This window comes from Tauraco erythrolophus, chromosome 13 (genome assembly GCF_009769465.1).
Source record: "Tauraco erythrolophus isolate bTauEry1 chromosome 13, bTauEry1.pri, whole genome shotgun sequence".
NCBI classification, from domain to species: Eukaryota; Metazoa; Chordata; class Aves; order Musophagiformes; family Musophagidae; genus Tauraco; species Tauraco erythrolophus.
In genome coordinates, this window is record NC_141477.1 from 23,001,411 (window position 1) to 23,139,546 (window position 138,136).

General features: G+C 50.3%; 6 protein-coding genes across 13 annotated transcripts; 4 read left to right on the plus strand and 2 right to left on the minus strand.

Moving 5' to 3' along the window:
* The first annotated feature begins 461 nt into the window (after nucleotides 1–461).
* Nucleotides 462–9,860, plus strand: NSDHL (NAD(P) dependent 3-beta-hydroxysteroid dehydrogenase NSDHL). Its single transcript, XM_086619754.1, has 7 exons — nucleotides 462–482; nucleotides 2,834–2,995; nucleotides 3,399–3,545; nucleotides 4,959–5,087; nucleotides 7,058–7,200; nucleotides 8,747–8,849; nucleotides 9,525–9,860. The coding sequence occupies exons 1-7, from the start codon at nucleotides 462–464 to the stop codon at nucleotides 9,858–9,860; spliced, it is 1,041 nt and encodes a 346-aa protein (XP_086475880.1).
* Nucleotides 9,861–31,621: 21,761 nt separating this feature from the next.
* ZNF185 (zinc finger protein 185 with LIM domain) lies at nucleotides 31,622–56,876 on the plus strand. Of its 2 annotated transcripts, none has more exons than XM_086619755.1 (29): nucleotides 31,622–31,649; nucleotides 32,649–32,784; nucleotides 33,336–33,395; nucleotides 33,663–33,701; nucleotides 34,323–34,397; nucleotides 35,216–35,290; nucleotides 35,899–35,979; nucleotides 36,868–36,951; nucleotides 38,048–38,086; nucleotides 38,727–38,810; nucleotides 40,781–40,855; nucleotides 41,455–41,535; nucleotides 41,961–42,029; nucleotides 43,524–43,604; nucleotides 44,656–44,700; nucleotides 46,037–46,120; nucleotides 46,640–46,738; nucleotides 47,212–47,310; nucleotides 47,965–48,078; nucleotides 48,873–48,953; nucleotides 49,161–49,262; nucleotides 49,728–49,886; nucleotides 51,182–51,295; nucleotides 51,557–51,652; nucleotides 52,791–52,892; nucleotides 54,308–54,376; nucleotides 55,717–55,797; nucleotides 56,158–56,260; nucleotides 56,778–56,876. In XM_086619755.1, the coding sequence occupies exons 1-29, from the start codon at nucleotides 31,622–31,624 to the stop codon at nucleotides 56,874–56,876; spliced, it is 2,454 nt and encodes an 817-aa protein (XP_086475881.1). The 2 variants fall into 2 exon arrangements, with proteins under 2 accessions (XP_086475881.1, XP_086475883.1); XM_086619757.1 differs by lacking the exon at nucleotides 51,182–51,295 and adding an exon at nucleotides 45,096–45,182 and having other exon boundaries at nucleotides 31,622–31,646; nucleotides 32,646–32,784.
* A 6,143-nt stretch (nucleotides 56,877–63,019) lies between these two features.
* LOC104373080 (SLAIN motif-containing protein-like) lies at nucleotides 63,020–82,961 on the plus strand. The gene is made up of 8 exons (XM_086619545.1): nucleotides 63,020–63,729; nucleotides 70,017–70,153; nucleotides 73,142–73,291; nucleotides 77,171–77,311; nucleotides 80,131–80,448; nucleotides 80,685–80,822; nucleotides 80,950–81,268; nucleotides 82,789–82,961. Exons 1-8 carry the CDS (start codon nucleotides 63,020–63,022, stop codon nucleotides 82,853–82,855), a joined length of 1,980 nt encoding a protein of 659 aa, XP_086475671.1. The 3' UTR covers nucleotides 82,856–82,961.
* Nucleotides 82,962–88,271: 5,310 nt separating this feature from the next.
* On the minus strand, nucleotides 88,272–105,165 carry VAMP7 (vesicle associated membrane protein 7). 4 transcript variants are annotated; one of them, XM_086619546.1, is made up of 8 exons: nucleotides 105,130–105,165; nucleotides 97,932–98,090; nucleotides 94,724–94,781; nucleotides 93,992–94,129; nucleotides 91,909–91,999; nucleotides 91,254–91,321; nucleotides 88,892–88,984; nucleotides 88,272–88,386 (listed from the first exon to the last, which is right to left on the minus strand). In XM_086619546.1, the coding sequence occupies exons 2-8, from the start codon at nucleotides 98,075–98,077 to the stop codon at nucleotides 88,318–88,320; spliced, it is 663 nt and encodes a 220-aa protein (XP_086475672.1). In that variant the 5' UTR covers nucleotides 98,078–98,090; nucleotides 105,130–105,165; the 3' UTR covers nucleotides 88,272–88,317. The 4 variants fall into 4 exon arrangements, with proteins under 4 accessions (XP_086475672.1, XP_086475675.1, XP_086475673.1 ...); XM_086619549.1 differs by lacking the exon at nucleotides 105,130–105,165 and adding an exon at nucleotides 104,905–104,929; XM_086619547.1 differs by lacking the exon at nucleotides 105,130–105,165 and adding an exon at nucleotides 100,256–100,726.
* Nucleotides 105,166–105,296: 131 nt separating this feature from the next.
* Nucleotides 105,297–110,075, plus strand: LOC104378740 (DNA-directed RNA polymerases I and III subunit RPAC2). Of its 4 annotated transcripts, none has more exons than XM_086619796.1 (5): nucleotides 105,297–105,342; nucleotides 106,968–107,065; nucleotides 108,288–108,370; nucleotides 109,452–109,534; nucleotides 109,878–110,075. In XM_086619796.1, the coding sequence occupies exons 1-5, from the start codon at nucleotides 105,304–105,306 to the stop codon at nucleotides 109,923–109,925; spliced, it is 351 nt and encodes a 116-aa protein (XP_086475922.1). In that variant the 5' UTR covers nucleotides 105,297–105,303; the 3' UTR covers nucleotides 109,926–110,075. The 4 variants fall into 4 exon arrangements, with proteins under 4 accessions (XP_086475922.1, XP_086475923.1, XP_086475920.1 ...); XM_086619797.1 differs by having other exon boundaries at nucleotides 108,288–108,364; XM_086619794.1 differs by lacking the exons at nucleotides 105,297–105,342; nucleotides 106,968–107,065 and adding an exon at nucleotides 107,469–107,962.
* A 3,926-nt stretch (nucleotides 110,076–114,001) lies between these two features.
* LOC104378739 (endothelin receptor type B) lies at nucleotides 114,002–122,471 on the minus strand. The gene is made up of 8 exons (XM_086619485.1): nucleotides 122,454–122,471; nucleotides 118,147–118,674; nucleotides 117,409–117,521; nucleotides 116,706–116,910; nucleotides 115,894–116,043; nucleotides 115,467–115,600; nucleotides 114,720–114,828; nucleotides 114,002–114,151 (listed from the first exon to the last, which is right to left on the minus strand). Exons 1-8 carry the CDS (start codon nucleotides 122,469–122,471, stop codon nucleotides 114,002–114,004), a joined length of 1,407 nt encoding a protein of 468 aa, XP_086475611.1.
* Nucleotides 122,472–138,136: the final 15,665 nt, after the last annotated feature.

A 138,136-nucleotide genomic window follows, 5' to 3' on the forward strand; every position in this document is an offset into this window, starting at 1 on the left:
AATAAGGAAAATCAAATTGGCCTCCAAAGCGGGAGTTTATCGTGATGGTGATGGTTTAAAGTGACCATAAAGCCATCAAAGGTCTGTGTGTGCAGCTTGTCTTTGTGTTGGAAACAGATCTAAATAGGTGTGTTGTCTTTTTCTGGCTCTCAGTTATACCCCACGCAGCAGGATCCCAGCTGAGTTGGGAATTTTGTTGGCTGTTGCTAGGAGGAAGAGGGTGTTTTAATGAAACTGGTGGCATCAACAGCCTGTGATGTGAAAACCTGGAAAATCTCACCGCTGGCTCCCCTCATTTAGCACAACGGCTTCAAATTTTGATTTCTCTAACTAGAAACCTGTTTAAACACAAAGTTTGCTTTGTGTTAGTGGCATGCTTGAGGAAGTTAAGTATTTTGTGGTGAATAAAATTATATTCTTCTTTTTGAAAGGGATCAAGTTGATCGTGAATCGTCTGAGAAATGGCCACACGCATCAGATCAGTAAGTTGAAGACTTAAATGCTGCTTTGTGACGGTTTGTCTTGCAGAAATGTGTTTTTATAGCTATTTCTTGTGAGCGTTACTAGCGAAGACAGGAGAGTGTTTCTGCTTTAATGCCTACTCCAGAGGTACTGCTGGGGGAAGCACGATTTACCAAGGACTAGTTTGCTGCTGTTCTAGTTCCCAAGGGACCCAGGAATGCTCCAGCCCCTCAAGAACATCAGTGGCTTTGTCAGTGCTGCCAAATCAATTGGTCTGGAGACTTAGTTGTTCCCGAATCATTTCCCCAAACCTTAAAACATCATTCCTTGTACTGCATGTAGGGGCCCAGCTGCGGTCCCTGAGATCTACTCGACCGTTGTCACCTCTTTCTGTGATGACTGCATTGAATACAGGAGGTTAGAACACGGAAAGAGCAACATTTTGCTTAGCTTAGAGAGGTACTTGGACGTTACTCTTAGGAGTACAATTTGTTAAGCTGTTCTGTTGCATGACCCGTGACTCTTATTTATAGAGAAATTTCTATCTTCTGAACTATTTTTCTCATTAATTCAAATGAAGCTTATGGAAGACCAGTGAATTTCAGGTATTTAGGAAACAAAGAAACAAAACCCAACAATGTAGTGTCATGGTAGAGAGCATGAACAAGCTGTTGTACCCTCACAGCACGACACTAGGTAGGTAGTAATTCATATCCTAAAATCAATATAATCATGTGCAGCCTGGCTTTCTGCCTGCATTTTTTTAAAGCATCTAACTAATCCAGGTGCAGCACTGTCAGCTGCAGTTCTACTGGTTCTGGTCCTTGAGTGGGTTCATTTAGTACTTTCCCAAGAGGTGTGTGCTAGATTGTGTTGCGTGTTATAAATGTGCACGAAAGAATATTTAAATAGTCGTCGTCTTATCACCAGTTAGAATACTGTCCTTATACTTGGATATCCGAGTGGAAAACTGTCATATGGAAAGACAGGGACTGTCTCATCTGCACTGGTAGAAAATGGTTCTGACATGTAGAGGCAGACAGAGGGCATCATGCTGCTGCTGGGAGGCTGTGGTTCAGCACCTGGAAGTGCAGCGCGCAGTTTGGGTGCTCTCCTTCCCTGAGGATCAGGAATGAGACAGGGTCTGGAGGAAGCCAGGAAAAATATCGATGGAACAGAGCGACTGCCTTTGGAGGAGCAGCTGGAAAGGCTGGACCCCTCAGCAGGGATAGCACACCGCAGAGCGGAGGGGTGTGACGGGGTTTAGGGAATCCAGATGCTGCTGAGTAAAGCAAATGCAAACCTGTTGCAGTGGGGTGGTACAGGGAGAGTGAACTGGAGCCCTTGGACTCACATGCTCCTCCTGTCTCATCTGCTCTCTTGCAACTGGCAAAACCGAATAGACTACTGGGCCAACCTACTAGAACTTTAAAAAATTATTTCCATCAGACTGTGCTTTGCGTGCACCATCCTAAAAAAGTGGTTATGCTTGAGTGTCACTGAGCAGCTGCAGCGAACCCTTCCGGTCCCTGTTGCGTGTAGGGGGTGCTTTGTGGTAGAACCTTTGTTTGAGGATGTAGCACTTAGAAACTTGGGAGCGATTGTCATCTTTGTGTGGTTTCCCTGGGTTAAAATTCCCTTCGGCTCGATGCTGCAACTGCAGAGGTTGTAGCTTTTGTGTAGCAACAATAAGGAGCAAATCTGTTTCCAGGCAGGACAGGGCATTCTTTGTGCAAAAGCTGCCTCAGACTTGTCACTTGCATGTTCTGTGTTGGCAGTAAGGTCTTCAGTCTCAGTCCAGTTAGATGAGAACCAGACTGGAAGCTGTTAATTAGTTACTCAAGCCATTGATTTTAGAAAGTTTAAAAAAGGAAAGGAAGAACTAATGACTGACTAAGAAGGATAAGCCTTGCCTTTACCTGGTGGCTCCTTGGGTTGGAGAAGTCCGAGTTTCACATGCCCTGGAAATGGTTTTGCCCTGCTACTGGTGGCAGTTTTAGTGTTCTGAATTAGCTGGGCCATGTGGTTGAAGCAAATCCTGTTTGCTCTGCCATCAGGGCAGAGCCTGCCGCAGCCAGTCCTCTCTTTCTCCCTGCTACGTGAGCCACGTGGTGATGAGGCCGAGTCCTGCCCAGTACCAACCAGCATGTGAGCTGTGGGGACCGTTGGCGCGTCCGAACTTCCAAGTTACTGTGACAGCACAGGCATTCTGAAGAGTCTTTTGATTTATGAATTCAGACTCCTCCAGTTAAATCAGCTACTGACTAGTCGTGCAAAATTCCAGCGCATCAAGATCTCAGGACGTTCAGTTTACTCCTGCAGTCCGTTGGTGTGTGTCCACGTGCCAAAGTGCTCCTCTCCCTGTCTGCAGGCTGGCAGGACGTGCACGGTGATCGGCGGGTCAGGGTTCTTAGGCCAGCACCTAGTGGAGCAGCTCCTGGAGAAAGGTTACGTGGTCAAGGTGTTTGATATTCAGAAGAGATTTGACAATGACAGAGTGCAGTTCTTCCTGGGAGACCTGTGCGACAAAGAGGTACGTGGCATGGGTAGACAGAAAGGGTGGCTGTTTGCAGAAATGTTCCTTCCAGCAGCTTCCTGAGCCGTGCCTGGAGCGCTGAGATGCCTGGAGGCGTTGCACAGGTTGCACGTAGCTGTGTCTAGCCAGCCTCCAGGCCTCAGAAAGCTCCCAGGTTCTTCTCTGGAAAGAAAAGATGATGTAGTGCTTCTTTGCCCAAGGAAGGAGAGGGCATTGTGAAGGCCCTGAATGCTAATCCTGTTCCAGTTGCTCACCTTTATGGAAAGAATGACTTGAAATTTAGCATTTTTTGTTTCCATGAATAAAAAGCAACCTGTTTTTTTTCCTTCCTTTTTGAATTTTTTCTGAGTAAATGCTGCTGCTGTTGCTTCACTGCTGTCTCATGCGATGTGTGTTCCAGGCTTTGCTCCCTGCTTTACGAGGTGTGTCCGTGGCGTTTCATTGTGCTTCACCAGCTCCTTCAAGTGACAACAAGGAACTGTTTTACAAGGTGAACTTTATGGGAACCAAAGCAGTCGTCGAAGCCTGCAAAGAAGCTGGAGTGCAGGTAAGGGTAGAAAAAGCACGTGGAGGCTGTAGGGTGGTGGTGTGACTTTGACACTTGCAGCATGGACCGATTTCAGTCTAGTTTGATAGAGGGGCAGAGATCTCTGAGACACTGAATTCCTACTTGTTCTGTGAAAATTAGTGGGAGAAAGAGACTCTGTAGTGTGTGGTGTGAACTCAGCCCATGTTTGCCGCAGAAAACCTACACGTTGCAATCTTCCTGACTGCAGGAAAAGCATCCATTAGAATTTGTCCTGTTAGACATCTGGGAAATCACCCACAGGAGAGCCACAGCTGACAAGTGGATTCTTTCACACTTTAACGAGGAGCCAGCTCTAAAGATAGCTTTTCCAGCAGGGGAAGTGTTCGTGGCATCTGTTACCTGTGTGAATTCTCCGACACGTAACGAGAAGGAATACACTTGTGCTATAATCTCCGTATAATTTGGTTTAGAAAGTCATTTGCCCACAAAAGAAAGAGCCAGAGGAAACCAGGCTGCTGTTCAGGCAAGGTTGTGGCTTGGTTTTTTTTCCTCCTTATGTTATTTTGCTGTCACATGAGTTCTTATTTAAATTCTTAGCAAATTTTCCAAGCGCAATGCGTGCGAGGATCCCTTACTTATTCTGGGCAGAGATGTTGCCAGCAAACCATGTGTTTTGCACGGTGTCCATGCACAACTCTGGAAGTGACCGTGTTGAGGAGTAAATTATGCCTGTCACATAGGGCTCCCAGCCCCACAGGTTGTTTGTTGGGTTTTTCCTCCCCTTCCTCGTGTAATAAGCTGTTGTAGGAAATGGGCCACACGGTGTCTGCCTTCAGGCTCAGTCTGGATTCTGCCAGAGCAAGGAGTCAAGTCTTGTTGGAACTTGTTGGATCTAGTCATCTTTCTGTTACAGTGTAGATCTTGTTTAAAACCACATGAGTAATTACTCAAATACATCGCTGGCTTCCTGTTTTGAACCCACTAGGGTACGTTTTTATCCAACAAAAAAATCCCAGATAAGAATTCTTTCTTGTTTAATCTACCGTGATACTGTGACTGTAAAGATGAGCAAATATATCTTAAAAACACTCCTTGAGTGTTGAGGGCTAAAATGTGCCAAGCCAAGTGGGCACTCTGATTTTCTTGGAGATGTTTTTCCCTTGATTGGCTGCCTTGGATGTTTGTTGAGATTTTTTCTTTTAATCTTTAGGTGGCACTAAACAATGTGACAGAGTCAATTAAAAGTGTGGGAGTTTTCTTACCTGCAGTTTCAGATTGTCCTCTGTTAGCCAGTGTTCTCCTAGACTTAGTTTAGTATCTGTGGGATTAGTTGATCAAACATTATTATTGTCTTTACTCAGCCTTCATAAATAATGACCCTTTTGTCTTAGGCTTTAAAAAAAACCTGTTTTTCTTTCACCTCTCTTGCAGAAACTGGTGTTAACTAGCAGTGCCAGCGTAGTTTTTGAGGGCAGAGACATAAAAAATGGATCAGAAGACCTTCCTTACGCAAAAAATCCTATTGACTATTACACAGAGACGAAGATCCTGCAGGAGAAGGTATTTGGGGTCGGATGGTTAACGTTGTTGTTTTCTCTCAAAGTAGGGCATGGCCCGAGGGGCACAACAGACTCCTCGAGACTGACAGATCTCTCTTGTTCTCCAGAACCTCTCTTTGATTAGAAAGAAGAATCTCATTCTTACAGTTGCAAAGAACATCTGCACAGAATCATGCAGGTGTAGCCATGCCTGCCAGAGTTTTCAGAGTATAGCTGAAATAGAAAATTCCCTTCTTTTAGACAAACCTGTCTGACTCCAGCCCTCATGCTCTCAGCATGGAGGCTAGTGAGCTGTGAATTCATTTGTTCTGTTACTGAGAGGTACGACAGGCGACTACCACTTGCATCTTTCACCGGTGGCCCACATCCTTTTCCTGAGATGTGCTGGTAGGTTGGTGCAGGGGCTGCTTCCCTAGCAGCTGGCTCGCAGTCCCAGTAAATAAGTACTGAGTTACGCCTCCCTTGGCTGGTGCAACTCCCAAGTAGTGGATTCACTTATTAAAAAGAGAATAAAATAAAGCTGTGACATAAACTGCCAGGCAAGTTGAATGAAATAGTGTGTTACACTACAGAGGTGGTTCCTGGAGAAAGAATAGAAGAACTGGCAGAGATGTCGCTGTCGTTGCAAGAGCCATGTGATGATCCCATTTCTTACCTGACCCAGCTTTGCTTTAAGGGCAGTCGAAGGGAATTTTTTGCCCTCTCTGCTCCTACTGGAAGACTGTTCCAGAACTACATTTACCTGACTTGCAGCCTGAAGGTAGAGATGGGATTGTGAACAAGTCCCATGGGGAAGGAGAAGATGAGATGGAGATGTGGGCTGAGTTAAGGAGCATGCCAGCCTAATAACATGTTGTGAGCTAACGCTGCTGGCCATATACTGAAAATGTTAAAACAGATCTAAAAAATTCCCCTACATGTGAATGTCTGCTGCTTTAGACATTTGCAGATCATCAGTGTCTGTTCTACCTCAGGTTCTTAATGCTGCAGTATTTATGGTTTAAATGTGGTATGCCAATGTTTTATATCAAGGTGAAAAAACATGGTTTTTTTTTTTCAAATTTTTTTCAATGGCTTGTGTCTCAGTCGTGGAAGGAATGCACGCTTTTTGTGCAAGAAGAATTGAAGCTTGCTTCCGTGCTGAAGCTGACAGTGTGTCCTCTAAAGTCAAGTACTAGCCTTTAAGAATTTTTCTTGCGTTCCTTGAAAAGAGCTTAATGGAAAATGCAGCAAACCCATCTGTTCATTCACAAACATGACCACTCTGCAGTAAAGTGGACTCATAACGTGGGAGCTTATGAGTAGCAATCCAGTCTAGATCAATATGCTTGTGTTTTGGGTGAAACAGTGAAAGTATTCAGTGTTTGTGTGCGTTGTTCTTGGAGTTTTAATAGAAAATCCAGCAGCTGTTAAAAATTAGTAGAACACCTTGTTTGGAAACTCCCAGTAGAATTGGATCTTCTTCAAAGGCACCTTGTTAAATCTGCTCAGCACGTGGTGCTGCTGGGCAGGTGGTGTCACCCCTTCTGAGTGCCATCGAGAGGGCCCTTGGTGGGAATCTTCCACTGATGGATGAGAGAGATGGAGATGGAATTGCTCAGTGTCCTTCTTTACTCCAGCATGTCCATAAAGAATTCATGGAACGAAGGAACTCTGAGCTCCTCTGGTATCTGTGGTGTTAAACGAGAGGCAAAGAGTTCCTTTCCTTTGCCTGTCAGTTCATTAAGAATTCACCAATAAAAACAGATTTTTGTGGTTTTCTCATTAAAGAGAAGTGGGAGAAGAGATGGGAACAAAGGAAGGATCATTTGTAAAGATGTGGGTGGACAGTAATCCTTCCACTGATGTCTTCCCAAGGAGATGGGGGAACACCCACCCCCTTTTGTGATTGCCTTGGAATATATTGCTAAGCCATATTTTTCTTCCCAGCCTTTCTCTCCTGATTTGGTTATATTTTTTTTTTTCCTACAGGAAGTGCTCAGTGCAAATGACCCAGGCAACAATTTCTTCACCACTGCTATTCGTCCCCATGGAATATTTGGTCCCAGAGACCCCCAGCTGGTTCCCATCCTCATCCAAGCAGCTAAGAGTGGCAAAATGAAGTTCATGATTGGGTGAGCAAGGCTCAGTCATTTTATAGCTTTTGTGAAAATCGATGCTGAGCCTGCAAAGCCCTTTTGGAAGGGAATAATATTAGATCAGTAGTGGTGTTGTGGTGTGGAAAAAAGTACTTTTCTTTAATTTTCCGTTTGTGATCCAGGATTCTTTTTTTAAAAAATCCTTGTATGTTAGGGACTCGTGCACTCGATGGTGAGTGTTCATAGTGCAAAAAGAATATCAGTGGGGAAAGCTGACATGGCCTGAGCTGTGTTTGCATTGTCTGAAGAGCTGTCCTTTTAACTCTGAGAGCTCAGATTACTTGCTGTTAGTGTCATTAACCTACACTTCTGCTATGTGAGGTTCCTGCAATTAAAAAGCCTCTATGGCAGTGTTCTGATATTTCTGATTATGACATCAAAGGTATTTGCCTTGTTATTGAGCCTTGCAGAGCTTCTGGTGGACCACTGAAATTTTAGAGCAAGAAATAGTTCAAGCTACTGCTAAGGGTATTTTTATCAATTGTATTATGCTCTTGAAAAGAAATGTTCTCTTTAATTTCTAGTGGATTTTTATTACATGCAGAGAGCTGGTTTGCCTGTATGTGTGCACATGTGAGTGTGTGCTTGGGGTAGGAGGGGGAAAGGGGATAGGGTTGTGGGGTTTTGGTGTTGAGGTTTTTGGGTTTGTGGGTTTTTGGTTCTTATTCTTCCTTACAGTTCACTTCTGAATTACTCTCTCAGACTGCCCCGTGAGCAGCAAACCTACACAAACTCAAGGCTTCCACCTCCTGCAAGTCTGCGTTCTCTTCCAGCTCAAACATACATTCCTTGTTTGAGTTTTCCTACCACCATACAGACCTGTATGTCCCTTCCAAGAAAACAAATAAAATAGCCACTCATCCTTGAACGTAGGAAGTGAAAATCATTCTTTCTCAGAATGTTGGATTGCAGCAATACTGGTTTTTATGGCCAAATGAGTGTGGCAATGGTTTTGTAATGAACCATTTGTTTGATTTAGCTGGACTCTGGAAAGTGATACACAGGTGCATTTTTGTTTTCTGTACCTGGATAGAAATAGATTTAACACAGGGTTAAATCTGTTTCAGCTAGGGCTGAAGTTGGCTTATTGAGAGAGTAAGTTAGAGTTTCATGAGCCAAGAAATTCATAATTGAGAGCTTGTCCTCAAGTGACTCTCTTCGTGCTAGTTACCACTCTGTTTCTATTTGTTCTGCTTCTGTGGATCGCTCTGCTCATTCTGAGACCTGTAGGAGCTGCAACACCTAGAAACTTGATAACTTGTGAGGTTTAAAAATGGTAGTTACAGGAATGTAAACTTTGAGGGCTTTGACAAGAGCTGAGACAATAACAGCCTTTCCTCTGTCTCCAAAATAATGTGCAGCAATTTCGTCTGACAGGGTATAGCCTGAAGCTGCAGCACAAGACAGCGTAAGAGGAAACTTGGAATAAACATATCTTGTGTGAAAGTCCTTCCTTTTACCTCAAGCAGATTTTTCAGCCTGACTCACCTTAGGGCTAAACTTCTTCCTTTTGTCTGTGCAGGGATGGAAAGAACTTGGTGGATTTCACCTATGTGGAAAACGTGGTCCATGGGCACATCCTAGCAGCAGAAAACCTTCACCAAGACTCTCCTCTGTGTGGGAAGGTAAGGAAGGACCTAGCAAGGGGAGAGGAGTGGGTGTCCCCCAGCAGACACCCTGTGGTTCCTGCGGAGTTTTGTCTGTACTCAACATCTATCTTGGAGATGGGTGGAACTAGCACACAAAAATGGGTCGATTTTTCTCATTTTCCTGTGGGTATAACGGATGGTTTCCCATCTGGTGACCGTTGTGGGTCACCAGCCCAACCACGTGGGTTGAGATGTATGAATATACTTTAACTTCATGCTATCAAACTCCTTGTGAAAGCAAATCCAGGCAGAATGGTGGGCAGCCAAGACTTGTACACGAGAAACAGAATTATTGAGCTTTTATGAGAGAGTTCAGAAGAGGAGAAGCTTCTATAGATTTTTATGGCACCACTGCGCTCCGGGCATGTACTGTACCTACAGCTAGGATGCTTTTATGTGTTTGTGGTGTGGTGTTTGACCGTTTGAGTAATCTGGAGTGTTGGAAGTAGCTGGCTTTCTTAGCAAAGAAGGGGTTCCTCGCTCTCCAGACAGAGGGGGTTAGTGCAAAGCAGTTTCTCATGAAGATCTGTTCTCAGTCAAGCCAGGGATGCCAGCCTCCTCAGCGTGAACGTGAGACGGGCCATCACAGGGACAAACTTGTGAAAACCCTAATGATTTTATCATCTGGCTTTTTGTCTTCCTCTCTTCCAGGCATTTCATATCACAAACGATGAACCAGTTCCTTTCTGGGCTTTCATGTCCCGTATCTTGACTGGCTTGAACTACGATCCCCCCAAGTACCGTGTTCCCTACTGGCTGGCGTATTACCTGGCCCTGCTCGTGTCTCTGGTGCTGCGGCTGCTCAGCCCTCTGGTCACCATCAAGCCCACTCTCACCCCTATGCGGGTGGCGTTAGCTGGAACGTTTCACTATTACAGCTGTGAACGGGCCAAAAGAGTCATGGGCTACAAACCGGTGGTGAGCTTGGATGAAGCAATAGACAGGACTCTGCAGAGCTACCCCCACCTACGCCAGGCTAAAGCCTGAGAAGTTTAGATGGATTTTTTTCTGCTTGTTTTCATAATTGCTTTGACATCTTATCAGGAACATTGAAGCAAATTGTACCAGTTCTCTGGAACAGGGAGTTTTCCTGAAGTCCTTCCTCCTCCTCACCATTATCAAGACAGCTTTGTCCGGGGTGAAAAAAAAACTCACGTAGGAGCTGTGCTAACAGTTCATTGATGTGACTTCTTGTTTTGAAACAGCTGCTGAACCCTCTGGACTGTGAATAAACACCCCGCTGTGCCCTCTTCAGTCCCAGCCCAGCACATCAGCATTCCTCTGTCTTCTCTCTCCACCCTTGTCCTCTGTTTTGTTGCTCTGGTGATAACAGCCACCTCTTCCCATAGCTGCAGATGGGTTCATGAGACACCTCTCACGACTGGTTCCTCTCTGTGGTTTGGCTTTTTCGGAGAGGCTTGTGCTGAAAAGGAGTTCTGCCACCATCTCTTAAATCATTGAAGCTGATTTTGCTATTCCCTCCATGATTAGTGGGTGATTTGGCTTCTTACTGAGGCATCAGAAGGAAACCTGAGAAGAGGCATGCTAGGCCTCTCTGGGTAAGAAAGCACGTGCCTTTGTTTCTGCAGGAGCCTGTTTCCAGTCAAAAATAACCCAAATAAACCAAGAAAAGATGACTTCCTAATTTGGTGTTCCATCTTTGAAAGGGCAGATCCCATTCTGAGTATCTCAGCATGAACAGGACTTGAGTCCTTCCCGTTGTGGAGGGGAGATCTTTGCTGTGGCTGTTGTCAGCCAGCACCTGCTGGTTCACTTTCCCTAAAAACTGCATTGGCTGGAAGATGCTGCTGCACAAAACTCTCCTCTTGGCTGACGTGGTACTGCTGGTCATGGTGACTTTTGGTGCTCTGACCACTTCGGGCGTGCAAAAACCTCTTTACTGCAAGAAAATGGTGATCATGATGCCATGTTCACTGTGTGTTTAGTCTGACATTTCCAGTAAGTGTACTTTGCCCTAGAATCTCTCTAAGTGCTTCAGGTCTGGTTTGTTTTTAAATGAAGAGTTTAGGTTACACTTGGAACTTCCCTCCGTGCCAGTTCCTGGCTCTCTGGGAGTTTTGTTGTTTCAAATTTCAGGAATATGGGAAGTGCCTCACTCAGTGAGCCTTAACCTCATCTGGGAGCTCGATACGCTGCTTAGAAATTAGTTTTATTATAACTTCTGGTTATTTTCTGGAGAGTTTTATGTTGGGCTCTTTTGTCCCTGGACACTCGTATTTGCTGCTTTAACAGCTGGTTAGTTTTACCAACTTTTGCCTTGCTTGATCTTGAAGTAAATACTACCCAGTTGCTTGGGCCAGTTCACACAGTTCTGGTTTACACCTGTCAGCCACCTTGGACTTTTTTCTTTTATTTTTTTCCCCAGCCTGTAGGGTTAAATATTTAAAACTTAAAGTCTAGAGTAGAATTCTTCAACAGGATGTTGTTCAAAAAAAAAAAACACAAACCCAAAACCTGTGGTTCCTAGGTTTTCTGTGATCTGTTTGTGTCATCCCACATCCCATCTCGGGGAGAGACAGATGCTGCTTTCAAAGACCTGGGCTGCGTTGGCCTTGGTGTGATGCATCAATGTGCCAGCACATACTCAGTGTTAATGGAAAGATCCTTCTTCCCTTCTTGTTTCTCTAAGTGCATACCAGTGCCCCATCTAGATAAAAAAATTAACTTGTGACATATAAAAAGAGCCACTCGTATGGTGAAACCACAGCTGGCTGAGAGACATGGCTTTATTGCTAAGGTTTTGTAAAAGGCTGGGCATCTCGCCTGCTTTAAGGGGGGAGGAAGGCTGGAGTATGTTTGTTCCTTGCTCTTTTCTGTAAAGCTGGGCCCACGTATGGTTTTTGTAAGGTAGTCAACTGACACTAAACTCGTAACTCGTTACTGGAAGAATGGCTTTCTGTGACAATGGACAGTGGTGCTGCTTTTGGGACCCGTGGTGCAGCACAGCGGAGCACTTCAGCTCCCCATCCGTGAAGGGGGGGTAACGCTGCCCTCGGAGAGGCCGTGAGAGATCAGGGTTGTACTGAAGTGAGAGGAGCAAAGTGCTATGATCACTGAAGTCCATAAAGCCAGGTAAAAGCACGTTTTGGCCTCTAGATGGCATTTCCCAGCTAGATCTGCCCTGCAGCTTCCATCAGTCCCCAAAATGCTGTGTCTCAGTCCTTGGACACTGTTCCAGTGGAGGGTTACTCATCTCCCCATGCCTGTGGAGGACTGCCAAGGTAAGAGGTGAAGGTAACAACCAGAAGATGCTACAGAAACAAGAGGCACTGGAAATTCAAGTGCTGGATAAAAAGCAGCAGGCAAGATGGTTTTCCTCACGTGTCTGGTTAATGCAAGAAGGGTAAAGCAGAGGTTTGTTTGCGTGGGGGCGAGCAGTTTCCCAGAGCTGGGCATGGAAAAGCAGCATTGCATCATGCTGAAGTTGGTTTGACTTGGTACTCCCTCTGTAATTAGGTCAGTTCCCAGCATTTCTGCTGGCAGGCTGACTAGCTGCTGTTTTCCAGCACAGGAGTAAACAGGCATTGTTGCTGTGGTGGAGCCTGACGCTGCTGTGCCTGTACCCCTGGCCACAGCGGAGGAGCAGCCATGCTTTATCTATAGCCTCTTCCAGCCCGGAGCAAGCCTCCTCCTCTCAACTCGTTCTCTCGTCCTAATAAGCACCTGCACGATCCCATCTTGTGTTTTCTGGGCAAGTGAGTGAGATCCTTCTGTGATTTAGCTGTCACGCCGCCTCTTTGCAGCCTGTGTCTCGTGTGTGTCAGCAAGCAGGAGGCTGCAAAGCAAAATCACCGTTATCTAAATTTCCTTCCAAACATCTGTGGTCAAACGCAGTTGCAGCCTGTCGTTCTTGGTGACTTTCAAGAGGAGCTGCTAGAGACTTCAAAGGCTTTCCTAGAGCGCTCTTGTCCAACTTCTTATCTCTCTCGCTTTGCTTTCGTGGCTTTTTCTTGTCGCAGCTCCTGATTTTGCTGACCTGAGACTGGTTTTGGTTTGACAAGCAGTGGGAGAGATGGAGAGATCTTCTTTTGCTTACCCTAGAGAAAGGGGAGGGAGGGAGGGAGAAAGAGGAATAAAAGTGCTTCTCTAGGTGGAGTTAAGGTAACTAAGAACCCCATTTCCCCTCCTGCAGAGAGACTGCAGAGGGGATGTACACCCAGGAGGAATGTTACAGTCTGAGAAAAACCTTCCAGTCTTGCCCTTAGAATGTGCAGGAAGCTCTTGTCCGGACAAACCTCTGTGCCAAAAAGGAAAAAGGGTGACTTGGTTGCAATTACTTGAAACAGGTAAGAGGAACAATTGATGAAAAAGCAGGTCAGAAGTTATCTTGCATGCCCAGTGAGCAAAAAGGCACGGAGGCAAACTTAAGTCAAGCCCGAGGTGGGTATGTGGGAGGTTTCGGGTGGAGGATAACGTTGGCATCACACGAGCGTGTGGTTACCGCTGCGGAAGCTCAGTACCTTCAGTGACTTATAATAAACACAGGGACCTACAATGTGTTGCAGTGCTGGAATGCACCCTTCTGTGAAACTGTGGAAGGGGCACCTGTTGACTCAGTAGGTCCTCGCGTGTGTTACTCGAATCGGCTGATGCCAGCGATCGCCAAGCACCAGTGTGGCTTTCCACACCTGTTAGCACTGCCGAGCCAAGCGTGGCACGAGTGGGCTGGCCTCTGCTCCTTCAGAGGATGGCTTACCGAGTTTCGCTGGTCTTGTGCAAGCCTTTGGAAAGAGCCAGGTCCACAGATGGAAGTGATAGTGCACCTTGGTCCTTGTTATGGGAGAAGGAAAGCAACTTGTTTTGCCTCCGAGCCCGGAGGAAGGTTGCTGAGCTGGTGATGAGAAATGAAAGGGCATCTCCCTACTTGCAACAGAGCATGTTTGAGGTGTCTCTGCTACCAGATTGCACATGTTTTACTGTCTGAGCAATGCCACCAGGCTGGCACTCAGCCACAGCCTCTCTTTTACCCTGCATTTGCTGACAAAATCGTTTTGCCTCCGTGCCCGGAGCTCCTGGCCGCCTGGGCAGGTGTGTCTTTGTGACCATGGGTGAGACTATTGTATTGTAGCTCTAGGTAGCCACGGATGTGCGAATCTGTTCTGCTACCTGCTATTAGGAAGGTGAGGTCTGGCATTTTGGCAGTGCTTTGTAATGACACCTCGTGAAAAACCAGTTGGATTCCCTCGTAACAAATGGGTGTAGTGGTTTTACACCCTTCTACTCATCGCGGCTCTGCTCAGTCTCTGCTGAGGCTTTGGTGTTCTGTCACCTTGGCAAAGGCCCAAAGGGTTGACGGGTTAGTCACCTTCCCTCCACCTTCGGTGCAAGGATGGGGGCCACATAGTTACACAGGAGAGAGTGTTATCGGAAAACCAAGAAATATTCCAATGGGATTCAGTGCTCTGGAATTTTGTTGACGGATTTTTCATGATGAGAAAATACTCAAAAGTTTTTAAAAGAATATATTGTAGTAACTGTTCCAACACAAGCTGGACTGGAGAGGAAGGCTGTGTGCCCCTCGGCAGGAGTCCGCTGCTGTCGCAAGGATGACGGGAATTGCCGCGCCGCTCGGTACAGCCGCCTTCCCGTAAAATCGGCTGCCTGAATTTTGAGAGTCGAGCAGGTTCCTACCTTGTAGGCATCACTGTTTCTAAACGGATGTGTCCTGCACCTCTGGAAAGGAACGTGCTGTCGAGTTGTGCAAGCTGGTTTTAAACTGGCTGTTTCTGGGAGCGGTAGCAGGGTGCCCGTGGCAGAAGATGGCTTAGAGAGGCTGATGTAGCCCAGCAAGAAGTGACTGTGGCATGGGCATCACTGCCATTCCCAGCCAGCCAGACCTGCCAGCCCGACCTTCCGTGGTGTTAGCCATGAGCTTTCCTGTGCTTTCCTCTGTACGGCCCATGGACTGGGGTTTGGCTAAGGGATCCCCTTCGCTCATCCAAAAAAACCCCAAACCAGCCCACCTCCGAAGGCAAAGCTCTCATTGGAAAGTGTCTACTTTGCAGCTCAGTCTTCATTTTTTTCTGGTTTTACTTTCTTGGCTGCAACTGCCCTTCGTACTTGTCATGTTCTCTCCTGGGCAGTTCTCTTACACTATGGTCAGGTCACTTCTGTTTCTTTTTTAAAATTATTTTTTGATTATTTTTTTTTTACCTAAATGGTCTGAGTCCTTTAAATCTTTTGCTGTTAGACATTCTGTCCAGCCTGTGAGTGGTTTCTGTGGCTGCAGCTTCCTTGTGTGATGTAATTCTCATGTCTCGCTGAACCCAAATGATCCGCTTTGCAGCGCACTAAGAATCTGCGGAAGGCAGATCACCAGCAGTGGGCAAGCATCAACCAGTGCCAACTGTGAAACATCTTCGAGAGGTGCCCGTGCTTTTCCCTTAAAGGAGATTCAGGGAGAATCCATTTCCTGGTAAAGTCAGATACTGCAGGCTGAAACTTACCTACAGCTTTTACAGAAAAATAGTGTTTCCTAACTGGAGATAGGGGAACGAGGCTTTTGTGAAGCATCTGTGTGTCCCTGGAGAAGGTTGTGTTGTTGAGAAAGAGCGACAGGACGTTCCTCCTGCTTTGGGCTGGGCTGGCTTCTCTGGCACACCTGGATGGCAGCCTTAATGCACCTTTGGCTGGTGGCCCGAGGAGGGAGGCTGGATCTGCAGCAGGGTGAGGGAGAGGTTTCAAGCCAGACCCTCTTGGTTTTAATCTGGTATGGAGGAAAAGATGCCCCTCTTGGATTCTGCTCCCCGACTGAGGAGGAGAAGGGGCTTGTTTTTGTTGACCTCAGCGCACGCAGGGTTTGCTCCGGAGGTGTGCAGCTGAACTGTGCTCTTTCCAGATGAGGCTGGTCTTGCCAGTGAGACTGCTTTCTCCTGAAGCATCCCGAGTTTGTCGGTGTTTAACCTGGAGCTGCTAGCTTGGAAAAGGTGCTGCTTCTTGCAGTGGTGAGGGTTACAGTTTTGCCAGCTTCAAAGTGGTATTGGGCTGGGGTTGTTGCTGTATATAGTAACAAAAAGACCTGGTTTCACTCCCCCTACACACACATGTGCACACACACTGCCCATTAAATGGATTCTAACGCAAATCTGGAGTCTTTCTCCCTAAGCCTCTTCTAGAAGCTGGAGAGATGATGCTCCTGATCTGATTGTCTCAGGGAAGTGCCTAGAGTGAAGTAAATTGGCTTCCCCTACAGGCTTACTGGACGGTCTTGTAGCCTCTGGTCTGGAGTGACCTCGTGGTGCTGCGTGCGGCGGCCCCGTGGCGCGGTGCCCTTCCCGATGCCGCGCCGGCCTGCCGCTGGCTGCCAAAACCCTCTGCCTCTGGCCGCTGCTGTGATTTTGAAATGCCATGTCATTAAAAACTGAAGGTGCTGCTGTAATTACGAGGAGGAAAAACACCCGTCAGGGTTTCTGTGCCTGCTGGTGTGAGTGACATCCAGCTATGCTTTGGAAAGAGTGGTTTATCTGAGAGCTTAATGGGGATAAAACCACAAAGGCTTGTTTGGGACTGATTGGCCATACCTGTTGAAGCTGCTGAGCACCATCGATGCGCTTGCTGAGCTTTGTTTGCAGTATGGGAGTGCTGTGAACTGCGGTGACAGAACAGCCCTGGAAATCTCCAGTTCAAGGAAAGCTGACTGCGTGGTTGGCTGTGGTTATTTTCAACCAAACAGGGTATGAAAAGCCTTTTCTACAGGGGGAGGAAAAAAAAAAGAAAAATAAGTGTTCCCATCCTACGCTCCTTACTGGGAAATGAGACAAAGCTGTGGTTTACATTGGTATAGTTGTATACTAACATATCTATACATATATACTGCATTTCCCATGGTGTCTAATGTCTCTGACCCTCTGGTCTTGTTCTAGTCCATGCAAGAAAAGTAGGAGGTCTCTTTCTGTGTTCTGCCAGTCCTGGAAGACAACTGTTCTTGAGACTTCCTTCTTTCCAGACTTCTTAAAGTGCGTGTTCTTTCTTACTGTTAATGGGAAACCCACTCCCCGAGAGGTCCGTGACGTTCACGCTGTCCTTGGGGCATCCACTTCCCTGCTCCTCTTCAGCAGCAGCCATGCTGGAAGAGCTTCTCTGCTTTACTCTTTCTGCAGCAAGTGGTGTTTGGCAGCCCTGTGCGAAATGGTGACGAGGGCGCAGTGTTTTAGGGACGCGATGTTGCCCTTGGTGATCCTCCTGTGCAGACCTCGAATCTCTGAAAGGAGCTTGATCCTCCTTGCAATTACATGGCTGCAAAGAAAGCGACTTCCCTGAAGTGAAGGGCTGCGCTGCTTCAAAACAGACGGGAGAGACACAACTGGAGCTGCTGGGTAGGTCTCGGGTTTGATTGCGATAAGCTGGTGCCACTCATCCAGGGCAGAGCTGGGGGCAGGCGTTGCCCCAGCGGAGCAGAGCGCTTCTTTCAGCAGCCAGAAGAGCTCTGTCTTCTGGTTTCAGTCTGGGGTTTCTTAGGAGAAGAGTGTTGACAGCACACGGATGTTTGTAGCTGGTGCGGAGACATCCAGGACCTTTCAGCTTCTCGTGGTTTTCCAGTGTGCAGGAGCACGACAGGCTGGGGGGGAGCATGGCTGGGAGAAAGGGCCCCAGACTTCCTTTAGGATTTGAACTTAGATTTAGGATTGAGGGCCGGATTGGCCAATGGAGTGTTCCATAGCATGGGATGTCATGCCCGGTATATAGATGAGGGTTGACTGGGAAGTTGGGAATTCTCTTCTGAGGGCTTCCTTGGTCTCTCAGGGTTCTCTCTTGTTTTCTGTCTCTCTTCGGGCCTCTTGCTCATCCAGGATTGCTGTGTCAGGACTTACCTGTTTCAGGATCGCTTGCCGAGACAGGACAGGCGTTGGTCACTGGGTGGTGAACAATTACATCACTTGTTTGTGTATATTATTATCATTTAATATATATATATTTTCATAAAATATTATTATTATAAAATTGTTCTTATCTCAGCCCATGAGCTTCCTTCCCTTTTCCCCTTTACTTCTCTTCCCCATCCCCAGGGGTGGGAGAGGGCGAGCGAGTGGCTTCGTGGTGTTTAGTTGCCAGCCGGGTTAAACCACGACGTGGAGAACCCCGTATGGGACCGATACGGATTTCAAACTGGAGTAGCAACGGAGCTGACTCCTGAAGTGGAGGAAGGCTGTGTAAGGTGGTGAGGCACTGGAACAGGTTGCCCAGGGAAGTTGTAGATGCCCCATCCCTGGAAGTGTTCAAGGCCAGGTTGGATGAGGCTGTGGGCAGCCTGGTGTGGTGGAAGGTGTCCCTGCCCATGGCAGGGGGGTTGGAACTGGATGATCTTTGAGGTCCCTTCCAACCTTAACCATTCTATGATTCCATAAGGTCAGTGCTGAATCAGTGGGGCTTTGGGTGGCATCAGGAGGCTGACCATGGAGGCTGAAGACTGAGGTGACTGTAGAGAGTTGAGTTTGACAGAGCTTGAATGGCAGTTCGTGATGGAGGAGAAGTGTCCTGCATGGCATTTGTGTCCCGCTAGGCTACGTGCTCTGCAGCGTGTCCTTCGGTAACAACTCGCACATCCCAGTTATGATGGAGCTGCCAGCTTGGAAACACGCTCTTTGCTGTTCCACCTTGCCACCACACCCCTGGCTTTCAGTCCTGTCTTCGGATGTTTTGTACGTACGCTTGGACCTGTATTTTCAAGCTAATAACAAAATGTTACCTAATACTGCGCCTATCTCCTCTCAGTTAATTAGAAAAGCAATTCCTTGCTGTGCTCATCCTTCTGAGGGATAGACAACTAATGTTTCAGCCTGCATGTGTTCCAGTTCAACCAGATAGTTGTCTGTGTCCAGTAAAACACCACTGAGCTGCTGTGTGTATTGTTGTAGGATCTCTGTATCCATTTTTTGGTGCTTAATATTAAGGTGCTCCTAATAGGTGCTTTTTTATTTTTTGAACATCTATTGTGGAACAGTGTGTTCACACTGGGGAAAAAGCATAGTCCTTAGACCCTGGGGTGTCCCTTCTGCTTGCTTGGCAGAGGACCCATTGTACCCAAAAGGCTGGCCAGGCTGTTAGTCACTATTATTTCAGGAAAGAACCTGAACGGACTTTCGGCAAACGATGGGATGACTCAGGGTTTACTGAAAATAAAGCCGTGCTGCCAGCTGGAGCCCTGGAGCAGAGGATGCTTTGCTGGGGTAGGGACTGGGCTGCGTTTTGTACAGCTCACTTTAAACATTTTAAGTTTTCCCCAGTTGGACAGCCCTCTGTGCCCACTCCGAGCTCAGAGTGTGGGTTTGTGACTGTGAGGTCTTCTCTCCTGGGCTTGTCTCAGCTGGGATCACCAGCAGCCTCTGGGGAAGAGAGCTCAGCTGAGCCTGCGCTGCCGCTGGTCGTGCAGTGTGAGTAGATCAGAGAGGAGGACCTGGGATCGGAGTAACAACGTTGACATCAGGGCATTTCAGGCGTTATCTTCGCTGTGCTCTGGGAGCCAGGGATGGGTTATTAGCCCTGTTACAGCCCATCCGAGCCCGCTGGTGGCTTGTCCACCGTCCTGCAGCAGATCTGTTGCAGAACTGCCAGGAGAGCGTGGGAATGCTTCTCTCCAGCAGCTCATCTACTACAGGCTCAGTGATACTTCTGATCCGTTCATAGGGGCAGGGGAAAGCGTGTGCTGGTGGCTACAGAGGTGGAGAGAGGTCCTGACAGGCGCCTGGTTGGGGCTTCATCACCTTCTTACCAACCAGTGGCGGTCCCAGGCTGAAGCCCTGCCTTCTCAGGAGTGCTCTAAACTCACGTCCCCAACCACTGTTCTTCAGGATTTGTCAAAAAGTGTCTCCAAGGGTCTTGCTGTGTCCGTTCGGAGACTCACCAAAGCTGGGCCTCGGATCTTGTGGTGACCCAGCAATTAGACGGGGAAATAAACTGAAGATGACGAGAGTACCTGGCAATTTCCTCTGCAGTGAATAGTGATAATCACTCCTGTGTACCTCACTTAATTAGTTAGAACTAGACAATCACCGCTGAGTGCTAATTGCAGTGCCCGTTCCTGATGCTACCTGGGTACCACCGCCGTAAGCGGCTCTCTGGGACTCCAGGGCTTGCAGGTACCTGCGTAGCAGTGGGGTGCCTGCTCCCCCTTCCCAAGCCTGGCTGGAAACGCTTGGCTTGAGAAGAAATGCAGTGGGGTGAGAGCTGGGGGGGCTGCTCTCCGCTGTCCCCTTGCCACGAAGGGCTGGGGAACATGGCATGTGCCGGAGAATGCGAGGAATGTAGAGGAGAGCTTCCAGGGAGGGGGAGACCATACCGTCTGAATGGTGAAACCTGTTTGATTCCCCTGAAGGGCAAAACACACCCAAGTCTCCTCCTCAAAACAAGGCTTGGTTTCCAGGAGCCAGCCCTCTCGGTCCGCCCGGCAGGTAAGCGCCCAGCCTCGCCCACAGCCGCCTTCGCTGCCAGGGAGGATCGAGATACCCGCTGCCAGCCCTCGGAGGGCAGAAGTGCCCGGAGATCGCTCGCAGCCTGCTCTGCATCCGTCTTTTGGGGGGCAACCACAGCTGAGGAGCCTCTGCAGGTAGGGCTGGGCAGGGAGGCTGCTCCTCGGAGCCCTGCGGAGGGCACCGGGAGTGCTGCTTCTCCCCGTCCTTCACCTGCTCTCTCTGCCTGGGCAGGAGGAGGAAGAGGAGGGCTGTCCTTTCCTAGCCTGCTGGTGCAGGGATCTGGTGGGGATGAGGGAGGCTGGAACTGATACCTTAAATCCTCCTGCTGCATGGGGAAACGAAGCTCTTTTCTGTGGTCTGTTGGAGCAAAGTGGGGATCCAAAATGGTACTTGAGTTCTACAGGGATGGTGTTGGTACAGGTACACAAAGGAGGCAGAAGAGGGCAGGTTTGAGTAGGGGTCTTTGTTGCTTGCCCCTGTCTGAGCACTCAGTTCTCTCCCTGCCCAGCACCCCACATCTTTCTAAATCCATCCCCCTCTTAATTTACTAGATAGAGCAGGGAGCTAACTGGGGAAAAGCCTGCGTGTGGGCAGGAGTGAGCAGAGGCTGGACAACACAGGTGAAATCTGAGCCTGTGACCCTTGACAAGCTCTCGAGAGGCTTGGGGTAAGCTGCACCACTTTCTGCCTCGCCAACCCCCCTCCCAAGGACCCATCTGGGATGGAAGGGGTGCAGGTAGAGATTTTTCTCTCTCCTGCTCTGCCTTGTTTTGTTTCTCTCTAATTAGTATGAAATCAGCACCCTGGAAAGGAGTGGTAAAGCTGGTACGGAGGAGACGAGCACCTCCCTCAGTCCTTGCTTCATCCTACCTCTAAGCTTGGTGAATGTCTTCTCCGTTTCCCCGTCCCCACCCTTCTGCTTGGCCCTTGGCTGCTCCAGGAAAAACCTCTAACAGGAGGACGAGCTGGATTCAGCTGGACAGGTTGCTCCACCACGAGCTGGGGAGCAGAAATGTCCTGTCATCAGATTGATCCGGATGTTGTACTTTAGCTAGTTTGTTTTATTCATCCAGCCAAAGAAAAAACACTAGATTTGTTCCCAAAAATTTATCATGTTTTAACTGGAAGTCTCAATTCCCACAAATGACAGATTTTAGTTTTCTTTTACAAAAACATTGGGTTTTATTTTCTTGGAAAAGCTTTGTGGGTCTGTGACACAAATGCAAAGCTCTGCCTTGGAAAACAAAAGAAACTTTTCCTCCTTTCTTGCTTTCATCTCGAGACATCAAGGCTTAAGGTCAATGGCATGTGGGTGCGGTAAACATCCTTTACATCCTTCTTCCTTTTCAAATACAGAAATTTAGTTGAGCAATTAGGAATTAATGCCTTGTAATTAGAGTAATGAAACTGTATACCCAGTATAGTGAAAAATAACCTCGTAATTTTTGGCAGTAACAGCAGCGAGTGTTTGTTTGGGGGTGGTCATGCTGTGTGGGTCTGCCCAGCTCCCAGCACACCAGGGCCCTGGATGATCCCTTGGGATAGGCAGCTTTGTGTGCCGCTCTAATTAAGTTTGTGCCACACTTTCCTGACTTCAGTAGCTCACGTCTTTGCCAACTTCACCCAGTCAGACTGAAATTTTTATTTTTGTGGGGTATGTGGTTGCAAGTGAATTAAAAAGTTATAATTGTGCACTTGTAGCTTTATAGCTGTTGTCTCAGACATGGGTGAAGCGTGTCTGCGTTGCTGGTGTTAATGAGTTCTGTGCAAGCTTCTCCATGGCAATTGCAGGTTTTCCTCTTGCTCTTCCCCGTGCTCCGGGAAGGATGGGTGTTTGCTGTCGCAGGTAGCCGTGACCAACATCCTGAGGAATTGTGGTGTGGGCTGGGGCTCTTCACAGGGATCCTGCCCAGCCAGCCAGGCTCTGCTGCAGCTCCAAGTGCTTGGTACTTCTGCGTACCTCCTGAAAAAGGTGGGCACACAGCTGGATGACCGTGATGCAGTTTAAGTTATTTGACTGGCATTATGGAAGGATTGTGGCAGAGGCATAAAATGTCACTTGCAGTCTCCAGCTGGCTCCTCAAACACCTCGAGCAGTGGTTCCTTGGGGGGGAAAAATCCTCCTCTTGTTGCCTGGCTTCTCCTTAGAGCATCTCTGCATGTGCTGAACAAGGTAGCAAGGAGCTTTGTGTTGCCTGAGCCTGAAGGGTTGATGTGAGGTTGCCTGAGCTGCTTCTGCTGTGGCATTCCTGGTCGTTTGCAAGCTTGGCTTTAAAAATCTCCTGATGCTTCTTCAATATCGCGGAGTGCGTACGTAACAGTGTCGGTGTTAGTCGCTGCGTGGAAAAGGAGGAAGGTGAGAGTAAACAGGAGTCCCTCAGAGAAGCTGAGCATTGTCTGTGAAGCGAGGGCTCATCACCCTGCCTGTATGGATGCCCAGTTGGGGTTCAGCATTATCAACCTTCCTGCTGCTCAGGGGAGGTGATGCATGGCTTTGTCTCCATCCGAAAGCCCACAGCCATCCCGTTGCTCCTGGTACTGAGCTGATATCAGAACCCTACTTATCATGTGCTATTGAGGCTTCATCCAAGCCCTGGAGTGTGCCTCAGGCTGTGGGTCTGGGCTTTTAGAGACTGACAACCACCCGCTTTAACCACCTTCTGCCACCTGAGTGCACGAGGTGGGATGGGATCCTAAACTGCAGGTTGTGAGTTCACCGAGCGAAGCCTGAAGCGTAAGTCCTGCTGCCGCTCGCTTCCCCGAGTGCAGCCGGTGGGACAGAAGCGTCCGTCCTTCCCAGGCACGGGACATCATTCAAATCAGAGTTCAAAGGGGAAACAAATCTACTTGTAAGAACGCTGGCTCAGGAACGTCACAGCCACTGGGCACAAAGTGCTACTGCAGCACAACCTTCCTTTACAGGTTCCAACCTGCAGAAACGAATGTAAGGGGTTAACTTTGTTCTGGCAGGGTTTATGCTGGATCAGGTACAGTCTATCCACGCTGCTCGCGCTTCACAGCAGATCAGGTAACAGCTGACATAAAAGCATAACCCTGGCACAAAGTTTGCATTGTGTGCTCTGGCTAATGCCAGAGAAACCCAGGTATGTGCCCACGCCTAATGCAGATGGCTGGAGGGCAGCCTGATGGGGCACGGACCCAGATTAGCAATCCTGCCCCCGGATTAGCAATCCTGTACCCAAACGCTGCCTTTCTGGGGCAGGGTGTCTCCTGGCTGCATGTAACCTACGTGGAGCAGCTCTCCTTCCTGTGGGTTTGTGAACGCTGGGTTTGAGCTGCGGCACGTTAAACCAAGGTCCCACTTTCACCATACGGGCTGGAGAGCAGGGACTGGGACTCCGATTTAGATCTAGAGGACAAAATTCTCAGCAGAGTTTAGGAGGTTCGAATGAAGAAGGTTCAAATCACTTGCGAGTTTTTGACATTTTAATTTGAGGACCGCGAAGGTCGGAATAGGCACCAATTATCATTAAACCAGGATATTCTTCCGCATGACTGACCTCGGTCTTGTTTGCGGCTGAGGGCCGGCATTCAGGTCACTGGCCAAGTCCTCCATTAGGGCACAAGTTCCTAGCTGGTGAAATGAGTTTTGTGCTTCTACCCAGGAACAGGAGGAGCACGGGAGAGCTCCTTGGAAAGCAGCATGACAGCACGGGTGGTCTGTCAGCAGAGCCCGGAGCTGCTAGCTGAAGGTCCCGGATCGCTGTAGGTGGGACAGGATTGCTTTGCAGTTGATCACGTAAGTGATGCCACACGGGCTTTGGGCTGAAGGAAAGTAACACTGGTTTAGGACACAGTTTGTTGTCTACTAATGACCTTTGTGTTGAGGCACTAAGAGTTGAACCCCCTGTTGCACGAACTAGGGAAGGCAGCAGTGCCTGGGTCTGCTCTGGGGTTCCTGTCCAGAAAGGGTCTGGCTGATACAGCGTTTTCTGGCACAGAGCAGCTCACCGTGCAGCTCTCGCAGGGACCAGCACAGTAAAGTGAGCCTGGTGCCCCGGACATCAAAGAGAGATCCTGCCCTGACACCAGGGAGTGAGGCACTGGGAACAGGAGTGCTGTAACATGAACTGGGCGGCTGGCGCGGGCTGTGCGGACAGTTCCGGAGTCTAAAGGCACCCTGTGGCTCTCTCCAGGAAAGCTGTATTTACAGGATCAAAGTGGTTCTGCTTCCTTTCCCAGGGCATTCATTTAGCCCTCAGAACTAGGTCCAACGTCGGATCCAGCTCATCGCCAAGACGAATGGAGGGCAAGGTTTCTATTAGGTGCAAAGGGGCTATTACTGCGCGTGCCCGACAAACTCCTGACAACAGCAGGCTAAAAAAATTGTTATTAACATTTGAAAGTTGCAGTTGAGCCACCAGAAAGGAGGATGGCTGGCAGGTTTTTCCTCTGTGCGTTTGCAGGTAATAGGAGCTGCAGTCAGCTTGTAAAGAACAGTGTTTCATCTCCTGGGGTATAATTACATCTTTTTAAGTGGCTTATGCGGAAAGCAGAATCGTTCCCAATTAAGTGATGGGCTGCTGATTTCAGGCACTTAGAGAATTCATTAGCAGAGTGCTGGTCTGGCTGTGCATGAGCACCTTCGCAGAGGACTGTATGAGCGGGCAAGGATATACCACCCTCTGCCAGCTGCAGCCTCCATGGCCTTGGGCAGAGCGGTGGCCACGGGGACAGACAAGAGCACGCCTGTAGTGACTGCCTTGTTCAGCCCACGGGCTGTGATCCATAGGGATCGCTCCCTCCTAAGGGTGAGAGAGGAGCTTGTGGTGCCTGAGCCATCTCTTAACTCCTCTGCTGGTCCCACTGATGATGGTGCCCACTGATGATGGTGCCCACCGTTGTGGTCGTGTGTGTATCGTTTGCCTCTGGGCAGCCAAACTGAGCTCTCCAGGTTGTTTCACGTAGCATATCTGCCTGCTCACCTGGCAGGGTGAGGGTTTTCTCCAGGAGCTGCTCTTGGAAGCACTGCTGAGAGGCAGAGACTCTCTGTCCCATCAGCAGCAGCAGCATACCTTGAAGCTGCCTTAAAAACTCAAAGCGTATTGAAGCACCCGAGGCAGGGCAGGGACCACCGCAGTGCCCGGGAGCGTGCGGAGGGAGAGCGGAGCTGGCCGGCTGCCCGCAGACGGATGTGCCCTGGAGATTAAAATCTAAAGAAGGTTTCAGCTCCCCTTTCCTTATTAAATAGCTTGTAATTGCTTTCATTCCCGTGATGAGGATCTTCAGCGTTTGCGTCGGCAGCGAGAGGCGGCGTTTCGGCAGGCACCGTGCCCTTCCTGCCGGCGGTCAGCAGATTGACTCCGCGTGGGATTTCGAGGACCGTGCTTCGTCGAAGGCTCTTGGTGGTGATCCGTGCCTTTGAAAAATCAGGGCTTTTGCACAAGTAGTTAGCATGGATTTCGCCAGCAGCTCCATTTGAAGCGTGAAGTCTCAGGGACACGGTCTAATAGGATTTTGGTCCTGCGCAGGCAGAACGTTTATTTCTTATGCTGGGGTGTTCCTGTTGGATGCTTTGTCAGCGGGGATTTAGCCATTGTTAACACACATTTTTATGGGTCTCCTGTTGTCTGGGACATCCCATTGTTGTATACCAGAGGTTGGTGTTTGAAAGCAACCAGGCAGCATGTAGCTTGAGGGACTTGCAGTGAGAGTGTTTTGGCTGTATTGTGCTAGAAACATGAGTCTGAGCTAGGATGTAAATCAGATTATTTCAAATATCAGAAAGAGTATCCGGCTGTCGTGTATTCATATTGCCCGGGGGTGGCCAGCCAGTTTCCTATATCTTGATGCTCCTTGTAGGGAAGGGCTGGAGAAGAAGCAAGAGGTGGTGAGGAAGGCAGGCCTGGAGATCCCTGTGGCTCATGAAGTGCTCTGCAGAATTAAAGAGGTTGTAAGTTGTCATAACTGGGCCAAATTCCTCCCTTCTACTCCCTGAAATCAGACCTTTGTAGCCGACAGAGAAGGAAACCCAGCTTATCAATAGAGGTTCTCCCAGTAATATCACTCAGAAGATCAACCTCACCACCTCCAGCATACCCAGCATGTAGTTCCACCTGCGCTACATACCGGAGACCGGCTATCGCAGGGAGGGGAGAGGCAATTTGGGTTTAATTGCCTGGAGCCTGATCGGATCCTGACTCATACAGGGCTCGTGAGAACATGGGGAGAGGTGATGAATTTAAGAATTGCTCTGTCCAGCAGCCAGTGTGTCGCTTCTCCCCCGTGTAGGACCCAGGCATTGGTGGCAGTTTCCATTGACCCTGTTCCTCTGCTGTCATGATCCACACTGGAAACACCCTGTGAAGTCAGAAAGAAGTCAGATTTTTGGAGGAAAAACCACCAAAAAAACCAAGTCAAAAGACTCTCCAAATATTATTCTTGATGCTTGCTGGAAGAACACAAGTCTGTTGTGTACAGTTTGAAACATCCATTCAGAGCTGCGTGTGCAGAAATACCCGAGTGCAGCGATTCTACTGAGTCCAAAGAAAAAGGAGGTGTGGAGAGTAGAAGAAGTGTGATGTACCTTTGCCTAACTGCAGATTGAGCCACAGAAAGGATTCAGCATGTTTGTGGTTTTGTTCCAAGTGCCTGTGCTGCAGTATTTGTGACCCACAGACATTACTGTGAGCTGGTTTGGAGGTAGGTGGCATTTGAATTTGCACCCTGTTGTGCTCTGCGTGGACACTGCACATGGCTCTGAGAGTCACAGACTTTTTAAACCAGATAATCTGAGCTAAAATGGTTTAGAGGCCTGTAAGAAGATGCAGGAGGAACTGAATTCTGGCCCTCATGCTACCTAGAAATTTTCCCTAGACTTTCTATTTGCCAGGCAGGCTATGGATGGACGTACTTGTGTCTTAAATATTGCCTGTAGCGGTGCCCGGCTGTCCCCGCCAAGGAAGGAATCACTCCAACAGGCAGGTTTAGGCACCATGGTCAGTCTGGATTTTTGTGGTGTTTTTTTTTTTTTTTTCACTTTATTGCTTGTTTCACATCTCATTCTAGCAGGTTATGCCCATAAGTTCATGTCAGTCCCATCTCTCTCACTGCCCAGGTAGGAGACCTGCTGTCATACACCGCACCTTCCTGTAAGCCCAAGTGCCAGGGCTCTGCCCACATGGAAATCGGTGTGTAACTGGGAAGAAATACATCACCCTGCATGGGCTTGGTTTCAGTATGGAGTCAGGGCACGGCAGGAGGTGCCTGGCAAATCTGGTGGTCCAGGTGCAAAGGAAATAAATGGACATCTGTCTGCAGCCAGATGCAACTCCTTACTCCGCGTGACTGTTTGCAGAGGAGGATCACCTCTCAGAGCTGGTGTTACACAAGCCAACCTCATTTATTCCAGGATCCCAGGGCACTTTGCAAACACGAAGCTGGAGGCAGCTCTGCGAGGTTGTCCAGGGGAACTGTGTTAAGGGGATCATCCTTCAAAGCGCAGCCGTTTCGGAGTACAGTGGGCAATGCGTAACGGTGCGACAGCCTGCCATAACTGTTTGGGCCAGGAAGAGAAGGAGGATTATTGCTCATTTACATAACGATGGCACCCAAGGGTGCCAATTAGCATCACAAGCCTATTGCACTGGTGGTGTGCAGGCTCTTAATAAGAGGCAGTTGGCTCCAAAGGGCTCCCACTGGACTTCCGAAGGAAAACCTTCTTTATAAATAGGGAGGGAATAGGGATTTTTATTTAAATAGATTTTTTTTTTGGTATCAAATTTTGTATTTGTAGTGAATGTTTGGGAGAAAATACATACCCCTGACCAGTTCTGTTTGGTATCTAAGAGTGACTTGGTGACTTACTGTGTGTCCTTTTATAATAGAGATGTTCCTGGTCACACAGCAGCAGCTTTTTCTGTTAGGTAATAAATAAACAGAGCACAAATGGTGTGTCCAGCCTGGAAGAGCTTGTTTTCTAACTATGAGGCAAAGAGGGAAGGGATGGATCTAGTTTGAGGCGGAAGAGGTTGTTGTCTGCATGAGAGGTGGAGATCTGCAGGTTGGTTTGTGTGCTTCTTTCTGCACAGCAGTACAGTTTGAGCAGATGGACTGGGATGTGATCCCAGTGCAGCCTGTTGCAGCCCAAGATGCTGCCTACTGTTTCTTATTCTCACCACCTAGTGCTGGAGTATGAGAACATGAACAGATAACAGTTATGAGAAAGATGCGAACACTTTTCCTGATAGTAGTTTGCTCATCTCTCTGCCTTTGGTTTGAGTTAGTGGGTGCCATGTATGTCTCTTGTTCTTGTTTCTTCATCGCAGCTACTATCTTGGCATCCATGGATGTCAGTTTATCTGCCAGGTGTCACTGCCAGCTAGCATTAAAACAAGAAAATAGGCTGTTTGTTTCTCATATGAGAAATGCTCAGATATTCTAACTGTGAGATTCATGGTATAACCCGAGTTGAGCTGTCTTTCAATGTTCCAGTCACTGAGCAGGCACTAAACACATAGAAGATCAGCCCAAAACTTTACCAAGCCTGGTGTCCTGTGTCCAACAGGAGCCTACAGCAGGTGATTAAAATGTGTGGGCAAGAAATAGGGTACTTGGATTGCTCTTGTTGAACCCACTCAGCTTCTGGAGATCTTGTTTACGCTGTATTGCCTTGACCCTCAGGTGAAAGATAAAAATAGCCACTTGATAGCCGTCACTAATGAAAGAGAAAACGATGTTGTAAGGAACAAAGAGCTGACTCCTCTCCATCTGTCAGAGAAGGACCTTGCACCCCTCTGCTCCTGTCACAGAACGTTTGCTGAGAGCTTCATGCTGGACTCCTTTGTTACGGTGTGGGACAAGAGGACAGCCAGCTCCAATTCCTAGTGGTTTCTGCCAGTCAAGCAGCAGAGACATCCCAGTCACTGTGTGCAGGTGCCACCGTCCAGCAGACGCATCACGTGGTTCACCGCTGGAAAAAGCAGGCTGGCAGGAAACTTTTGCCAGTCCCTCAGCAAACCAAGCCCGGTGAGCACCACTGACACGTTCCAACACCTGTTTGTCAAGCCAGAAATACCAGTGGAGTACGGCGGCGTTGCTGTGGTCCCTCCCAGGATGATGTGAGCCGGGAGGAAGGAAGGCAGCGCCGGAGGAGAAGGCTTGGCCAACGTGTAGTTTCTGGCATGTTTTTGTACACATGCTGAGTACCACCCTTTGCGACTTCCCTTCCTTTTGGGTGTATTTGTTCAAGGAATTGTGTGAGTTAGAAGCAAAGTTTCTGTTTGAGCAATGAATAGAGATGTTTCTTGCAGGGCTGGCACGCGATGCCTGCGGTGTGTGCCAGGCAGAGCTGCGGTGCGTGCCCGCAGTTCAGTCCTGCACCTCCGTGAGCTCCAGCCCTTCCTGAGAATCTTTCCTAGGTGCTCCTAGAACTCTGCTTATTCCTCTGAAAGATCTGTGCTGGGGGTGCTAATCACCTCTCTGTTACACTGTGAGATGGGTAACAGCTCTCCAGCTGCCAAATACCTCTGTTAGATGACAGCATGTAGCCTACACCTACTTCTGCCCTGATTTGCCCTGACCAGGGCCATATCAAACTCTTGGGATGGTTCTTTTCCACCATTTCTTATCCTCCACTTGCTTGACTTTATTTTGCCCTGGAACAGGAAAGAATGTGATAAGTAGAAGAGAGCACCAAATGCACCTCTGAATGGGTCAGCCGTGGTCTGAATCCGCCTCGCTCAGATACTGCAGGCAGTGAAGCCACATGGCTTCTCTGTGTGCAGGTCCAAGATGCTGTGATTTTTGGGTTTTTTAACCCAAAGTTGCCAGATTACAGATCTGTCAGCTGCGTTCCTGCAGACTGCAGCCGTGTCTCCCACCTTTAGGATAAAGATACTGAAGTATTTAGAGGCTCTTCATGGAGATCTAGGACGATGCTACAGTTTTAATTTCTCCTTAAATAGCAGGGTCAATTAAATCTGCGTGGGAAGGGGGATCTGGGAAGGATGAGAAAAGAGGTGGGCTGTGAAAACGGAATTGTTTGGGAGCGTTTGCAAAAGGGAGAGGGAGCCTTGGGGTGATAGCAGAGGGCTTGCTGGCCATCTCGGTGCCACGGGAGGAGGAGTGGATGTGCTGTAGGTGGATCTTCGGCTGAGACACGCCAAAGGAGGAGCTTTCTGCCAAGAAGCAATGCTCTGAGATCAGTGCTCGGCATCCCTTGTGGGCGGGTGGCTTCTCAGCAGGGTTGCAGGGACAAGCCCACCAGCAGATAATAACAACCTGATTTTAGATTCGCAGACTCCCGAACAGGGCTGGGCGTTTTTATTCACAAATAGCATAGTCACTGAAGAATCCAGTTTCAGCAGAGAGTTTTGGCAAAGAAAGAACGGAGTGTTGTAAAAGCTGGAAGCTGCCCTCGGTTTTCTCCTCTGAAACAAGGGCTCATCTCACAGCTTACACAAAAAACCTTAGTAAAGAAAGAAAAGAAATATTTCTGATAAACAGGTAATCAGGTGCTGGATTAACCTGGGCTCTACTGATCTCAAAACAGTGTGTCCATTTTGAGTTTTTTTTCTTTTGTTTGTTTGTTTACAAATTAAAAAAATAATAATTGCCTTGGCAGAGCATCAAACAACAATTTATTTTTTCTGACTTTAGCTTGTGGTTGATTTTGATTCAGCTACAGCACTTGAACAATCAGTGCTCTGCAAATTCCTGATCTCAGAGCATCTCCGAGGTTCTACATCCAGGAGTTTTTCCTTGCTGCTTTCCTGTGGTCATTTGAAGGAGACACCCAACTGCCATCAGAAGCAGTAACTAACTCTTGCTTCTGAGACAGGCAGTCGGACGTTCTCTCTGCTGTGTCTTGGGGGAACAGCAGATATCTCTGCCAACTGAAATTTGCCAAAAGCCTTTGTGTTATGTTCCCACTGCAGAAAAATACCAAGGTTCACCAAGCAGCCTCAGCTGCTCTGAGTTCTACAGACTCCAGAAGGTCTGTCCCACCTGAGTGGCTCTGGGCACTTTTGCCAAGGTCTCCTTCACCACTTTCCTCCCAGACCTGGAAGGACACATCTGTCGTGGCCAATCTGAAGACGTACTGGTGTGGAGAACACGCCCATTTGATTTTTCCTGTCCTTGATGCTGAACGTACACGGCGTGGGGAGAAATCACAGCTCCAGTATATATGGCACCGTCTCCCCATCCTCCCAGTTCTGTGGCTGTGATGCTCTCCCTTCCACATAGCTTCAAAGTTGCTTATATCAGAACTACTAATCTGCTTTTCCCCTTTTTCATTTCTTCCAGGGGTTTGTTGTCTTCAAACAGTAACTGAAGGAGAAGGTGCTTCTGAGAACCATGATGTCCCTGGGTGTCAGTAAAGGTAGTTCCTTTCCCCATCCCGAGCTGTCTGGGATCTGCCTGCTGCCGTGGCTTTCCTTTGCCTTCTTTGCTCAGTTGTCATTTGCTGTAACGTCTCTGCCCAACTCCCCCAGTGCGCTGTGTCCGAGGGCAGCAGACACCGCTTCATTGTCTGGGACCTGCTCCAACCTGCACTTCCAAAATTACGTGCATTTGGCTATCATTTCAGTATCCATGAAGGTGCAGAGAGCTGGAGAGCTTATAGGCTGGCTGAGGTTTGAGATGAGCAAGAGACTAATAAACTACCATATTACTCGCTTTTCAAGACCCTCCTCAAAATTCTCTGTCTTTGAAATGTCTACTGAAAACGCAGCAGCAGTTGGCAGCCAGTGCAGCAGCTGACCGGGATGGCTTCCCCGTGTCTCTGTCTGCCCACCCCTTTAGGGAGGTATTGGTCTGAGAGTGCGTTTTTAGAACTGAACTTTGTGATGGAAACATGGAAACGAGGAACCAAAGGATGTGTCTCCTCCAAGCCCGACAGGCCACCAGAGAAAGCTGACAGCTGGGTGTTTGGATTTTATGGCTTACCTCTAACCCCCAACTCTTGGCTCAGCTTCATGCTCCAGACGTGTCATCCTCTCCCACAAACCAAAACAGCCTTCTGCTGGAGCTGATGTGATGGGAATCGCCAGAGGAAACTCTCATGGCTTTGTAAATAAGTGATTAGACCACCCCCTGAATGTCTTTGGTCTTCCTGAGAGAAAATGACTCATTAGTGTTGAGCAGTCCTCTGAAAGGAGAGAAGAAACTCTCTGTAGAGGAGGTGATGCACCAGAGTAAATTGATCCTGAAGTTTGGATGACAGCTCGTTTCCCTCTCTCATCAGATGTGGCAAAAGGCTCATTCGGTGTTTGAATTTCCGACTGAAAGGAGACTGGTGCTCCCTCCTCTCTGGGATCCACCCACCTGCTGATGCTGTGAATCCTTGCCCTTCCTCAGCAACCCTTCTCCCCTCTCCTAGGAGGTGTCATTCCATCCACCGATGAAGACCGCAGGAGGATCATTAGGCAGATGAAGGTTCGCACCACCCTGAAAGGAGATAAGAGCTGGATCCACCACCACAACTCAGACTCCGAGGATGAGAAGAAGAGCAGCCCGCTGTAAGTGTGGTCCCTGAGGAATGCTCCTCTTCTCCCTTCCCTTGCCCTCATCAACCTCCCATGAGGTTCTGCAGGTTCTCTGGCCTGCAGAAGCAGCACATGTGGTGCTGGGATGTTTTGGGGTCCCCATGATGCCAGGGAATGACACCGCCAAAGGGGAGCGGTGCTCCTGTTTAATTTTGATAAATGCAGGTTGGGGAGAAGCTCTGAGGAACGGCCTTTCCTGGGAGCTGGGAATCCAGCAGCACAGGTAGATCTGAAGTCTCAGGAGATCTCCCAGGCTTTTTTAAGCCAGGTTGTGTTTCACCATGTCCAGAGTGACAAATGAGGGGGCAGACCTTGATGAGAGGGAGTTTAAGTGATAAACCAGCCAGGCCAATAAAACCATAAACCAACACGACCTGCACCAGTTTCCCTTTAATTCGAAACAAAACCAAGCCCAAGCCGGTCTCCTCTTAGCAACTCCCTCTGACAACATCACTGCCATGTTCAGCAAGGCAGCCCAGCCAGGGCAGAAGTTCATTATGTCGTTGTGTTTTCTCTTCCCTCAGGTCTGGACAGGCCGGTGGGGGATCCTCAGCCTCAACACCTATTGCTCCTCAGAATGACAGGTAATTTTGGGGACCCATCCTGCTGCTTCCAGTGTTATCTCATGGGGTCAGTGCATGCTTCCACTGGTTCTTCACAAACGTCTGTTCCTTCATTTTTAGTGAATCCCTCCAAGGTTAGTTTTGGTGCAGCAGCTGAGGTATCACCCAAGGCCCACTGAGCTGGATTTTTGGCTTGACAGCCACCTGGACGTTTTCCTTTAACACTGGTGCTGCTGCTGTTGTTTTTCCACGTGTTTCTTAATTCACCAACGTCTGTTCTCTGCACAGGTCTTCTGCCTCCAAGCCTCAATCTGGATATCTCATCAGGTTGGTACAGAGTGGCATATATTTGGGCTATAGGGGAAGGAGAACTAGATCAGGAGCAACAAGCATGAGAAATGTTACTATCTCTTGGGTTCTCCTATTAGTTAGGAACATTTCAATGCTCAAGGGAGTACCTTGGGGAAGAGATAGTCCTGAGAGTTTCGTTTAACAGGTAGTTTGATGGTGATGTTAACAGAAAATCTGATCTCTGTATGATGTGACGATCACACATGGAAGGATTATCGTGCTATGACAATGTTCCACCATCCTGGTGTAGCGACGAAGCTTGTTGCTTCAGCTTCCTCTGACTGTTGGGCTGTTGCCCATGGAGACTCTGATGCCACTGTAGTCCTGAACAGGTTGGCAAGCCCCATGATACCATACCCCAAGCCTGTATGCAAGCTGACTTTACCATGTTGTCTAAGGCCAGGGAGTGGGAAGATGGAGCTTTTCTCAGGATGACTCTCCCAAGGAAAGGCCTTCTAATTCTTGGTGTTCTGAGCCAGCACCTTCCTCCCAACAGGACGTACAGATGCTGTTAGGCCAAAAAGTGTCTGTAAGTCTCTGAGTTTTGGTTCCAAACCCTGTCCAGCAAAAGATTTAACATGTCTCTTTTCTCCCCAGAGGGGTGTTCACAAGAACCATCGATAAGACCTCTTCCACGCCAAATTCTTCATCTCCTAATGAAGCACGAAAAACGTATGTGTATGTCTTCCTCCTCTTCATGAAAATGAGCTTTTAAATGTTGTACATATTTCTAGTCATTCTCTTACTTTGGGCAGTGCTTGTGGGCTTCCACTGAGCTCCACTAACTCCCTGCTAGATGCTGGAAGACGAGGCTGTTCGTTTAACAGCTCCGCTCAGCAGACATGGGAAAAAGCCAAGGCACCAAACTCTGTATTTTCCTCACCAGAGCATGGGATGGCAGTTGGCTGTGAAAGCACTCACAGGTTTGGGTTAAATTTAGCAAATAGTTTTGAGTGGGGGACAAATCACACGGAATCCTTGCAAAGCTGTAAGGCTCCGTTTTGATGTTTTTCATGTGGACTGGTTGGTTTTGGGGTTTTTTGAAACCTGTCTTGTGAGAAGCACTTACATTCCGTTCTAGTAAGTAAGACCTAAGTGTGGCTCTGATCTAAGCCAGTGTGTTGTTGCACCTCAAGGGAAACCTTTTGAAACCCCATCTTTCACCCTGTTTTGATTCATCTGGGGAGAAGGGTGATGCAACAAGGTGTCGTCTTCAGTCTCACTGGCTGATCCTGGGACAGAGTAGCACTGTCCCACAGAGGGATATCCCCATACCAGCTCTGCCAACTCACGGTGGCCCTGGGGAAGCAAAGTAGACCTCAAATCCCAGTCCAAAGCCGTGAAAAGAAGGCAAATGCTTTTTGAGAGAATTCAGAGAGTGGATCTTTGGGGTCACCCTGTTTCCCCCATCGTGTGGAGCGTGGTGAGGGTGGCAAAGGGTGAGAACTCGGGAGGGTCGTGTTAACAGATGTGATTTGTGCCATCTGCAGCGCTGCCGCGAAGGGACACGGCCAGTGCCGTTCTTCCTCTGGCTACAGGATGACCACCGAGGATTACAAGAAACTGTGAGTGTGCAAAGGGAGCAGCACGTTCTGTCCGTGCACGGGCTCAGCAGCACCTGAGCCTCAGGGATGAAGCCACCAGCACGTGGGTGCCTGGCCAGGCACGGCTGCTTCAGCTGAGCGCTGCAGAGCTGTCGCTAGAAATTGAAGCAGGTCCTGGTGGCACCTCCAGGGCTGCGTGGGCCATAAGGCATTTCTTGACCTGGTAATGGCCTTTGTACGGAGTGAATTGTATCACCTGGTAGTAATTAAGGCAGAAATTTAGGAGGACGCAGCCTGGGGACTTGGTTTGCAGCATTGCTGGCCTTTCTGCACCAGGAGAAAGGAGGGGCCTTGTGGCAGAACAGCTTTTTCCTGCACAGCTTTTCATGTCAGACTGTGGCTCTAAGCTGAAAGCTGAGTGTTTATCATGAACCAGGCTCTAGGCTTAACCCCTACACAGAGAAAACAAAATCCTGCCAACCCCATTGTGCGTGAAAAATACAAGTGTCCTCCACACTTGTGTGCAATGCTCCTGGGGTCTAAACCCATTTCCACATGCCCTGCCCTTGGATTTACCTTGGGGTTTGCAGCTCCCTTACCCTGGCTCTCTCCTGCCCTTTCTGCTTCAGAGCTCCGTATAACGTCAGGCAAAAATCAGTGGACTTGGACGAGGAGGATGTGCCGTTTACTCCAGATGAACATAAAAAGAGGTATGCCCTCCAGGTAACCTCCTTCTTCTGGCAGGGGCAGTGACAAGTGGACTTACTTCATTTTAACTGCTGGTTACTGGGAGGGCCAGTTCGATGGTGATCACAGCTAAGCCATTAGACTGCAATAAAATAATAATCAGCTGATATTCCTACACAGAGCGCATCTATGTCCACAGGCGACCGCGCTCCCGACAAAATATAATTAAAAGCCTGACATGATTCACCCTGACAGCATACCCCAATTAATTTGGCAGCTGGAAGTGGGTTGTGGAATCCATCAGCTGCGTAGTGTCTATGTGAAAAGATAGAGAGGTGCAACCAGCCTGGCAGTAACGGGGGTGCCCACCTCCCGCAGCCTGCGGCTGCGCCTCTGCGGCCGGACCGCTCGCGGACTCGCATCCAAGTCCGGATCCAGACGGATCTCTCATTCTCATACCAGGAGTGGAACGTGTTTTGGCCGTGTGGCAGATCTGCATCTGATGCAGGCAGCATCCTTGTTGCTTTCAGCCGAGTTTCTGAAGATACTTTTCCTCAGATACAAGACTTTTACAAATGAAAACTCAGTGGTTTGCCCACTGGGGACGAACCAGTAAAGGTGCTTTCAGAGATGTGCACTTCTCCCTCGGTACATCTGGTGGCACTGATGTCTGTACAGACACGTGCAATCCGTGCAGCATGTCAGCCACAAAGCCTGTATCCCGTTTTTTTGTCCCGCGGTATGCAATGTTGCAAGAGTCCAGGTCTCGAAAAAGAGAACTCCCTCTGCCCTCCTGGAAGAGGTAGTTGTTTTGGTTTGTTTATTTTTATTTGCCTGACACTTTACATCCATTGAAAATGCTATGGCCACCAGCAGCAGGAGCAGAAGGTGACCCCTTCCCTCCCTTTCAGGACAGAGGCAGCCAACAGTGTCCTGAGACGCACTGCCAGCAGAGAACGTGCCTACGTCCTCTCGGCGGCCAAGAAAAGCAATGGGTGAGTCTTCAGCATGCAAGTGTGGGGCAGGAGACAGGGAAGAGGCTGTTGAAGGTGGTCTCACAGGGATGGTGGCCTGACCTGAGACCCTCTGAAGGTGATGGGTACCTTTCCCATGAGTGGAGAAGACGTAGCTGCCATCCCTCTAGAAGCGCCAAGGGTATCTGCAGGTTTCTGCAGAACTGGGGAAATCCTCCAGGAGTCTTGGGAAGCCCTCTTTACTGAGAGGGATGGAATTTCAAGAAGAGAAAAACCATGATAGTTCCTAATTCCCTGGGCCCTCAGTTCTTAATACTGCTCTCTCCAGTTTTGTTGCGTGTAAGGGGGAAAGCAGAACACATAGAAACTGCATCTTGCATGGATCAGCGTTTCGCAACAGTTTGCCTTTCCATTGTGTTCGAACAATAGTGAGATTTACAAGATCCTGATCTTAGTTGCAGCTTCAAAATAGTTCTGTGGGGAGAAAGAACCTAACAGTAACGTGTGGATCTGCAACAGGAATGTGAAGGATGTGTGGGAGCTACTGGTGTTCAACGCTCTGTTGTCCATCTCTTTTTCTGGGAGGGGAAAAAAAAAAAAAGCAGATTTCCAAGGTCTCTGATCTCCCGGGAGCCATGATAGTGACTTTTTTGCAGCTCAGTTTCACTATGAATCCTTTTCCTCTTGACATAACTCAGGGTGACACAATGAGGCACCAGGAGGTCGCTGGTGCAGGAGGAGGCAGGGAGGGATGTGCCAGCAGCACTCGGCTGTGCCCAGGGTGAGACAAATGCTTGGGCAGGATCTGCAAGGACGGGAAGGGTGCTGGCACTGGCTGCTAGTTCTTCTGGGGCACTGAGGGTCGTGTGGTATGGAGGGAGGCAGGTTTGTGTGCAGGAAGAAAAACAACTATCAGGAAGGCATAAAATTAAAAAGACCCTTTGGGGAAGGTTCTTCACCTCACATGTTGTAACTAGCCACTCTTCTTTTCATTTCCTCTGCTCTGTAATTTGCACAGGTTTAACACACCCAGTCACTGTCAGCTCTGCCCAAATGGTGTTACGTGACCCCTTAATGCCTTGCACTTCTCACTGTTGCCTTTCTGCTTCCTTTACAGCAGCCCAACACAAGAATTTCCACCCTTGTTCGCCAAGAGGTAGGTCATTGAACCTCTGCAAGTCCTGCTGGGATTGCGTGTCTGATTGCTGTACCTGCTCTTAAACGCTGGGATGGGAGATCTTGAAGTGTTTCAAAGCAGAGGAGAGACACTTCCCTTAAAAAAGGATGCTCTGGGTTGAATCACTCTGGCTTTTGAGAGCTTACAGTTTTGTAATCACTGAGAATACAGTACTGATGATGCTTTGGGTTATGGGCAACCTGAAACAAGGAGACACTTGTTTACTGCCTTTCTTCTTCCAGGGAAGGCTGGTTCCAATTCGCTAAGCTGGTGAATACTCTTCAGACTTGAGGCATTTAATTTCTAAAGCAGTTGGTGTGACAGGGAAATGATGGCTAGGGCGCTGTCTGGAATTTGAGCATTCAGCTGATGCTATTTGTGAAGCAACTCTGACAGCAAAATGCCACTGATTTGGGCTGAAGGTCTCACTGCATTCAGCCAGTTGAGATGCTCACCAGTAGCAGGGCACAGGGAGCATGAGGAGCAGGAAAAATCTGCCTCTAGGGGAAACAAAGGGAAAACATAGCTTAAGGGAAAACAAGAATAAACTGCCTGGATTAGCTAGCAGTGGGGAGTAGGAAATGGTGTGATGTTTGTGTCTCTCTCTGCCTTTTCAAAGAATCGAGATAGAAGAGGAGGAAGGCCAGCAGAGGAGGAGTCCGACTGTGTCTGGTTCATGCAGGTTTTCACCAGATGACAACAGGTATTTACTTCATCCTGGAGCAGTGTGTTGACTGCCTTTGATTTTAGGGCATGCTGATCTACCATCTTTGCAGGTAACTGCACTTGTCTGCAAGGTAGCAGCTATCTGAACACAACTAGAGATGGAGGCTTTTCAAAAGAGGCTTCTCAGAAAATCCTGATTGCCCCTTTCCTGCAAAAAAGGAAAGATCCAAAATGAAAAATGACATCAGCTAACTTGGTGAAACAAACGGGCAGGCATGGGGCCAGGGGGCCAGAGCATTAAGTACCCAGCTGACAGCCCCAGGAGGTGACAAACTGCATTTAACTACAGGCCAACTCTAGTGTGAGTTGTACGGTGTAAACCTGCCACTGAGCCTCTCTCCTGATCCTGCTCCGCAGCCCAATCAGCCCTGTCTTCACAAGGTGCTCACATGCCACAGGAATGAGCCTGGTGGCACTTCTGGAAAGACAACTCACAGGAGGTGGCAGAGCAGCCATCGTGGAATCACAGAACGGTTTGAGTTGGAAGGGACCTCAAAGACCATCCAGTTCCAAGCCCCCTGCCATGGGCAGGGACACCCTCCACTACACCAGGTTGCTCAAAGCCTCATCCAACCTGGCCTTGAACACTGCCAGGGATGGGGCAGCCACAGCTTCTCTGGGCAACCTGTGCCAGTGCCTCAGCACCCTCAGAGGGAAGAATGCCTACATCGGGTAGTGATGATTTTCTTTTCGTAGCAAACTCGGCTGTGCGAACTGACCCCATCACCTAGACATGAAATAACATCTCATTATTTCCAGTCCCCTGAGCCACCTCTCTGCTTTTTGTTAGACTTTAGATGTAATTATTCTACTGTGATGGCAACAGAGAGGTGCAACCAGAGACGTTTGAGGGGTTCATTATCATCGAGTCCCCATCCCTGGATGTGTTTAAGAATAGGGTGGATGATCTACTTGAGGATATGGTTTAATGGGGATTAGGGATGGTTGGACTCGATGATCTCTAAGGTCTTTTCCAACCTAGAAATCTATGAATCTATGAATCTTTAAATTGATCTTTGCTTTGATGGGAAATGTGAGCCTCGTTTCAAGCCCCCAGCCCCTTTCCAGGCTGCTGTGAAGCCCAGGTGTACACGGAGCTGTACGGAGCCATGGCACATGGGCTGGAGCGTTCCTGCCGTGGCCCGTGAGACCTGGGGAGAGGCTGTGTCTGGTGTAACGGGGCAGCCCTGGCACCCTCCTGTAGCCCACGCTGGTTGGGAAGAGCTGGCACGTGGTGTGGGGCTGAGTGGGACCAGTGTGCAGAAAGGTTTGGCTGAAATGGAAATGTTTGCCCTAGGAGGGGGAATCCTCTGTTTTCAAGCAGATTCATTTAATTTGGGATTCAGCTCCCTATTCCTGCTCCGAGGGGTGGCTCGATGCCAGGCAGCAGCATTATTAGCTTCTCTGCCACTCTGGTCCGGAGTGAGCCCAGCAGGAAGTCCAACAAATGAGGCCTTTCAGCCCGAAATGCTATACATTTGGGATGGAGGAGCTGCCTCATGAGTTTTGGTGGCAGTTTTGTGCCGTCGTGGTGCAGGTTTGAGGCAGGGTGGGGAAGCAGTTACCCTCCCTTCCACATGCTCCACGGTGAAATGGATTTTGTGAACGCACTCGAGCTTTAATCTGTACGTTTGAGGAAACTGTTTTTCGGTGCAAACTCGAAACGGGGGGGATAGAGATGGCTCCAGCTGTGTCAAATGGGAAAAAACGGTTTCTAAAGACCGAGTGTTTCAGCAGAAAGGCAGATACTGGTCCCATTTGTGCAGCAGTGCCTAGGAACAGCTGCGTGGCAGCCCTTGCACAGCAGGGCTTGGCCTCGCTGCCCAGGAAGCAGACACAAGAGCCATGGGCCAACGCAGGATGTGTCCCTTCACAGGAGAAGGCACCTAAAAAAAAATCTGTTTCTCATGCTTTGTTACATGGTGATTGTTATTTTTTTTTTATCAGTACTAATGGGCTAAGAAGAACCACCACTGAGTCTTCGTGGAATGAGCTGAAGACAACAGCAGCATCTCCCTCCAGGTGAGTTTTATGGCATGTCCAGGAGGTCTTGGATGTTTTTTGTGGTTGTATCAGCCCATTTGTAGCTGTAGGTCAGAGACTTTTGTGGGCATCATCTGGGAGGTGAAATGAAGCAAATGTGTCAGTCTTGTGCACGGGAGACTTTTCTTGGATGCAGGCAGCTGTTCTGAAAAGATTTTACGTCCAAAATCCATGTTATGTCCTGCAAGGATCTGACAACATCCTGACAGAAGGGCTCGAAACCTGAAGGGAAAAATACCAAACATCTGAACTCTTTCTTGCCAAATATGTGTAGTGGAATGATCTTCAGTTGCTTCCAGCTTTGTCTGTTTGATTAAGTTCATGGCTATAGTATAAAAAGTGCTGAAGTGGTTTTCCACAGCACAGGTAGATATTCCTGGTGATATCTTTTTTTTTTAATTTAAAAATTGCTCTGATAAGACAACTTTGTAAGTGAGCGTGTCGAAAACAGTCATGTTTGTTTTCTATTTTATTTATTCACAGAAAGCAACACTTCAATGCAGGAAAATTTTGGCCAGCTGCCGTGGGGAGCTGGTTTGTTCAGGAATGACAGCTTTTTTCTTTGCCTTCTCTTGCAGCACTGAAACAGGCAGCGAGAGCCAAACCACCACATCCTCAAGTGAAACTTCAGAGAGAATCTCCACTTCTACTGAAATCAGGTAGGTCTGTTGTCCCTGCATCATCCTACAGCTCCACTGAGGACAGCAAGGGGCATCTGGGCCGGAGAGTTTGGCTCTGCTTGGGGGTATTTTCCCAGATACACACGATTGTTCTGGACGCAGCGCAGTCACGGAACAATAAATACTACAGCACAGGGAATCCAAGAAAGCAGCACTTTACAAAAGCATTAGCAATCTGGGAGGAAATACACCCAGATGGAAGCTCTGGGCCTCCCACAGCTCGAACATTACTCAGTTCTTTCTGCTGACAATATAAACCCCAAAACTGCAGACTTTTCCATCGCCTGAACTGACCAGGCTTTCATTTTCCTGCAGCCCTTGCACTGCACGTAGCACACCCTGCCCGTGCTCGTGGTGTGTCCCCTCGCCTCCCCACCTAATCATTCTTGCTGTTTTCCTTGCAGAAATGGTGACAAGAGACAGGTCCCTAATGGGAAACCCTCATCTGAGACTGTGTCACAGCGTGGGGACGGGTAAGAAGCTGAGAGAGGCTGGTCTGTGCTGCTGAACATGAGGCATGAGGCTGCTTCTTGCTCAGAAGTAGCACATCCCTGCTAGTGGTCTCCAACAGATGGCATCTCTCCGGTTATGGTCCTGGGCTGCGCTCCAAGAGCTTCGTCTGCTGGCTAGGCTGCAACTCGTGGGTTTTCTCTGCTCTTCCTTCACCTCCCTCAAGGATTCTCCTCTCTGGCTCGGTCCCTAAAGAGTCTACTTCATGCATTTTATTTTATTTTATTTTTTACCACTCCAGTTGCCCTCCCACTGCCGTTCCCTGGGGAGCTTCTTCCACCTGCAAGGGATGTGTTGAACCTCAGTTGCTGGTGGCTCCTGCTAGCAGTGGTTCTGGTCCTCTGCACCCTGTAGGAAGTCTGAAGGGGTGGCTGAACAATGGGAAAGCGTAAAAAGCTCTGTTATGTGGAGGAAAACCTAAGAAAGAAGGAGCTGATTGGGAACCTAAAGGCATGGGTACAGGTGCTGGACACATGAAGGGGCAGAGCTCTGACACTGTGTAGCTGCACAGGTGAGACAGGGAACTTGCAGTTGAGGGCAGGGAAGCTTCTGGCCCTCCTTGTACCCTTCTGTCCAGCCGTCTTTGGACTGTGCACAGGAGCATTTCAGATTTTTAAAACGTACCCCATTTTAGCAGGTATCTTTTTGTTCTCAGTGTTACCACTCTGAATTTTTGGCTGTGCCTAGGCTGAGGTAGGTGGAGTTGTACACGTGGCCTCACCTTCTGCTCTGTTGTGCTTCAGCAGCTGTAGAAGGCTTGGGTTCACCAAATGAGTTTCTGTAGCATCTACAGTTAATTGCAACTCACTCTCCACCTCTATTAGTGAAGATAAAGCTCAGAAATGTTCCCAAACCAATATCTCAGGCTGAAGCAAAGTCTAGAGTGCTTGAGAAAAGGAAGAGGCTGGACTATTGTTGTGGTCATTCAACTGAAGCCCGTGAATATATCCTGGTATGTCATTGCAGGGGCAGCCTGATTACAATGTGCTCGTTGTGCTGGGGGTCACTCGGGTCACATAGCTGCTCCTAATTGTGAGTCAGTCTCCCGGAGAAACGAGAGGATGCCTCATTACTTAAGCCACCTAAAACTGGAGAGAGTAATTGGCAGGGAAGGAAGGAGACAGGCAACACAGCTCGACAGGTCTGGGGGAGTGAAGGACGGGTGTGGGGTCCAGCTGGTGGACCTGTAGAAGACCTTTCTGGCCCATGAGCAGAGAGAGAACAGCTGTTGTAGGGTACTTAGGCTCACCTGAGCAAAGGGGTGAGCAGAACCTCGCTGCAGGGAGCAGCACATCTCCATAACCGCTGAAGAGCAGGCAGGGCCACTGCACTCAGAAGGTTCCTGTCCTGATGTGTTGAGTTGGCCCCGTTTTGTGCTCCTTCTGACCAACAGTAGACTGTTCTGGGATGATATGACATAAATGCTGTCAGGTCATACCTCACTGGCGTTTTCCTAGTGACGAATCTCTGAAGAAGCCTGAGCGGTTCCCATGGGATGAACCAGCCCCCAGAGCAACCGTGGCTTCCACGAGCGGAAGGTAGAGCTAGTGTGACATTCCTGGGTCGATTTGAGCATTGTGTGGATCAGGAGCTGCTGCTCTTGGGCTCGCCGGAATCTCTGAATGGATATTTACTGGCAGAAAAAACACAGTTCAGTCTGTGCTTTGCAGAACTGTGGCGGCTTCTCTAAAATTTTATTTAAGAAGAGGGAAAGAAACAAAACGCTGCCTTCTTCAGTAAACCTGTGATATTTTGTTCCAGTTTTTTCTTTAGTTTCTATCATACAAAACAATAATCACTTTTGTGGGTCATTTCTGCATTTTCCGGGCTTACTCCCAAACATAAGCCAATTCTGAAATGTAATTTTTGTTTTTTAATTACGGTATGGAGAGGTTCACACTCCATGTATCTCTAGGCCCCCAGCCTCCACCTACCTATTTACTTTTGCAACAAGAGACCCCCTAAAAAACCCCAAAAACCAAACCAGCCCCCAAAACCCAAGCACAAAGGGAAATTGCACGTCCTGTAAACTCTCTGGCAACCCAAAATTTTCAGTGACGAGGCAAAGTTGTGTCCTGGCTCTAAGGTACTGTGGAGAGAGGTTAAAAACCCCGCAGTGGCAGGCAGGACAGTGTCGCTGAGCTGGTGGTTGTCTCCAAATGCCCAAATGAGATCCACCATCACTGCTCTGCTCGCCTTTTGGGTCAGCTCCCCGCGACAAGCCAGCGGGGTCGGGGCCGTTCCTTCCCTCCGTGTGTGCAGATGGAGGTGCTGGTGTTGCAGCTGGGGGCTGGAGGACATCCCACTGTTTCTGGAAGAGTCTTGGCTTGAATTTCCAGCCGATTCCATACCACTGGCATCTGTCACGTGTTGATGGTGTTCAGAGTTACTAGATGCTCCTTTGTACTTCATACACACTGAGTTTCCCCAAAGTTTCTTGCCATTTTACCTGTAGAAATATACTGAGGAACATCTCCGGGAGGTTTTAGGGATTTCTTCCTCTCTCGTTTATTAAATGCATAAGAAAATAATTGTAGAGCGTTACGCAGACCGAAGATGTTCTCTAAAGTTAGTGTCTCTCCATTTCAGTTATCCTGAACACACAGAAGCCAACAATGGATTTTACCCACCTAAGTAAGTGTTAAACCAATTAACGGTGTGAAGCTCACTTCCCCTCTCCATTTTAGAGCAAGAGGGATCTTCTCCTGACCTAGTACTGCCCTAACAAATGTGTTGTGGGAGCAGCACTGGCAAAGCAGGGGGTGGGCCTGATTGACCAGCTCCAAATGGACTGAGATCTTTCAGCTTCTTTCCATGCAGTAGTGTGAGCTGGTTGGGTTTGTGGCTCTGCCCTTCAGGTCTGCTGCAGGACATTTACTGAGCCAAGCAGGAAGGAGGAAAAGATGTTACGTTTGAGACAGGAAAATTTCATGTTTGCTGGTTTTGCTGCTTGCTCTGTTCTCCAACTTGCTGAGCTTCTTTGTGACCCATGAATCTCTCTCTCTTCCCAGGTCCAACCCTGATGGCAGGGACGGGCTCGCAGATGCTACAGACAAGCTGCACCACCAGTACGAGCCCTCTCGCTACTGGGATGATGCAGAGTCTGAACCTGCGAGGTCAGAGCCTGGCACTGGTGCTCACAGCGGGCAGATGTGGTGGGGGGGAATATGTGACTCGTCCAGAGTAGAGCTGGAAGCAGAGTCCAAATTGGGCAACAAAGCAAGGGGAGCCAGAAAATCCTAGGTGGCTGAACAGTGGGAACAGGATTCCTTCTGTTACACGTCAACGTCTTTCTGCAGAAGCAGCCTGGGAGCAGATACAGCAGCTTTATCGTTGCTTTTAGCATTGATCTCAAAAATGTCTCTATTCCACATGCTTTTTAGAGCGTGCCTGCTCCCCTGACAATGTCAGGGTGCAGAGTCAGGAAAGAATTGCTGCTGTTAACAGTAAACACACTGATCTCCCTGAAGCTGCTTTCTTCACTCGCTTTAGTCCGTTATTTTGGGACTTGACTCCATGCATGGCTTACCGAAGGACCTGAGGTAGCAAATGATGTCTTCAAACCTCCTAGCTGGGACGAGGAGGATCACAGGGCTCCCAGTAGTATGGTGTAAATCTCAAGACCTAGAGCTGCCGCTAGTAATGTAGGAATGTTTTCCCCAAAGTTATTGATATTGTGCCTTGTCCCAGGTGCACGATCTTGTGAGGCCAGAGAAGTCTCGTATCCAGCCAAGACGTGCGTGAGTTGAGGCCAAGTAGCTGCATTAGTTCCACTAACAGCCTCTGTTCTTCTTGATGAGAGACAGTGAAAACGTTTGTTTGGTTTTTTTCTGAAGGAAGACCAGTTCTCTGAGAAAATCACCTTCTGTTTTCTGGTCTCATATAAAGTGCAGTGTTGTTATTTCATACAGGTTCCCCTTGAAGCCTTCAGCAAGCTGTCGAGCTGTAGATTCTTGCCTTTTTTTGACAGGTCTAGCTTGCAGTCTGGTGTCCCTTCTCCTCCTACTGAGAGAGCCCCTGTGCACCTAGAGGACACAGAATATTCCTTTAAAAGGTAAACGTTGGGTAAATTTAGTGGGCATATGAGTGATACTGAGGATTAAGGGAAATCTGAACAGGCAGGCACAGAAAGAGTCGTCTTTTCGTGGCTTTTGTCCCAAGGATGAAGGCAACTGTGCTGAGGTTTAAAGCACAGCTTGCAAAATAAACCAAGACACTTGCATTGTATCCCTCCTCCATCTGCTTTGATATGATCCAAGCAGCCCAGCTTTTTTTTTTTCCTCCTCTTGGTGCTTGTGTGCATGGTGGGGTTCAGTCACCACCTTCTCACTCGCTGGTGATCCAGTGAAATGCTGTGGTGATGCTGGAGTGGCAGCGAGGGAGCGGAAAGGCAGCTGAAACACATCGAAACGCAGCTGTAGCCTAAACGTGGTCCCTAAAGAAAAATCCTGCTGTGGGGCAGTGAATGGCATAGATGGACACAAGCCTTGCCTGCTGAGCAGGTAGTATTCACCAGTGCAAGGATTCAGGTGCCAGTTTTTAAAGATGTAATGGGCCTTTCTTTGATTTTCAGATCTGTCCTGGGCTACAAGGAGAGAAGCAGCTCCCAAGAGAGCAGATACACGAGTCCAGAGGTCCCAGCGTACGGCAAGCCGTACTGGAATGAAGTGATGTAAGGACCTGGGGTGCTAACCCCGTGGTTGCTAATATGTTTTCTCATTGCTGAAAGCCTTGGCATTACTGATTGCTCAGGAAATATCAAGCACGAGAACAGCAGCATAAGGGCCATTTGTCCAATCAGCTCTAAACTGCTCCTCTCACCACCATCCAGTGAAGTGACACGTTTCCTACTGTGTTCACTGAAGACTAACCACACAGCAAATGCATTTGCCGTTTCCCAATTTCTTCCCTGTAGCCCCTGGTATTTTAAAGAGCTAATTTCAGCATGTGAAAATGTTGCTGTTTGACCCATCCATTGAATTCCAAGCAGTTAAGCTTTGTGTTTCGTTGTGCTGGTTACAGCTTAGCCCTTGGAATATCCTCCACCGAAGCCTTGTGACTTACTTTCTTCTCAGTGTGCGTTGAGCTGAGCCTTCAGGTGCTCGTGCTTGACAGCTACAAGTGGGATTTCTTTTCCTTTGCCAGGTCTTCCCAAGATTTCAAAGAGGAGAATGCCCCTAGAGAAAGGGAGCACGAGAGCACACGAGCCTCAGATGACTATAAACCAGAGCTGCTCCAGGAAGGGTAAGCGGTCGGTAGGGCTCACCCCCAGTATCTGCTCACTTCAGAATTCATCATGTCTCATTCTGCCCCAATGTAGCTGTGACCACAGAGCAGCTCTTCTGCTTTGCACCCAGGAGTGGGGAGTTTATAACGGCACATCCCAGCAGGCAATCCCACCCGTGCTGATGGGAAAAGCCACTTGGATGAGATGCTCTCACAGTGTGGGAAGTCCAAGAGATGTGCACTGACAGCATGTGACATAGGTCCTTTGGCATCACCGTGGCTCCCTTAGTACTGCAGTGGCAGGCAATAGCTTCTGCTGCCCAGGGATCTCAGCAAGTATTTATGAACGCTCCAAAGTCATGCGTGAGTGTGTCCTGAGGTCTTAGAAGCATCTGTCAGTCCAAGGAATCCTGACACGAGCGCTTTCTCCTGCACCTGACATTTTCCTTCTGCGACAATCTCTGATGAAAGGCCTTTAGCTGTGACCCTGCAAGCTAGAGCGGGCTTTGTGCGCAGGATTCCCATCACGTCTGGGACCAGGGCAGTTTGGAATAGCTCTGGCCAAACAATGTCTCTCCTGCTCCCTGCCTGATGGCTCCTGCCTTGGGGATGGATGTCTACCCACCCCAGCAGGATTTTGTCCGCTGCCTTCAGCACAGGTCTTTATCTTAGGTTTTCAGACTCAAACAACCATGCTGAGAAGGGACAAGAACCTCCTGACCATGATGTCCACCCAGAGCCTCCCAGGTCAAAGGAACATTCTGACCATGAACCCAGCATGACTGGGTAAGGAATCAGATAATCACCCCCCTGCCTTTTCCTGTAGGATGTTGAATTCCTTGTGTGTCTTCCCCCACATACGTGTGCTGATAAAATCTCCCAGGCTCCCCTTTTGTGCCTGATTATAGTGCCCCTTCTGCTGGGTGAACCTTGTGCCATGGTTTTGTATGGAAGTCTGGGAGAAAACACCTTCATTAGCTGTAGGCATCAAACACTGGCCCCCTGGATGCAGGAATGCAAAATGCAGTTTTGATGCAGGAATCCAAGCCGGTTTCAGATTTTCTGCCGGATATTGGTATTCCCAGAGGGGTTGGGGTGCACAAACATACAAAACCAGATGGAAAAAGCAAACAAACTTTTGCCTGGGTTAATGCAGACAGGTGTAAATTCAGGGTGGCTCTGCAGTGGGTTTATCTAGTGGATACACTTCTGAGATGGTACCCAGATGAGGCCAGCTCATGCTCTTAGTCTGAAACGTAACGTAGAGGTAGTGGATCATAGAATGGTCATAAATAAATGACCAGAGTTAAAATGTCAAGTTTGGAAAGAGTAAACAGGTAACTGATGCTCATCAGGAGCTTTATTTTTTCTTTCCTTTCAGTGTTACTTTTTAGAGATCTGTATTTTCTCTCTTTTTTTTTTTCCCCCCCCACATCTCTTTGGATTCTCTGGCATATTCCCATGCGGGAATATTGTACTTTTCTCGAGGCAGGAGGTTCACCAGGGGTTGCATCCACATCCTACGGTCGTTTTATGTGCAGTGGCACTTGTGCAGACTGTAATGGTCACTGTCTTGGCAGGTCCAGCGCTCCACCCAGAGAGAGCAGCATCACTGCCCCAGAGACCCACTGTGCAGAGGAACCCGACCCACGGCACGGAAGGTATGGCGAGGGGGCCAGCGTGCCCTCACTGCTGGCACATCTCACGTTCTCCCTGTTGCCCTGCTCAAAGGCATTGCAAATGCTCCTTTCTTGGCTGCTGGATTCAAACCCCACCATAGTCATGGTATTACTGCATTTCCTCACTGCAGTGGACAGGCTTACACACAAGTGCTAAAGATGCTAACAGGCTTTTTCCTCCCTGGCCAGGATCACTCCAGCTTATGAAGAACAAACCTGCCCCACCACAGACAGTCACCACGAGAGCCCAGGAGACTGGAGACACAATGAGCCTGACCCAGTGGCAGCCAGGTACAGTGGGACCCTTTGTTTCTCCCCGTCAGCGCTCTCAAATCCTCCTCCTTTGCCATTCCTGCTTCTTGATACAAACCTGCCTGAAGCCATAGAATCATAGAATGGCACAGGCTGGAAGGGACCTCAGAGATCATCTAATCCAACTCCCTGTCATGGGCAGGGACGCCTCTCAAGTAGATCAGGCTACTCAAGACTTTGTCCAGCTTGGCCTTGAACACCTCCAGGGTCAAGTCCTGGACCTATGTGAGTTTGCCCAGTGTACAGTCAGCAAGTGACACTGACAAAAGGAATATGAGGCTTAGGAGACCTTGAGAACCCGTTAGCAGCCTGGTGCCCCAGGTTCTCCTGATTGCCAGTAGAAGGAGGCATGATCCAGCCTCGGCAAATTCTGAACACTTGTGTGAGCTGGTCACAGCAAATACAGTCACTGGCTTTATGGTCAAATTGGCTCTAATTCTTTAGCAGGTCTAACTTCAGCTCACAAGAGAGCGCTCTCAGTGCACATGAGACCCAGCATGCCATGCCACTGTACATGGACCGCCAGCCTTTGAACACCAGCGTGCCAGCACCCAGTCACAGGATACCGTCCTATGTAGACAGCCAAGTATTCGGCACCAGAAGGTAACGGTTTGGGGATGGGATGCAGAGACAAGGAAAGCTGCTGGCACAGAAATATTGGACAGAAACTCTGGGCCAGGTTGTATGATGACTGCATCAAGAAGTGAGAACAGGATTTTGTTCCCAGAGGGCGCAACAGTATTGCCAGGTCTCACAACACATGGAACAAGATCATTTGGGGACCTGAAGGGCTGAAGAAGGGATTCAGGAGATCTGAGCTGCTGATTGCTCTGTAACACTGGGCAGTTCTTGGCTGGTTGTATTCAGACCACCTACACAGTCCCTGGAAACCTGACAGATGTGTAGAGACCACATGTGCTTCTCCTCTGTAACTGCGGAGATGATTCAGGAGCGGTTATGTTTTTATTTCTCGAGACCCTCAATGACCTAAGAGACAAGCTGTACACTTACAACTATTATTTATGAATATATCTACACTCCTGTGATCTGAATGTGGCCTTCAGCTCTTTTAGCGTTTTTCAGAAAGTTGGTGTCACAAAGCTCTCATTTGCTTTCAGAGGCATTTGCAGACAAGGATTAGAATAAATGGGACAGACCTCTACTGTACTCCGGAGCCCGTTGTCCCCCCGGCACTGTGTGCTGCTGACACGTCTCTCTGCAGGGCAGGAAACTCGGGCTTCGTTCCTGCCCTTGGGTTTATTTCGTGGACCAAACGCGTGTCCTGCCCGGAGCGGGGTTTTTCTCATCTTATGATGAGCTTAGCCCGTCCCCCCCTCTCTCTGTACTGCAGCATTGATTTGCAGGGTTTCCCAGCAGTGTTTAACATTAAGTTATGCAGTTGCCTGAAGCTTTAATCAGGACCAAAGTGCTGATATACAATATAAACATAATCTGTGCCCCAGGGCGCTGGCAAGAAAGGCATGACCATAAGCTATAAGCTCATTTTCTCTATTGAAAGAGCCGGAGCTCTGCCCACCAGTTAAAGCCATTCCAGTAATGGGTTCTGTCTCGGAAAAGTGAAAACGTGCAGGTCTGACACCCAGATGGGTCGGCCGCTCAGCAGTTCCCGCGTGCAGATGGTGCAGTGGTGGTTTTGGTGGGTGCTGGGGGAAGAAACAATACTGAGTACAGAGCCACTTTGACTTCACCCTCAAGCATCAGGTTTGGAGTTTGCTTTCCCAGCCCCAGAGCTCCGTGTGCGCTGCAGAACCAGCGCAGGGCAAAGGGAGACCGTATCGCGATAGCGACTGCTGCTGGGACGACATGTCAGTAAGCCAGTGTGGGGACCCCAGTGGCTCCTGGTACAACGTAATCAGGACTCTGTGCTTCCTTGCCAGGCCCACCCCCGATTACGAAGGGAGAGTTTATGATGGGAGAAGCAGCCCGCGGAGCAGCAGGTACGACAGCACCAGTGCCAGGGGGCTCTGCGAATTCAACCCCACAGCCGGACGGTAAGAAATCAAAGGGAATCCAGACTTGTTACCACAAAGAATGCCCTGCTGCTACATTTCTCCAGTATCTGGAGTGTCCTGACCCACTTCTGATTCCCCAGATCTAAGCATGTGCAGTAGGTGCGGTTCGTGTGGATGGCTGTGGTGCGTGGGTGATTCTGATGCTGAGCAGGGAGACGTTTAGCCAAGATTCTCACCGCTTGTGAGGATCCCTCACGTGCTCAAGTTCAGTGCTTGAGATTCTATCACTTCCTTTCATAGCCACGACTCCCTTCCCAGAGATACCGCCATGTCCATTTCCCAAAGAAGCCACAGGGTGCCGTTCTACATGGACAGCTTAAACTATAACAGCACCAGGTAAATGGGTAGTCTTGATGGTTGAGAGGGAAACCTCCACGGAACGGTTGTGGAGGAGAAGCTAGGAAGCAAAGCCAAGAGTTGAAAGAGAGATGAATGGTTTCCAGAGTGTGGATGTGTGATCTAGAGGCACAGAACTACTCTTAAACCATTCCTAGCAAAAGCTGCCCAGCTGTCTGTGATACATCCATCTCTGGTCTCTGGAGATTTTTCACCATGTGGGGTGCCAGAACAGAGTGACAGGAGAATGAAGGGCTGGTTCCTGGCTACCCTCCCTTGACCAGACATTGGCCTTTGGAGAGGCTACAGAAAAAAGGAGAGCTAAAAGCAAAGAGAGATGTCAAGAGATGTCACTATCTCCAGAATGTCAATGATTCAATGACTGAACTGGTCCTAGAGCAAGGCTGCTGGAGGTATCCAATATGGAATACCATTACCCTGGGCTTTCTGCAGTCCTTCATGGCAGTGTCAGTCCAGCCACGTGCAGTCTGCTACAGTATGGAGGCACCAGCGTAGGTCTGAGTGTTGGATCTGTAAAGGGGAGTGTGTTGTGGGTGTGAACAGGAGACACAAGATCCTTGGATGGCCTGGGACTGGCTCCAGGCAAGATCAGCTTCATCCCTGCAAGGCAAACGTAACAGGCCTCGTTGCTGAGTGGACAGGCAGAGCTGTTTTCTGAAGACGTGTCAGTAGCCATAGTTTTGCTGCCTTCTTCCTTCTGCAGCTTTTGAAATTATGAAGTTGGGGATAGTTATGTTGGACTTTGGCCAATATGTCCCCCATCTCCTCCTCTCCTGCAGTACATTGTGTGCAGTTCCTCTCCAGGGCTGCTCCCCTTCGGGCTGCACGATTCGCTCGAGTTCTGCGTTTATTTGAAGTTCTTGTTTGACCATTTTTCCCATGGCCCTAAAAATGAGACTTTTCCAAATCACTTCTCTGGGAAAGCAGTACTGTTATGTGGCAGCTGTGAAAAGAGAAAAGGTCTGCCATAAAGATGAATTAATCTGTATGGGGCCTTAGTGTTGCACCCCCCAAACTGCCCTCCTAGGAATAGCGGTAGGTCTTTTCTTGGCTGCCAGCTTGGATCATGGCATGGCTCATGTTTCCAGTGCTCATAGACTTTTCTCTCTCCTGCCAGGCTTCTCTCAAGTTCGAGTGAGAGGATCAGCAGCCCGATCACCACCTTACCCCACAACAGCCCAGCGACTGCTGGGTACCAGCCCGATGCCAGCGCTGCCGGGTAAAGAGCCAAGGGTGCTCACCATCCTCGCGCTGCAATACAGGTTTTGCATGTGGCCATCCTCTTGGGGGAGACAAGTCAGGCTTTGCTGCGTGGCATCTGGGCCACAGGATGTTTCTCAGCCACCCAGAAGGGAGAGGTGGGCTGGGTATTTTTCTCCAGGTGCCCTTTTTTCGAGACCAGGATGTAGGTCACTGTGAGAGCTGTGGCAAAATCATGAATCCTCCGTAACACATTGTAGCTGGAGGGACATGATGGAGCTCCTCATGCCGTAGGCACCCATCACAGGTGTGGGGCTCTTGGAAGTCCATGGTGAGCAAGTGAACAGCCCACAGCAAGTGTATCAGGTTTGGGGGGGGCTGGCACAGGACCCTGACCCCTCGTGTGGTACAGGAGGTAGCATCTCGTCACGGTGCAGCTGTCAGCTCAGAGCTGTATTCTCAGATCTGTGGTTTCCAGTTTGAGGCTTCACCTCAGAGGTGAAAACTGCTGCAGAGTTTTACACAATTTGGGGGTTTCAAAGTGGTGAGAGGCCAGCACAGGCTTTGACGGGCAGTATTTGGGTCCTCCTGGCCTTGCCACAGCCTGCTCATCACAACCTGCCTAAGTGGGAGGCTCCCAGCTGAAACGCTCCACATGGGAAGTGTGTATGCTAGGTTGAAAAAAAAAAAAAGCTTTTTTCTTTTCTCTCCTTAGCTGTGACATGGCTTAGTTTGCTGGTGTAAGAAGAGAGGATTAATCACAGCTTATAGGCAGCAGTGAAAAGGCACCGTGGAGAAAGAGCCCGATTAGTTCATTTCACGGCGCTGGGAAGAGAGCCGGTGGGCACGGTGTCCCCCCTCGAGCCGTGACAGAGCCACAGACAGGCAGATGGGGGCATGTAATTCTGAAATCAGAATTTTAAAGGAGGAGGAATATGCTAGGAAAGGTCGGCTCTGTAAGCAAAAACATCCCCAAAACAAACCAGTATAAATTTATAATGGATGAAAGCGCTGGAGATGTTCCAGTGACAAAACAGTCCCTGTGAGTGGTGCTGTGCCAGGAGGGTTTGAACGTTAACGGGCAGAGCCACGAGCTCTCTGAATACTTATTGTGTGCATAATCCCGACACGATTCGAGAAAGACTTATCCTTGCAAAACAGGGGATAACTGGCTGAAAGAGTTACATTATCCATCCCATTTGTTTTAATTAACTTGATTTGTTTTGGTGGGTTAATTAGAGGCGTGTATTAGGTGTTATTTAGCAACAAAGCTCGATATTCAGTATTTATTGAAGAACAACAGCATCCCACTCCCAGCCTTTTCACGCACGCGTGACGTGTCCAAGTGCACACATGGGGTCCCTTGTGCTGTCTCTCATCAGCTCCAGTCTTTTCTAATGCAAATGCTTCTCCTTCTGTTTCTGCCCTTCCTAGAAAAGGGGTCCTCTTTGTGAAGGAGTACGTGAACAGCAGCGAGCTCTCAGCCTCCCCGCGCCACGGCAGGTATGAGGAGTGTCCGGAGACAGTCGTGTGTCCACATGCGTGTGCAAAGCAGCGGCGTGTGGCTCTGCCAGCTAACACACGCCACGTTAGCCTGCCACTGGGCCTGAGCTCGTCAGCCCTGGGGGGATCACTATCTCAGGTGGGCAGAGAGGTTTGCCAAGGCAGCAGTGCTGCTCTGGGGACCCAGACGGGCATCTCTGCAGTCCACTGGGCTGCCCGGTCCCGTTGCGGGGACAGGAGGATGTGTGTCCTGCAGCTCCTAGAGAAGAGGGGGGATAAACTCTCCCCCTGAGTGGGTCGGCCTCCAAGGTGGGTGCCGGGGTGAAAACACTACGCCGCAGTGTAGAAAAAGTTTAAAAATGCCATTTCCAAGCTTAAATCTTCAGTCTTTTGTATTCTGCTCAAAGGTGACCAAGTAAAGCGACTCCAGATTGACACCAATGTGACCGAGAGCAGAACTTGGCCCTATGTACGCTGCACTTACGCCGATGTGGCAGCCAGTTAACACCCAGTTTGATGCCTCCCTGCTGGCGTTTACCCTCCCTCAGTGCTGTGCTGGCATGACTGTGGGAGCTGATTGCAGGCTCCATAAATCTCCAGCCTTTCCTGTAGGTCGGCAAAGCAGATGTCAGCAACCAAAGATGAGCGTATGGCCGCAGCGTCTGAAAAACGGGCAAACAGAAGGCAGAGAGGGAGCACTCAAGCTGGCTGAGACTAAGGACGTGTCCTGTGTCCTTTTCTCCAGAATAGTTCAGGATTTGGGAGTTTAGTAAGCAGTGAAAATAGCTGCTGTTTATAGGGTCTGTATGTAAACATCAGTGTGATGTTTTACCATATGCCGCCTCCCTCGGCCTCAGGCTCGCGTTTCGGGGTGCGTGCCCCGGTTTCCCAGCCACGCTGCCCACATCCTGCCTCTCCCCGTGGGGGCAGCGGCAGCCAGACATGTCTTTCAGTGCTCTGAAGTTAGGTCAGATGCTGGGGCCACCAGCTTTTTGCTGTCTCTGCTTGCCCTTGGAAGTGCCTACTCCTTCCAAACCTTATCTGCCAGGCTGAGCCCGGAGCGGGCTCTGAGTCTGACCAGAGGCACAGGGATTGTGGTGTGGGGCAGGGAGCAGGGTACTGCCACCCCTAAGGAGTATCTTCAGCGTCAGTACAACAGAGATGAAGCTCCTGCTCTGACAGCCCCCCTCCATCAGGCAGAGCAGCCCTCCCTCTCTGAGGGAAATGCCTTTTCAGGTGGGATGTTGCAGTTAGGACTTTAGGTTAATGATTAGTGGTTCCGTCTGAGATGCTTTTCCCATGGATCACTGTCAAGTGCTGATATTTCCTTCTGTCCCCAGTGGCAGCCTTGTGGATTTGACCGATTTGGAGACAGCAACCTACAGCCACCACAGCTACCTGTCCAGCGCTCCCCTGCAGAGGTAGGACAGCTGGGGGCTGCCCTGGGGGTTTCAGCAAAATGTTAAACAGAAATGCCTTTAAGGTTTTGCTTTTTTAGAATATTGGTATGTGTTTGGGTGAAATAGCAGCGTGAAGTGTAAATGATCTTTGGAAAATACAGTGTCATTGACTTAGAGACCTGTACTGCCCTGCCATGTGGTCTCTGCATCCCTGGGATAACACATGTCCCTCTGTACTGTCACTGGACATGGTCAAACACTTGTAGCAGCAGGCAGCTGGCGCAGAGCGATGCTGGTGTTAGGTAAGAAGCCTCTGGTACGAGTGCTGGGACTGGAACCAGCTTGTGTTGCAGAGGAATTCACTCTTCTGTCCCTTCACAGGTCCAGTGAACCCGTTTGCAGCTACTGCAGCCGCGAGATCCGGGACTGCCCCAAGATCATAGTAGAGCATCTTAACATCTGCTGCCACGAATACTGTTTCAGGGTAAAAAAAACCAACTTTCCTGACTGCCTTCTGTGTGCTGCTGTGAAACGAAGTGGTGGGAGGAGGAATCCTGGTGCAAATTCTGCCCTCAGACTTTCAGAGTAATGTATATAGTTTGTGCCAAATGCTGGCCTCCACATCAGGACAGAAAAAGTCATGCAGTCACAGGTGCTGGTTGTGTCCCCCAAAAGCTTTTCAGCTCCTCAAACAAACGCATATTAGAGCAAAGAGAATTCTTTAGTGTCATCTGATGGAATAGCAGCACCCTCTTTCCTCGTGTCCCTGTCCTTGTGGTAGACTTGCTGCTTTGTGGCCTTCGTGCCCCAGTGCAGGTCTCGCCGAACCTCTCAACCTCTGCAAAGTTGACAAGTAAAGTCTGTGGAAATGGTGAGTGTGGGAGGAGGAAGCCTCATGCCTAAAATGATACAGAGAGTGTTCGTTTCTCTGCCCCCTCCATGCTGTCCTTACTGGATGGTGCTTCGGTTACTGTCTGACCACCTTGTTTTCCCTTCGGCAGTGTGGAATTTGCCACAAAGCAATGGGAGACCTTCTGGATAAAATATTCATCCACCGGGACATCGTCCACTGTGACAAATGCTACGAGAAACTCTTCTAGGTGAGTGCCCCTTTACAGCGTCAGCACGAACGCCTGGATGAGAGAGCTCCTGGAGCTCACTGACTGGAGAGCATTTAACCCTCACATGCACTGAGTGACCCATACGGGGATTTTCCTGGGGCTTTTTAGTGGGAAGCAGTGACCCTTGTTGCAGAATTAGTTAGAAACATGCCAGAGCTGGTCCCAGGGGTCTCGGTTAGAGCCAGAATCTCTGGCCATAAGGTGATAAACAGGCTGGGTCAGCTTCACGTGGGGGAGATGAGCAGAGGGCTGGCTCGAGTGGTGAGAGGAATGTCCCTCAGAGGTCCAGAAGTCCTCCCTGAAGGTAAGGAGAGTTCCTCCTTGTGTCCTGGGCTAACCTGTTGTGGAGGGCTGAGTGCTTTTGCAGCTGTAACAATCTTCCAGCAAGGAGGGAACACATCAGTGGCAGGTGCAGTTAATGCCTTACGTAGAGATCCTTTGAGATGGGAACCACTGGGAAAACCGAAGAGGTGTACGCCCTGTCAGCAAATCAATAGGGGAGTGGGCTGGATATGGCTTTGTTTTGTCTGATGAGCTGGATGGGGCAGGAGTCACCACGGTGGCAACCAGAAACCCTGCCACTGCGCCGAGATTGTAACGAGGGACCTCCTTTCCCCGCTCTGCCTCACGATGGAGAGGAGGGACAGGGGACCTGCCTCGCTGCGTGTGCGGCGGCTTTGTTCGCCTCTTAATGCAACGTGACGGGACGGCATTTCTCGTCCCGTTCCTGCACGCTCGTCTGCTCCACTGACCTCTGTAAGGAGCGTTCCGTGCGGTACCCAGCTCCTGCGTTCACCTTCTCTTTATTTGCTTGCAGGGTTTTGCAAAGCTGGAGGAGGCAGCCAGTGGAAAGTCCTCAGCAGCACGTATCGGAATAGATCTGGCAGTTCCTGACTGGCTAAGATAGCAGAATTCCTGCTCCCCTCTTTCCTCAAGTTATTTTCCCTCTCACTGCCTCATCCCAATGAATGAGTTTAACACCCGCTCGTTAGTGCTGTCAGCTGCATAGGAGACAAGTGCCCGTGCTAACAGGATCAGGCAGTGTCACCTACAAAGATAAGTGGGCTGATTTTCCAAAGGTGCTGAGCTGCTCCACCTGTCTTTAATTTCATTAAGATTCCAGAGTGTTCCCTGTGTTGAAAGTCAGGCAGAGCTCCATAGGTTTAGCTAAGCTAATTGCAAGAAACCTTTTCTGATTCCTTTTTTTTTTTTCTCCTTTCATTTCTGCAATCAGGCTGCAGCTTAGTGCGTGTGAGCTGGCACAAAGCAAGCAGATACGACAAGTATTAAACACTAAATTTGGATCCTTGGGAGGGCTTGAATTTAGTTCTTGGCAAAAGCCTATTTCGGCTTCCCTCACCCCCAAATTCTGCCTAGAAATAGCTCCTGCCTGATTTCCATTCGCTTTCCATGGGCTTTCAGGAGCACTTGCAGACTCACTTTACTCTAATTGTGTGTCAGCTTTAATTTCCCTTTCCTGCCTGCTCCCTCGTGGGCCGCTGCAGCGGCGTGCGTGGCTGCCGGCCGCGTGGCAAGATAACGCTGGCTCTCACCTGCTGGTTTAACCTGGCCTCCGAGGGCCGGTGTCTCGTGGCCATCCAAAGCGTGTTGGAGAGCAGGGATCTCAGTTGCCTCTCCTGACAAGGAGCTCGGCTCGACTGGAATCAGAATTTTCCCCCCCACCTCGCCAGCGCTCGCCGTGATGCCTCTTATTGTTGTAGATTATTTACGTCCCAAACGCTCGCTCGTAAAATTGAACTTCCAGCAGCTGCTAGAAGTCAGAATCGCATCATTTTAGCCCTTACTTCAGATGCTGAGAGATTGAGAAAGCTGAAAAAAAAAAAAAAAACCCTGAAAGCCAGCCTCTGTGCCCGAAAAGCGCAGCTCCGAGCGTGTCCATAGAGTCACTGTTTTCTCTCGGAGAGCAAAAGCGAAGCACCCAGCTCAGGTCTGTAGTAGCTCTCATGGGGCAGTAGGTGATGGCCAAAGCTCCAGTGCAGACCATTACCAGCTAGACAATCTTTACGTGCTTAGTGGTGGGAGCTGGCGTGCCTGCAAAAGCTCAGCAAGTGGGTGTTTTACAGCACAAGTGCTGCTCAGCTTTTCTTTTTTTAAGGCCACCGTACCAGTTATTCAACCCAACTCTAGGCAGAAGCTTAGAAGCAACTCTGGGAGGGGAACTCCAGCTGAAAGTGGTAACAGCTCTGCTACTGGCAAGATCCAGGTTGGGACGTGGGGCAGCTCCGTTCTGAGTGCGCGTGGCACAACCAGGGGACCAACGACCCCCTGAAAAACCAGCAGTCACAAGATGTGATTTTTCAAAAATGACTACGGATTTTGGCTGCCTAGATGTCTCAACATCTTGATAAATTTAGAAATGTACTTCCTGAACAGAAGAGGGTCACAAAGCATTTTATCTCCCCAAGTTGCCCATTTCTGAAAACTACGGCCAGTGGTTCCTTACTGGTACCTGTAGCAGGGTGGGGAATGACTGGGACAGCAGCTGTTACACGTCTCGTTCTGCCATGGTCAGAGAGGGATCGTTTAAAACGCCGCAACAGATGGGCCTGCAACTACGGATGCACTTTGAGAAGACAACCTGCAGAAATAACTCATTCCCCGATTCCAGAGTTCCTGCTGGCCCGTGGCCTTACGGGGAGCAGGATTTGTCCATCCGTTTCTCCTCGGCACCGCGTTTCCCTGTAGCGATTGTTTCACCTCGGCACGCAGCTCTAATAAACAGCCTCAGCTCCCGCGCTCCCGTTGTGTGCCCTGTGATCCGATGGTCCCTGGTGTTTTCTCCTTCTCGGTGGCCCGTGGGCACAACCTCTCCCTAAAGTCCCCAAATGCTTTTTTGGAAGATGTGACAAGGAGAGGGAAAAGAAACGGTACCAAGGAGAAAGGGTGTGCTCAGAGGGAGGGGGTGGTGGGTTCAGCAAACGCGTGGTCTGATGTTCTTCACACAATTTTAAGTCTGGTCGGTCTAAAAACCTGCTGTTACTGGGGGGAAAAGGGTGCCTGGAGCCCCAGCCCACCACCCTGAGTGTGAAAACCCCCCGTGCCCAGACAGGGCCAACTCCTGGGGAAAACCAAATTCTGCTCCTGGCACTTGTTCTTGACACCTGCGAGGAAACACCTAATGCTGACCAAAGGGTGCTCCAGGGTGTATTTGGGTCCAACACACGCGTTCCGGAGCAGGATGTGAAAGGATGTTCCGGCTCCTCTTTATTTATTTATTATTTATTTATTTATTTCCTGGCCCATATGCACAAGGAGAGACCCCCCCCCCTTTCCCCCCTCGCTCACCAGTTCCCCCCCAGTCAGGGCTCTTCCCCCGAAGACTAAAACCCCAGCCAAAGCGCGCAGCCCCTCGCCCAGCGCTCGCTGCGCTGTGCGCGCACACAGCGGCGGAGGGCAGCGCCGGGGGGGCGCGCCCGGAGCTCGGGGACGCGCGGACGGTCTGACCCGACCCCCCCCCCCCCCCCCCCCCCCCCCCCCAATCCCCCCTCCGCGCACGCGCAGAGGCGGCGCTTCCCCCTCCCCAGCCCAGGGGGCGCGCGCGCTGCGCGGGAGGGGGCGGGGCCCGGCTGCGCGCGCGGTGGCGGCGGGTCCCTCCCGCCGTTGGCGAAGCGGCTCCCGGCGGCGGCGGAGCGGAGCGGAGCGGAGCGGGCGGCCACGCACCCGCCATCGGCCGCGGCAGGTACCGGGGGCGGGGAAGGGAGGGGCCGAGGGGCGCCGGCGCGGACGGACTGGCCGGACTGGCCGCGCCCGAGCCCCCCGCGGGGGTCGCGCCCCCGTCCCGCCCCGCGAGGGCATCCCGGTACCCCCCCCCTCCGCCCGCGGGGCTCCCCCCGGGCCGCAGCCTCTCGGTCTCCCCGCAGCAGCGGGCGCCGCCGCGACCCTCTCCCCCGCCCTCCGCCTCCCGCGGTTCCTCCCGCCCGTGCCCGCGCACCGGGAGCTGCCCGGGAGCGCCCCGCGGGCGCTCGGCGCGGGGAACCCCCTCCCCGGAGAGGGGCCCGGGGCCGGTGCGGGGCCGCCTCGGTTTGCGGCGCGGCCCGGGGGGGCGGCGGAGCCCGGCCGGGGGCGGGGGGCACACGGGCGGCGTCTCGGCGAGCGGAGCCTTCACCTGCCGGTAAAAACCCGGATGTCTTTTTGAAAAAGTCCCGATTATTGTCTCCGGCACAGTAACGGCTTGAAACGGGGCTTCCTCCTTTTTTTCTTTCTTCTTTTTTTTTTTTTTTTTTTTAATTTCCCAGCCCGCCACACAACAAAATGAAGTTTTGCAGATTCATATTTTTTCCCCTCCCGTATCCCTGCGGCTTTATTTGGGGGGTTTTAGACTCGGTGGTCGTGGGAAAGGGCTGAACGGTTTCAATCTGTTTGTTCCCCCTCGGTGAATGAAAACGCAGGTTTTTTTGCTGCTCCTCAGCCTTGCAGAGGAACTGGGTGCTCGGGATCTCCGTGCTCTTCCTCCTCCTGGATCACTGCCTTTGCTTTGCCAGTAAAACTCCCAAACTCCCCACTGGTGCATCCTCAGCGAGTCACTGGGCAGCGGCTTTGGAAATCGTAGCAGTTTCTTTACTGGTCCGGATGATTTCGTAGGAGTGAGAACACGCGCAGGGAGATTTTTCAAAGCGGGCAAATGAGTAGGAATCGGGTTGTTTGGTAACTGCAAATTAAACTTTTTTTTCCCCGTGTCCTGCTGGCTCCAGGATTTCAAAATCTTGCAGGCGGGATTTTGAAAGCGGTGTTTGGAGCGCGCTGCCGCCAGCTCTTCTGCGCACCCTTCGTCTTCGGTAGTAATTCAAGCATCAGCCTAAAATTGTCATCTTACACATAGAGGACCAAAATAAAAAAAAAAAAAAAACAACCTGTCAAGTGAAAAAACCAAACCACAACTGTATTTTTTAGGAAGCACGCTCAGCTAGTGCTGTTACACGTGGTAGGGAGATGCTCAGGTGTGTAGAGAGGGTGTCTGTCCTTCCGACCGCGCTTGCTCTGGGTGCTTGGGGTGACACGTGATTTTGGGGGTTTCCTCTGCCTGCTGGCACTTAGGCCTTAAAAGCAGGAGAAGTTCTCAGGCAGCAAAGGGAGGGGGAAAGAACATCTACAGCCACAAAACAAAAATGAGGGTTCAAACGTTGCAGGGCCTCGCATCGAATCTTTTAAACTTTGGATCGGCTGCGGCGTCTGACGTAGGGGCTTTTCAGGGAAGAGTCAGCTCGGAACCGCGTTGGATCGGAAATGTCACGTGAATCAGTTTTAAATCAACCTGAACCCTTGTTCTGTCCGTGCTGTAAAATCCTGGGTTAAAGGCTCCGGCGTTATTCGGGAAGGCGGAACGCCCGGGCGATGGTGCTCCGCACCTCCTGCCCTGGGCCGGGAGCAGGGGCACTTAGATGGGAAAAGCAGCGAGATGGATCCGTGTTATGGAACTTATTGGAAAACGTCATCTAAGTGTGATGCATTTATTTTATTTTTCTGTTTTCGCTGCGTTTGCGTCAGAGAGCTTGCCCCTCTCTTTCCAGTTTTAACGGGAAAATACACCAGTAAAGACGTTGGTTATTGCTTATTTTCGTGTGCCACGGCAGCCGCCGTTCCTGTCGTTAGTCATCGTCCTTGTCTTTGGGAGAAGTTGACACAGAAACGTTTTCGAGTTGTTTTTTTCTGCTTTTCCAGGATAAACCTGGTAACGAGCAAAGGATGTTTTTGCCATTTTCTTAATGCCGTTGTCTGACGCCAGCACCTCGCTAATTGCCTTTCCTGGCTTTGCTCAATCAGTGCTTTTCTGGAATATTTTGTTTGTAAACAGATGGAAACTAAACTATTGTGCGTGATTAAATCAGCTTCCTTTTTGTACGGTCTGATTTGTAGCACAATAGTTGCACGTCCTAGCGGTTAAAAACGAGTGGTTTGTGTTTGTTGAAATGTTTCCTGCTAATTTCAGTTGTTCTTCTCAATAGATTTTGATTAAATTCGGTCACCTTGTACCCCGAGGTAATTAGTTCACACTTAGAAAAGTCAGAATTTTTGGTGTTTAATTCCAGTTTGCTTAAAATATTGTGGATCTTTGTGGAGCTTTTATACGTTTTTCATGTCTTGCAGGGAACCCGTGCGCTTGGATGATGGTGGTGCCTGGAAATGCCCCGGTCATACAGCAGGATCACGCTCTGGAGCCCGGCTTAGGACGAGACCCAACGGAGAACTCTGCCATGGGCCCTGGCACGGAGCCGGCGTCCGAGGAGGTGGGCCCGGAGCTGGAGGAGGTGCGAAAGCTGCGGGAGCTGATGAGGAGGCTGGAGATGGAGAATCAGCACCCAAGGACGAAGAGCAGCAGGAGTGTGCTGGGGACAAACGTGCAGAGTGAGATCCGGAGCGGTGGGGATAACCATGACTCTGGTCTTAACGGGACGGAAATCAATAACAGCATCAACGCGATGACGGAGAAGCAGGAGTTGCAAATCATGGCAGACCTGCGCAACCAATTAAGCAAAATAAGAAAAGAGGAAGGAGAGAACGACTGTTTGAAAAAAGACCTGGATGCCCAAGTGCCGTATAATTGCAACAGTGCCGCGGGGGAATTGTCTTCCAACGTGCCTGAGGTGGACATGAAGCCCAACGACAACGTTAGATGTTCTTCACGTATGGATACAAGTAGTAGCACGGAGCTTATGGGAGACTTGGTCATTGCAGGTGTTGATTCCTCCGTTAAAATGAATGAACAAAAGCCCAGTGAGAAACGTGGAGACCTGGAAAGTCTTTTGCATGACACGGATCTGGACGAAGTGAACGCGTTGGAACTCGCAGACTGCGACGGAGCAGAACATTGCTGGTACGTATGGTGGAACTTCAGTGATACGTGGAACTTAAGCCGCTGCGCTTGGGAGTTTCTGTGTTTGGGTGAGCAGGAATTTTTAAGGATACGAAGTGATTTCTATACAGTGCTTTGGTTTTTAGCAACAAGAATGCAGTTCTCATTATCGACTATTCTGATTTTTAAGAATATTGTGCCAGAGCCTAATTTTTTTTCAAAAAGATCAGTTTAATTGTAAGGCTTGTCTTTCCCTCTTTCTTCCCGATGCTGCTGTAGCAAGCACGGAGAACTTCCTTCCCCCCGTAGTTTCTTTGGGTAGAATGCACACAGGTGAATGGATAGTGGAGTCTTCCAACTTTGTACGTAACTGTAAAATACTGTATTTAAATAAGAATTTTGTAGAACAGAAACTGAGACTGTCTGGAATTTGTGGCTTTTGCTGTGTCTCAGACGATCCCCGTTTCCTGGATGCTGGTTCTTCCCAGTTAACCTGTTCCTTTTGTTCAGAGACACGATCTGAGACAGATCCGTGGTGTAATCCTTAACTGGCCGTACTGGTAGACTCTCTGCTTCCCCAGCAGCCTTGTTTAGAACTTGGTTTATAAATCAGCAGATTAATTTCCCTCACCCTTCCAAAGCCAGCTCAAGTTTGAGGCTAATTCCAGCTCATGCAGTAGCTGCGACTGGAGATTTTACCTGGAGTTCTGAATTTTGTGACTTTGTAGGACAGCCTCGGGGATCTGCAAGTCGTGTTTCAAAATCCTGTAGCTGGAGATGAATCCAGCAGTGAGGGCAGCATTGCAGAGTGGCTGCTGGATACAAAACAAGCCCTAAACTCTCAAAATTCATTAGCCTTTATCAGGGAAGGTGAACTTCTGTTTGCTGTTGGAATGGAGCTCAGTTACGTGATGACGTCAGCTCAAGTCTAAATTCAAGGTGACATTAAAAACAGGGGAAGATGTTTTTGAGATGACCAATGAGGGAAGGCTGATTTTTCAGTGTGCATTCATTTTTGAAAGGAATGTATGAAGTTAGAAGGTGTTCTTCAAAGTGGAGTTTCTTCCTACGTGTTCGTTTCCTGGATGCTCAGAAGGTTCGTTCCTGCACCTCCCCTGGCTGTGGGTGGTACAAGTGTCTCCTCGTTTGATTTGAACTTCTGCTGGTAGTCAGGTTTTGGGTTGTTTGGTGGTGTTTTGTTTTTTTTTTCATTTGGAAGCTTTCTTTTAAACACAAATAGTGCCTCTAACTTGATCACTGAGACTCTTTCATATACTTAAACAGCATTTTGAGCAGATTTCTTAAAAAAAAAAAATAAATTAAAAAAGTGAAAAAATAAGGGAACACATTTAACAAGTTGAATTTGGAAGACAGGCTTCCTTATTTGCATGTTAATGAAAACGGCTAGTTTTATTTTCCTGTTTATACAGCCTGTGACATGAGAGATCCCTCAAACTAGATTGACTCATCTTTGAGGTCCCTTCCAACCCTAACCATTCCGTGATTCTGTGACTCAGTAAAGAAACCAGAGGGAGTCTGAGATGCACACGGGCAGTGAACACTTTTCAGTGTAACTTTTCCTTGAGTTGGTGGCTGATAAAGTCATTTTCCTTCACCAGGTACCTTCTCGCTAGACCTTGTAGGGTCTTCATGTGTTTGATAACCTCTGTTTCCGTCAAATTTGGTCGGTGTAGGCTAACAGATTGGTAAGAGGCACCCCAAGGAGCTCAGTAGAGGTGGTGTTATGGAGCTCTTGTGCAGGTTCTGTTATCAGAAATTACCTTCGATCGTGCTGCGTCGCTTCCCTCTGGTTTATTTTCCTCTCGTCAAACAAACCTGGTAACACAAGAAGCTGTTTTTGTGGTGGCTCCTTGTTCTAGAGCTCTTCAGCCAAGCTGGAGGTGGGGAACCATTAACAGGCAGTAGTGCACGGCTGTGCTTGCTGCCAGAGAGCCGGAATTCTCTTCGTGAGCACATCCCACCACGTGCTGTCCAGGCAGATATCAGCAATAACCAGCAAACAGTGGTTGAGGAGGGGCTTTTTAGAAAAAAAAAACAAAAAAAAAACCACCAAAGAACACCTTCACGCTGCATGGATTTAGGATCAACTTTAATAAGGTGGCTTTGCTGATTGGGGGGAATTTTGTGCTGTCCACATGGAAGTAAAATCTCAATGTGTCGCAGTGTATTTGTCAAAGCAAATAGCTCACTGTGTTGTTATAATCCTTTTTTTTTTAATATTATACATTGGGAAATAAAAGTGTAGCTGATATTGGAACAGCGTGTACTTTGATACTTGGGGTTTTTGGTGGTTTCTGAGAAATTCACAGTGGCTTTGTTTTTTGTGGTCACTGCTGAACTGGTGCATTTTAACAGCCCAGTCCTTTTGGTTGCTGACCTTTTCTTTAATATCCTCCACTAGAGGGGATGATGCTTTATACTTTGAGGAATACTAAGAACTCATTTTTGATTTTTTTTTTTAAGATATGCAAGTGTTTAAAACGGGGAGTGGGGAGCAGGAGGTGCTTGAAAAGAGGTGCCTTACCTTGTGTCTTCATGTCGTTCTAGTTTTAAGAACAGGTCCAAACTCGGGCTGATTTCTGTTGTGGTGTTGTGCTTGTGCCCCATGGCTTGTGAGTGGGTTGGAAACCTAATTGGAAACCCTAATTTTCTCCCTTAAGCCTGCCGTGTGGGGTTTGGCACTGGAGCTGGAGTGGTGGGAGCAGAAGCCGTTGCCCCCGCAGAGCCAGGGTGGAAGGACGGGCTCTGCAGGGGCACAGCCCCGTGTCTGCCCTGCTAAAAAGTGACTTTTGCTTCTTAATGGTGTGCCCCTTCCCCAAAGCTACTAAAAAGGAAAATAGTAAACCTGACACTGAAATCAAACCAAAATTCCTCCTTTTTTTTTTTTTTTAATTTTAAGTTGCCCATCAGTGCTCTGAAAAATGGAGTTGTGCTTACTTAATTGAGTGTGGTGGAATTCCAAGTGAGACCATCTCTTGCCCGTAGAGTTGTGGGCTGAAAAATGGGAGTCTCCTGGCAGGTTCCTGAGGGCTCGACACCCTGGAGGCAGGAGCCTCTCTGCTCCATGGGGACGTGGTCCCAGCAACCAGGCAAGCGTTATCATTTTCAGCTGGTGTAGTCCTGGGTAGGAACACGGTTAGAAGGAGCAGGATGGAACAACTCCTTCCTGAAGCAGGGCAGGATTTTCTCCCTTAACCTAAAATACATGAAGAACAGCGTGACCTGCCCTAAGGAGGCTGTTGGCCTCTTTCTTGTTTGATTTTTTTTTTAACTGTAAGATAAATGCAGAGAGCGAGCACTTTGCTGTCTCTGTTCTGTTGGCTCCACGTGGTTGTGATGCTCGTTCAGCTGTGCACAAGTGCAGCAAGTTGTGCTCGTGGGCTCCTTCATGAAAGGGGTATTTGTGTTCACGTTTCTCAGCGTTTATTTTGTCAATAACAAATTAGCTTTTGGATTTTTTTTCTTTTTTTATTTGCATGTGGTTTTGTGTAAAGCTTGGTACGAAAAAGCTTCTGCAAGAGACATGCCTAAAGAGGCTGAATCTCTACACTCTGAAAAAGATGGGTCTGGCCAGGGCAGGAGTAATATTAAGATCTGTGAAGTCATGAGTGATGTGTCAAGAGCAGCAGAGAATAATTACCTGCCACCTGTATCCCGTCCCCCAGGAACCAGACAATATCCAGAGTAAAGAGCAGGTGACTCACTGCAGTAGGGTGCTGTGGGTGCTGGAAGCAGCTGCGGATCCAAAAAAGGGATTAGATTTGTCAGGCTCTGCTGACAAATGCTGTTTGAGAGGGAGATGCTCCATCTGACAGCCCCAAGTCGCCGAGCCGTGGCGGTCCAGGACCGCCGTCTGCATCAGCACTGCTTTGGGATGGGTTGTTTCCAGACTTGTCCTTACCAGGAGACAGGGTGACAGGTTAGATGGGCACTTTGATGCCAGTACATCATCTCAGTTGTTTGTATGTTTTATTTTAGCCAAACGTTGCTTTGTGGATAGGAGACCTGAGAGTCCCATAGTGTGTTCCTGTGCGTTCGTCCCCCCAGATTTAATCTCGGAGCACATCCTTTCAAGAAAGGTATTCAGGATCTACAGAGTTTTGGAGAGTTGGAAGTTTTCTTCTTCTTCTGGTACCTGTAATTCTAACAAATTACATTGTGGACAAATTCAGTGGCAAGAAACTTGAAGAATCTTATGGTCTTGAGAACAAGATCAGAAAAAGTTTCTGCCTTCAGAAAATGTTCTCTCTGCTTTTTTACTGAGTTTGGAGGTGATTACCTTCCAGAAGCTGCACAGATGCAGGTCCTTAGGTTCATCATCCCAGAGCTCCCCTGGAAGCCTTTCCATCATGCTGTGAATGGCCTCACCAGGATGCTGCATTAAGTGTCTCTGTGCAGCGGTGCAGTTCCAGCACAGAAATATTAGCGTGTGCATGTTAAGATTCCTTAGCTGGGACTCTAAAGTTAAAGTAAGGTGTGTATAATTCTTATTAAATGAAGGAAATTTCTTGTCTCTCTGGGCAGATTCTGTTAGTGGCAGCACTTTTTGTTTCTATTCCTGCCTTTCTCGTGCTACGGGTGGATGGAGATCCCGATGCCCTCTGCCCGAGGCTGGTGTTCTCCAAGCGACTGCAAGAATTAAAAACTGTTTAACTTTTATATGTACACAACACTGATCTGGTTTTTCCCCTCATGAAAGTTTTAAGTGTGTTGCTATTTGTATGTTAACATATAGGGTGCTTTTTTTCTTCCTGTTGGGATTTCTTGACTTTAAAACTGGAACTGTGGGGTATGTCAGTAAAGTACTTGAGTTGCTTTTCAGTCTGGCTCCTTTACCCTTCGACCTTTCTTGAGAGAAATTTTCTACTTCTGAAATGCAGTTAAGATTCTACTTTACACACAATCAGTTATAAAGAATCCAAGACTATAAGATGATTAAATCTGTACATAAGGCTCATCCTGTACGTGTATGCAGAACAACGCTGAGTGTATTACCCCTGTCAGGAACTTAGGCTTTAGGAGAACTAAATGACATTCCAATTAAAAAAAAAAAAAGGAAAGGTAGCATACAGTCATACTTCCTAACTGTCTGAAGATTTCTGGATTGAATTGTTGAGCCCTGAAATCTGTGGCACACTTCTCCCTGTTCGTCCCGTGTCTCAGGGGGCGGCTGCCTGCGGTGCAGGAGGTGCAGTGTCCCGAGCCGTGGGGTTTCTAACAAAAGCAGAATCATAGAATCATAGAATGGTTAGGGCTGGAAGGGACCTTCAAAGGTCATCTAGTCCAACCCCCCTGCAAGGAACAGGGATATCTCCAACTAGATCAGGTTGCTCAGGGCCTTGTCCAACCTGGCCTTGAACGTCTCCAGGGATGGAGCATCCACCACCTCTCTGGGCAACCTGTTCCAGTGTTCTACCACTCTCATAGTAAAAAATTTTTTCCTAATATCCAACCTGAACCTACCTCCCTCTATTTTAAAACCATTACCCCCTGTCCTATCACAACAGGCCCTCCTGAACAGCCTCTCCCCATCTTTCTTGTAGGCCCCCTTGAGGTACTGGAAGACCGCTATAAGGTCACCCCGGAGCCTCCTCTTCTCCAGGCTGAACAGCCCCAACTCTTTCAGCCTGTCCTCATAGGAAAGGTGCTCCAGCCCTCTTATCATCTTCATGGCCCTCCTCTGGACCCTCTCCAACTGGTCCATGTCCTTCTTATGTTGGGGACTCCAGAACTGGACGCAGTACTCCAAGTGAGGTCTCACGAGGGCAGAGTAGAGGGGGAGAATCACCTCCCTCGACCTGCTGGCCACGCTCCTCTTGATGCAGCCCAGGACACGGTTGGCCTTCTGGGCCGCAAGAGCACATTGCCGGCTCATATTGAGCTTCTCGTCCACCAGAAGAAGACAACAGGCTTCTGAAAGCAGCTCAGCTCGAGTCTGGAGTTAGAGCCACCTCCTGGTCCTTCCTGGCTTCGTGGTGGGATGGGTTTTGGGAGAGAGGAGTGGCGAGGGAGGCGGGGGTGCCGTGGTGGTGGCTGTCCCCACAGCCCAGGCTCGACCCGTGCCGTGCAGAGGCTGTGTGCCATCCCTGCAAAGCCATCTTTAACCGAATTTTGCTATTGTGAGAGTAAATTTTGGTTGAGTCCTAGCACACGGCTTAAACTTTAATTTTTTCCCCGTTTTTAGTTTGGATAACTTTCCCATTGCTTGCTGTTGGGCACGCTTTAGTAAATGCTGCCTGGGCTTAATGAGTGTTTTTTTTTTCCTGTCTCCGTTCCCCCTCGCAAAGGCTCTACGTGTCGCCAAAAAAGCCCACTGTGGACCAGCAAATGGCCTCGGCTTTGCACTGGTGCCGCCAGGTGCTGGAGAGTCCCAGCGCCGAGACAGAAGCCACCTGCCGGACGCTTCTCACCCGCCTCGACCAAGGTAGGTCAGCCACGAGCATCTGTCCTTGCCACGGGTGGGCTTCACATCCCAGAGCAGCAGGAACGTGGAGACGTGAAGTTTGGGCTTGCTGGAGTGGAGAATGTCTGCAGGGATGGAGCCTCCAACGCTGCGCCCCGGGTACCCGTGTTTGTCCTTGTGTCAATCCCTCCCTGCTCCTGGGTCACGTTGGAGATGCCTCAGCTGGTGGAGGGAGGAGGTGGCTCTGGGAACACCAAGAAAACTGTGCTGGTCACCAGGAATGGACAAAACAAACCACACGGTGATGTTCTGCTTCTCTGCGTTTTTAAGATGCAAATACAGGTGTTTGGAATTAGTTGCCAAATTGACCACCTTCCTTTCTGGTTTTTTTTTGATGTGTTCAGAGCCTAAATGCTGAAACATGTTAGTGTTTTCAGACTCTTAATTGATTATTTTTTTTAATATATTTAAACATCTTTAATGTAAAAATATTTAGAGGAAAAAACGTGCTTCTGGGGAGTAGGGAAGAGAATCACATGAAACCATTATTGCAGCTTTTTTCTATATAAAAAGTTCTAGTGTCGAGTCTTTCTAATGGTGAATATTCTCCCTCTGTCTTACCTTTGGTATTATTACGTGGGTAAAATAGTTTTCTGATGCCAAAAGCTTACAGTAATGAAACATTAAAATCTGTAACTTGAAGAAATGGTGTCACTTGGAAACCTAGTTTTTCTCCCAGTTTTGTCATCCCCTAAAAGCACTTGGTGGTGGCTGTGTCAGCTGTTCCTCACCCACCGAGGGAAAATCCCGTCCTTAATCTGCCTGAAACAAAAATTCTAGGGAGCATCCTGTTCAGTAGTCACAGTCACCACCACAGCCCCCGTTCCAGGCCGTAGGTTTGTGGTTTTTTCTTTTCCTGGTTTGGATCACAGAAGGATCAATCCCATTTTAGCCTGTCGGTGCTGTAAGTGCCGTTAGAATAGGTGCAGAGTTTGCCTCATTACAACACCGAGAGGGTTATTCTGTTTCTGCGTATCTGTAGATGGAATCCACCTGGTGGAAATCCATCCTACCTTCGTTTTCCCAGATGCACTCCAGTTTGGTATGCAAAACGAGCCCTGGGCTGAATTGCTGATAGCCGAGATGCTGAGCAGTTCAAAGTGGACCAGTAATCCTTCCGTGTGGTTTATAGCCATCTGTATCACACAGCTCTCCTGTCCTGGCAGCTGTGGCTTACCCTGCAGCTGGAGGGCTGACCAGGCTTTATTATTTTCTTTCTTTCTTTCTTTTAACAGGCTGAAAGAGTTGGGGCTCTTCAGCCTGGAGAAGAGGAGGCTCCGGGGTGACCTTATAGCGGTCTTCCAGTACCTCAAGGGGGCCTACAAGAAAGATGGGGAGAGGCTGTTCAGGAGGGCCTGTTGTGATAGGACAGGGGGTAATGGTTTTAAAATAGAGGGAGGTAGATTCAGGTTGGATATTAGGAAAAAATTTTTTTACCATGAGAGTTGTAGAACACTGGAACAGGTTGCCCAGAGAGGTGGTGGATGCTCCATCCCTGGAGACGTTCAAGGCCAGGTTGGATGAGGCCCTGAGCAACCTGATCTAGTTGGAGATGTCCCTGTTCCTTGCAGGGGGGTTGGACTAGATGACCTTTGAAGGTCCCTTCCAGCCCTAACCATTCTATGATTCTATTATTTTCTTTCCAACCCATCACTGAGAAGCGTTGCGGAGCAGGACGTGCCGCAGCCCCGTCTGTCAACGTCTAAACACAAAAGCTGTGGTTGGCAACGTCTGACAGAGTGAAGCTGCTGAGGGGATGGATGTTTTGAAGCTCAGTGGTGGTCGTCACCGCTGAACAACCCCCAGTTTGGTCCAAAAGTCGTGGTCCGGGTGGGTCTGAGTTGGCCGCCCGCCCCCTGTGTGAACACAATGGTTCTGATGTCGGTTTTGGGAGCAATTTGACCTCAGTGGTTTGAAGTCTGAGAGGCCACTGTTTTGTTTGGGCTTTCGGGTTTTTAAGTTTACATACTGAGAGTGTTTTGGCACTGGTGGTAATCAGACTTATTTTGAGTTTAGCCTTGAAATTCCTCATTTGACATAACTGGACGTAGTTTCAGAGCAAACTTCATTTACTGTTACAAACCATCTGCGCTTAAAAGTTTGAGTGAAGATTCATTTGATTAACTCTTTGCTTTGTCTGAAACGCATCAGTCTTTGTTGGTACTGCTTTTTAACTAAAATAGTCTGACTTTGTGGGGGAGATAAAAAAGAAAACTATTTATATAGTGAATCTATATAAATTCACTATTTATATCTATTTCTTCACTACCATTCTCTCAATGGGAAAGGCTTGGTGGGCGATTCAGCAGCTCCTTGAACAGACACAGATCCTGGACTGAGCCATTCCCTTTGTGTTGGAGCTGCTGATTTCCAGCTTCAGTAACATGGATGCACTAAATTTTGCTACCTGGCTTCTTTTCGATGGTTTCACCAACTCATCTGTGAGCCTGCGTGCTGAATAAAGATTTCAGGACAGTTGTTTTTTTGTATTCATTTGCTCTCCTTTTGATCTAAAGGCATAGCTTTTGTGGTTTAATGCTGTTGTAATTCCATCATTAAAAATTCAAAATAATACGTGTCAAGATGAAGCTCAGTGGAGTTCTTGAAAATGAAGATGGGGTGTAGAAGTTACAAATGTTGCTGAAAACAGTCAGATTTGAAGACCAGCACTGAAACTTTCAGAAATGTATGGCTTCTTTAAAGCCAAGTTTGTCAGTAGTTGTTCTTGGAATTCCTCAGAAGTGACAAAACAAGTTCAAGGGCAGAGCGAGGAGGGGAACAGGCGCTGCTTTGCTTCGTGCATCTTGTCACCCACCCCGTCCCGATGCCTGGTGCGATATTGAAACGTGTTTGACCTAATGCCTTTCTTTATCTCATGCTCTTCGTTTTTAAAAACAATTTGATAACCTGTACGGCTTTTTTTTTTTTTTTTTGTATTTTCCCTTCTAGCCAGTAGATGGAAAAACCTGTATTGCAGTCCGTTGGCATCGCCGAGCGCCCAAAATTTGAACCCAGAGCCAGGCTCCTGTAGCAATGCACTAAACTCTCCCGGGCACCTCAAATCGACTAACAAAGCCCTACTAACCTGTGGCAGCTCAGGTACGGCGTGGCGTGCAGCAGCGCAGACCCGTGGTGTTTAAAATGCAAGGAGCGTGGCCAGCTGGCACGGGGAGAAGTTGCCAAGAGGTGCAAGTCCACCCGTGGGGGTTTCCCCCTTTTAATTGGCTCGTTGACCCACCCAGATTTCGTCCGTTGAGTGGGAGAGAACCTCCTTGCGTTCTAAATGTCTTGCAGTTATTTCGTGGTTTTTGTTTTTGTCACTTTCTCTCTATGCATTTGTAAATTGTACTAATTTTAGGAGGTTTAAAATAGAAAACAGCTGTCGGGGCAAAGGAGATGTTGCTCTTGAATGATGTTGTCATGTGTAGGTGTTCGCTTTATCGAGGTACTGGGGTTCAGTTGTCTGGCTTGAGAGTTTGTGAAGCTGCTTTAGCAAAAAGTGACTGCTGTAGGCAGCAGAAAGAAGCCTTATGCTTTAAGATAAAAGGTGGGGTCTCCAGGATCTGCCTTTAAATTGGCTGAGGGGGCAGCTAAACACCGGAACAAAAGCTTCCATCACACTTAATGGGTTGTGGTACTATATGCACTGTTGGATGCTCTATGTGCTATATATACACCTGTACTCGTAGGTATGATGATGAAGCTTCTCCTGAATGACTTGGCCTCATCTCTGCCTTTGCACTGAAGCTGCAGCCTGAGGACTCCACGTAGGCTCTTCCAGGAGCCTCGTTTGTCCGTGGGGCGGTTCGTGCTCCGTGTCCGAGGACAAACGCTTTGCCTCTTGGCTTCGTTAGCAAAGGAGTCTTGGTTTGTTGGGGTTTTCTTTTTGGAAGTTGCTATATCCTAATTTGCATGTTTAAAAAGATGAAGCATGTTTAACAGTTTCTGGCTTGAAACTTTAAGTGAACTTCTTCTTTTGTAAGGATGTTTTTCCCAGCTGCAGGCATGCTTTTGAGATCTGCTGGTTTTCTGCCGTAAATAGAAATTAACCCTTATCCCCCTTTTGCAAACAAAAGGGTGCACGTAGGACTGGGTATTTTCACAAGCAGAATTCTGCAGGGAAAAATCTCTCCATCAATTTCTTGGTTTTTGTATGAGGCTGGTTGGCAATCTAGATGTCTGAGCACCTTTGGGTTCACACATCGGTAGCTGCTTCTGTGGGAACCCGAAGTGTCTGTGCACCTTCGGACTGCTTCGTTCACTCTGCAAACCTGCTGAAGCTGTCAGGGCTTCCAAATAAAAAGCCAAATGTAGAGCAGGTTTTGTCCGTGTGGGATAACCCACGGGAGTTCCCTTCGCGTGAGCGCTAACGGGAGTTTCAAGTTCACTGTCAGCCTGATGGACTCGAATCTAATTTTATTTCTAAGAAAAATGGAGCTTCCTTACGGTTCAAGTGAAAAACGTTTAACGGTAACTTCTCTTAAAAACTAAACAAAAAAAACCCTTTTACAAAATCCAGATGTGGAGTATTTATTTTGAAGTTTCTATAATGCAGACCATAACCAGTTTGTCTCGCGGTGTGGAGCCGCAGCAGTTTTTGCTGATGAAGGAACGTGAAGGTTTTTCTTCCCCCCCCAACCCTGGAAACACAACAACCCAACTCAACACACGCAACTGAATTGGGAACTTTTTAAAAAGCTGTATTCAGCACACAGCTGCCTCAAAAATACACCTTTTGGTATTCAAGGTGTCAGTTCCAGCAGGACACCCGTGCTTCCTCCTCGTAGTGCCTCCTACAGGTGCGATCCCTGCTCTCACCTTGGCTCTGTTTCAGCTGCTTCCAGTGTCTTTTCCTGACACCAGCAGGGCAGAAATGGGATGATGTTACCCAGCAGTGCAGTCCTGATGCTGGAGAGTCCGGGAGCGTGTGGTTGTGTAACCCCCCCCCTTACACCCCCCGTCCACGGCAGTCACGCTTCTGGCGCTGCGTTGTTTGGGCGTCCTGGAACTGGAGAAACTTTTTGCCTTTTCAGGTGAGGAATGTGAATTACTGCTACAAACCACGTTCCTCAACATCCACCTAAGAAATTTGGGTTACGCCTGGACTTCAAAGGTGTGTTTTCCACGTCATCAGCGACGGCTTTTCGGAACTGGTTGAAGAAATAACGTTGGGAACCTGCTGGGTTTTTTTTCTGCCTGACTGGAATTCACCGTTGTTTGAAAGGTTGCTCAGCAGTGGGTTTTAGGTGTTTTGTGGAGAACAGACAAGATTTATTTCTGGTGTCATTGTTGAGTTATTCAGTGGATGTGCTGCCTTCAAGACTTCTTGGAACGCAGCAGGCAAAAGTGTGAAAGTCAATGGTGACTGACATCATATAGATGCTTTGGGGGGCTGACGGGTGTTCTTGATGTGTTGGCTGGTGTGCTCCAGCCCACTTGTTGCTTTTTTTTTCCTAAGTGCTGATCTCAAATCCCTGCTTGAGCAGGATTTGTATTTCTTAAGCCTGCTGCAGCTGAAAGTGATGTTAAGTGCTCTTAGGCTCTTGCATGTCTGCTGGTTTAGCTGATCTTCTGACAAATCATGTCGGGTTTTTGTGGGTTTTTTTGGTGGATCTAAATCTCTATAGTACTAATTGCAACCTTGTCTTGGAATTATTGAAGGTAATGATGTACTCTTTCCTAAAACAGCTCTGTAAGTTTATGGCCTTATGCATCTGTGTTCGAGGGGTGGTCACGCTCGGAGCACGTCAGGGATTTTGTAACCCGTAGCCGTGCAGAGGTTTTACATCCACTAAGCCTTCTGTGTTTCCAGAAATCTTTCCAGCCATGTTTTTTGGTTTGGTTTTCTGGATGCAAAGCAGTATGGTGTTTCCAAAACGGGAAAAGGAGATGGAGGTGTGCCAAAACGGAGCCAAAATCAGCGTTGCCGGAATGGTGGCAAGGTTGTCCCATCACTGCCAGCTGCAGGTGGAGATAAGGGGCTGCCAGGGGACACGTGGCCTTCCTGCAGTAACAGGCACGCCAAGGCTGTTGTGACACCACGTTTCTGTGCACAGCACCGTTTACAAGCCTCCCAGGTGGGAAGGACGAGCAGCAGTGTAACCCCAAACTTACAGGGCTCGGTCTCATCTCGCTGTCTCCGTAGCAAGGAGCTGTACTTTCATGCCATGGAAAATACTGACTGGCTTGACTTCAGGCCATGGTGATTGTGATGATATTATTACTATTATTCTTCAAAAGGAAAATTATGTGTTGCTCTTCCTAATGCCTGACTTATGGAAAAACCCTGGTGGAAAGATCCTTCCACTTTACTTTTTCTGGCCTGCTGCATGAACAAGCCGTGTCCTTCCCTGTAAGAGAGAGTTTGGTTTATGGTGAGAGGACAAAATAAAAATGGATAAACCTCAGGAATGGGGAGGAGGCAATCTAGTGTAAACTCTGTTTTGCATAAGCAGATTGCACGACGGATGTGTGAGGTGCTGTACTCTGAAAGCCATTTGGGTCCTTTCACTCCTGTGATTGCTCACCAGCATCCTGGCAAGCACTTTCTGTAACTTTGCTGCTTAATATTTGGATCCATAGCTGCCCCTTTCTCAAAACACACAGAAATAATGCTGACCTTTTCAAGTGCATTTCCAAGCTCAACATTTCCAAGCATCCCTGTGTCACCTCTGGACAGAAGTCCACAGTTTGTTCCCTGCACAAAGACTCTCTGCCTCTTACTGCAGGTTAAAATACTGAGCACTGTGCTCTCGAGTCCTTTCTAACTCCTTAATTATTTCTAGCAGCCATGCCTCAACTTCACAGATTTCCTTACTGGAGTAGATACTCTGCTGCTCGTTCTTGTGTCCTGTGTGGATGTCTGAATGGTTTTTGTGGATGTCTGAATGGTTTTTGTGGATGTCTGAATGGTTTCTGTGGATGTCTGAATGGTTTCTGTGGATGTCTGAATGGTTTCTGTGTTCCTCCCTCCCCCAGGTTACCTGAGCATGCATTCCGCGCTGAGCTCGCAGTCGTCCGTGGACAGTGAGCTGAGTACGTCCGATGACTCCATCTCCATGGGGTACAAGCTGCAGGACTTGACCGATGTCCAGGTTATGGCACGGCTTCAGGAAGAAAGTAGGTGACAGCCATCTCCTTTGTGTTACGCTTTTAGGACTGGAGAGAAACGTGGGTGGGTCCCAACTGTTCTTCTCTTCCTGGTCTCCCCAGCAAAAAAAAAAAGGATTTAATAGATTGAAATGTTGGTGATTCACTGACCCAGACTGCCACTCGAGCTCAGCAGTTGTGTGACATTCTCAAAATAACACCTTAAAGCAGAGGACAGTCTGTAAGCACGACCCAAACCCCCACTTGGTTAAATCATAGAATCATGGAATGGTTTGGGTTGGAAGGGACCTCAAAGATCATCCAGTTCCAACCCCCCTGCCAGGGGCAGGGACACCTTCCACTACACCAGGTTGCCCAAAGCCTCATCCAACCTGGCCTTGAACACCTCCAGGGATGGGGCAGCCACAACTTCTCTGGGCAACCTGTTCCAGTGCCTCACCACCCTCAATGTAAAGAATTTCTTTCTTATATCTAACCTAAATCTCCCCTCTTTCAGTTTGAATCCATTGCCCCTTGTCCTATCACTACACACCCTTGTAAAAAGCCCCTCTCCAGCTTTCCTGTAGCCCCTTTAGGCACTGGGAGGCTGCTATAAGATCACCCCGGAGCCTCCTCTTCTCCAGGCTGAACAGCCCCAACTCTCTCAGCCTGTCTCCAGAGCAGAGGTGCTCCAGCCCTCGGATCATCTCCGTGGCCTCCTCTGGACCCGCTCCAGCAGCTCCATGTCCTTCTGGTGTGGGGGACTCCAGAGCTGAACACAGTATTCCAGGTGGGGTCTCAGGAGAGCAGAGCAGAGGGGCAGAATCCCCCCCCTCGCCCTGCTGCCCACCCTGCTCTGGATGCAGCCCAGGACACGGGTGGCTTTCTGGGCTGCCAGCGCACGGTGCCGGCTCATGGTGAGCTTCTCACCCACCAGCATGAGAAGCTCATAATGTGTGAGTGCCCTGTAGTACTGGGGAACGCTCAGCCCAGGTTGTCCCCGGAGCACGGGTGAAGCTTCACGAGTGACTCGGTCACAGTGGTGGCAGTTTGAGGAGCAGCAGCTCAGCTGCAGGTCTGGTTGCTGTCCCGTCACCCGAGCAAACGCAAGCAGCTGGGTGACTGCGTGGGGTCTGGGTTCGGGGAACCGATCCAGCCGAAAAAATAACCCAGCAACGTGTTTTGCTTGTAAATTTTTTGGTTTTCCGAGCAGGCTGCCCAGCTGTGCCCCGAAATCCTGTTAGGGGACTCAACCTTACCAGGGGTTGATTCCACAGAAGGGGCAAGTCGAGTTTCACTGCTCTGCTGGGTCAAACCAAGCGTTCAAGAGTACTAGGACTGAAAGAGCTGACATTACAACTGAGCTTTTGCTCTGGTAAAAGTGCTCAGAGGCAGCTCTGCAAATGTCACTTCAGCCCAAACCACGTCCGTGTCCCAGCGTGGGGGGACGTCAGGGCCCCGCTCCAGTTCCCATTAAATCATTGGTGAACTTCCTGCTGACTTCAGTGTGATTTGGATGGAGTCCTAATTGAAGATCAAGGTGGAACAGGGCGGTTGGATCAGTTTTTTTCTGTGCAAATTAATCATTAATTCGATTTACAGGAACTGGAGAATGACGTTCTCTGTTTTTCTTTTGGAGAACATTTACTTAGTTTTAGTCCTGTGCCTTTATAAATTTAAAAAAATACTGTGAGCCAGGAATTTGGAATATGAGACCAAAGAGAGCAAAAGACATAAACATAGACCCGAGGAAAAGTCGTATTAAAGTGAATAAAGCCTTTTAATAAAATAAATTAAATAAATAAAATGAATAATAAATAATAATTCGTATAAATTTATTTATTTATATAATTATTATTCATGAATAATTTGATTATTTATTCATGAATAAAATGAATAAAATGGCCTTTTTCTGAACTTCAATATTTTCTTGCACTTTGTTCAAGAAAATGTGAAGGAAATCCTGTCACATGACAAAGTTTACAGTGAAATATGAAAAGGCTTTATCCTCAGAACGATGGAAGCTTTTCACGTTTGCGTTGCGAAGGGAGAAGAGTGGGGAGCACTTGCTTTTTCTTTGAATGCCTGCAGTGAAGGGAGTGTGCTGCGAAGAGGGTGTTTCAGAACCTCAACTGGTGCCTTTCTCACAGCCCCTTCAACCAGTTTGCTAAATTGGTTCTTGGTTAAGAAGTTGCTTGTGTTTTGTGGGACAAGAAGGCTCAAACAAAGGTGCAAGTTGGGGGAGGACCTGTAAATAAACCAGCCAGAGGCACTGCAGGTGCCCATAAAAACAGGTGGGTTTTTTTGGAGGTTCAGATCTTTGTTTCCACCTGTTGACGTGCTGGTGGGTGTGCAATTAGTTGAACTAAAAAATCGGTGGATGCTCCATCCCTGGAGACGTTCAAGGCCAGGTTGGACGAGGCCCTGAGCAACCTGATCTAGTTGGAGATATCCCTGTTCCTTGCAGGGGGGTTGGACTAGATGACCTTTGAAGGTCCCTTCCAGCCCTAACCATTCTATGATTCTATGAGGCTCCTGCAGCCAGTTCTCCTAAGGGAGCGTGGCAGGATGGAGTCCCCAGTCACAGCTGCTGGTGTGGGGGACATCAGGAGTAATTCAGGCCAGACTGAATATTAACTCTTTGCTCTAATGGAACGGCACTGAAATGGGGGACACTGCTCCGCTTCGGAGATTCCATAAGCTGTGAGCATCCTCAGCAAAGGGCGTTATGAACTGGGCTCTGCTTCCAAGGGGAAACGGATCCCTGGTAAAAGCGTTGCTTCTGGATCCGTGTGGCAGCCGGGTAAGGAGTTTGTGTGTCGAAGCGTGGTGATGCCCTCTGTCTCCAGGCCTCCGCCAGGACTGCGCCTCCAGCTCCGCGTCCGTGTCGCGCCGCAGCTCCAGCGCCTCCCTGCACTCCCTGCGGAGAGGCACCTACAGCGACCAGGAGTTCGACGCCTACAGCCTGGAGGACGAGGACGATTACGACTGTTCCCTGTCGTACCGCAGCGCTCACAGATACTCCCCGTCCCCGCTCAGCTCGCCCCGGTGCCAGTCCCCTTCTTCCAGCGCCGACTACGGCAGGTCGGCGGCGTCCCGGATCCGGCCCCCGCGGAGATCCGTGCAGAGCCCCATGCCCGACCGGCTCAAGTACGCCAGCAGCGAAGGTAACTAGTGGTGAGCTTTTGATGCCAGGCAAGGAGAACAACTGGGACATGTACATGTCCAAAAAGCCCTGTTATTAATGGGAGCTGGGAATCGGTTACACGCTTGCCTGCTTCCACGTGCCTGCGTTTTCCAAGAGATTGTCTAAACCATCACTTTTAAAATAAAATAATCACAATTATCACGCGTCTCCGTCGCTAGCAGAAGCAGCAAACAGAGAATTTGCTCTTGGTTTCAGAGGAGATGCGGCACAGCATGCCCAACCTGGCCAGGACAAGCCTTCGAGCTCTGGAGTCCGTGAGGAGCAGTCGGAGCCTGGAGTCGGATCTGCAGGTGCCAAACAGTCGAATTCCAAGAACTCAGCAACGGTCAGCAGGTCAGTGCGGTGTCACCTAAGTGACCCGACCAAACCCCAGGCCCTTGAAAGCCCCAGTGTCCTGAAGCGTTCCAGAAATACTCGTGCCACCTGGGTTATTTTTTTTCTTTTGTTACCCCGTTTCTAGGTCTGGCTCCCAGTAAGCTCAGGTATTCCCCCAGTGCCGGGCAGTCTCCTTTACCGGCGCGACAGCCCGTGAAAGCCGCGTCCTGCACAAACTCTCTGCTAACGCCCAGGCAGCCGGTGAAAGCCACCAGTTACACAAGTGCTGCTGGTGGAGTTCGGAAACCACAGGCGTCCTCGCTCAGCACGGGCTCTTCCAGTAGCAGTTGCACCACCAGAACCAGTAACTTGGTCTCTGTGGCAAAGAATTCCCCCGTTAAAGCACGCGCGTCCCTCGGAGCAATCGCGGTGCCCAAGGGCAAGCCGACGCCGCCGTCCAGGAGGTAAGTGTGAGACTTCCAAGCCTCACGGACTTTATTTCACATTTTGGAAACACTTTTTATAAAGTTGTGGTCACCTCTGGGTGAGGTACCCCTTGGCACCACGCGGTCTGCGACCAAACCCTGCAGTATTGTGTCTGTTCAAAAAAATAAATACTTTTTTTTAAACCAAGTTAATTATCCAGGAAAACGAAGAGGCATTTCTGTAAGAAATTAGCTTCGTGGCACATACTTATTTGGTGCCTACGTCTGTTTTTGGGAAGGGGAAAACTCTTCCAAAGGACTAATAAACCCTCTTTACTGCTAATATCATCTTCCCAGATGTCCTACTTTGGCACCTCTTTGACTTTGCTACTGGTAAAATCAGTGTGGTTTTTATTTCCTTCCTTTCTCTTCAGTTAGGACTCTGGGTGGGCACTGTCCAAGGCCTAAGGAGTCTTCAGAAGGGTTTGAAAAGCAGGACAAATTAACAGGGCCTGGCTTAAGCAGGATTCTGTATCCTTACAGGGACTTCTCCTAACGGGGCGAAAGCAGAGCGTGTACAATTGTTTCCAAAAAACTTAAGAATTTTTGTTCTTGTTGCACAAGTCTGAACTGATTTAGAGGCCACTTCTTAATCCAGAAAGCTGCAATGGGTCTTTGGACCTTTTCTTTTTTAACATTTATTTCTAGCTTTTAGCTTTTATGGTTAGCTTCCTAAATATTTAGTGGATATCTGAAGTTTCTAGATAGTCTAAAGCAAGTTATTTAGTTGGAACACAGTCAATCTCTTGAAATAAGGCCCCCGAGATGCTGTTAACAACTGCCTGGCACTGCTTGAGCAAAGCAGGATCTTATCCCATTGACCTAAAGCAGCTGCTCTGTTTTTGTGTGTAGTAAATCCACTACCAAATTGCCAAAAGCTACTTTTTCCAGCTATTTGCAGTAGAATTGTAGTGTGAACTTTTTTATGATCTATGAACTTTTGTGATTCAGTATCTTACTAGTAAGTGATCAGTATTTTTTTCATTTTTGGAGTCCCATTGTAGCCTTCAATAAATGGAATTGTATCTCCTTACTTTGAAAAAAAAAAAAAGCTGGGAATTTTTAAACTCATACGTAATACGAGTACTACTACAAATTAAAAACCTGATTATTTTTCATGCGTTTAGTCATATTTGCAGGGAAAAATATTTTTCTTGGACTCGGTCATGGGAAAAACCCTCAACAGTGTTAATAGCTTTTAGCAGAGCAGGGTAACTATGCCACTAAGCACCCAGCAATACTCAGTTTCCCGAAACTGCCTGGAATTGCTGCTGCTGTCGTGCTGGTGCCCTGGCACGTGGGATGCACGAGCTGCGTGTGTGTGACCACAGCAGTTACCCAAGGCAGATGCTGCCATTGTCAGAAGACAGATGTTGGAGAAGCTCAGCATAAACTGAACCCTCAAACAAGGGTTCCTGCCTACCTCCACGGATTACTGGGGGCTTTGCTTCTTGTAGCTGTTTTGTGACTTTTTTTTGTTGTTTTGACTCCCAAACCAGATTCCTTCAGTCAGCACAGACTGCTCAGGCCACCGAGGACGATTCGTGGAAGGATGGGTGCTACTGACAGCCCCCCCGTGGGGCAGAGCCCAGCTGGCTGGGCGTGAGGACCTTGTTCGAAGTGGGACCACGAGCGACCTGCTGTACATAGCTCCTCTCCTCCGGAAGGCAAACGCTCCTCACCACCTGCTCTTCTGCCCAGAGGTGGAACAGACAACTGCTTCACCAGTTCCTCGGGTCAAAACGGTACTGAAATACGAGTCTTCACCTGAAGACTGAAAAGAGCCTTATTCCCTACAAACCTCCACTTGCAGCCCTGCGGAAGGTTTGTCACCAAACAACTCCTTGCACAACCTGCTCCTGAGGATGCTCGCTCAGAAAGGCTGCTGGTTGTCCTGCCTGTGCCAGAAAGCAGCTGTGGGCTGTGCTGTGGTGTGTCACCAGCTGGGGGAGAGTAGGAATAGTTATCTAGATGTTAGAAGGTGAGACTTTTTAAATTCAACCTGATGTACTCTAATATTTGTCTGAAACTCAACTGTTTGGGGTTTTTTTTTTGTTTGGTTTTTTTTTTTTACTTCTGTATAGAATGTATTTCTGCTACTTTTTATTGTTTGTTCTAGAAGATGAAGCAAGTTTTTATAACTGTAGTACACTTCAAGCTGTTGTATTCGAGTGTGTGCATCACGGTTCACCAGTGAGGGAGCGGTACACAATATTTGTGTGGGTTTGTGAACAGGCAGTCGCAGGGACAGGATGCTAATTGAGAAACTGCTGTTTATCAACATCTTCATGCCTCAGATGAGGAAGTTTACAAACACTGGTTAAAGGTAAACTTTTTAAAAATACCCCCCTCCCCGACTGATTTGACTTGAAGTGTTTCCCTTTGATCTATTCCAACTATCCCCTGACTGCCCTGGTTTTTGTAGAAGTTTTCTACTGTCTCTTTGGCTATGAAGGATCCTGTTTCAGTGTCCTTTTCCTCAGCAAGTGCTGGATGCTACAAATACAGTCTTGGTCCAGAAAAGATGCACTGATAGCAACGTTCTCCCTGCCATCAATGTGATTTTGATAGTGTAGTTTAATAAAATGTTATGGTGCTGAAATAGATCTGCTTTATTCAGACAGCGAGCCTGACTTTGGGGTGGTTTTTGTGCTAGGAATGAAGCTTTTCCCAACAGGCCCAGCCCATTGGAAGCCTGCTTCTGCACTTCAGGTCCTAAAGCTCTGCATCAGTGAACAGGGCTCCAGAGGTCTCCTACGATGCAAGTATTGCTGTTTACCTTTCATCTCCTCGGATTTCACAGGAATGAGGTGGGCATTAGCAAAGGGAAACTTAATTCACAGCACTCAGTTGGTGTCTTTGGGAGAACAGCCACAAGTGGCCTAAGCAGAACAAAGTAACAGGAAACACCACTTGCCAATAAGCAGCCCTGGGGAATGCTGTACAGCAGAGATCACTTTTTGCATCATCTGCTTTAGAAATAAAGAAAGAATGAAGAGACAGTTGGTAGCAGATTGCTGTTTCTGACTAGCTCGTGTGCATGGTCCTGAATCACCCCGAAAGGCAGCGCCAGCGCCGGGCTGACCAGCCACTGTCTCCTGCACGAGGGGCTGAGAGTCACGAGCGTTTGCCACTGCCTGTGCCAGCTCTGAGACCACGGCTGGGGCCGTTGCCTCTTGAGAGAGGCACCTGTAAGCTCATACCTGAGAAGCAGCAAGGGTTTCCTTCTGCTCGTTCCAATGGGTATCGATGTTTTACTACAAACTTCTTGGAATGTAGCTGTGTACCATGAGTGTGCTGGAACAGCCCTCTTTGGTCTTCGTAAGAGTCACTTCCACCGTGTTGAAAGGGCAAAACCAAAGGTCCTCAGTATAAGCACTGGTGCAGATGAGACCAGACTGGAGCTGTTGCTCATTCTCCAGCTGTAAACACCTCCCTTCCACATATGAAAACAGAGGTGACTAAAAAAACCTTTCTTGCTACCTCCCAGTAAAGCTTTGTGTGTTTACAGCACAGCCCTGGTAAGCCTATTCCTTCATGGAGAGGTTTCCTTCTTATACTTCTGGCTGGTGGAAAAGCTGGAACCTGGTCCTGTTGGACTTACCTTCCCAGTGTACAGAAAGATCAAGGACCAGCAGCACTTCCCTTTGATTTCTGTATTGTTTGGGAGTTCTCCTTTTGTCTTTGCTGTGGTCTGTATTCCAATGCCTGCATTGTCCAGGCAGTGCACTTCCCTGCAGCCTCCTCTGCTGCTAATCAATAGATACTTAACAGAATTAATGCGAGGGAAGGAAAAACTTTTCCAGAAAGTAAAATGTTTAAATAGTTTTAGATTATATTCTAGTTAAAGCTTATCAGGCATGAGATACTGTTTCTGCAAAGAACTGCAGCGTGGATGTACACAGAAATACAGATTTAGAGACGTGTTTCTAGGCAGACAGAGGCTAAACAGAGAAGCAAAAAGTTTTAAGCAGGGGTCAGCTCCTGCTGGAACTCCTGGGCATTTCAAATATAAATCTGATCCCAACAAGCACTTGCAGGTGGCTGTCCCACCTCAGGAGAGGGCCAGCTGTTTGCCTTTGGGCCACTGATAAGGAACACAGAGCACAAACCCCAGCTCTGTAAGAACTATCACACTCAGGAGATGGTAATTTAAGTTTCATCCTTTCATTTTTCTAAGCTGTTCTCATACCAAGTGATCATCCTTCAGATTTTTGTATTCTGCATCATCCTGAGCCTCAGCAGATCTCATCAGAACGCACCTTTGCCTCAAACCAAGGTAACAATCAATCGACTGAACTCAGTTTCTGCAAGTTTAAGAGGAAACCCAACTGCCACGTGCCGATGCATGAGCCTGCTTCCAAACCCCACTACAGCATCAGCATTCTGAGGTAGATGAAAGGCTGCAGAGTCTTTACAGGGAGGGAGCAGGGAACCAGGCTGTGATAAACGCTTCTAGAAAAAGGGGGTTCTTCCCAGCTATGACTAGAAAAAAGGACAGGCATCCATTACTAGGGGTTCCCCTCAAGACAGCAGGGTTTACATCACTGAAAATTGCCTTAAAAAAAAGTTTTCAGGCAGACTTTCATTTAGCTTCCAACTCATAACACCACTCCGCTGCCCGTCATCGCTCTTCCTTTTGCATTCTCTCTGCCCACAAGTGTGGGGAGCAAGTGGGCACCTTCTCCCCCTTGTCCCAGGCACTCACAGACGCTCTGAGTTCACAGGAGCTTCTCCAAGGGAGAAGCACATTCCTCCCACCACCAGAAATAAGCCCCTGTCAGGTCACCACAGGCTCCAAGACCTGCACCAAAACGAAGCCAAAATCCTTCCAAGGCTGAGAGGTTTTATCCAGCCATCACAGAAACCCTTCCACAGCAGGACTTCCACCTGTGGTTTCTGCAAGCACCGTGTGGGGTGACACCAAGCCTGGAGCTGCTGTGTTACACGCAGGGTGACCCACACCCCCAGCTACAGGCTGGTTTCACAGCATCGTTCCTCCCAAAAGTCTACACCTAATGCGAGACCCACCTGTCACAAAACTAAAGAACTCTGCTTTCTGTACAGTAATTTTATTTAAATCAGGTTAACTTTGTTTTTACACTAATGCCTCAGTGCATCCTTTAAAAGGAAAGGAAGTATTTTCTTTAAAAAGTGTTTGTACATAGGACAAGGGCGCATAGAAATGACCACAGGAACAGCGAGGATCCCTAAAACATGCACAACTGTACACTGAGCAGTGGGGGCTGCAAGAGCAGGAGGGAGGAGGAAGGAATTCTTTCTGGAAGCTGTACGTTCCATCACCACAAACAGATGCCAGTGACCACAGTGCTGATCACAACCACCGACTCTTTCTGGACATCAAGATCTGACTACCCTGACTTGTATTTCAGCCTAGTAGAAGACAAATCCAGAGAAGCACCTAAGTTCACAGGAGAACTCTTTATCTGGCACCTGCTGGAAAGCTCCCAGGTGAGTGTGACGCACACCCAGAGCCACAGTTCCATGTCATTGCCCAGGCCTGCATCCCAGGGAGCCCACTGGGAGCACCAACCAAGTGCTCAGGAGAAGCCTCCCCTTCCCACACCTCGACAGCTTCCACCCACCCTTAGAAGCCACTTCCCTGGGCCAAAGAGATGCAGCTTCCTTGGTGGACCATCTGATGCTTTTGTGAGATTTCAGTTGTGTCTATTCCTTCTCTTGGAAAGAAGCCTGTAAGACAGGAGACACCAGTCCCTACACCCCTCACCCCAGGCAGCAACAGCGTTGGCCCCGGTCCGCCAGGACGGGCCCGACGCTTGACACGTCCAGCTGGGACAGAAACAGCGTTCCCAGCTTCCGATGGCGGGCTGGGCAGTCCCTGTCCTCTGATAGCAGCACATCATCAGCACACTTGACCCTGCATTTGGTTATTAGCCTTGGGTTTGTTTTTTTTCCTTTTCTTTTCAGAAGAGTACCTGTTACTACAGCCTCTGAAAGAGCCTTTCTTCTCCAGACTGTAGAGAAAGTAACAGTCCATCAACTCCAACCTTCTGTCCCTTCTCTGTCCTCAGTTTTTAGCGCCCACCTTCACAGTAGAAGCAGAAGCAGCAGATACCAGACACCTTTATCCAGCCAGACCAACAGCTTGGCCCCCAATTTCACCTTGGCAAGTGATAACATTAGTATCGTTTTAGTCCACCCTCGAAAGAAGAACAGGAGAAATAACACGTGAGAAAGCAGATGTTCATTACTGCAACCTGAACTATACGCAATCATCTCCTTTACTGTAGGATTTAGCCACAAATTAAGGGGGAGGAGATGAGGAAGAAGTGAGGATGAAGAGGCAGCCGTTTCAAAACGCCGAGGTGACCCAACACCCTCTCCTACCACCTCCAGGAAAAGGGAGATTTCACACAGAAGCAGCACCTACATCTCACAGCGCCCGAGCCCAAAGCCACTTTTTTGTTACCACCACTATGAGAGTTGCAACCTCTGTGTGTTGAAACCCTACAGAACCACACGAGGCCAGATGAGCGGGGAGAGGCACTGGCATCTCCAGTGCTTGTAGAAAGCAGAAATTCACCCATACACCCATCCTGTCCCTCCTCCGTTGGTTTGGCTCAGCCCATCCTGACCCACTCTCCAACACCATCCTCACGGACACGACAGCTGGTAGCAGTACCGTGCTCCACTTGCACGCTCCCATGAGAGTGCAAAGCTCCACGGACACCAGGGTGAGCATGCACGTACCCCTCCAGAGCCAGGCGTACCACCCACCCAGCTGAGAAGGTTGTAGTTGGGACAGAAAAAGAAACAAAAATATCCCTTCAAGTAATTTGAAACAGCCCATTCTTGAGGTTACAGCTGCACAGAAGCAGTGACCAGCTGGGCCTGTTTGGGGTGATAAGGCAAAAAAAGTCTGAAGTCCTGGAGGGATGGAAGAATGAGAAGGTGTCAGTAGTGAGAGATTAAGAGTTATTCTGTAGGTTGCTTCTTCACACTCCTGTGATTCTCATCTCCGAGCGACCAGCACCAGCTGCCTCCAGTTACTTCTGCACACAGCTTGGCCACGCGAGCCCTCCGCAGGCAGCCGACAGAACAATGTAGATGATAACCTGGAGCAAGAAAACAGCTGCTTCAGCAGAGAATCCTATCTCCACCACTCAGTCCACCGCTGCCTCGGGCTGGCAACCAAACCCCAAGCTTGGAAACTCGGGTTATCAAACCCCTAAATGACTCGTCAAACGCCCCACAGGACTTCATGCCTCATGGTCGCAGCAAGGCAGGGATGGGAGCTGTCCTCCAGCCAAGCACGACGAGGGTTCAGCGGTGACAAAGTACATCACCCACCTACCCTGCATCCTCACGTCAGCACCGGCTGCGTTTTACGGGCTGGAGGAACACCGCCACGTTGAAAAAAGCTACTTCAAAGTTAAGTACCAAGATACGATGCTCCTCTCCCCACACCTCACACCAGACCATCAAAACACTTGTTTTGCAGCCAAGAGCCTTCCAGGCACGGAGCTGACTGCGCGGGTGTAAAGACAGTAAGATGGTGCTGGTGTTTCCCTGTAGTGGGGCCTGACTGAAGAGCTAAAGGTTGTTGTGCTCCGTACTCACAATTGCTACAATGACGATGACGATGGTAAGCTTGAGGTTCTTCATACACATGGCTCGAGCAAGGTTCCTGCTGGTCGTTTTGAAAGTGACTGACTACAAGAGAAAGTAAAACAACTAATTAATTCCTGAACCTGCTGCGAAGGAAGCCGCATCCCAAGAAGCCAGATGCAGAGGCACATACTTTTCCCAGCTACTACCTCCCTAATGACCCAGACCACTGTGGTTTCCTCCTCCAGAGCCATTAAACTCCTGCAGTTACACCAATACAAAAACTGAACAGGCATCAAGAGAAAACTCTCCCACTGCTACTTCAAGGGCGAGAGAAAGTGGGAGAGTAAGTCCAGCACCAGCCTGGGAGAACAAAACACAACGTCACCAGGTCTGTTGGCTGCCCACAGGGGTTAGTTTAACTCAGAGTACTCCTGGTCAGTTTCTCATTTGACTTCCAACCTTTTGGGAATCAAAGGGCTCCAAAACATTTATGGAACTACTGATCTAATCACCAGCATATCACATGCACTTTATTACTGTAAATACACCTGCCAAAAATGAGACAACTCATGCAGCTACTCCTGACAGCAGATCCCCTGGGGCTAGACGAGTCCTGCAGTGTGAGAACTTTCCTCCAGTGTTTGCACTTGCTGTGTTTTATGGAAAGCTTGTGATTGTCCTGTATCCTGCAATTCCACCCACTCAAACCAGGGTTTTGGTCACCAAATGACCTCCAACACCCAACCAGGCTCTATTATTAGTGCAACTCTTTTCACACGTGTGCAGCCACCCCCCAGCTTTCTCAGATAAGGCTACACCAGGCAGAACTGCATCCCTATGAACTGTAATTTTGCCTTAGTGGATTCCCATGCTCAGCCACCACCTGAACTTTGGGAATGCTTCTCTTGCTCAGCTGCGCAGCTCCCACATGTGGCAGCAGACTGCTGGACACCAACACACCTCCTCTCAGCCCAGACTGGCTCTCCAGAGGACAGGGCTACTCTGACCACCAACTTCTTCACGCCTCTCTCCCAAAAGGGAGCCCTTGCCACTGCTGCAATGAGTTTATGTACAATATTTTGGTGGTCAGGGCTCATCCAGGAGTGATAAAACACAGCCCATGACTCTGCAGTTTGAGCACTTCAGCCCTGGGTCTCCTGGGATGCTAACCATTGGGCTGGACGACATCCACACTAGAGGCACAGCCCATTCCTTCATTTTCTGCATGGTTTCCAAGAACCAACACTCCCTGGGAAAGCTCGTACATGAATTCAGCCTGACTGCTGAAGGAATTCCAGTCCATTTGTCTAAAGCACAACCCGAGGTTAGACCACTTCTTGCCACCACCTGAGGAAGCAACAGGGTTCAAACACCTGCCAGCTGGAGGACTATTCCCTGCTGGGTGAGCTCCAGGCACCTCTGCAACCTCTCTGAAGCATGAATACTTTTTGTCAGCTCGGAGATGTCTGGATCTCCACAAGCCCCACACAGGAGATACTGGCACTCTGCTGAGTTGAGGGTCAGGTGCCAAAGGGATCGGGCACCAAGCCAGGACTCTGCAGAGGAAGATGCTGAGCCTAGGGATTCCCAGAGGAAAGATAAAAAAGCTTCCAGAGTGTACAACACTTCTCTAGACAACATAATGCTTTGTAATTACAGTAAATTTTGGGGTTTTTTCAGTCTCTTCTCACTTAGAAACACTCCAGAGTACTTTACGGACTATTTAGGTGGAACAACTCAGCTTTCTTTTTTTTTTTTTTAAATCAGCTACACTTTCCCTGTTGGTATACTAGAACGACTCTAGAGATTAACATGCTTCCAGTTTATCTGCATCAAGCTGACTTCAGACCAGGCTACAAGGGAAGTTTTAATTCTCATCTTTAGCTCTCCTATCGCTCCAGATAAAGAGGGGGCTTTCCTTGCCTTGGGCACAGGAGACGAGGACAAGAAACACCACCGCTTGCGCTGGCAGCGTGTTCGCCTGCGCGCTCATCGTGGCAAACAGGAGCAAGTCGGAGATGGTTCTTGGGCAGGATGGGGCAGCGGGTACTCGGGAGCAGAGCATTTGGCCAGCAGTCACCCACAAATCCCACCAGTACTGGCAGGATACAGAACAGAGATGCAGGAGGTACCTTCATTCTCTTAAAAGGAGCTGCAAGGCTGGGAGGCAGCTTGTGGAACAGCTACAAGGAGGGGGGGAATAAACCAGGACTTGCGTCTGACCCAGGGAAGGACTACCCATAGATCGAGATGCTTCTGTGTCTGTTTAGAAGTGGCTCCAGATGTTGGTCTTGGCCTCCATTGCTCCCTGACGAGCACAGCTGATGCAGTAACACTATTTCCCCATTTCTAAGTTCTTCCCCAGACTTACCGAATCCACGAGATTCTCCGTTTTATCGATCAGCAGCTCCAGCTTCTCTCCTCTTTGTGCCACAAGGTCTGGAGAAAGAGACAAAAATCCAAATCTGTAGGTAGAATCCCAGTGCAAAAAGCTGTTTCCAATACCCAAGCCCAACTGCGAGCCAGGAGCTCTCAGCAGTGGCTTATTAGACATCAAGGTGTTCCCAGCCCTTCAGAGACTGTCCTGCAACAGCACTTAAGGAACAGTCTCACACCACACAGGCTACATACTGGGACTGGCCTGACTCTATTTTGGTCAAATCCAAATCTGACTCTCTATTTTAAGTGGTCAGACTTGTCAAAACCCAAACCAGAGTCTGATACATAAAAGAAAAAAAAACCCCACATTTTCTCCACAGCAGGTGCAGGAAAACCAGAGTGACAAACAGCCCGAACCCACAGCATGCTTCACCCCACCACGAGCTGTGCAAGTTCATCTCAAACAGCCTCCCTCAACCAACTCCACTACAAGGAAGAGCTCCGAGCTCCCCCAACCCCTTCTTCAGCAGCTCATGGTGAGGAGAGGCCACCCCACCATCGGGGTCACCCTGCGGGACCCTCCCCGCGGGACTGCCCCTCCAGCCCAGCGGAATTCCGCACGCCTGGCACTGGGGGAAGCTGCATACCTATGTTTCGAACCATGATTCCTTTGAGTTCATCGATCTGAGCTTGTGTCTCTGCCACCTGGTCAGTGCCCTTGCTCTCCGAGTGGTATTTCTGTAAAAACGAAGAGTCAGTGAAAGGAGGGACCCTCAGCGTCGCAATTCAGTTCCTTAAGGCAAAAAAAGGAAACTCCTGGTCGCTACAGAACAGCACAGACAAAGATGTGAGTTTTCAGATTACCCGAGACGTTTGTAAGTGGGTAGCAGACCAAAACCTGACCTTCTCAGCCACCTACAGATCACATACACCCATCCACTCCTGCCCTGCAGGAGCTACACGGTGCCTGCAGCTTCCAGGTCACCCAGAAATTAACAGCCCCCTTTGAAAGTCCAAGCGATGGGCAGCAGGAAAGAAAAGACAAGACAAGGACCTGTGAGATATGGTTCACTGAATGCCCGGGCTACCATCAGCGGTCCCGCTCCCACCCGTCACTGCTGGACTGTTCATGATGGCAACACGCTTTTCTACTCATGCCTAGAACATGTCAAGAGAGCTCTGTGATTCCACGAGCAAGCCAGCGTGCCGGCGGCTCTGCAGTGAGCATCAGGGAATTCCAGCAAGCACGGAGCACGCTCGCCCGCGAGCTTGTCAGATACCGACGGAAGCACGCGCCGTTCTGCAGCCTCACGGGAGACAGCCAAAAAACATGACATGTTGCTAACTGGTGCACCATTCCTGCCATCCCTCCCCCTTAACTAGTGACAGGGACTTCACCCCGAGACTGTTCGTCCTGGTTTTGGGATCACAGGTGAGCCTCCGGTGCCCGCGCGGTTCAGGCTGGTGGGCAAGAGAAGTGCCAGCCAACATCCCCAGGTTAAAAGGAGTCTCACAGCGTTTGTAGACTCTCAGGAGGGAAGTTGAGGTGAAGCCAGCACTGGGTAACTAAGTTCTGCTCTCCCTGGATTGATGTGAAGTCCCTGCTGTCATCACAGGGCTTTGCAGTCAGGAGTTGCCATCCACAGCACCTGTCATCCCGCTCCCTTGAAGTCACCTTCATCCTGGGAAACAAGCCTCTACGTTTTCCTCTAAACTTGCAGCATCACACTCACACCTGAAGACCTTCCCGAAGCATCTCTACTTTAATAAGAGACATCTAAGGAGATGGACAGCAGAGGCCAGGACTAGATCACTGTTGCTCTACTTCATGACCACCCCCGGGGCTACTTAAACCCCAAATCTGCACCCGTTTGTGACAGGAGGGGAAGGAAGAGTCTCCAACGCTAACGGCATCCACGCTCATAACTAATGGTTACAGCCCTGAACGCAACAGCTCCTGTGAACCTTCTCCGCAGAGGTTAGTTTTTTAGGAGAAGGTGCAGAACTGGCACGCTATCAAAGCCGGTCGCTGGTTTTACTGGAAGCGTAGCCCCGTGTTTATCTGCGTGCTAGCTTGAGTTGTAGGGTGAGCTCTGAACTGCCACACGATCTCCTCCTCCACCCTCAGCCTCACGCTAGTTCAGCTCCTGAAGTTACAGACACCACCTGGATGACAGCCCTGCTCTCGCACTACGTAACGTGTGATCAGGAGGGCTCATCTCAGCAAGTTTTAGAGCCATCTGAGGGAGAAGCTTTCTGCCATCACTCAACATCCATTAGCCGACGCCTGGATTTCCATCAGTACGTGAAAGCCAAGGTAGGCAACTCCCCTCGTGCTTTAGAGAAATGGGATTTTAAAGGTTGGGATTTTTACAGGAATATCAACACCATGGCTCTGAAGCTGCCTGGCTCTTCCGATAAGGCAACTCATTAAGCTTATTCCAGCCATGAACAACAGCTCACGATGTGATGAGTCGCCACGTCCTATATTTCAGTCTCCACATATCAAAGCCTGGTGGAGAGGAAAAGCTCAGTCCTATCACATGGAGGAAGTTCATCTAATTTATTAGGCACAAGGCACTGGGCCCCCCCGAGCCACGCTGGTGGTGTTATTCATTGCTTTCTACCTGCTGCGTACGCCAAAGAACGGTTTCTGCGATTCTTCTCAAGGAGGATTTCTGGGGAGAAGGTTAGCATGTTAGGGAAATCCCATTTAGCACCAGTTCTCACCAGCTGCGCTGCTAGGACACTGGAGAACTCGCTGTTCATTGCGTAGGGAAGGGCTGTCTGTGCTCTCGAGCCATACGTGGTCTGAAACCTCTTCTTGATCTCGTTCAGGAAGTTGAAGGCTCTGGATCGTTCAAAGTCCTGCAAGGAAGAGAGCAGACCACGTCCAGAGCTGTGTCAAGTCAGGAACAGTGACGTGCCCGGAGCATGCAGCCAGTTGTGGAGAAAATGTAAAATCAGTTCTTAACAGGCATGCTGCATGGAACCTCCGGGATTTCCCTGGTTATCCCGGGGTTTGACTAGCAGCCAGGTTTCAGCCTCAGCTTCCCGGGCACTGGTTGGCAGCAGACTTTACTGGGGCATCCATAGTTCTAATTCTGTGCCTGGTACCTTTTTCCAGTGAGGGAGAAGTTTTTGCTTCAACTCTTTGAGAACTGAGGAGTATGATGGGTATTTCACTGACAATTAAAGGCTTGCCTCTGCACCCAGGTTCTGCTGCACTGGGGAGAGAAACTAGGCAAAACCAAGAACTTAACCTCAAAACTATTCACGTGCATTTGAGATCCAGGCTTAGACTTCAAAGCCATAACTGATGGGAACACAGGCAGTAGCTCCAGTGGGGAAAAAGGCACCTCAGATTAGCACCCACATCGATTTTCTTTGACACACAGATACAAAAAAAGCCAAAACCTGCCAAGAGCCTGTCTGTGCAATAGCTGTAACCAAAACACTTACATCATCTGTGATGCAGAGGTATATAATCCGGTCTTGGCAGATGTAATGAAACAGGTAACTGCAGAGAAAAAAAGAAAAGGTCATTTGGAGCTGCCACAGGACTCACCTTCTAGAAAACACTGCTGCCTGTGGGGCCTCTAAGGGCTGGAGAAGTGGAAGAGCAAATTCCAGTTTCTCTACAGGAAATCACACAGATGCCAGCACACCCCAGCCGTCTCTGTTCAGGTAGGTGTTTCCATTCCTACAAGCTACACCGAATTAGAGACCACCTGCATGTCTAAGAACCACCAGCCTCACCTTCTTCACAGCACTCCACGCTTGGCAATAGCTTTGTGCCACATTTAGTTGCCAAACAACTTCAGCTCACGCCCTTCCAGCCACTTGTAACAACAAAACCGTGACAGGACGCCCACAGGTAGGATTGATGTCTAATCCTAATCGATGTGCACACCAGCACCCATGCACCAGTTCCCATGGGACAAGAGCTGCAGCTAACTGGAGTGACCAGCAAGACTTCCGTGAGCCTCGCTGGCACAGCTTGCTGCTGTAGCCTTTGCCAGGCGAGCACGGGGCTGCGCTGCCTTCGGTTTTCATCGCCAAGACAAAAGCAGCCGCAGCAGCAAACTCATCAGACAGAACAATAATCAGGCTGGAATCGCGTGGCGAGGTCAACTGTTCATGGAAAGATGACTCTGGTGGTGCTGAGAGAACACGGATGACAGTGAAATGCAACCCTCAGGATCCTGAAAAATGGTGCAAACCAGTTCAAAGCAGTATTTTCTAATCAGAATTCAACCGAGCTGTTACTTTAGGCCATCCAGAAAAAAAACCACTAACCCTTAGTACACAACTAACCCCAAACTAGAAGCAATCAGAGCATTCCAGTTCAACTCACTGGCTTCAGGTGTTGCTTTTTTATAACACTGCCCCCTCACCCCCATTTGATGCTCCAGCAGGAGATGTGTTCTTCTGACCAGTACAACAGGACAAAACAGGAACAGAGTAGCAAAACCACCACACTAATACTTTTTTTTTTCCTATTTAAAAACTCTCTGTATCCTTTCACTTTGACATTTGTGTATTTCCACAAGTCTCCCCAGTAAGCACGCGGACCCCTCCCACAACCTCCCAAATAAAAACCAGTTAATGCATGTGCTGCACAGCCTTGTACAGCTCTAAGGGCACAGCCCAGGAGCTTTCAAACTCTGGTTTTGTATTATATAAATAAGACGACACTGAAATAAGCTTTAAGGGTGGCCTAGAAGTATAGTTTACTGCCCTGAATGTCTGTTCTCATTAAAAAAAAAAAAAAAAAAATCCCTGCACATCTGCAACTATCACCCCTCTTTCCTGGGAGGAGAGAGGTAAAGCTTGTCCAGGACTACCTCGTGGGCTCCCCAGTGACTTCTAGAAGAATCTTTACAGCCAAGACAGAATAACCCCAAGAACTCCTCATGCTAGAGGGCTGGTTTTCCTTGGAGATTACATAAAAGACACAGAAGTTACTCTTAAAAATAAAAAGAACTCAATAAATGAGCTTAAGAAGTTCAAACAAAGCTAAAAGAAACCCAAGTCTTTTCCTGTTTCAGAAGAGGAGAAACGATCCAGACAGACGACAGCAATTTTCTAGCCTACAGGCTGGGACCCTGGCAAGGCAGGAGGATCCCTGAAACCTACAGACAGGAAAGACGACAGCTCCTGGTGCTCCCTCAGCTTCACAGCTTTCACGTCCTGCCCAGTTATCATGGTCAAGGGAAGAAAAAGGCTATTCTAGCTCTCTCCAAACCAAAAACCTCGCTTTTTGACAGCAGGAAGAAGTTGCCAGCTCCAAGCATGCATGTGTGAAAAGATTCAATCCCCCCAAACGGATGGCTAGGAACTCTTCCCTCCTCTCTCCTAGAGGGAAGGCAGGGTTGGCAGATTCTGACTGAAGAGGTGGTTGCCCAAATCACAGACAAAAGCCAACATAAACCTCGTCAGAAGAGACTGACTTGATGCTGAGCTCAGTGCCCAGCGCTGCAGAGTGGCACCTGTGTGTTTTAACAGCACAATGCAAAGCAGAACCACCACGAACTGCAGCGACCTTCTGCCACGTTCGGTAAATCCTTGTTAAGGAAGCAGTAACGAGCAAAAGATGGTACGCTTGGCAGCACGCTCTGCAAGAGCAGATGCATTAGTTGCCTATCTCAGTGCTCCCTGGCACAGAGCAAACCCATCTCCACCACAATTCAAGTTTTCGTCTACGAAAACGCGCCACGGTACTCCTCAAACTCCACTTTGCAGGTGGTCCAAGAGCACACCAGGCAAAGTTAAAACAAAAGACAATGACTGTACGCTTAAAATTACAGTAGGAAAAAAAGATTCAGCATTCCAAAGTACTTCAGACCACAGGGCAGGCAGCGTCCTCAGAGACAGCTCTCCCCCAGGGACTTCTAGTGCTCCCAAGCCAGGGAAGGATGCGGGAAGACTACCCCAATTCTCATCTCTTGAATCCTCAGGCAGCCAAAACAGCTTTAACACAACAGCTTGGGCAATATTGAGAATCCAGCCATGCTGCCACGTCCAAAAAAAAAAAAATCACTCAAGTGGGACCCAACGCTTCTAAATCTGCTTTCTCCACAGTTCTTTACTACTTTACGTGTGCAGTAAGTCAGCAGTCTCAGCCCGTGTAATGTCTAATCCCTCCATTCTGTCAGCACTGACCAAGGGCTGTCCAGAGACCTGTACAAACCTGGGAAAAATCCTTCTGTCCCACAGCCTGGATTTGCGGTAGCTCAGGATAATTCTACATCTGCCAGCACGACTTAAAGCAACCAGGATCCACAAGCAATGTGAGGAGGGTGACATTTTTACCTAAAGCCACGTTCAAGCCTCAGAAAAGCCAGGAAAAGACTCGACAAGCCAAATACCAAAGACTCCAGCAGTTTGATACCCACAGCTGAGCACCATCCCGCTCCCTTTGTTGTACAAAAATCGAAAACTTGATTTCGTATCAACTGCCTTGGTACTTATTGCTTAAACTAAATTCAAATCCTGGTTATGCTGCAAAGTTCTAGGGAAAAAACGTAGCTGTTGGGCTGACTGCACACTCAGTCAGGATACTAACACACCCAAACATGGATGGAATTTGACTGTGCTCCATCTATTCCCATCTTCGTGCACGTTCACTAGTCTCTCCTCCCATTCCCAGAAGAAAGGCATCACTCACTTCCCATGTGAGTAGGTCAGTTTGTTGTTTTCAGATGGTATTTTCGCCAGGATCTGCTCCGTCACCTCCAGGAAGTTTCCTCCACACCAGGCATGTTTGGCAAGGATGGTTGTGCCCCTCGCCACAACAGCGAACAGGATGGCCATGGCTCCACACTACCTGCCAATAAAAAAGACTGCAAGAGTTAGACTCGTGTTCTTCGGCAGAGAAAGCGTCGTAATCGCACCAGTATTCTCTCAGCCCTCATCATCACAACAGGAGGGAGGCATGAGCTTGTTCGATGCTTCGACAGGATACTGCTATCAGAAAGCTGCTCTCACTTCCCCTTTTAGGTTCTCTTCAGAACAAACTACAATAACCTCTAGAAGAAAGCTTTTCTTATTGCAACTGGATGGTGTCCCACAGTCAGTGATCCCAGAACAAGTTTGGCCTACCTTGTTTCCAACCTAGATTTCTAGCTATTAGTACTTTTTTTTGTTTGTTTTGGTCTTCAACTGACCCTGAAGGTTTTTCTTGCCCGTTACTGAAAAAACTGCCTGCCACCAGCAAGCTCCAGTTCAGAAAGGAAGTAAAGGTCTTGCAGCTCTATTAACAGCAGCTCATTGCACAGACCATGCCCACCATCCCCAACACAGGCTGCTCAGGGTGAGGCCTTGGCTTTGATCACTATCAGACTGAAGTAGAAAAACTGCCACTTGCTTAGAGTCACACCACACACGTCCCCTTTTTACGGGCTAGAGACACTCGCTGAGCGTACGTTGTCCCCAGACTTCTGGAAAAGCACATAATCTGCACCTCTCAAAGCCAGACAGCACGTCTGCAAACTGGTTATCCTCAGCAACATGCCCCTTCTACCAGCCAACATCCTCGTGTGTGCATCAGACTGGACAAGTGTTTGAGGGACAGACTTGCGTGAAGTCTCCGGAGTCACAAAAACGTGCCTGCTGTCACGGAACGGGACACACTTAATCAGCTCGAGTATCATCACAGTAATCTACTGACAGACCCAAGATTTAACATGTGAAACCACCCGCCAGACCACAGCTGCGACATCTGCTCGGCTGATCCAGTACATCCATAAGCCTCTTTGCTGCTTAGGAAAGACTTAGGAAGACTTTTGACCCTGTAAAACCCAAAAATCTTATTTTTCAGTTTGCACTTGACTGCCCTGACATTGCCTGCCTGGTTTTGGGTACAGAAACATCTGCATTCTGGCTGGCCACATCACACACTTACTTCTGTGCAACTAAGCAGCTCGGAGACCTCTCTAGAAATAGGTGCCACAGCAGAGAAGCAGTGGTTCAGCTTCAGGATCCAAAGACCACAGGCAGAAGGACTGAACACAGGCTACGTCCAGCCAGACTCTGCATCCCTCCAGCACGGACTGGGGACCTACAGATCTCTTCTGTATCAGGGGCCGGTCCCACCAAGCACCCTGCAGACAGGTCTGCCCTGAAGAGCTCATGCTTTTGTTTGAGGCAATGCACAGACAGCAGAGGAACAGCAGAAGAGGTGGCAGAGGAACTCCAAGCTGCTAACAAGGCTGTGAAGTCGAGACACAATCACTGCCCCACGGCATCATGGCTCGCTTTGTCGGATTCAGGCTTGGCCAGCAACAGTCAGGTCATTTCCCACACCTCCCACAGGTTCAAGAGCTCAGCATTGGAGGGGAAAAAGCATGAACTCATGGGTTTATTCAGAGAAGACACTCCACAGCTAAGCCACAACCACCTGGGAGCACTGAGGCATCCAGCACTGCCAAGGGAACAGGAAGCAAAGGCCAAGTGTGACACGGGGTCACACCAGGCAACACGGGAAGCACAAGAGTAAGAGGCCTCAAAGGACATGGCGTCAGAGCAGAGCGCCCGGTCCAGCAGGCTCCAGAAAACCCAAGAGAATTCACAGTGCCAGGGAAGGGGAAGGGGGAACACACCAGACAGCCTCAAACCACGCAGAGGCGAGTTCCCAGATCAGCTGTTCTCCTCTGCTCTTCCTGACCAGTAACACAACGAACAGGCACCGATAACCGACGGGGACAGGACACACCGGAGCGCTCGGCAGCAGCTCCTGGCCCAAAGCTGCCACTCCTCCCACCCACAGTCATGCTCTTCGCTTCACCATGGACGGGAGGGAAGCTCCTGGTGCTGCTCTGCACGCCTTGCTGCTTGTTTATCCTGAGAGCAAGTCCTGTTCCCAGAGCAGAGGCAACTCGCTGCGTTCACTTGCTCCTGTTTGACACGGCAGCTTCCCTGCTCCTCGCTTCCTGCGTCCAACTCCTCACCCACCACCCGTGTCCCATCCAGCGCCCCTCCCTAGGTACCCACCTCACCTGGACGTGGCTCAGGGATTTAAGCCACAAGCTGCCACGCTTGCACAAAGCCTGCTAAGGAGGAGGGAGGTGAGGAGTGCCCACGCCAGCAGACCCCCTTTCACTGCTGGAGAAGGAACTGGGGTTTGCAAACAGCTGTTCTCCTGCCTCGTCCCCATCCCTTCCCAACTGAAGCACAGAAGCTCCAGCTCACTTAAAAACGTCGGTACAAAGAGGTGACAAGCAGCTCCATTTGGTTTGGTCTGGTTTCCTCCCAGTCACAGGTGTGCTGGTTTGCAGGCTCACAACTGCCCTCAAACATCAAGTCTGTCAGCACTGCAGAAAAAAACAACCACAAATTCTTTTACAGCTCAGAGGAGATGACCTTTAAACATAAGGACAGGTGGTGCTTATGACACTCAAGTAAGTAGGGTCTATGTCCACCTGAAGATGATTATGGAAGTTACAGAATATGGAAAAGCAAAGGGTAACAGTTCCTCCCCTTCCACACTTTCTAAGGAAACTCCTCAGTGCAAAGATACTCGAGGAGAAAGAACAAAGCAGAGAAGAAAGCTGTGATTGCTCACTATCTGCAATATGAAAATAAAAAGAAAGCTCAAGAGCAGGTTCCAGCAGAAGGAAGCAGTTCTTCACACAATGCACCCTCTGAAGCTCGTTCCCACGTGTTACCATGGAGGAAAAGAGTTCACTTGAGTTCAGAAAGTAACTGCTGAGTTTATGGAGGAAAAGAATCCCTGTCAAACAGACAGAACCCAAGGAGCTGCTCACTGGAGCCTAAAAGTTTATCACGAGTCTCTTCTATTCTCCCACTAGTCCCGTGGCACCCACCAGTCACCACAGAGCCAGACCCACCGTCACTCTGACCCAGTACAGCCGTTCGTAACACTGAGAATCGCTTATTCCACAAAAGTGCAGGATTTTTTTTTTGTTTTCCAGGGAGAAAAGCATGAAAAGCAAGAAATATCTTCAAGCAGCAGAGCAGGTGGCCTGCCAAGTTGGATCCACGGTCCAGCCCCGGTCAAGGTTGGCCCTCCCAGTACTGGAGTTTTCAGGCTGCTATTCTCACCACACTGCTCTTCTCACACAGCAACAACGAGGAGTCACACAAAGGCCTGCGAAGTCCCCGTGCTCCCAGTTTAGAGCAAATGCCTTAAAGGAGTTTAAAAAGACACCTCCAAGGCTTCCTACCATCTCCTGCAACACTTGAACTACCACGAACATCACATGACAAGCAGACAACCAAGTCATTTGCAAAGCCTCTTAGAAGCCCGACCACAACCTTCTCCTCCCAGCATCGCCAAACCAGCCTGCCCAGTCACATCTCACCAAGTGCCTGAGAGCTGCCCCACTACAGAAAACTCAAACTTCCTTCCAGAAAGCTGTACTGGAGGAGCTCACAGACTGATCAGACCACGCAGGGTTTGTGTGTACGCAGCAATCTGACATCCTGCCACGGAAGACTTGCCTGGCCCACCTAGCAGAGCTGGGTTTTGTTGGTTTTTTTTTAAGCCAGCCTTAAATTGCTGCAGCAATCACGTTGACTGCATGAGAGCAGGAAAAGTAGTCACAGAACCCAGTAATATTTTGCTGCCTCTGGCCTCAAAAAGCTGCTCTCAGCTCTCCAAAGCACAGTGCTACAGACATGCAAGTCTGAGGGTCACAAAGTGGGACTCCAGTGCTCCAAGACTCACCTACCTCTGGTAAAACACAAGCTGAGTAAGTTACTACTACAAGTTCCCCCTCCACAGACCTGAAGAGACCAAAAGCTGTTGCCTGATGCTCACAACATTATTTAAGACAGGAGCATTTGGACACGGCATCGAGCAGAAGTGGGGATTACTCAGAGCTAAAACATAAAGGAACGAGTAACTCCTTGGTACCTTCCTGCAGGAGCCATGACCTCCACCTGAAGGTGAGGCAAAAACACAGACCCAACAGGTTTATAGACAAAGATGAGACAAAGCTAAACCTGGGATATCGTGTCCCTTCCCATCCAACAAGGTGCAGTCTGCAAAGTTTTGGCCAGTCCAGCAACTAACCCAGAGCTGGGTGGGTGCATGGTACACCACCAGGTCACAGCCAGGAACAAACACACACCACTAAGCCTCCTGAGCAAGCAGGTGGCTGCCAAGCATCAAGAAACCAATCTCTTCACTCTGCACTCACTCAATGAGCAAGACCAATACAGAGGAGCAGTTGTAAAAGAAAAAACACCCCCAAACCCTCCCCCTGCCACACACACTGCAAAAGGCAGCGACTAACCTCACAACTACAAAGCCCACACGGGCAGAGAGACATCGTAATTCCCAGATGACGTGGTTTGATCCCCGGTGGCAGCTAAGCACGGCACAGCTGCTCGCTCGGACCCCGCTGGGACGGGGGAGAGAATCCGAAGGGCAGAAGTGAGAAAACTCACAGGTCGAGATGCAGACAGTTGGCTGGTGAAGCAAAGCCACGCACGCAACGCAAACCAAGGAGTTCATTCCCACTTCCCAGGGGCAGGCAGGTGCTCGGCCATCTCCAGGAGAGCAGGGCTCCATCACGCCAACAGTGACTTGGGAAGACAAACACCACCACTTGGAACGTTCCCCCCTTCCTCCTGCTTTATGTGCTGAGCATGATGTCATATGGTGTGGAACATCCCTTCCGTCAGCTGTCTGGACTGTGTCCCCTCCAGCCCGCTCGCTGATGGGGCGAGAGGCAGAAAAGGCCATGGCTCTGGGTGAGCTCTGCTCAGCAGCAAGGAAAACATCTGTGTTATCCACACCATCTTCAGCACAAACCCAAATCACAACCCCACACCAGCTGCTGTGAAGAAAATTATCTCTACTTACTCCACCCAAAACCAGCACACCAGAGTAGAACCACTCCAGGTTCAAACTGAGGGTGATGAAGTGGTTTAGACAACTTCTAAAGGTCTCCGTTCTTTCCACGTGGCGTACCTGCAGAACTCAATAGCTCTGCACACAGAGTTCGACAGCGCCACATGTAAGGTGGCACTGCAGGATCCCACAGTCCTACAACGGTGAGGAAACCAGCTCCTCGAATTCACAGCCCTCAGCCTTCCTTCGGAGACATCAGCCATGCACTTTGCAGAGACACCTGCCCCCAGCGCTGAGCAGAAGGGGTTAAATGAAGTGAAACAGATGAACACGGAGTGTGTTTCTCTCTGTAAGTAGCATCCCATGCAGCCCTGTAAAATTCCTGTATTACTTTTGTCAGTAATGCAAATCTATTGACCTGCTAGAGAACATCCCTCCTCAGAAGTCACCAGAGTCAGGAATTAAATCCATGAAAATCGACCCCTTGGTACAACCTGGCGACCACAACTGTTTTCTAGCTGAACGTGCGACACTGAATGGCTGGAAACAGCCAAGACCAAACCTTCCTGAAGAAAAACTCAGAGATTCCAGGTAGGCCTTGCATGGAACAGCTCCAAATCAGGAGGAAAAGGGGGAAGAGGCTGCATTCCTCAGCCACCCAGGAGACACCAGGGATGCAAACAGCTCCTTCAGCCGTGCCAGAAGCAGCTGGCACTAAGGGAGGTGAAGCACAAAGGTGACCCGAGTGTTGCACTTGTATCACAACGACTATTTACTCATCACAGGTCACACTGCAAGATGCGGCGCGCTGCTGTCCGCGAGGTCTCTCCTGGTATTTTGCAGGGCACAGAAGAACCTGCAGCACCTCGAAGGGGTTCAGGCCTCCATGGGATGTTTAAACCTCCAGTAGGGATGGTGCGCTAATTTCAAACGAGACACAAACCAACTCGTTTGCTGCTCTGACTTCGCTGAAGACCAAGAACAAGCCATCAGATGGCAGTTAGCACAGCTGGGGCAAGGAGTGAACCCAGAAAACTGTGCCCATCCTGTCAGCAATGCCACCCTCACCAGCCAAGGGGCACTCGTCGGTCCTTCCTGACCAGGAGATTCACAGCCTCAGTGCCAAAAAGCAACAGAGGAGGTTACTGCTGTATTTCCAGAAATCCTCTTTACAAGAAGGGGCATCACATTACTTCTGGCTTGTAGCTGTTGCAACCCTGGCATTGCAAATGGCCTGACTGCCATAAGATGATCCTTTAAGCGTGGTGGCTTCAGCAAAAGGAACCCTCCACTTCCCGTTAACCCCTCCTCGGCACCTGCACGTTCTTATTTCTTTAAAGGCTGTTCCACAGCTGAGCCCTGCAGTTCATCTGGTTATTTCGAGCTTGAGAAGGACGTTTGTGCGCCGGCCTAGCGGGAGCTCGGCTTCCTCCCTGCCTCCTCCCTGTGGGAACAAATCGCTAAACAAGATCAATCCGGTTTCCCTCCCAGCCCACCACCTTTCCTGGAAGCAGCGTACCATGTTTCAGGAGAGGGATAAAGGAAGCGAACACGACAGCTGTCGGACAGGAGAGCCAACATTACACCCTAACGCGTTTTTACCTACAGGACCCCCCTTGCCCCCCCCCCCCCCCCCCCCCAATTCCCCTCACTGCGAGTCTCTCAAACCCCCACCGGCCTTTGCTGATTTACACCGGCTCCGCCGCGCCCCGGGGCCAACCACAGCACGACAGCTGCGCCCACTCGCCCCGTGCGCTCCCCCGACCCGCTCCCCGCGTTCCCAAATCCCGACCCCGCGCTGCCCACCCGCCCCCCCCGGTACCGAACGAGGCCTCCGACCGCCACCGGCCTCGGCCTGTCCCGAGGAGCGGCCCACCCGCGGGGCCGGGAGGCGGGGCCTCCCAGCCGGCCTCCTCCGCCTGCGGGGAGGTGCCGCCGGTGCCCGGCTCCCCCCGCCGGCCCGGTCAGTCGGTCCCCGAGGGGACCGGCGCCGGAGCCGCTCGCTCGAGGGCCCCAGGCGGCTCCCCGAGGGGCCCCCACCGCTCACCGGCCGCCGCGGCAGGAGGGAGCGCTCCCAGCGCGCCGCCGCCGCCCGCCGCGCTCCGTCCCGTGCCCCGCTCCCGGCTCCGGGCCGCCGCAACGCACTTCCGGTGCGGGCGGCGCCGCGGGGGCCGCTGGGAGCTGTAGTCCCGCCGCGCAGAGGCTGCCGGGAGGCGCAGCCATGGCGGCGGAGGGCGAGCGGAGCGCCGCGCTGGAGACGGTGGGTGAGCGCGGCCGAGCAGGACGGGACGGGACGGGACGGGACGGGGCGGGGCGGGGCGGGGCGGGGGGCGGCTCTGCGGGCGCTGAGGCGCCGCTTTCCCCCGGCGGGTGCGGCGCAGCGGTCAGCACGGGCCCGCTGAGGACGGGGGTATGTCGGGATAAATCGCGACAGCGCGGGTCGGTGCTCCGTCCCGGCGGCGGGAAGCAGCGCAGATCGGCCCCCGGGCCGAACTCTCCTCAGGTGCCCCCCCCCAGCGACCCCCCACCCCGCCCGGCTTCTTCTTGCAGCCCGTCAGACCGCCCGGTGGTACCGGGCGTGGAGCGCGGCGCTGTCCCGGTGTGTGCAAGCGGCGAGGGGAGCGAGGGGGCAGCGAGGAACACGCCTTGTAGCCGGATTTCTTGGAGTTCGCGTGCTCGAGCTTGTCCTGCAGGGAGCAGCAGCCGCTGGGAGTCAGGACTAACCAGCTCTCAGACTCGTCGGGACCCACGTTTCCTGGAACGAGCCTTGGATGTAAAGATGGATCGCACGGCGCTGTCAGCCGGGACCCGGCCGCGCACCTCGCCCTTCTCCTGCACCCGCTCCGGGTTGCTGAGCCCCCGGGGCAGGAGTTCGTGGAGCCTCTTTCCTTGCCCAGGCCCGTCGCGGGCAGCAGAAGGCACGAGGTGGCACTAGGTGGCACCGCGCTTCACGCCGACAGGGCTGCAGGCTCCCGGCTGGCACTGGCACCGAGACACAGGACGGGGAGAGCGGGTACAGGGTGCTCCGTGCGCCGGTCTGTCTGTCCGTCCGTGGGAAACGGGGAGAGCTGAGCGCCAGGACAGCCACAGTGGGAAACGAGTGGGCTCTGGAAGGTGCCCAGTTTAAAAGCTGCCTTTGGGGAACGTTTAACACAACGGTTTTCCATAGTCTCTCAATCTACAGCCCTAAACTTTTCCTAATGGCACGACAGACCCTGGAGCCTCAGCAATAGTCTGGCTTCTGCTAGTGGCCTTCTTCAGGCTCTGTGGAGCCATAGTCTTCTCCCCAGTTGTGCAAGCCACGGGCTGAAAGCCAGGATTGCACCAGGAAGCCCAGTCCTAACCCAGCAAGTCCGGTGTGATGAACGAAACTGATCTTTGAAGAGCTGCAGCTACTAGGGAGGCCCTTGGGAACAAACCAGCAGATTCCCCCAGCAGGAAGGCAGTACAGCACAGGACACAGGAGGACGTGTGGAAGGCCATACTGGCTCCTGAAGACCAGCCAAGGACTATACATTTGGACATAAAGGACAAGTTATGCAAGAACTGCAGTGAGTGTAGGAGCAAAGGAGCTGCAGGACTGGTCCCGAAGCCACAGCTTTCTTTGGACTCCTCTTCTCCCCGGTGAGAAGGAAGGATACACAGACACTTTGATAACCAGGGAGAGGTTTCTCTGCAATTTTGCACCTTTACCTCTACTATGAAGGTGCTCTTGGTCAAACTGCAGCACCTGAGACATGAGCCATGGGGAAGGCCCAGCCAGACCTACCATCCCTCCCAGTTACTCTGGCACAGATGGACACGATAGTTCATTCTTCACCCCAGGGCTGGTGTTCTTGACCTCAGAGCACCTTATAACATCTCTCCTTTCCTCCTTTGTGGCAGGTCCAGGCAGATGGGACAGACGGAAACTGCGTCACGTTTGTGCTGCATGATGAGGACCACACACTGGGCAACTCCCTCCGATACATGGTCATGAAGAAGTAAGTGGAGCCTCTGTGGTGCCTGGCATCACTGAGGGCACCTCCATCTCTGACCCTGGCTGCCTCTGTACTGTCCTTGTTCCCTGGCTGCTGGAACAAGCCCCTGTGCACAGCAGTTAGGGTTTTTATGTCAGACACGATGACAAAGACTCCTCACCTACCACCTCCCTCACGGGATTAACTTTTTCCTTGTGCTGGTGGTGTCAGGACCCTGAGAGCACTAATGGGCCATAATGGGCCTGACCAGCCACAGCTGGGGCCTCTGCCCACACCCTGCCCGTGGGCCCAGGAGCCCCCCTTAAGCTCAGGGCTTTTCAGGAGGAAATTTAACTTCAGACACATGAAGGACTTCTGAACATCTTGTTTGGCCCTGGGTGCAACAATGCACAGCTCCATGTAAGTACGCTTGGTCAGGCGGTATCTGCGTCTCCTTCTGGGACAAGCGCTGTCAGAAAAGGGGGCAGGAACAGCCAGCGTTAAGCAAATTGATCATCTTTTGTGCTTGCGTGGAGATGCAGGAATTGATGCTGGGAATTAATTCTCCTGCTGCCCCCATCAAAGTATAGAAATAGGTTCACTCCAGTTGCCCAGTTTCATCATACTGGGCAGCACAGAGGGTTTGCGAAGATCTACTGGTGAGCCTCAGAAGAATTTCAGCAGGAAGTTCAGTGCCTCATCTCAAATGACAGTTGCATTGCGAATGGGATGGCAATTGCTCTGATGAATCACCATGGCAAGAAGAGCAGCAGGCTTCTTGCAAAGGGCTCTTCTTTCCACCATGTTCTACCAGCCATCTCGGCTTATGGAGGCAGATGCCACGCAGCCTGCAAACCGTCTGGGTGAATCCGTGCAGTGCCCCAGGCTCGTCAGCCTCTTTGCACAGCAGAACTGCAGCAGGTTTGTGCACAGTGAGGTTTCCAAGCATCCAGGATCCCCTGTTTGAGCTCTGCAGGCCTGCCAGTGGAACACTGGCAGTGCCAGGAGGGTGCCTGCAGTCGTGCCAGCCATGTCATTCCCCTACAAAGCTTCAGCTGCAGCTCAGAGATAGATGGGGGGTGTGAATAAGGTTACACCAGTAGTTTCCCTTCAGCGTATCTATCCCGTAAGACATTTTAGAAACATGCTCAGCCCCAGCAGGTCTAGAGAGGCCTGAACCTCTGACTTTCCTGGGATTTGCTGTGGATTGGTTTGGAGTTCACTGCTCTCTTCTCCTCTCCTGCAGCCCCGATGTGGAGTTCTGTGGCTACTGCATCACACACCCCTCTGAAAGCAAGATCAACTTCCGGATCCAGACCAGAGGTATGGGTGTGCACCCTTCTTTCGTGTCCAGGACCCTTCTTTTGTGGAATCCCCCTGATCACGTCAGATTCCCACCACGAGTCATTTAAATAAGGAAAAAGCACTTTCCTCCCTCTTCTCTGCTAGCCACCTGTAACTGCTGTGCCCCTTACTCAGCTGGAGAGGCTGCTCCGAGCCTTTATGCTGCAGCTCTTCTGTTGCCCGGCTGCAGGGCTGAGGCAGCTGAGGAGCCCACAGCTGTGCCCGATCCCAGGTGTCTGGGCTGGCTCCAGCAGGCACCAAACTGTAGTGCTGGGGCAGTGTAGATCTGCTGCTCACTGTCACAGGTGCGGGGGGCTCCATCCACCCCTAAATCAGCACGGGGGTTGCAGAACAACCCCAAAATGTGCCGACATATGGAGCTGCAATGAGATAATTTGGTTTTGCTGCTCCTTCTCAGCTGTCTTGCAGCTTTGGTCATCAGGCTGTGACCCAAAGCTCTTTTGAGAAGCCTCATCTGCCTGTGCTGTCTTTTGGCTTGCCTCCCGAAGAGGACTTTGGTCCCTGATGATGTCACTCTGGCAGCTCTGAGCCTCTGGCACTCTCTCGCTCCGCCCAGCACACCCACCCCTTCAGCTCAGCCCACTGCCCTCCATCCAGGCCCTGCAAGCTGCAGCTTTTTCCGCTGCCGAGAGGGCTGGTGATTTCAGTCCTTCCTCACGGGGCTGTGTCCTTGAGCATCAGATGTGTAGAAGCCACTTGCTGGAAGCAAGTATCTAGTTTGTGCTTGCCGACTCTTTAATTTCCTGAAAATAATTAGGGCTCAGGCTGTTTGCCTTGCCAAGGGAACCACTTCCCTGTGGGACTGACTGCAGGATAAGTGTCTGCTCTTCCAGCGCCGCAGCCTGGACCACCAGCTGGGCTCAGCTCTGGGCTGGGAGGAGGGAAGTGTGTGGGCACGTACCTGGTGTAAGAGCCTCTCCCCGCCACGGGGACTGCCCTTGGCCACGGTGGTAAGAGCCACGGTGCCTCCGAGCGGCGAGGGAGAGGGCCACCAGCTCCTTTGGAAGCCACTTCCCGTTTCACTAACGTGTCGTCTTTCCTGTAGGGGCCCTTCCTGCTGTTGAGCCGTTCCGGAAAGGGCTGACCGACCTGATGGGTGTTTGCCAACACGTGCTCAACACCTTTGAGGTGAGACTATTCCTGAAGAGCTCAGGGGTCTTCTCTGTCTCTTGGTCTCAACGGGGAGAGGATGAGACCTGCGTAGAAGGCACTTTTCAGGTGAAAAACCTCATAGCTTTTTCAGACATTCTCTGCCTGACCTGCAGCATGGCCTGGCTTCCTTTTTCTTGGAGTGACTGTAAAGCTCAGTCGCTTCTGAAAGTACCTGGAGCTCCGTCTGCGCTTCTTGGGTCCCTCAACCTTTCCAGACACTGGGCAGAGAAGTCACAGCACAGACCAGGGTGGTGGCACTGTGGCACATGAGTCACTCGGGTATAAGCTGTTAACTTTTGTCCTTTGCTTTTGTTTGCAGAGGAGCATGAAGGAATACAGGGCCCAGAGGGAGGAAGAGATGCAGTAGCGTTTGGGGATGCATGTCCCTACGGATGTGTGTCATGTCTGTGTGTTGAATTCCCCGTGTCGAGAGTTTTTGTTTAGTTGTGGGTTTTTTTTAATGACCGCTTTGATGCAAAACTGTATTTTCTCTGTTAATAAAGTTTATGAAGTTTGATGCTGCAGAGGTGACACTGCGTTCAGCTCAACACGAGTACGGAAAACGGTAGCTGAAAGGCGGCTCTTTCGCTCTTCCGTCTTATTTCTTCCCCTTTGCAAGTGTCGTTATGTTTGCTGCCCAGGGTTTGCAGATCACCCAGCTTGCAGGTGGTCTGGTGCACAGAATTAGCCTGCTGCAGAGGGTGGAGGGAGCGAAGGGGTTCAGTGCTGTGTCAAATTGAGCTTTTAGAGAGGCAGCACCCTCTCCCGATGGAATTTCTGTTACAGGCACCAGTGCAGCTGACTTCAACAGACAGAGCCAGCCTTCTTTTTTAGAGACATCATTATAAAACGATTCTCTGCTTGTGTGGGGGGTGAGATGAGTGAAAAATCCACTTGCCTTTTGTAACCCCCTGAAGAATGTAGACAAAGGCAAGCCCAGACGGCTCCTGAGCAGGTGTGAAGGGTCCAGCACCGAAGCCCTGGCTGCGTTCGGCTCCGGCAGCTGGCCAGGCGACGGCTTTTTGTCGAGTGTGACGTGGCATGGAGTGGCAGGAGTTCTGCTCCGTGCTGGGCACAGGATTGTGAACCTTTCCAGTTTGCTCTGTGCCAGGAGGACACCGCGTGTCTCTGCGGTGGAGGTCCGCAGTTGCCGAAGGAACCTGCTGCCCCTCAGTTTGCTCAGATTCTGGTTTGGAGAATTCCCCAGCCTGAGCAAGAGGGAGCTATAAAAAAGCAGGAAAGCCGTTTCCCCAGGGAAGGGAGGGAATAACCCAGGAGTTGACCCACACACCTGGGCTCAACCTCAGCCCAGGTAGGGAGAATCCTTATCAGGTTTTGGAACTCAGCGGGTCATTGACCTGCTGGTCACTTCCTCCAGCATCCAGGGGATGCTACGAGCAGCTGCGTGTTCCCTGAGCTGGGCTGCCAGGACCACTCTGTTCCTGGACATCCTCTGCCCGAGGAAGCAAGGCAAGGATGAGCGTGCCTGTAACTGCACAGCTCTCCCCTGTGAATGGGCAGTAGGTGCTGACTTTGCATTTACACTTCTATGAGCAGCTGAAACCAAGCGTTGGGTCTTGTGTGATGTTTATTTACTTTCTCTGAGCTGAAACTTGCTGGTCTTGGTCAAATCAGCCCCCAGCACACGGGTCCCCTGCTCACACAGTGTTTCTCACCCATGGGACTCCCGTGGCGGGGTCCCCACGAGTCAGGGCTATGCTCCAGCCTCCAGCAATGCATCGATGACCCCAAAAGAGAAAGATCTTGGTTCAACCTGTGACCAAAGCACCAGCCATTTCAGGTGAATGGGAGGGAAAAGGGTCAGAGCATCCCAGCTGGCTGCCAGCATCCTAAATACTACCTGTTATGGGACTTCTTTCCCATCTGACACCTCCATGGGTCTCCCCATTGCGTGGCCCAACAAGCAGACCCTTGTTGGAAGTGATGAGAGGTTTGTAATTAATGAAAACCCCCTGATGATGGAGGTGGCAGCAGAGGGAAAGGTCAGCACGTCCCATCTCTCTCTTCCCACCCTCCTTCCAGCTACCAGTGCTGCCAGCTGCCCTGGCACCTCCTGAGCACATTAGACCCCTGCTGAATTCTCGGGTGAGAATTTCAGGGGGTACCAGCAGGGGTGCAATGGTGGAGATGTCAGCCTGAAGCAATCACTCCGCAGCGGGTGTTGGCAGCCCGGCAGGGCCCCGGTGTGCAGGAGAGGACCAGCCTCGTCCTGCCAGGAGACCGCAGAGGAGCTGGACCATCTGGAACTGAATTTGCCACAATTTGGGGTAGGGCAGAAGGTGAGCACGACCTTGACATGCCACTGGCATACCCCCCCTACGGCCTTGGAGTGGGACAGGGTGTCGATTTGAAGTCCCAGAATCCATTTGCCTGTAAACACGGACAAATACCAAAATACATAGAATTCTGATATATTCTTTTTTTTTTTAATAAGCAAAATCATTAAAAAATATCCTCCTACTAAGATGTCTGCGCTGGAACATTTCAGTCTTTACCAGTTTTCTCCGTGGACTTCGTTTGGCCACCGCCAACGTGCAGCCAGCTCTGGGGCAGAGCGGCGGCCGCCGCTGCGGACGGAGCCGCTCTCGTGGGTGGGTGAATTTGCAGAAAACGCGCTGGGTTGGTTGTTCCTCGGGCTTTCCATTCTCCTTGAAACCCGCTTGTCTTTCCGAAATGTGATTTGTTTATAAAACGTTTGCGTTTCAGTGAAAGCTAAGCTGAAAAAAAAAACCCAACACCTGGAAAATGTTTTGCTTCGTTTGCAGGTCTTTTCTCTTCTCTCTTTTTTCTCTCTCCGTTTTTTTCCACGACGAGGTGAAAAGGGGAAAGAAGAAAGAAAGAGAGAGAGGTGAAAAAGAGAAGAAAAAAACAACGGAAAAACCATCAAAAACTTGGTAACTAAAACTTTCTCGTATAGGCTTTCTTAACGTTTTAGCAAGAGACGCGAGCATGATTTTTGGGGGGAAAACATGCTGGAAAAGCACTTGAGGATTAATTATTTGAAACAGTAAATGGCTGTTTCTGCATCTCTGCTGTATTTGGGTTTGCTCCAGCAGCTCTTTCAGCCGAGGTCGGACCTTCCCCGTCACTTTCCCCCTTAGTCTGACCACGAGGACGAGCGTCTCCGTCCCCCTTACACACGCCTGAGCCGCGGTGCCGTGGTGCCGTGGCCGTGACACGTCAGGATCCGGCCCCGCTGCCCCGTGGGAGCTCAGCCGTGGTGGAGGGGGGAAGACAAACCGCAGGGATGGGAAAGCAGGGCATCCCTTTTTTTCCCTGCAGAGCTGCGGTCTTGCAGGCGATCCACCTCCCAGGAGCCCGTGGCTGAAGGAGGCTGCGGACTTTCCAGCTGCTGAAGACCACAGGATCAGGGCTGGATGCTCTTCTGGAAGGGCTCATCTCCTGCATCCTCTCCCTCGCATCCTACGTCAGGCAGAGGAGTAGCTGCTTCCAGGTGACGCAGGGCGTTGGAAAGGTGAGGGCTGGTTCCTCCATCCCAGCCTCATCCAGATTTGAGCCATCTCTGCCTTCCCTTTCCTGGGTTTACGAACTCTTCCCTGGAAGGACAGCCCCTTGGCCAGGAGCGGTGCCCGGCTGACTGGGAGCTCACCCGTCCCTGGGGAGGCGGAGGCTGGAGCTGATGGTTGGGCTGGACGCTGCCACTGGCTCTGCCGAGGATGCCCGGTCCCCTCAGCCGTGCGGTCACACACAATCGCTTCTCGTGCCGTACACAGGCGGGGCGAGCATCATCCCTGGGTGGGGAGCCTGGGGCAGATTTCCCAGGAAAAGCCGAAGAAGAGGGGGGCTTTTAGGGCTCCTCAGGTCAGGTTGGTGACACAATGAAGCCAAGTTACTGCCTGTCTCTCCCTGCCGTGAACAGGAGGAGATTTCACACCATTGACGGTCGGCCAGACATCCATGGTGCCTGGATCCTATCCTGGCACTCTGCCCCGGGACAAACTGTCCCAGCAACAGAGGGAGACAATAAGGAATGTTATCAAAGCTTTTCTTTGGCATTTTAAGCTGGAAGTTGTCACTCATGGTCCTCTCCCTCTCCTCCTCAACCCACACCCATCTCAAAGCGACCACATCTCAACCTTCCTTCCCTTTTCACACACATCTCCCCACCCCACGTTTCCACCCGAGACAAACGGCCGTGGGTCACTTGGTTCTCCTGCAAGGAAATGAGAAAATCCTTTAAGGATCCGAATCCCCTTCCCCCTCCTCCGGAGGCTTTTCGGAGCAGAGGACGGGTCGGCGTGGTGCAGAGGTTGTGTTCGGAGCTAGTCCCAGGGGTCCGTGAAATTCTGCAGCTCCTTCCAGGTGGGTCATGACACGAAGGCAAAAATGGGCAACGGCCGTGCAAGAGAAACGGGGGGGTCCTGCCATCCCGGCGCAGCGCCTTCTCCTCCCGCCCCAGCGTTAGGAAGAGCTGTACTTGTTACTCAAGCGGGAGCTGCTCTGGTCCAGCCCGAGCTCCTGCCCGTTGGCTTTCCACTTCCCAACAGAGCCCTTCTCGTCCGTCGGCGTGATGCTCAGAGCCGGTCTCTGGCACCAGCAGCACAGGCAGGACTGCGAGGAGACAAGAGGGTGGGGAGAGAGGTTGCAGTTGTGGGCTACAGGGTACAAGAGGAGAAAATGTTCCCTTGTTGATGTTGGCGAGTCAGCCTGCGCAGTGCCAGGCTGGGAATTGCAGCCGGCGCTTCTGAGCCTCGCTGTCCTGCGGATCTTGGAACACCTGGGAGCAGGTTTTCCAAAATAGGGCTGGTGTGGATTGGAAATAAAGATACTGAAATCTTGGATACCTTTTACAGTTGTGTTTTCTTGTCCTTGGGGGACAGAAAATGTGGGTAATGCTTAGCTGGGCTCAGCTTTTTTTGCCGCAGCAGCTGGGAGGTGATTCCCTTTCCATCCCATGCCTTTTCATCCCATCCCATGCCTTTTCATCCCATCCCATGCCTTTTCATCCCATCCCATGCCTTTTCATCCCATCCCATCCCCTTCCTTTCTCAGAGCTCTGCAGCTCCTCAAAGTTTTCTCCAAATAACTTGGACTCGAAGTTCGAAGCAGCCCCAGTCCCTGGTCTAATGGTTTATGGAGATGTCACCATAGGCAGAAGCTCTGGAGGGGACAACCCTACCTGGAAGCAGTTCTTGAATTTCCGGCTGACGAAGTAGAGCGCCACGGGGTTGATGCAGGAGTTGAGGGAGGCCATGTTGATCCCAAAGTAATCCATCACCAGGAGGAAACTGAGGCAGGAGGGGAGAGAAGAGGGTGGAGGTGTTGGGAGCTCACTGAGCAGAGAACTGCCTGGGGTTTCCAAACTGCCTGGCCTGGGAGCCTGGTTCCACGGAGGGTTGGTGACCGGTAACACAGAGGTGAGCACGAAACAGCCCCTCCTGCTGTCGGGCAATTGCCCAACACTTTTTCTTGCGAGGAGTGTTTCCTGAGGAAACCACAAGCGTGAGGTCTGATGTCCCCCAGTGACTTCGATGTTCTCAAACTCAAGCACAGTGCCTGGCCTGAACTGGATTTTGGCGTGATGGGTAAAGAGGAGAGGGGAAGGCAGGCACCTACCGAGTGGCAGAGAGTGGGCACAGCCCCCAGACGTGCTGCTCTCCCTCCATCCCTGCGGGAATGTTTCTCTGCCCAGGAGACCCCTTTAACCCATAACTTTATAGAGACATTTCAAAATTTAATTTCTTCTGTTCATTTGGTCCCCCACACCCTTTCTCTGTGCCTATCAGGAGAGCAACGCCATCTACAAAGCAGCCATTGAAACGAGCTCTTTGGAAGACACCTCCACCAGCCTTCGATGAGCCCAGCAGAGCCTCTGCCGGTGCCCACGGTGTCTCCCAGCATGGTGCCCTCCTGCTGATGCCCCTACCTGAGCAGTTCACATCTGTTGGGGTCCGTCTGGTCGTAGATGGTCTTTTTGAGGATGCGGCTGAGGTGGAGGGGCAACCAACAGAGCGCGAAGATCACCACGAGGCAGAACACGGTCTTGGCCACCTCCCGGCGCTGCGAGGAGAAGGTGGGAGAGAAGGGGTGGTCTGGCTGAGCACTGGAGAGCAGATGGAGCAAAGCACCATCTCCCCATGCTGAGCAAGGGCTCTTTGAGTAGTTTCTGTAGTCTGATGGCAGCTGGGCACCGCTTTGGAGTCCAAAGCACAACCTGCAGGTCCCAACTCCTGCATCGCGAGGAGGACACTGAGACCCAGGCTGCAGAAAGGGGTAGGCTACCAGCAGCACTTCGCCACCATCTCCTCCTCGTTTGGGACGTGTCGGGGTTTCTGCCCTCCTGGTTTTCTCACCCGTTTCATGTGGTCGTTCAGAGCAATTCTCATGCCGTTTCTCTTGCTCAACATCTCACATGACATGAGGGTGTAGAAGATGCCTGTGCACACCAAGGGGAGGCAGAAGTAGAAGCCAAAAAGCCACCAGTCCTTCACGTCACGGTAGAACTGCACGCAAAAGAGAGAGCAACTGGAAACTGGGGAACAAAAGGGGGTAACGGGGGCATGAACCGACTCGGCCCCCCGGCACACTGATGTTGGGCACTTCTGATGGGTGAAAGTGTCACAGCTGAGCGCACGTGGGATTATCTTCCCCCAGGGATGGGCACGTGTTTAACCTAAAGAAGCAAAGGCTGGTTCACACCTGGCTGTCAGCCCAAGCTACTGCTCTTGTGCAAGGAACAGTGGGATAAGTCCTGGTGCTTTCTAAGGGTCTCCATTCCCTCGCTCACACTCAGCTGACCCTGTGATGAAGGCTACCCACACAGACTGGTTGTGGAGATGCTCTTTGGCCTGCTGGGACAGCGCAGCAGGTCCTGAAGCTTTCCAAGATGTGCCATGACCTTCTGACGTGGACGGTGAAGACACGGCCAGGCTTAAGGACCAGCTCCCTGTTTTCTGGCCCCACATTCAAATCAAGTCCACCCCACGTCACTACAATGCTGAGTCTTCTGTGCTTTGTCTGATACCGCCCTCCCTGCGTTCACTCCTATGGCTGGAAGAAGCCACCTGCAGAAGCATCTGATCCTCTAATCAACGAGGGAGGATGCCCTGGTCGCCCGCGTCTCCCTCTCCCTCGCACCGCAGCTGGGACGGGGCAGGGTACGTACCATCATGAAGCTGGATTTCTGCTCGGAGGCGAGCATGCACACCCACAGGTGCTGTTCCCAGTAACTGAGCTCCACCATGTCGAAGGCGATAGCTTCGGGGATCGCAAGCACGATGGCCACTGCCCAGATCAGTACCACCTCCACTGCCTTCCACATGGGGATCCCTATCCCCTGGATCCGACTCCAGGATGCCACTGCTCGGTACCTGCCCAACAGGTGGGAACGCAACAGGAGAGGATTGGAGTGAGAAAAGCAACCGTCAGGAAGGGGCTGAGAAGGTGTAGATTAGAGTTGTCCCCAAAGGCCCTTTCCTTTATGCCTTCCTCCTCCAGCCCTGAACCTTCCCCTTCAGCGGAATGGGAAAGATGAGAAACGGGCTCAACGAATGGATGTGGTGGCAGCTATCCTTGGCCAATGTCTACCTGTCACTGGGGAGGTGCCACCCTTCCCCACCACCCCAGCAGTCAGCTGTTCCAGCACGACATGATCCCTCCCTCAACCTTTCCCAGCAGGATTTAAACTCCATCACCAGAGTCAGTTCCCGTTGGATTCCAACTCTCTGTAACAGCACCCTGTCCCCACCTCTGAATTCAGCGCGGGACCGAGCCACCCTGCGCCCTGCCTTTTGGTGACAACGGGGGGGTCGTGCTGCAGTCAGCTACGGGTCAGGCTGGGCAGCACGGCTGTAGAAGCTGATTCTTACCTGTCAATGCTGAGAGCGCAGAGGCTGAGGACCGTGATGCCCACCGAAGCCTTCTGGATGAAAGGGACCAGCTTGCAGACCTGCACGCCGAAGGGCCAGTCCTTTGCCAAGAGCTGGGGAAGGACCACGGGGTTAACCAGCTGCTTCGGGGGGAAAGTGTGTCCGGCTTCCCCTGACAGCAGGTGGTTACCCACCAGGTTCCAGACACCTCAAAGAGCATCTGGAAGCACTCTGAGGCCACCTCCTCTGGGATTACGCGCTGTACGCTCTCCGGTCTTTGGGGTTGTGCTGGGAACCGTTTGTTTCCCGCAGGGCTCGAGGTTGATCAACCCAACCGTGCTGGGGGAAGCGTCCCCAGCGTGCAAGAGCAGTAGTTTTTTTGCTCAGCTGAAATAAACAGCAGGTTGTGACGTCAGGCGGCTGTAAGTGGTTCTTTTCTTGTGATTTTTAAAGGGGATGTAAAAGATTTGGAAAGTTGTGTGCTTTGTGTGTGTGTAGCACAGCCGTAGGTGAGAACACCTCTGCTTTCCCAGGAATGTACTCTGAGCTTTCGGGCTGGTTATGTTTTTTTTCTCACCCTTTGGAGAACAGGAGCACCCTCCCCCTCTCCCTTGCGAAAATGGAGCCTGCAATAACGAGCAGAAGACGGATATTCCCCGGGACACTGAGGCAGGTGGGAGCGGACGCCACCCCCGCGACCGCCAAGCTGCTGCGGCACACGTGCCGCGTGGAACCTACCTTATAGACGTTGATAGGCAGAGCGATGAGGATGTAGAGAAGGTCTCCAAGTGCCAAGCTAGCGATGAGGACGTTCGGCCCGTTCCTCATGCACTTGTTCTTGTAGATGATCCTCAGGAGCGTGGAGTTCCCGATGATCCCGACTATGAAGATGGTGCAGGACACGATGGTGTTGATGTACTTGAAGATGTGTCTGATGTCTGCAGGCCTCACGCACACAGGTAGGAGAGGGGGCTCAGAGCTGGTGCTCCCGGGGAGGCTCTCCGAGAGGTTGGACAGCTTGGCATCCTGGAATAGGCTGGGCTGGACCAGCCCGTAAGCCTGCTCTTGGCTAAGTGCCTCAAAGGGGACGGTGCTCTCCTGGAAAGACCTTGGGGTCTGGCCGTGTGCCCCAGAGAGGAGGCAAGTCAGGAAAAGGGCTAGAGTGGTGGGAGAGGAGATTCTCGCCATAGGGGACCGAATGGCAAAGCTGAGTGCAGAAGTCCTCGCAGTGCTCGTGGGACGTCCTTGCTCGGGTCTTGGTTGGATCTGCAGATGGAGAAAGGGAGGAAGGAGAGAAATTGGTTGGCAGGGGAAGGAGGAACAAGACGAGACTGGATGAAAGCCATTGTTGGAGAACATCCACCATCACAGTGACCAGAAATAATGCCAGGTTAGATCCCAGCTGGTCAAAGCAGCTGACCCCTGTGGGTGGGAGTCTTTGCTGCTGAAATTGAACACGCCTGATCAGAAACACAAACTGAACGGAAAACAAGGGGTCTCTTACTCCTCTTATGCATTATTCCAGCAAACGAGGGCACCTGCCCCCTCCCAAATAGGTGTGTTGAATCAGCTGTTGACCTTCTGAGGCTGGTAGTGCTGCCCACCCAGCAAACCTGACCGTTGTGCCCAGCACAGCCTTTGACACCCGCCCCACACGTCTCATGTAGCTCCTGACTGTTGGAAGCAGCAGTTTTGGGGCTCCTGCCCCGTCGACACCTGCCCATCTGCTCGGTTCTGCAAATCCCATCTCGGGGTCTGCAGAACTGGTAGACCTTTCCTTCCAGTTCATGCCATGGGAAAACCAGAGCAGCACCACCATCCCACTGCTCGGCAGGTCCCGGGGATCACCGTACGCCGTCGTTCAGCGCAATGGGAAAAGACTCGGCGCAGTCCTGCCAGGAACCATGATGGGAAAACACCACCAGGGTTTTTTCCAGAAATGCTGTATTGATACCTGACATCCTATTCCAATTTATGTGCGAGTAGAAAAGGCCCTCCTTCCCCATCCTCATCCTCCTTAATTGCACCGCTTCCTTTCCGAATCCGCTGTGCCCATTCGACTCAATTCTCAGGGATATAAATCTCCCAGTGCCGTTTGCAGTTTTGGCTGCTGAGCACAGTAAAAGGTCTCTCAAGCTCACCGAGGCTGCAGCACCACTAATAAATATCTCCAGAGTGGGTTCTGCTTCGCAAATCCCAGATGGTGCTCTCAGGCAGGACCAGCCAAGCTGCTGCTCCACAACCACAGGAGGAAGCTGAGGATGGCTGTAGCACCGTCCTGGCACGATGTGAATTTGTAGAAGGGGCTTCTGGATGATCCAGATACGGCCACCAGTGGGATGAGAGCCCAGAGAGGGTGTGGAAGATGTCAGCACCCTGCCAGCCTGTGCCCCAGACAGGGACAGGTCTTGGGTCTCCTGGTTAGAGTTGGGTGAGGAACATGTTTCACTATGGAACTTTACAGCTTTGGAGGGAGGAGAAGTTGCTGTGCCTGGACTAGAAACAGGCGACTTTTCGTGCTTCCCTGGGATGTGCTCTGCACCAGTTAGGCAGGGATTGGGGCACCAGCCTGGAATTAGAGATGAGGCTTCAATCTCCACTCCGGTTCCACTCGGCAGAGCTGGGATCTAAGCCCAAAGCAGCTGTACCCCGGGGATCTGCTCCCCAGGACCAGAGGGACCCCAGGACCAGCAACGCCTATATGGTAGGAGAGTGCTTTTCCCACACTGGGAAGGCATGGCCAAGCCAAGCACAAGTCCCACCAGGTACAGCCACAGCTTCTCTAGGTACAGCTGTGCATTCCTCCTGTGCCATGGGCTCCGGCCAGGCTTTGAAGAAATGCCTGTGCCTTTCTGCTTGTTTGGAAGACTCTAAGCACAATCAGCATGAAGTTGGACTCTTTCCCAACAAACCAGCCTAACCAGACCTACCCTTTTCTTAGTTTCACTCTACTGATCTTGCCAGAAAGTCTAAATCAGGCTTAGTTTCTCCTGACCCTCTTATGTCCTTCAGTTGGGTCCTTAGTACTTTAAACTGTAAACAAGCAGTTTGAACTGGAAGAGGGGAGATTTCGATTACATCTAAGGAAGAAACTGTTCACTCTGAGGGTGGTGAGGCACTGGCACAGGTTGCCCAGAGAAGCTGTAGATGCCCCATCCCTGGAAGTGTTCATGGCCAGGTTGGATGGGGCTTTGAGCAACCTGGTGTAGTGGAGGGGGGTTGGAACTGGATGATCTTTGAGGTCCCTTCCAAGCAAACCTTTCTATGATTCTGTGATTTGGATAAGCATCTGCTCCAGCTGCTGTCCTGGAGACAGCTGGCCAGGATGGACTTTGCTCTGACCTGTTTTGATGTTATTCTCAGCCGTGACTCCTGCTCAGGTGCTGAGCACCCAGCTATGCTGGGAAGAGTGGAAAGAAAGGAATGGAGAGAATGGAAAAATAACCTGAAAGGACCAGAAATCTGACTCGTTGGAGACCTGGGTGCAAATCCCTGCTCTGACTTGGTGCAAGGTGCAAGCCTGCACCCTTGCTAAGGTCTTCAGCCTCTCCATCCTGCCCCGGGCTACACCGGGGGCAGCCGTCTCATGGGTGGGTGCCCTGACAGATGCCCTCCACTCCTTCCCACAGGATTTGAACTCATAAGAGAGGGCAGACCCAGCTCAGAATTCCTGCCTGGGATGCTTGATGGCCCGGGCAGCTCACAGGGGGCAGCTTTGGATGGCACAGACAAATATCTGCCCCTTGGGGCTGCCTGGGGGCTCCTCGAGTCAGCAGCTGAGATCGGGATCCCAGAGCATCCCTGGAAATCCTGTCCTGTGCCCTCCGCAGCAGTGGGCAGCTCCCGTCTGCTCTCCCCGCCGCGGGAGCCCGGAGCCTGGGGTGGCAGCTCAGCCCGCGGGTGTTTGGCAGAAGAGCCCACGTGAGTGAGCATCACAGGACCCGGCTCGCGCACCCGCCCCGTCCCCGGCAGCTGCAAAGCACCGAAGAAAAAAACAAAACATTTCTCCCTCGTCTTGCCTTAAAATCCAGCAATTTAGTAAAAGAGAAGCATTGTTTCCTCCTGTTCAACAGCCTGTTTACTTCTGCTGCCTCTCCCATCTCAGAGCACTTGAAAGCGCAACCCTTTCTCACTCGTGGGGGAAACTGAGGCACGGGAGCATCAAGAAGCTTTTTCAGTGCCCAGCAGATGTGAAGCCAAAGCCAGCGCTGCTGGACCCAAAATCCTCTGAGCTTTGATCATGTTGCTGATCATCTGGGGAAGTGACCTGGTGCCTGAAGGGGCCATCCCCGTCCCACCCCCCCACAAAATCCAAATCTCTTGGATGCGCAGAAGTGGAAATGCTGTGCTGAGCCCAAATCGCAGCTGAAACCACCAGACGTGGTCACAGCGTGGACATCAAAGAATGATTCCTTGAGAGGAGACGAGGCTGAAAACCATCACCATCACCCCGCACAGCCTGCTCCCCTCCGGAAGGCGCCGTGCACAGGCTGGGGGGGCTCAGCGCTCCTCTTGCCTGGGAGCCTAGAAGAGTCAACAGCTTCCGCCCCAGGTTGTGTCCTCATCCCGACCACATCCATCCCAGGTTGTGTCCTCATCCCAACCACATCCATCCCAGGCTACATCCTCATCCCAGCCGTGTCCAACCCAGGCTGCGTTCCCATTCCAGGGCAGCCCATCCGGCCACCTGCCGCCGGGCACGCTGCCTTCGAGAGCAGCTCCGCCGCGCTCTCCTCCCAGACCAACCTCGCCAAACACAAACCAGAGCTTCTCTGCCCATAAACCTCTCTTGCACCAAAAATGCCATGGGTGGGGGAAAGGGGAGGGAAAGGCAGATGGTAACACGTCGTCTCCAGCGGCTCCCCTGCGCTGAACCCAGCCTGGTCCACAAGCAGAGGGACATTTCCCTCTGGAGATGTGCTGGATTTCTTCTCCTGCACCCTCTCCCTGCCCACCCGTTAGACCTTGCTTGGGAACCGTGGTCCTTTCGATGCCTCCCCTAGACTTGGGGAGGGGGGGGATCTGAAAAACACGCAAAAACTCACCCCGTAGCAGGACATCATCTTGTTTGCAAATTAGTGCACGGAAGAGCAAAGCTTTTCACTAGAGTTCAGCCACCTTACTCGTAACCACCACCTTCGGATGCTCCCAGGGTCGGGTTCTTTCCCTCTTCACTGCTCCTTCCCGCTGCGGGGGCAGCTGGGCACGTCTGGCACGTCCTGGGAGAGCTGCAGGGCTGTAGATCCCGGAGTTTGCTTTTGTGTGTTGGACTCGTGCTCCAGGGGAAGTTTCTCCCCTCTCGTGACTTGCGGAGGTCTCTCCCGACGGAGCGGTTGGCTTTATAGAAAATCGCGGGGCTCCCCCCGAGCGCAGCCCCTGCAGCCAATAGGCGAAGCACGGGAGGAGGAGGAGGAGGGTGAAGCAGGAGAAAGGCAGGACGGCTCTGTGAAGGAGATGAAAATAATAAACAACTAAGCTGGAGGGGGAGGGAGGGGGGAGCTGGGGAGGGCTGCTGGCCGCGGAGCAGCGCGCCCGCTCGGCACGTCGGCGGGACGGGCTCGAGGAGCCGCGTGGCTTCGCTTTGGGGAAGGAACCTGCAGCCCCGACCACCTCCGGGGAGAAGAGACACCAAAGCCCCCTCTGCCCGGGGTGTCCAAACCCAGCTGCTCCACTGGGAGCTTTTGAGGCAACGTTCAGGGGCGAGATGAGTGCTGCAGGCAGAGGGGACCCCGGATCTCCCTCCCAGCAGCGAGGATGGACTCTAAGATGTCCTTATGGAGCTACTGGGGAAGGACAAACCTCACCTCTCCCTCTAACGCAGTCTCCCCGAGCCCTGGTCTGGGTGAAGCAGACTGGGAACAAGTTTCAGACCACGCTCCCATCTACAAGAAGTGGCACTGGTGCCTTTTCACATGCCAGCTCTGGTTTTTGTGTGTTTTGTTGTTTTTTGGGTTTTTTACTATGGTTTCTCTGCATCCTGAACTGCTTGTAAAGCAGCACCCGACCCCTTAGGATGCGGGGCAGAGCGCTGCGCGGCTGAGCCACCGGTGCTGCCGTAGGGTCACACCAGCCTCCCCCAGTAGCCACGCGTCCAGCCCAGTGTCTGGACGTGGTCCTGGCTCAAAGACTCCCCTCTGCCTTTGAACAGGAGATCACGAGCAGTGCTTTCCTGAGACTCCTCCCGTCCTTCTCCAAACCATGCGGACCCGTAGACAACTTGTGCTGCGGCACAGCCTGTCTCTTTCCCCGCGGACAAAGCCTCTCCCAACCTCTTTGGCTCATCTGCTGGAAAGTTTCTATCTTCACCATGCTGTGAGCCCAGCTGTTCTCAGGAATGGGAGATTTGTTTGGTACGTGGTGGGCTGTTTATTTAAAAAAACACCAAATCACCTTACTCTGGGGTCCTGATGGCTCAGAAATATCTTGGCATGGTGCAACTATACCAAGTCAAGACAACTTCGCTTTGATGCAGGAATCCCTTTGCCCTTTTGGCCCTTTTCTTTCTCAGTTGCTCCCTCAGCTAAAAAAGAGCTTCTCTCTTAGGATGACATGCCCTTCCTCTCCCAGTGCTGCCCAAGCATCCTTTGTCTGGGTGAGTTTTTTTGTGACTCCCAAAGATGCTGGGGTAGCATCTGGTTTCTTTGACCAACATCTAGGGTAATTCCAAGCTTTTAAATCTTGACAGTTCCCAGACTACAAGTGACCAGACTGAGGTCACGTTAGTTATTTCTGGTCTGGTCTTTAAAGAAATGAGATTTATGTGATCGTGCCATCTTTCATTCATGCTTCCTTCTTTCCGGTGAGTTTAGTCTCGGTTTTGATCAAATGTTCTGAAACAACAAACAACTCTGAGATAATGTTTTCCATTGTACTTCCACCAGCACAGCAGAGAGGACAAACCCAAACCAGTATCACCAGTAACAGGAAGGCGAGCAGAGCTCAGCCACTGCCTGCCCTGACTGGGCCAGCCAATGGGTTGGTCAGTGCAGGGGTACGTGCCTGTCTGCACCCAGAAATCACGCTGGCAAACACCCCTGTGATGGGAGCACGTAGAGGTAAGAGCAGAACCCAGGTTTGGTTTGACACGTTATTCACAGGACAAGCGTGGTGTTCTCCAGGGAGAAGATCCAGCCAGGCTGTAATAACGTCTGCGTGCAGTGGCCACTTCCAGCCTCCTCAGCAGAAGGATTAGGGGGTTAGATGTCAAGATTTAGAGAGTTCATAAAATCAATGCTAATTCCTAAACTCTCCCTGCAGAGACTCCTCACATTAGCTCAGTCTATCCGTGCTGCACCAAACACCGAGTAGGACTCTTGACTTGACTGCAACCTCAACAAACCACCTCACAGCAAAAGGTGGGGATCCTACCCAACCTGGAAGATGAAGTTTTTCCAAGATACCTTGGGAGCACAGACAAAAAAATCCTCATTAATGTGGAGTGTGCAAGTAAATCTCTCTGTGGCTCTGAGAAGCTTCGTCCTGGTCTCGATATGGACCTTAGTCTTTGAACGACGTTAAGCGAGAAGACAGAAGAGATTGACCAAGTCTCCTTTAGGTACTGAGAAAAGGACAGAATAACTTAGTGCTGAAGCAGAAGTAGAACTAAATCAATGAGAAACAGATCTTGAAATTAATAAAGCACTTCTCCTTTCAAGAGGTAATGAAGATCAGACCACGGCAATTGACACAACTCTCGTCACGGAAAACGTTCTAGCATTATTGTTGGCATTTGCCAGGCCATATGATGGAAGGGATGCTACTTTTGCCTTGGTTTACAATTGACTCCATCACATTCAAACTCGTGGCTATTCTTTTTCAGCCCTTTTCATGGGGATCGTGAGGGAACTTGTGCAGGATCTCTGCTACTCGTGGGAGAACTGCAGAAGTTCACAATAAAACCCTGTTATATGTAAACCCTCTTATAGTATTTTTTTCCAAGTGGTTCCAGACACAAGAATGGATTAGACACCCTCTCATCCTGAGATTTGGCCAAAGATGCCACTGAGAATTGGCCTGAATGAGGTCAGCCTGGCTTTTCTTAGTGGTCCAGACTGGTAAATAGGGTAGAGGTGCCCTATATTGACTGTTTGGGAACTTTCTTCCCTCTTTGTGTGAAAGCAAATTATCTGTGTTTCTCTACTGAGTCATTTCCATGATTCCTTGAAGATTTGATGAATCAGAGCTGTGGATAATCCGTAGAAAAGTTATGTCTTTATTTACTTTATTATTTATAGTGGTCTGGGCTGGATGGGTACAGCCCATCTCTGGCCTTGCTTCAGGGGCAGTCAGCTGGTACCTCTCCTTTTGGTCAGTAATGCTCAAAGATGTCTCCAACTTGCAAACACGTGTCCCACAGTTAACTCTGCACCTCCGTGAAGCCTTTCTATTCCCTGGTAGATGCCCGTGACACTGAGGCTGGGCCTTCAGTCTGGGCCAGGGTGGGAGCAAACAAGTTCATTACCCACTGGTGTCTTTGAAGGGCATCAGGAGGTGACGTCCCACCGCTCCCTAAGTGAGTCTGCCCCTCTGCACCCTTACACTCCCCAGACAGACCAGGAAACATGAACCTCAAATAGCTCATCTCTGCCTAGGGCAGAAGTCACGGCGTGTTGGCCGATGCCTCCGTTAACCCTTTGGCCTCTTTGGAGGGCTGCAGCTTTTTCTTGGCTCTCTTCCCAGAGCGCACGAGCCCGCACGGCACCTCTCGTCCCGACCCCGCTGGGGAGGTATCCTGCAGCCCTATTCTGGGACAGTCACGTTTCTGCATGTGACAGAGGGGTGAATGGGCCTTTCTGTTCTGCTGGAGACAAAGAACGGCTCCAGCCCCCTTCGGAGACCCCCAGGAAAACAGCGATCTTCTTGTACAGTCAACTAATGTCCTCGAAACACAACTCCACTTCAAGGCTGATGTTAAGGGTCACTTAAATGATCAGAATAAAGAAACTACTTCTGAATTAAGCCAGGGTACAATCCAGCAGGAACCAGCAAGGCAGCATCGTGCGGGCAAGCGACAGCTTCGCGGGATCCATTTTGCACAGACTGCTCTTCCGTGTCAAAGATGACGTGTCAAGTATAATTAATTTGTCTTTCTGCTGCCATTTGTGCTTAAATGATTCCCACACAGGCAGCACAGAAGGTGGCTCGGCAAGATTGGCCAGTCCTGTGCGTGGCAAGTTCAGAGGAGCCACAGCTCAGAAAAACACCGACTCCTCATCGATATCTTGGATGAGGAGGAGGTGGTTACTTTGCCTCCACACTGCCTTTAAGGCTGGTTGATTGATTTGCAGCCCGGAGCTAAGATGTCGTTTGGAAATCAGACACAACCTCAAGTCCTTGGGAGAGCATCTGGATGAGCTCCTGCTAAAGACCATCATCCATCTGTCAGCATCTCCTGCTAATGCTTCAGTCATGTTTGTTGAGAGGAAGGACAGATCTGTGTTGAAATGAAATACTGCAGCCTTGTCATATCACCAGAACGAGCACGTAGTGAGCTGCTGGATGGATGTGCTCCAAAAACTTAACTCTGCACCTAAACTTCAATGGCTTCTACCATTGGTTTTCTATGCAAGAAGCTAAGGTGTGGAAAAATCACATCTTTGCAGTTACTGTAGCTGTCTGGAGTACCTGATTCATCTCTTTAGTTTGTCCAGCACCCATCACTCTACATCCCTTGCTCCTCTTAGCAGAGACTTTGGATCAGCTGGTGGCCATCTACCTCAATGGCCTCTGCTCTTTCCTATTCCTGCCTCACCTATTCCTGCTACAGGATACTTGAATATCACAAGAGAAAGGGCTAACAGGTAAAACTGAAGAAGCAAGAATTTCTTACATCATAGCAAAAACCTCATGAATGAGTGTAACCAAAAGAGGGCTACTATGATGGAAGAGGTCAGCCCAAGATGAAGCGAAGGGCAACCAAGTTTTGGGCTGTTTGTGCACTTTGGGACTGTCTTTGACCAGGAACACCAGGTCCAGCATTCTCAGTTTGAGATACTCTAAGGAAGTAGTTCCCCAGAGCTCTGAGCTAAAATGGATTTTGCTCCTGGCCGTTGAGCAGCAGCCCTCCTGCTCGCCTTGGTGTAACTCATCCCAGCGCACGGCTTTGCCTGGGAGCTAACCTGTAACTGGTTAAAGCTGCGGCACCAAAGTAAAGCCAAGTCCCACGATGGTTGTGTCACAGCAAGAAATCAACTTACTGGGGTGATCAGCCCATCCGTGTGGTCTGGCGAGTGGCACAGATTAGGGCAACCACCCCTCTCGGCTTTGGCGACTGTGGGAAGACGTTGATGGCTTTCTAGTCAAAGCCACTGGAACAGCAGCCCTTAAAGCATTGAGAAAGACAAATAATCCCTTCTGCTTCAAGCCTGAATCATGGGATTTAACCTGCAGATGAATGAGGTTGGTCCCACAAAGATTCAGTTGAGCTCTGTTTTTTGTGTGCGATCATATGAGAGGGATCAGATCATCCAGGTATGGTCACGCAGCAGAGAAATATTTGGAAAAATCATTTAAGAGGTTCATCTCACCCCCCCGTAACTTATGGACACACACACACTCATTCACCCTCCTGCCAAATCAGTGCAGCTGTTTACCCTGAAAGTATTCAGGCCTGGGCTGGGGGTGGCTGCCAGGACCCTTAGGGCACTAATTGGTCTTAATGGCCCTGAGCAGCCTCACCTGAGACCTCCACCCATGAGCCTCAGAGCCCTATCTCAGCTCAGCTACAAGAGTCCCAGTCTCCAGCCTAGTCCTAGCTTAGCCATGGGCTCTGTTGAGTTTTACTCTGACCCAGGGGCTGACTTCATCTTGTCACCATGAACTTGCTCAATGATTTCAACTCTTGGTTGGACCTGGCTGCCTTCTTCAGCCTTGCTCAGGTACTGTGGGACAAGCCTTGCCTGGTGAGCCTCTGCCCTGCTGTCTGGGGTACCTCCTTGGCTCCCTGCCCTTGAGGGAGCTGCTGGTCTTTTTGGTGCCCTGATGATGGGATGGTGCCTTGTGGTAGAGGTATAACTCTAGGAGCAGGGATGGAGAGGAGGACTTTGTGGCTGAGTGGGGTGAGGGGAACCTGTCTCTAAAGGGGGAAGCTGCATCTCAGCTGGATGATCTTGAAGGTCCCTTCCAACCCAAACCATTCTGTGATTTCCTTTGCCCTCCTGCAGTACTTTGCTCCCTCACACCCTCCCACAGATCCTGCCCTCCCTCTCTACCTCCAATCTTGACCCATCCTCCATCTGAGCAGAGGAATAGGCTTGTGTAAAACCTGTAGGGTTCTGGGACTCTTCCTTCCCGTTGGAGGAGGGGATGTCTTGGAAAGCATCTCTGCACTGCAAAGCCCAAGCGTGGCTGTTCCCACGAGCCCACGCTGACCCTGCACTTGATGTTGTTATTTTTTTTGAGTTGTAACTTTCTTATCAGCTCGGGGCTGACTGAAGCTGAGCTGGCTGAGGATGACAGGGCGTTTGCAGCTCTGACTTCTGAGGCACGGGGAGTTTCTGGACAGTAGTCACAAGTAGGAAGGGATGCTTGCCAGCTGCTTCTCTTTGAAGGTTGCCTGTCATGCCCTAGCGTCAAGTCTGAGGGTGCGTCTGTGTACGTGACTTCCTGCTTGACGTTTGATAAATTGGGGCTTGCAATGAGTAGAAACCTCTGGTGGCCTTCAGATGCCTTAGAAGGCAGCCCTGGTTGCAAGCCATCAGGGTTCAGCATAACTGTGCTCCTCATGGGTGGAGGAAGCTGTTAAAGAAGTCCCAGAAGCTATGGACATCTCCGTGCTCCAAAGATGTTGCTGAAACCAGTATGATGGGAGGATGTTGTTCCTGACCTTAATGGGAAGAGATCCTGTTTCTCCAGAAACCCCACAAATCCTAAGGATTCTTCAGAGACAGAGGGGAAGCGTCTACCAGGCATTAGACCGGTCTTCAAGCCAACTTGACGTTGTCAGTGAGATGCAAAGGGCTGAGAAGCATCCAGCCTTCAGTGTTGCCTTGCAGCTCTGCAGGGAGGGGTGTAGTAAAGTGCTGGATAGGAAATTATGTGAGAACAGTATCTTCTCTGCCTTGTGTCTACTGGTGATTTTTGCTAGAGCCTTTTGAAGATTTAGACTGAATTCTAAATATTGTTGGCTTTAAAACTGATGATATCGTAGGGCTTCCTAGAGCTGGGCAAATTCCTGCTGTGTAGCTGCTATACCTTTAAATAATCCTTTGCCTGTTTATGCTGTAGCTTTACGAATTTGACAGAAAATGAGAGTGGATTTGGGTTTTTGGTGAAGGTCTGAATGGTGTTTATTATCTTAATATATTTCTGGGGATCTGCTTCGTTTAAGTAGCTCAGATCAAGAAGTGGAAGATGTGAATATTTTTGCCTCAGGGAAGATCTTTCTGGGGGGTTAAAATTCAGTTAAACTGAAGTAAATCCAGCACTGTTGGTGCAGAAATGGATCCAGCCACTTCAAGTAAAGCCCACAAAGAATCTGGGGAGATCACCAGCTCCTCCTGTGATCCTGTCAGTACAGGAACTGGAGACTGGCTGATCAGCTGGTGCCAGTCCTCCCTGACTCTGGCAGGACGATGCTGGCAGTGGAGCAACGATGGCCACAGAACCTTGAAGCACAGCAGTGACTTTTCTGGACTATTTCCCAGACTCTCCTGCCTTCTGTTCCCTCACTCTGCTTAACAAGCATCTGAGAAAAGTTTGTACAAATGGGTCATTACTCCTGAAATAATTGCAGATAATTATATAAAGATTAACGGCCTCTTCTTGAAGAGCCACCAACGCAGGCTTCATCTTCTTGAAGTACTGATGACCTTTGCAGGAAATGGGAATGAGGAAGCACAGTGGGAGATGGATAGGGTAAACAATATGTAATTTAGACTCCTTAAAATTATGAGGAGAGCAAGACTGATGTGATTCCCCACATTCTACCCAGCAGTTTGCAGATAGTGTCTGTTGGCTGTTTACCAACGATAAAGTCAGAAAGGGTAAAGTGCAAAATGCCTCAAAGCCAGTGGAAAAATCTATTGGGAGTAAGAGAAGGCGGAGGAAAACACAAGTGTGGATCACCTCCCCTAAATTCTGATAGAGCACACCTTATTCCTGGAGCCTGAGCTTTGGTCATCCCTGGGGAAAGTGAGTAAAAGCCAAAGATACAGCGAGGAACTCAAGGCCACCTTCACTTTGAGTTTTGCTGATAACCAGCAACTTTCACCAACTTGGTAGCCAGCTCAGAGATGAGCCATGAACAACCAGAATGTGATGCAGGTGGTGGTCAACTGTTCCAGCATGTGCTGGCTTCAAACTTGCCAAGAAGAAAAGTATGTTCATGAATGCCACCAAAGAAAACTGAGGAATCTGGGCCCCTGGAAGTCCCCATTGGCAAAAGAGGATGTGACCCTTTTATTATGAGGCCCGTGGTGTGTGGCACCTCTGGCAGTGATTCGGAGGAGGCTGGTGTATAACACCAGCTGAGTCTTACTGCTCTGCCAGTTATAGAGCAGCTCCAGAGTGGTGGTGACTTCAGGGGTGGAAAATGCATTAGGAGCCTTGTGAGGGGACCACATTGCTGGCTGAATCATGCCATCAGGATGTCCTTAGGTGATGGTGAGAGCCTTGAAAGCAGACAGCCACCCACCATGGGCTGTGACAGTCTTCTCTGGGCCAGGCACTGGGTACTTGAAATTAGTGTCTCCAAAACAGTTCAAGAGAGTTGGCAGGAACCTTCTCACCCCCGTTAGTAACTACCCTGTTGTAATCCTGAAAGAAGAGGTGGAAAAAAGTGTTCAGTGTGTGTAAAAAGCTGGCTTTAAAAATTAACTGTCAGTTAAAAATCCATTTACCCACAGAAGCAAACATCCCCTCTAAATGCCCCAAGGTCCTCTTCATGCCAAGAGCAGATAGCAGTCCTTGGTTCCATCCCTGATCTTAATGCCGCTACCCTCCAAGTCCCTTTGGTAACCCTGGTAGCGGTCCTAAATGTCTGACTCCTTACATTTCAGTAAGGGTGGCCAGCTTGTCCTTGCCAGCATCGTGCTGGAGGAGATGTGTTGAGGGAGGCAGTGTGGAGCTCACCCCAGAAGCCAGGATGAGTCAAGTGACATGGGTGTACAGAGGGGCTCAGAAGGTTTTCATCCTGCTGGAGTGGAGCTGGAATAATACTAATGGGGGAAAGGGGGGGGGGGAAAACCCTACCAAAAAAAAAAGGAGTTGCCTTGTAAATCAAGGATGGCCTGGAGACAAAACGCAGTCATGCATGTTAGGACTGACTGGTTTCATGTGAGGCTTCTCAATAGCATCTCTGTGTGGAGGAGACACTGGTGCTCTGTGGAGGGCTGCACGTCCCAGCGAGCTGCTGGGTCACAAGCAGCACATGTGACTGGAGACTTACCCCACTACAGCAGATCCATCTCGGTGGTGGGGTAAAGGACAGTGTGTGCGTGGGGACATCTCATCTCAGGAAGCCTCTCCCTGCTCTGTTAACTCCCACAAGCAGGAGACTTAAGGAGGGAAAGGAAATAGTTAGGGGTTTTTTTTTGGAGTGCTTCATGTTAAAACCAGTGCCAATGTCCTACCTTGGGCTTTTAAAAATGTTGTTTTCCAGGTTCCTGCATGCAGGAGCTGTGCAACATGGTTCTTGCTGCTTATGGACTCATGAGGAGAAGACCTTCCTTGTGGATGCTTCTCATTTGTCACCTCCTTTGGGATTTAAGATAGGGAAGCAGCGTGTGGGCAGTAGTCGATGCCCTTTGTTTAGCTGCTGAGCATAGGATGATGGGAGGTTCCTTTATGCTGAGATGTCTCTCCACCAATGAATGCACCATGGACCCTGAAAATACTCACTTTGCTAGCAGGTGAGACAACCTTGTGTGCTCTGTTGGCAGCCTCTGGAAGGAAGGACCTGGCTCAGAGTGCTGGGATGCCACCAGAGTCTTGCCAACCCTCTGCAAGTAGATCAAAGATGGGAGAGGAAAGCACCAACAGAGAGCAGATGAAGTGAAAGTCAAGTGGAAGACAGGTGTCTTGGTGCTATGATATAAAAGCTATAGGAGAAAACAACACTTCCTACACTGGCCAGGAGCTTTGTCACGGTAAGAAGAGTACCTGGACCTTTCCAGTCTCTTTCACTGTAAAACACCATCCATCTTCTCTGATCTTCCTCACCTGCTCTTCCTCACATGTAAGAACTTATGCAACAGGGAATCCCAGGAAGCATCTAGTCCATCACCTTCTCCACCCAGAATCAGCTCTACCTAACCCACTGGTAGGAGTTTGCCCATCTTTTTCTCGCAGCCCACTGTGCTGAAGACATCCTGGCATCCAGAGGGTGCCTCCAAATGCTTCATGAGCCTTTTCAGAGTTTTTCCTGTGGCAGGTTGCAGCCTGCTGAACTTGGGCAAATATATCTGTCCTAGAGCAATTTCACCCAGAGTAAGAGTCTGACTCTACTCAATGGAGGCAGGGAAAAGTCTTTGAAGATCCCAGAGGGAGATAATCTCTGCATAAGATCAGGCAAAACTCAACATTAGAGGGACCGAATCCTGCAGCCAAGGGCTGGTTCCCTGTCCTGTTTGCTCTGGTATGCCTAACGAGTCATCCCAGTCATGGAGGTGGTGTTGATACTGGCTGAGTAATCCTCCACAGGTGGTGGATCAGTCAGAGCTTTTGTATCATGACTCCCTGGGATGTGCCTGCTATTCGTGTACATCCCACAGATGTATTTGTCGTTGGCATCACCTATTTTTGGGTAGCTAAGTCAAGATCCTAGCCCTGCTTGCTAATTAATGGGGGCTCTGAGCCTACTGGCACTGAATTGCCTTGTGGGCACCCCACAGACTCTTGAAGGCTGGTTGACCAACGATTTCAGGTGTGTAGAGTAAGGTGGTGGGAAGACCTTCCTGCCCTCCAGTTTCAGGGGTTGCTCCCTTGGCTGTGCCTGGCACACGCAGGGTGCCGAGGGAAGGGGTCTCGCTGGCGGAGGGCTGCCATGAGTCCCCAGAACTTTCCACTTGAGGAGAAAGCAAGAGCAGAATAACAATTCGAAATAAACTCCAGGGACCTAATTCGCCCTCCTAAACTTCGATGGGACAGTGGCATTGCTCAAAGGGTAAACTGGGTCCTGCCTGTTTATTTTAAGCTGGAAGCCAAAACTGAGCATGCTAGTTACTTGAAAGAAAGGTTTGTTTCTGTGTTCTGCTAATTAACAGCCTCTGAGAGGCACCCAGAACCCATCTCTGGGGCCCAGAGTGTTGCAAAAACATGGAAAGGTTAATTGAAGGGAAGAGAAAACAAGAATCCTGGCTTTAACCTTCTGGGCCTGCCCTTGTTCCGCTGCCAGCACGGTGCAGGCGGATTTAATGACTCCTCATTACCCTGCTACCTAATTAACCTTCTGCCCAGAAGCCCGGAGTGTCTAAAAAAACTTCCCTGCCCAGGAACCCCTTCTGCCCACAGCCCCCAGGGTTAAAGGAGACACTTCCAGTGTTGCCAGACTCAAACCGCTGCGAGACTTCCAAATGATTCCCAGTAAACAGAGAAGAAGGGCTGTGGTTGGTGTCTCCATACTGGGGTGGCTTCGTGGCAGGTAGTGGTGATGGCTGCAGGGTGATCTGTGTTTGCCCATTGCCCCAATGCCAGGCTGGGAGAGACCTGGTGTTGGACCAGGCAAAACCACAATTTGTCATGGTAAGGATGCTGGTGCCAGAGGTGAGGGGTGGGTGAGGGTCAGAGGGATGGGCTGGAGACGGCAGAAAGCTGGAGAGCTGCCCCCACCATCACAGGGGGAAGGAGCCCAGACTGTCTGCTCTTCCTGGCAGAAGAGCTCTTCCTACTTTCTCCGCTGGCAGTGGTAGCAGTGATTGCTCCAGATGCCTGGGGCTGTCTTGTAAGGTGACAGGCAGCTGCCCATCGTCCTGGTTAACGGAGCAAAAAGATGTTACCCACTGCTTTTGCTGGATCAGCTTTTGTTTCCCTTCTTACCTCAAATGTTGCTTGGAGGCGAAATCAAGGATGGCCTCCTTGACACCTGCTGCTGGGCACTGGAATTACAGGGCTTTTTTCTTGGTGTCCCAGCCTGGGATGAGTCAATGAGTGCTAAGTGTGGACAGGGAGCACATGACACTGACCATAGTCTGCAGCAGGACTGTTGAACACCTTGGTACACATTAGCTCTCCTTCCAGGAGCACCTGGGCAACCATGGAAGCTTTGGGGCAGAATATGGGCAGTGGAGAGAGAACAAGAAGGAGCATCTCAGTGGGCCACAGCAATGGGGTGGGAGAAAAATGCAGAAACCATAACTCAAGCAAGATAATGTCACCCCAAGCCCTCCTTGAAAGTGCAATGGTCTGCAAGGCTTATCTCAGCTTTATTGGCAGTACATGAGCCTCTTCTTTTGATGTGTCAATGAACCGGAGAGAAAAAAGGGCTTTTTGGAATTCATTCTCCAGAACGTTTGCCCAGAGTTTAACTTCTTTCCAAGCCGCTGGTTTGCTCATATCCTGCCTGTCTGCACGGAGAGATATGAGGTCATTGGCACAGGCTGACCCACGCTGCTGTAAGTCCCAGTGTCTGTATGGTATGGTCATGTGTGTGTTGGACTGGGACAGAGCTCACACATGGGCTGCACGAGTAGGGTGGTGCAACAGCTCCTTGTGCCTTTCTTCTCTCGCCCTTCCTGGAAACTATTGATGTTGTTGCTACCGAATGATGAGAAAATGACTCCCAGGGCCAACTGCTTGGGGTGGAGGGGTAGTGGCAATGGCAGCAGACTAAAGAGGTCCTGGTACGCCTCACTGACCATGGGCTGGTGGGATCCCAGCCTTGTATGCCCCTGTGTCCTTCCCATGTAGTCTGGTGGCAGGAGTATGCAGGACAGCATGGCTTCTGATGATGCTTTTTTGGTGTCCTGACATGGCTTGGCTGTCTTTTGTCACCAGTCAGCTGTGAGTTCTTGGACTTTCTTCTCATGCCTGTATCTCTGTAACGTGGTTGTGATACCGTGGTATCAGGAGGTGCAGATCCGTGTCAGGTGTGACACTGTGACAGGAGTACCAAGCACTAAACCAAAGTGGAGCCCATGGGAAGACTCCTCCTCTCCCTTTCCCATGAAGCTGGAAGAGCTGCTCTGTGATTGTTGTGGTGGGAAAGGGAGCGATGGCTGTGCGAGGAGCCCTTCCCTCCCCCTTAGGAAGTGGGACGCTGCTGGAGCTATTTTGAGAGAACCACTGCTTGTTTTGGCCCTGACTTGACTGCTTTGGTCATCACCTCACTCAGGTAGTTATTTTTGGTCTTGCCCAGGAATTGACTTCCTGAAGGCAAAAATGATGTAGGAGGGAAAGGAGGCTTGACTTTGTGTTCCTGAGCCCAAAAAAACTGATCACTGGGTGCTGCTTGGCTTTTCCCAGGGACAGTGGCGACTGGGAGCACGGGTAGGAGGAGGTGGAGAGAGGGTGCCCTCGCCCCACGAGACGCTGGGGCAGTGGGAACACAGTCTCACTCGCTGGTGACCAGTGCAGTCCTTGGTTGGGGAAAACCGGCTGGACGTGGCCAACTGAGGCTCCCTTGAAGCCCCGGCCCTAAGGCTTGCTCAGGAAGGGGCTGGTTGCCTTCCTGGTGCCCTCAGGCGATGCGTGTCTGCTTCCTGCTTATGGTGGCACCAGGGCTTATGGCAAAGTGTTCTGGGGTGTGATGAAGGGTGACACCCCAGAGTTCTCTGGTGTGGAGGGGTGAGGAAACAGCTGGATCATCACTGTGGGGTTTCTCAGGAGGAAAAATGAGGTCAGGCAGCTTCATTTTTGCCACCACCCTCTTCCTTGGCTCTTGCCCTTGTCACATGTAAGACCCCAGGCGCACGGAGCTGTGTTTGGGTGGGCAGAGCTCGCCAAGCTCCATATCTTAGCACTGGTGTTGCCAGCGTTCTCTCTGTCCTGGTCTTACAACCGGCCCTTCAGACCAGGGTCCCTCTGTGGTGGAGCATCCTGCCTTTGCGTGGAGCCTGGGTGGTGGCAGCCCATCTCCAGCCTCTGCTGCTCCTCAAAGCCAAGAGCCACCTCCAGCAGCGGGTGGGTTCACCCCGTGTCTGCAGAGGCCGGGTCTCCCCGGGAGCTGCTGCCTCGGCAGCAGGAGCCTCCGGCTGCTGCGCCCAGCCCGGGGGCTGGTGTGGCCAGAAGATGGTGCTGGTAGGAAAGTGATTAAAGACCTCGTTCCACTCCGCTTCTGCTGCCAGAGGAGAGGTTTTATATATTTATTTTTCCTTCCCCCCCCTCCTCTTTCCTATAAGAAACGCTATAAAAATAACTCAACATGTTTAATGGTCCCCGATCCGCCGCGGGGGGTTATTTATTACCTCCAGCAGGTTACTGAGAGCTCGACTGCAGTAACTCGAAACCCACCAGGAGAAGGCTGCTTCTGGGCAGAGGGGGCTCTGGGCAACTAATGGAAGCATAACCCTGATTGATAATGGTTTTAGGCTTATTTATTTTTCCCCAGGATCCTTCTCATAACATCCTCCTGAATGGGTGGGCCAGGCTGCCCCACACTGGGGTGACTCTGGAGATTCCCCCCAAAAGTAGCAAATGATGGGGGGGGGGGGGGTCCCATCCAGGGGAAGGTCTTTTTTAGGGTCAAAAGTCGAGCTTGCTGCACGTTGAGAGCTGCTGTGTAGGAGCTGATTCCTGTGCTGGGACTATTATTCTTGTAGTGACGGGACAAGGGGTGATGGCTTTAAACTGAAAGAGAGGAGATTCAGAGGAAGAAATTTTTTACAATGAGGGTGGTGAGGCACTGGCACAGGTTGCCCAGAGAAGCTGTGGCTGCCCCATCCCTGGAAGTGTTCAAGGCCAGGTTGGATGGGGCTTTGGGCAACCTGGTGTAGTGGAGGGTGTCCCTGCCCATGGCAGGGGGGTTGGAACTGGATATCTTGAAGGTCCCTTCCAACCCAAACCGTTCCGTGATTCTATTTGTCTTCCACGGTGGTACGATTTCAATGAGAGATTTCCAGACAGTTAGGAGGGAGGCTTTCAAGTTTGCTGGAGTGTGTGGCTGAGTCCCACTACCAGGAAGAAGATGCTTTAGGATCGCCCTGAAGTGCCAACCAGGAATGAAGGAGCCTCTTCTGTGAGTGTGATGGTGGATCAGGGACTTGGCACCGAGCAATGCCTTGGGCCTCCTGGTGTCTATGGAAACTTTTCCCTTTTCCCTAGGAAAAAGGAGGCAGCTGATGTGGTAGAAGCACCCTGTGTCCCTCGCACCCTGGGGAGTCCTGTGCACATCTCCAGGGTGTGCTTGGGGCTGGGATCTGCCCCAGGGCCTTGGAGAGGTTGCTTTGGGGCTCTGTGCCTCTAGCTCCCAACCTGCAAAAGGGAGCAGTAATGCTCTGTTCTGGGACCACCCAAAAGGCTCACGGGCGATGAGGCAACCCCGTGTGCACCCAGCCCTGATCACTAGGGCTGAGTGTTGCTCAGACTCCAGAAAGGGAGAGAGAACTGGGTGTTCTTGCTGCTGGTGAAAGGACCTTTCCAGTGTTGCCTGTCCCTTGGCATCCCTTCCTTCAGGGGTGGCTACGAGGATCACGCAGCTCGTGGGATCTGGACGTGCTGCGGTGACCACAGCTTGATCCTGGGGGTGAAAGGCTGAGCTGAGCCAAATCCAGTCGATATCCCCTGCGCATCCAAGAACCTCCAATCCACGGAAGGGCAAAGGGCTTCTTCCCAGCCTGAGTAATGCCAGCGTCTG

Coding starts and splice junctions, on each gene's coding strand:
- NSDHL (XM_086619754.1), top strand. CDS start 462: ATGGCCACACGCATCAGATCA. Junction 2,996..3,398: donor GAGACCTGTGCGACAAAGAG/GTACGTGGCATG, acceptor TGTGTGTTCCAG/GCTTTGCTCCCTGCTTTACG. Junction 3,546..4,958: donor GCAAAGAAGCTGGAGTGCAG/GTAAGGGTAGAA, acceptor CCTCTCTTGCAG/AAACTGGTGTTAACTAGCAG.
- ZNF185 (XM_086619755.1), top strand. CDS start 31,622: ATGATGTCCCTGGGTGTCAGTAAAGGTA. Junction 40,856..41,454: donor ACAGCAGCATCTCCCTCCAG/GTGAGTTTTATG, acceptor CTTCTCTTGCAG/CACTGAAACAGGCAGCGAGA. Junction 44,701..46,036: donor AATGGATTTTACCCACCTAA/GTAAGTGTTAAA, acceptor TTTTTTTGACAG/GTCTAGCTTGCAGTCTGGTG.
- LOC104373080 (XM_086619545.1), top strand. CDS start 63,020: ATGATGGTGGTGCCTGGAAATGCCCCGGTCATACAGCAGGATCACGCT. Junction 73,292..77,170: donor ACTAACCTGTGGCAGCTCAG/GTACGGCGTGGC, acceptor TCCCTCCCCCAG/GTTACCTGAGCATGCATTCC. Junction 80,823..80,949: donor AACTCAGCAACGGTCAGCAG/GTCAGTGCGGTG, acceptor CCCCGTTTCTAG/GTCTGGCTCCCAGTAAGCTC.
- VAMP7 (XM_086619546.1), bottom strand. CDS start 98,077: ATGGCCATCCTGTTCGCTGTTGTGGCGAGGGGCACAACCATCCTTGCC. Junction 88,985..91,253: donor CGGAGAATCTCGTGGATTCG/GTAAGTCTGGGG, acceptor TTTCTCTTGTAG/TCAGTCACTTTCAAAACGAC. Junction 88,387..88,891: donor TCATCGTCATTGTAGCAATT/GTGAGTACGGAG, acceptor TTCTTGCTCCAG/GTTATCATCTACATTGTTCT.
- LOC104378740 (XM_086619794.1), top strand. CDS start 107,796: ATGGCAAGAAGAGCAGCAGGCTTCTTGCAAAGGGCTCTTCTTTCCACC. Junction 107,963..108,287: donor GCACAGCAGAACTGCAGCAG/GTTTGTGCACAG, acceptor CCTCTCCTGCAG/CCCCGATGTGGAGTTCTGTG. Junction 108,371..109,451: donor GATCCAGACCAGAGGTATGG/GTGTGCACCCTT, acceptor TCTTTCCTGTAG/GGGCCCTTCCTGCTGTTGAG.
- LOC104378739 (XM_086619485.1), bottom strand. Junction 117,522..118,146: donor TGCCTATCAACGTCTATAAG/GTAGGTTCCACG, acceptor GTCCTTCCCCAG/CTCTTGGCAAAGGACTGGCC. Junction 116,911..117,408: donor TGCGCTCTCAGCATTGACAG/GTAAGAATCAGC, acceptor CCTGTTGGGCAG/GTACCGAGCAGTGGCATCCT.